The sequence below is a fragment of the Magnolia sinica genome, chromosome 1 (assembly GCF_029962835.1).
Source record: "Magnolia sinica isolate HGM2019 chromosome 1, MsV1, whole genome shotgun sequence".
NCBI classification, from domain to species: Eukaryota; Viridiplantae; Streptophyta; class Magnoliopsida; order Magnoliales; family Magnoliaceae; genus Magnolia; species Magnolia sinica.
In genome coordinates, this window is record NC_080573.1 from 25,697,469 (window position 1) to 25,841,647 (window position 144,179).

A 144,179-nucleotide genomic window follows, 5' to 3' on the forward strand; every position below is an offset into this window, starting at 1 on the left:
AGATTGCTTTTGTACTTGGGAATGGAGAGAGTAATGGGTTGAGTGATGGATGTACTTTTGACAAGTGAGGTGATTGATGTGATGGATTCTCTTGGGCTTTGCAACGTGGGACGTTTTCCTTAAACTGAACGTGGGTCCACATCTCCTGGCCAGGGTACCGCATCAGCGTACAAGACGCGGCATCAGAACCACAGCGATGGCACGATCACACTGGTACATGTCTCTGGTCGAGCCAACTCTGATAGACGGGACACGTCTCAGGATCACGCGCAAACACTGATAACAGATCGCGGGTCTCCGAAATTCGACTGTGAGGACCGCGGAAGCCTACGGAACGGTACGGGCTAGGATACAGGTCTTACAACTCTTGCTAGATTATTTTGAGACTAAGGCCTAAAAATGAGACAAATCTAGGTCTCAGGAGGACCACACTATAGGGAACAGTAGGTACTGAGTGTCTACCATTAAAACCTCCTTGGGCCCACTATAATATTTATTTTCCAACCAACCAACAGCTATGGGGCCCTTTGTGGAGTACCCACTTAATGTATTTATTTTATCCACATTGTCCATCCATAGGACAACTCACTTAAGCATATGGGGCCTAATTTTGGTTAGGCCCCACTAAGAAAATAGTAGTGACTAAATGCTTACCATTAAAAACTTCTAAGGGCCTACTATAAGGTTTATTTGCCATCCCACCTGTCTGTAAGGCCCCCGGTGGACCCCACCATGTTTATATTATATACATGGGTTGTCCCTAGCTAGTAGGGGCTACCATGTTGTTGGGATTTTAGTCACTCGATCTAGTGAGTGGGCCTACCATAAGACTCACCTTGATACATGTATTGTATGTTCATGCTATCTAACATGTGGGCCCCACTTTGGGGCACTCATTGGAGACCCGTCGTGGCATGCCACCTTTATGTGTATGTTTTATCCATGTTGTACATCTATTTGCTATATCATTTTAATGCATGGACCGTATGAGGGGCTGATTCAAGTCTTAAGTCGGTCATGCCACATAGACCTTTACATTGCTAGTGGGGCTCGCCGATAGAGTTACACCCTCTATATTTCAAGCCATTTAAGGCTGAATATTACATGATATGTTTGATAACATGCTAGTGTACTTAGCCTGATAGATTGACGCTAATAATATGCTTATTGTACTGAATACATGCCCATTTTTATGCTCATATGCATCATTTGTGTGCCTACATATGGATGATGATTGAGCATAGTATATGTCTTTCAGCCTGAGATTCTTAGGGGACCGTATGACATGGGGTTGCCTTGCATGATCGCGCGATACATGCATGTTTGATGCATAACTTGAATAGTGTGATTCATGCATGGTGCATTATGTATGTCACGTTGCATCTACTTCCTAGCTACACTAGGGAAGTAGTCCCGTAGCCTTGTTATGGTTGGTGAATGAGTTTATGAACACTGAAAACTATTGACGTTATAGAGCATCACAGGCATCCCTAGGTAAAAGTCTCTAAACTCTATGGTACCAGTAGGATGCTTCAATGTCTAGACCAAGTAGATTCATGAGTACACGAGGGCTAGATACTGGTAAGTTGTGTCTCCCATTGTGATGAGGTCGTTTGGAAGGGGGTGTGACCTTACTAGCCCACATGCAGAGGGCGATATGACAGGTTGAGTCTAACCAGCTCGTGAAATGGGTTCACTATCGGTGAGTCAGGTGGATTTTTGTATACCACTAACGAGGCAGATAGTTAGGTCTCTTACACTCACTTGGTCTTACACGCGATGAGCGACAGCTAGTGTTGGAAGTGTATTAGACCCCTATGATGTTCCAGTTGAGAACCATTTTGATATGTGGATTAGTTAAGGATTTGCATGCTTACATTGCATCTCTAGCATATGACACTCGACAATGTAGGATCTTGCATTACATTACCTTGGTATGGTTGATAACATTCATGGACTTGACAGCTTAGCCCTCAATTACTTTTCTCTTACTCTAATATTTATATCATTGTCATATGCATTGTGCATGCACACATGCACTCTATTGAGCTTCGAATGAAGCTTATGTGTGTTTGTTTACACTGCAGGTTATGCCAGAACATATCAGTAGCGTTGAGGCTGAAGCATGAGCATGATCTTTAGCTTTTGTTATATCTTGTATTTTCCTTTCCAGCAATGTACTCAAATAGATATTATAGTGGATATGTGATGATGCTTTTAGTTTTGGTACACTTGTGGTTATACTTATCACCCTAAAAATCCTTCTTGTGGGATCGCAGGATTGGAACTTCTCATATGGGAGCTAGAAGCCAAGATTTAAGTACTAGGGAGGCTGTCATTACTATATTTAGAGCTCAAGAATTTTGTGAGCCCATTCATCGAGTTTGGGTCGTGATACTTAGCCTAATGGGCTAAGCTCAAACCTGGCCATAAGTCAAGTGCAAGAGGAATTTACAAAGCCCAATTAATAAATGTGCTCGACCTGGCACTAATTTTTGTAAAACTTCATGCCAACACTCAGCCCAAGCTTGAGAAATTGGCTTCTTATAATGCTTATGAGAAGGATCGGGCATGAAATTAAAGGCTTCATTAAAAAATGAGAAAATTTGGACCTAACTTTAGGCTCAATAAGTAATCGGGTAGAGCTTAGATGATTATCCTCACTTGCTCAAGCTCTGCCTTCTGTTCTGAATCATACCTGAAATGGTCAATAGATTCATTGATCCAGGCATGCAAATTAATCCAAGTCTAACCTATAACCTATGAAAACAAGTCCAAGCCTAACCCTTGAGCTAAGAATCAGCTCCAGTCGGGCCAAGCCCATCAAACTAATACTTTGCTTACTATTGTTAAATAAGTGGGCTAGACCATGTCGAATAATTGGACTTGTAGATGACTAAAGGACAAGTCCAATTCAGATAGTAGTTGGACCTAACAATTCACCCCAGGTCACGTTAAACTATGGGCCTTTTGTCACGAAACAAGCATCGCAACACACTGGTTGGACTTAGGCCTAGCTCACCTGACCTAGCTCATCTTAGTTGCATGTTGGGTTCATAGAAGCGAAGGCAACGATCTGGCCAAAAAGGGAGTTATTTGATACTCCATCAACACTGACACTTCATACATAGGTATTTTATATATGGTACATGCCCCATATATTAACTCAAATTAGACGAACTAAATTGTGGGACCATTGTCGTATAAATATAATCTAAAAGTCAAATATAGGCATGATAATCCTAGCCTTAGATTTGCAGATACTTATTTTTTAAACGAGGAATGTTGATGGAGGATTCTCGCTTCCATTATATGGCTCTTGACAAAACTTAAGTGGACCGCACCACCAAAAAAAGTGATAGAATAGGGGGCTCGCTATTGAAATCTTTTAGTGCACACTAGAATTTTTACAAGGATGATGTCTGTTTTTCCCCTTCATCCTAGTCGGATTCATGGTCCCATGAAGGTTTCATTGGTGAGCAACTATTTTCTTTGGTGGGGCCCACTTGAATTCTGAATCTATCAAAATTTTTAGCTCAAGTATTAAAATAATCCTATTACAAGTGATGAATGGAGTAGATATGTCACATATACATCATAATGGGCCTCGTAGAGCTTTCTCATTGCATTGACTTCTTAATAGACTTTGTGTTCAGTTATGAGAAACTGTCATTACACATGTGATCTAATGCGAGTGCAAATTGTCCTCTGTTAAAATAGGGCTAGTAGATGCTTTCCATTTTTAATTATTTAATAAATATCTACAAATCTAATAAGTAAATAACAAAATAAATATGATTTTTGGTCTATGATAGATCAAAACCAAGACTCATAATTTGGATGGTTTGGTTAGTACATGGGTAATGTTTTAAATAATTTTCAACTACTTGATGATTGTGAGTTATGTCAATGATGTAATATAAAATAGCCATTGTTGTGGTTTTATAACTTTTGTTTAAACACGTAATTTAAGGTTAGATATAGATATATTAGAAGACGGATATAGGAATTTGTAATTATTATAATTTTACATTATATTACAGCGAAAATCTCCTAACCAAGCACACACATCAGCATATTTTTCCTGTTTGTTTGACATTTCATTAATGTAAAAGTATCATCATTATAATTTTTTCAATCCTATTTAAACACGGAAATTGTTGGTCAAATTATCTTTTTTTTCAACAGATAGGTAATCTAATTTGTAATTATTGCATTTTTACATATTATTAATTTAATTCGCAATCCATACAGAGCATCAAATAAATTTGTCCAAATGGTGTAATACAATACTAAGCCAAGTTCATCTTGAATTTCACTTTGTCCAAGTGTGTGCATTAGGGCCCATGGTTTAGTAATCCAAAATGTTAATGCCATGAGCTCTATTTGTGAATGACCCACACATGTTTTTGTTGGAAAAATATTAACCACCACTTAAAAGCTGCCTAATAAGTAAAATTATTATATATGAAAGAAATTTAAATCTACTATTCACTTTCTATCAGAAATAAAAATGATTATAGGTTTTAAGTTTTTGCGGATAAGGGAATCCAATAAAGGAAATATGTCTGACTCCAAATGGAGATTATGATACCATGTAAAAAAAAAAAAAATTAAAGATAAGAATTACTTATGTATTTTCATCAAGTATAGCTCTGAATTTATATAGGAGGAATGGCCTAAAAAAAGAAGATTGTAATGAAATCAAATATATTTTAAATTAATTACAACCTAATCAAATCTCAACACAAAAGGAAAATAAATAAAAATAATTATATCAAAATCATATCATTTCTAATACTTTCAACCGGAAAAGGTCAGATATTACATAAAGGTTTTTATATTTTTATAGAAATTAATTGTCTACTTTCCAATATAAATGCAAGTTAACATGTTCGATCTTTCACATCTGTGACACATTTGCACGCATCTTCTTCTTCTTCTTCTTTTTGTGACGTTATGGGTACTTAAAGATGAGGCATAGCATTTGGGATTAGTACTATAAGATTATGTTGGGTATTGCACATTCAACTCGTTGGGGAGAGATGATGGAGTAAATTTGGAGAGAGGAAGGGTCGCATTTAGAGTTTTCTGATAGAAAGATTAGTTATCTCTACTTTATATAACACTAATAGCATTGGACATATTTGCCCAACAATCAGTTTTAGAAGTTAGCATGTTCTTTTAAATGTTAGACTTGTGCCTAAAGAAACTAATTTTATTTATTATGATTTTTTTTACCTTATTCAGGGCATGAAGTGATAATCATGGTAGATGTTTATTAATTATTTTATATATCCTTATTGATTTTCCTTTTCTGTATATCATTTGATTTCTTTCTATATATACTCTTTGCGCGCGCGCGCGCACACACACACACATATATAAACCATAATTTGGTTAAACAATATATACAAAAATCATATGAGAATTCTCTGAATTATTTCGTGTTATAATGGTATTAGAGCTATTCATTTGGGCCACTGACCATTGAGCCCATTACCATCACAAACATCATTATCAACGCTAGCTACCAAATGTTGCAATCCTTATCACCACCATTATAACTTTGGATCACACCCAACAAGACCACAACACGCAATCCAAGGATCATCCATGTGTGCAGTCTATCATCTCTACCCAAACCTATTACAGCAGTCACCCCGTGCCTGCACAAACACCATCTTTATCAATTTTGGCCTTGTTGCCTTGTTGCCTCGTTCTTTATAAACCCATCACTATTACAAACCTTGTCACGACAAGCCTTTTACTGACAAACCCAATCCAACATCTTAACACCCATCTTTCATGTACCACCATCACCGACAACCTTCTCGGACCAACACCCCCAAATCCATGAATTTTTAGATATACTATTATAACACTATCTCGGCCCATCATTGTTACAACCGTTGTTATTGTTGCATTGCTACCTTCAGGTGTTGTAATTGTTATAGTCCATTTCGGCCCACAACCACCATCTGACAAAAAACTCTAACATGTCACTTCCTATGTTGTCTCCGACCTCTCTTACTCAAACCCAACAACCTCAAGAGCATCAGGGGCAAGTTATGATGCCCTTTTTAAATTCAGAACCTTTGTTATTGCCCATATCAACTCATTTATTTATGTGTTTTCTAGTTTTGAGTTTGTCTATCCTTACCTTATATTCTTAGGCTCCTGCACACTAATGTTCAAAGGACACCATGATCAAAGAATTATAGGCACTAGCAAAATCACATATATGATCGTGTTCCTCACCCACCTAATCAATAGGTGATTGGTAGTAAATATATATATTTTATCAAAGATTAAATTGGATAAATCTCTTGATCGGTATAAGGCTCATCTTATAACTTAAGTTTATAAATAGGAGTAACTATGAAGAGACCTTTACCCCGGTAGCAAAGATGAAGACTACTCGGACACTTTTTGTAGTTATTGCTACTCATGACTAGACTATTTGGCATATGAACATAGAAAAAGGTATTACTTTAATAGGGATTTACAAGATACTGTCAACCTCCTAATTCCAACACTAGTAAAAAATAGTTAGTAAACTTTATAAAGCATTCACTACAATAAAAAAGACTTTTATCGATGGTCAAAAGCACCAGCAAAGGTCAATAAAAGCGCTGGTAAAATCTTTACAGGAACTCAGACAAGCGCTGACAAAAGGGTATGCCAATAAAGGTTTTATCAGCACTAATCATCCTTTACCGGCGATTTTTTCGATCACTGTAATTAAGTAGACTTTTCCGGCGCCCATTTTACTTTTATTGGCGCATTCTATTGGCCATCGGTAATCACTTAAAAAGTGCTTGCAAAAGTCGACAAAGCGCCAACAAAAGTCTATCCAAGCGTCGGTAAAAGTATTTCAAAGCACGATTTTTAGCCACATTTAATCACAGAAAAGCGCCGATAAAAGTCTATGCAAGCGTCGATAAAATCTTCTGAAGGGCTATAAAAATTTGAGAGGCTCCAGTTAAAAGCCGTGCAATCCGCAACGCAGACCAGTAAAAAAAAATTAATTCAATTTGAACTTATTTTTTTATAAATATTTGAAACCTAAAAAATGTTGCAATAAAATTAAAACTGAATATTAAACAAAAAATATATTACTTCACAATAAAAAAAAATATATAATATTTACAACAGTAAGTTAAAAATGGTCTTGAATACATTAAAAAAAATCCTCCATGTGATCCACTCCTAGCTAGCGTCAAAAGGCTTCTGTGCTTGTGAGCCTAAATTTAGGCGCAATTGATCAAATCCTGTACACATCAGGAGAAAATGTCAAAAAGTAGCATTTCACAAAGATAGAATCAATGAATTTAAAAATAAGCCATTAATTGCAAAGTTGAAACAATATAACAGAGCTATCAATGGCTAGATGGGCCAAACACGTCTAGGTCAAATTAAGACAGTCCAAGCTCCCTAGTTATGCCCTAAGTGATCCAGGCCTTGTCTAGGCTGAATGATCTCCACTGTTGATATTCATACGGCCTACAATCAAAAGGCCTTCTAGGCAGTCGGGCAATTTAATCAAAAGGAGTTGTCATAGTCCACAGATTAATAAGCACTAGTGCGGCCGATCAAGTTTTAAATATGGAAATAGGATATAATTGCTCCTCTATTAGACTGAAGATAGTTTTTCCTACCCAAATAGGGAAAACCACTCCTGCATTCCAAGCTTGAGTAAGAGAGTAGGATCAATGACTTCAACTAGTAGAACCTACCTTTTTTAAGGTTCGGGAGTGACAAGTATACCCTGCAAGCCATCCTTATTTTGGCATTATTACTTTATCACAAATCGATACACTTCTGCCTATTTTCACCAACTAACACGATTCTCAACACCCGCAATTGAATTTGGCTACCTTATTATAATTGTTCCAAATCAAGCTTCATACAATGCCATTAATAGGCTATCCTTGTTGTGGGCCGTCCACCACACATCAAGATTCTATGTGAATGCGATATTCAGAATTAATCAAATGGATGTTCAGGATTCATTGATGGAGGTTTGAGTTGCAATGAACAAAGAAAATTCAATATATGTCAAAAGAGGAAAGATTGCTCTTTACTTGTATCAAGAGTGACCCAGAAATATGACATCCTTAAGGGCAGTTATCTAGCCATAACATATTTTAATGTCATAATTAAATTAAGAGTGGAAAACAAACTGACTATATTATTATTGGAAGAAGTAGAGTAGAGAGAGGAAATATACATGCCTCAAGCACTTACTGAAAGCTGAGGGCGGTATGCTAGGAGGCACTATCTTAAGCAAGATGCTCTAAAAAGTGAAAACTCATGATATACAAAATCCGTGGGAATTGGATGCATGATTTTGCATTTGGTAGCACAACAATCATCCCTTTTCTTTTTATAGTGATTTTGCATTTTGCAATGTAATATATATTATTGTAATGAAAATATCATGCATTAAAATTTGTCACCATTTTATATCATTTGGAAACATCATGCATTGAAAAAAGTAGTTTTTTGGATGAATTAGTTTTTTCTTTCTTTTTTTAAAAGATGAAAGCCCCCAATATCAAGGTGTTGATGCAACCAAAAAAAAAAAAAAAACTACTTTTTTTGAAAAGATTGCTCATTGGTACAGATAAACCAAATTCTTAGGGGATTAAGAAGTTTTTAATTGTAGGTGCTTAATCCCCACTATGTGGTCGGTCCACTTGAAACTTGTATCTACCACCTTTTGGTGCTTATATCCTAAAATGATTTTTTTTTTCTTAAGGATGGACAATGTTTATAAACCTATACAGTAGGCCCCTCAGAGCTCGAGCCTATTTTGAGATGGGGGTTGTACCTAATCGAGGCATCCCACATTGGTGTGCTACATACATGCTATCTTGTCCTTTTTCATTGACATTCAGTTGTGGAGACAGGAGAACATTAATCTTGGTGGCTTCAACTAGATATGTGTCACAATAGCATTAGTTTAAAAATCCAACAAACATAGGCCGCGCTACTATTTCAAACAAAATAGCAAAAAGAAAGACCTACTAATCTTAAACAGAAGGGTTTGTTCAATGCACGTTTGTGCAGAACTGGTTGAATTTCTATGCGAAATAAGAAGAGATTGGGTGTGCACATGGGGTGTTTGATGAAATTTCTGAGAGGAATTTAATCGTGTGGAGTGCAATGATTTGTGCAACTCAATCATTTCAAAATATGAGAACTTTGAATTAAAAACTTCATAGTAATGAAGGTTGTTAAATCCATCACAACAAAGTGAATGGTTCGAGCTACTTTGCATAACTGAACATAAAAAATTATACTTGAATATACAACACTTTGAATTTCACAAGTTCATTTCTCATGTTTAAATGAATGAGATAAATAAAAAATTACACTCATTTAATTATATAGCTATGAACAGTTGAAATGATAGTATCCAACCACCATATTTTAACAACAAGCATTCACGAATCAGAGACGCATTGATCTTTGCGATGTGGTTATATATATAAAGGTCCACCTTCTTTGATCTTTCTCTTTGTATTAGCCAATATTCCGAACATTCCAACTAAAGAAAAAAGAAATAGAAAAAAGACAAAGATAAAAATAAAAGATAAAACTCGTAAATGTCAAATGTTACTTTGATGTGGTTATTTAACCACCTTCTTTGGTTAAATGTTACTTTCCATATTAAATCTTAGTTATAGGAACCTTCTACCAAGGTTTGAGCAGTGGAGTCTGAGATATAGGTGCATGTAGGCTGATCAGGGGAAGATAGGTTATGTGGAAACATAAAAGATGATACAACGAACCTAGGTGTATAGCTTTAATCCCATGAAAACCTCGTAATAAAGAAGAGTACAAAGGAGAACTTGTGTTCCACTCAACTTGAGAGGGATCATAGCATTTGAAGTACAGCAAGGGCATGTATTATGAGACAAGTTTGCAGATAGTAGCCAATGACTGGTTCCAAGTGCACAATAGTACCAGTGCACAATGTTTTAGGTGCGGAATGGTTCATGTTTGCAAGTTACATCGTCCAACGAAAGTTGAAGAAAGCTCCAATCAAAGAAGGATGGCAAAGATAATCCTCACCGTTATATGGGCCACATGTTTGAGAAAATGGGCGGTATGGTGAAAATACCAATGCTTCAAGTCAATGTACACATGCAACCCACATGATGAAAGGACATGCCTGATTTTGGGCCAGACACTGTTCACTATGGGCCCACCTAATGAATGGTGTGGGTTTTAGATGTGATCATGTTGGAAATTGTTCTATGAATCACCTTTTCAATTTATCCTCATGTTAATTGCTATATAATATTTCTACAAAAATGCATAAGTTAATAAAGCAAACATAAGTTATTGATATTAATACGTGTATTACCTCTTGTGCTTCAACAAATTCTGACTGCATAAGATCCACTACAACTTTGTTTTCCAATAACCACATTAGAACCATCAAGTAAACGCCTGCTATCCAGATGGCTGAGTGTTGCAAATCGCTTTTGCAAAAATAAGATTAAGGGTTTGGATCCAAGACCCTTCACATAGTCTCATCCAAACAACAACTATAAAGACAGTAGCTAATCCATGGTTTGAAGACCACCAACAATTACAAATCAACCAAATTAATGTAGAACCAAATGAAATAACTAGAAGGAATACTTCCTAGCTTCTAACATAGATTATCAAATCAATAAACAGTGTCAAAAGAAAATTCATTCAAAATAAAGTGTTTCCTGGAATATTACCTATCAACAATTTTTCCAATTTCACCACCTAGTGCATCTACCTCATGTATTAGTTGAGATTTTGTAGGGCCACCTACTGCAGAATTGCAAGGCTAAAATTCGATAGTTATTGAGAACTTTGATCCAAATCGAAGATAATATGAAAATGCCGCTCAACCTATAACAAAAAAATGTCAAAAATTCTTCATAAGATGACATTCAATCTAAACCCAATTACTGTCATTGGGAGAAAACCTCATCTTAAAACCCTAATTTCCAGCAGAAGCATAAGAAATGAGCGTGAATTAGACCAAAAGCTCTAAACCTAGGAGGGAGAGAGAGAGCAGAGGGAAAGGAATAGAATCGAGGGCAAAGGGGTGTTCTGGTTAAATGTCATTGTGGTGTGATTTTGGCTAAGATATGTACTTGTTTGCTGTGAGTAAAAGGACCAAAGCTAGCCGGACCTGGTGCTCTGCCGTGTAGGATGGACAAGCACAACAATTGCGATTTTCAGTTCATGCTATAAGATGGTATAGAGAGAGAGAGATGAAGGTTCTCAGGTGCCAGGAGAGGGTGTGTGTGAGAGAGAGAGAGAGAGAGAGAGAGAGAGCTCAGAGTTGAATCGAGGGTGGAAGGATGAGAGAGGGTAAGAAAATGAGGGGGTGGAAGGCGTCTTTAGGGTTTTTTAAAAAAAATTAAGAGGTCATTAGGTAATTGATGCGGGACAATTAACCATTTGCTCTAAAAGCTCGAACTGATAAAGCATGACAAATTAATCCATTTATCTCATAGCCCAAGCCCCAAATCCACGAGTTAGGTCCTCGCTCGAACCCTCCTCGTGGGCCCCAAATCCATGGGTTATACCCCCTCGTGGGTCCCAAATCTATGAGTTCCGCCTCACACGAGCCACCCGCCTCATACGGGCCCCAAATCAATGGGTTATATGGGCCGCCCACCCCAAGTGTGCCCCTGTATCCCATAGGCCACCCCACTCGAGCCTGGTGTGAAAAATGTCACCGCATTACCAGCGATCAGTGTTAATTATCTTTGGCCAATGAAATCCCAAAACCAACCCACACCTTTTGGTAGCATTTATTTGTTTAAAACACACAAACTGCTAACAATTCTTATATTTATCAACAGTAAGTGTCAGCAATACTTAAATTTCTTATAGTGATTATATGGATTGAAACAAGCTCCTTATGCTTGGTTTCAAAGGTTTCATAAATTTATTGTTGGGATTTAGATGGAGAAATCATGATATTTCTTTATTAATATGATCTTCCTCTTGTTATGATACATGTATAGGGTGTACTCAATATGTACGAGCCTGTGCATAGATGTATTGAAAATGATACTTTGGGACGAATGCAAAGCTACGAAATTTGCTCATGCTCTAAGAATAAAGGATTGTAGGTTGTAAGAATATGAATCTGCTTGTTCAGTAGATTTCTTAATTTTTGAGTTTATTTATTGCATGAAACAAACTCGCAACATAGGTCTAGTTTATTGATATGTTTTTATAAAATGCCACTTAAATCTATTTTATTCCTCTTTACTGACAAAAACCCCCACTTGGAATAATATATTTTTTCAACTATGAGTTTTTCTTCTCAAAGTTGTACTTTTGCTAATTTATGTTGATGACTTTCTCCTGACAGGCAGTTACACAAAATGAATTGTAGAATTTTAATAAGTTTTTTAGTCCTCAACCCACATGAATGATCTGGGCCAATGATATACTTTCCCGCATTTAAGGATTCTCATACAAATCGTGATATTCTCATCAACCAATAAAAATATACCTAAGATCTCATCACCCTCGCACACCTTCTGATCAAAGAATCATTGAGGTGTCAATGAAATTGAATGTTTACTATGGTAGATCAAATTGTGATCTTTTAAAGCAACCTACACTATTATGTCACTTGTTGGTAGTTTTATTGACTTGACGATGACCAAACTTGATATCACATATACTTTTCTTGTTGTCAATCAATTTGTTGTTGAGCTCCGAACCTGCATATGACTGTCATCTTGAGTATTATCATATATTTAAAAGGCATCATTGATCAGTCATTGTTTTTTTCATCTACATCTCATCTTGAGCTTCTTGCTTATGCAGATGCTGATTGAGTTGGATGTGCCTCACCCAAAGATCTACAACGGAGTATCGTATTTTCTTGACACTTCACTTATATTTTAGAAATGTAAGAAATAAATAATACTCTTCAAATCCAGCACAGAGGTTAAGTATATAGCTATATCTTATAGTGAGATTGTTTGGCAAGGTTGATTCCTTTTAGATTTAAGAAATTTATTACTATCTCAATGCCATTTTATGTAGAAACACCAGTATTGTCCAAATTGTTTCTAAAACTGTCTTTCACAAAAAGACAAAATACATTGAAATTAATTGTCATTTTATTCAAGAAAAGTTTCAGTATAAAATTATCTCTCCCACACGTAGCATCTCAGGATTAGATTGCAAATATATTTATGAAGATTATTATGACAATCAAATATTCTTTTGTTGTTCAAAAATTATTATTAATTGATCATACACGTCAATTTAAGGGAATAATCGTGATAGAGACTTATTGATTAGCTTGTATATCCTAATTAATTTTCTTTCCATATATGTCTTTTGATTTCTTTCTATTTATACTATTTGTACATTTCCATATAAACCTAATCTAAATTATCTTATGTTATTATGATTTATTTACTAAACAAATTCTTATAGATTATATTTGATGTGGGTTAGAGAGAAATACCTTTGATGCTTTTAGGTAACTAAGATTTGATATAGCGGCTTAATAACTCTTGAAAGGTTAATAGTTAAACAAGGCCTATTGGGCTAAAGTCCATATAATACCTCAAGATGGTCTATATGCTTTGTACATGTCCATATTTTTTTATGAAGAGAAGCATACTTAGGGTTTCCAACCTTTGGCAACTAATTCATATTTTTTTCTTTTATTACTTCCTCTTTCTTCTCTCATTTATCTTTGTCTCTCATATCTCTCACATTCCTTCTCCCATCTCCATTTCTCTTCTTCATTTTCTACTGTTGATTAGTTCCCACTTGTCTTGAGTGTGTGCTTCACACTGGCTATGTTGATGGTCATTGTTGATCATCATCTGATTAACGATCGGCGTTGTTTGAAATTATATTAGAGTGGCATTCATATCTACATTTCAGTTTGAAGTAGCCTTCAAATTTGGACTATATTGATGCTTTTCTTCATTTCTCATATCTTGATCTCTCATTGTTGATTAATGCCTTAAATATGTAAATCAACATGTCTGTCGATGACAGTTCAGTGCTATCGAGCAGACTTCGATTGCGTTGAAGTCCCACTCGATGCCACCATAAAAATTCAGAATTTCCCGTGTTGGTTGTTAGACACTTTATGTGTCCTGCTCGATGCCATCGAAAGAGGTTCGATACCATCAAAGGCAATTCGATGACACCGAAGGCATGGTTGATGCCAATAGAAAAATTCAGAAAATTCATGATTTATCACTAGAATGTTTTGTGTTTAGTTTGGTGCAATCGAAGACAGTTCGATGACATTGAAGGCTGTTCGATGCTATCAAAGTCTCATCAAATGATCACATAGAAAATACACATAGTTGCATAATGTGGGATTTGTTTCCTATTTCGATTGTGATTCACTTAGAGGCTATATATACGGGTGTAATCAGGATTAGGGTGTAGCTAAGAGTTTTTAATTCGTTCCTAGGGTTTTCAAGGGCTTGTAATGGGAGATTCGATGCTTGTTCAAATCGAATATTCTTTCTATCTCTTGTAATTTCTGCTTTCATAGTGTTATTTATCACTTTGTGCCATGGTTTTTTCCTACAAGGGTTTTTCTACATTAAATTCATAGTTTTTATGATTGGGCTTAATTGTGCTATTGGAATACTTTGCTTGATTCATCTCTGTGTACTTCTGCAGTCTCCCAACACTCATCAATGATCAAGGTTGTTACATATAAGTTTTTGTTTATGAAAGAGAATCCACTTCCATGGTCTTCATCTTCTGCTCTCTCAAGTATGGTGTATTGCAAGTATAGCTTTGTCGAAGTATCACTGGATCTAGTTAAAAAAATCACTTTTTTATCAGATCCACACCGTGGTCTTATATTCTTAACACCATTCGTCTCCATTAATATGATTTAAGTTATTATTATTATTAGATCCATTTTCTCCTGTTAAATTTATTTTCTATTGATATAAGGAAGAATTATTTTGTGATCCTCAGTTGATATGATTATCCACAAGGAAGATCTAATTTTCGTTTTGATTTTCAAATTTATTTTTAAAAAAAAAATCATAATAAGTTATTGCTGTCATTAACGTGGTGGCTTATTCATGATTTACGCTCATCACTAGTTGTGTTTTATTATTTAATCACTCATTTTTCTAACTGTTGGCCCCACACTTTCTACTGAACAATGTTAAAGAAGTTATTGCATATTCATCCATTCGATGTTTTTGTAGTTTGTGATTTTGCAACGATCTATTATGAACATAATTTTACTACTAGTTGTATTTTGCTGACAATTCATGTGGACCTCAAAACCGGTATTGTGTTGATCTTGAACTTGGGTCATGTTGCTCATGAGTCGGTTGTTAACTACTCATTAAACAGTTCGTTGATCAGTGTTGCAAGTTAGACCTTTTATTGCTAACTTAATTGCATAATTCTTAGTCAATAATCGCTCTAGAACTATTACTCCATCACACAAATCCAGTGATTTTGAAACTAGTACTGATTTGCCATTTGTTATGATCCATTTATTTGATCTTCATGCGTGCTTGGTTTGAATGCCGACATGCATGATTGTTGGCTACGTATTTCCTAGAAATGGTCCCTTGATTGCTTGATTGCTCAATCAATGGTGGGTGTTCATCATCTGGTTTGACTACTTATGTGGGCCCAATGACACTGATACCCACTGTAATGTTGGAGACTATGTTATAGATGTGTAATTATTGTTGAAAATTCATCTCTTGAGTGAGAGGAAGCGGATTGGCTGGTGTACCACAAACCAGCTATATAACTGGTGTAGGTACATGTCGTGAGAAGACCATCGCTGACGCTCCTCGAGCTCTGAGTTGTATGAACAGTTCAAAAGAGATCAAAGTTGCACAGCCCCACAATGATATATTTATTATATCCACTGTTCATCCACTTTTAGAGATCATTTTAAAGCATTGTGCAAAAAAAATCATTATCCAAATATCAAATGGATCACACCACAAATAGCAGCGGAGACAATGATTTTGGCTCATCATATCGTTCATTTTCCATCCAATCTATTCATAAGGTCATGGAGACCTGGATGAAGATAAAAACAAATTTCATATTGATCCAAAACTACTACGACCCCCCAAAAGGGTTTCAATGGTAGACATTCAATACCCCACTACCTTTTGCAGTGTGGTCCACTTGATTGTTAGATATGTTTCATTTTTCGTCTGCTTGGATATAACATGTACCTCATGATGAGGCCCGCAGACTTGCTGACGTCAATACACCTGCTATATAGTTGGTTTGCGGTACACGAGCCAATCCAATTCCTAACTGAGATTCCATTATCATTTTGTGCTGCTCTCACCACGTTGGCTATTTGATCATTTATGTGGTAGGTCTTACATCCACTGTGGTAGACAAGTGAGCAATCTTTTCTACAGGTTGTGAACCTACTTTGGGTTGTTAGATGCATTTTGCTATCGTGGGCTAACGCTATAGGTCCATAATCTTAGGTCGTTTAACAAACTAGGCGACTGGGCTGGGCTTTCAGGCCTGGGCTGGAATATAAGTCTCTACACGCCTAAGACTGAGCTCGGGCTTAAAATTCAGGTTTGTTTAGAGCTGTGTTAGACCGTGTACAACAACTGTCAAATGGACCCACCCTTGGGCTTGGCCCAGAACAAATATTTCAGCTAGGTTCAAGCTGGACTATTTTGGCTCGTTGTGGGCTGTGCCTATATTAAACCGTGCGGGCCGGACGTGTACTTATGCCGTTCCTAACTCTTAAGTTGATATCCCCACGAATTTTGTTGTAAAAATCTGTTCATTTTGTGAGTTCGTTTTAATATCTAAGACAAAAAATTAGGCAAATTCAAAAATTAACTGGACCACATTGAAAAAAGCAGTGGAGGATTGAACGTCTACCATTAAAACCCTTTTGGGGCTCGCAGAAGTTTTGTATCAATACGATATTTGTTTTTATACTTCATCCATGTCTGTGTGACCTTACGAGTATATCGGATGGAAAATGAATGTTATGGTAGGCCCTATGAATGTTTTGATAGTGATGATCATTATTCTATTGCTATTTATGGTGTGGTCCATTTGAGCCTTGGATATAATTCATTTTTTAAGCTCATGAACTAAAATGATCCCTCCAAATGGATGACAGTGTGGATACGATGAATACATTATCTTGGTGCCTATATAACTTTGATATCCGTTCGTACATCCATAGCTGGAGGAGTGTCAGCGCTCGTATTCGCACGACACGTCGGTGGTGCGCGGTACACCAGCTTTTCCTCTTCCGTTCGAAGAAGGGTACTTTAGGAATCCAAAATTGTGTTTGGATTTTACAGAAGCGGATTGCATAGTGCGCCACACACCACCTACCTCTCCTTTGATGATGTCATCCAGTTTTGTTGGTCCTATCATGACTGATAGTATGTGCTATATCCATGCCGTCCATTCATTTTGTGATATCATTTTATAAAACTCCAAATTGAAGCAGATCCAAAGTTCAAGTAGAGCACACTAAGAAAAAAGCAGCCATTAAAACTTTTCTAGAGCTCACCATAATAATTATTTACTATCCAATCTGTTCACAAGGACACACAAACATAAACGAATGGAATACACAAATATCCGCTAAATATAAGCTTGATCCAAAGCATATGTGGCCCCAAAAGTTTTCAATGGAAGTTGTTTAATCTCAACTGCCTTTTATGGCGTGGTCCACTTGAGACTTGTATGTAACTCAATTTTGGTTTTTTGTTCTAAAATATTATTGTAAAATAGATGGATGGTGCGGATATAATATTTACATCATTCCGGGCCCGAAGAACTTAGTGACGTCAACACACCACGTAGGTCGGTGGTGTGTGTCACACCACGCAATCCGCTTCCGGATTATACCCGCACCCGACAGTTCTTACCCGATATCTCTCATTTTCTCGCTCCGCCCATCCCTCTACCCTATCTCTCTCTTTGAATCCCTCAAGCTCCACCCCCTCTTCTTCCCCCCTCCCCTCTCTCGACTCCACCCATCTCTCTATCCATCTCTCTCGTTGAATATCTCAAGCTCCACCCATCACTCTACCGACCTCTGTCTCTGAATATGTGAATCTCTGTTTTCGTCATCTAACTCAATAGATTTCTCTTGCTCTCTCTTTGGTGAAGAAGAAGAAGTAGAAGAAGAGGAACAACATTGGTATCTTTTTATCTCTTTCTTCCTTTCTCTCCAGGTCAGTCGCATGTGCCATACACTCTAGTATGCTTTACTCTGGCTGTAATGCTTGATGCACTGGCACTTTAAATGGTACACGTGGAATGTATTAACTCAAATTAATTGTGGAAAACAATGTCCCTATAACTTAGTCTGAAAATCATATTGTTTGCACAGTCTTAACCTCTGTGGGCACTTGTTTTTTGAAATAGAACCATTGGATATTTTTCATTTTTGACTGTCCAATAAATATCTAGCAATCGAAATAAAAGTAGGTTTCGGTTCATTATACATCTAAGTTAGTACTCATAGTTTGGACGGTTAATTTTGAATTACTTTTATGTCATATATGAAAAATTTTCAGTGATTTCTGATTGACTGTGTATCATTCATCACATTGTGCTGGAGTATCAAAGTATTTTTGGAGAGAAAAGGTAGGTGTTTAGAGGCTCTTTTTTTTTTGGGGGGGGGGGGGGTGGTTGGTTTGGGAATGCAAACCGTTGGCTGGGAGCTTAAGGTCATATGTGGATTCGTGGATTATTTTTTATTTTAGGAAAATGGTATGTTTAGAAGAAGTCAATTCTAGAAAATAGTGAGAATGAAAACAATTTCCCTTGATTGTTTTCCAACAATTTTTTCTTGACAAAATTTTTCTTTAATTCCGAATTTGTCATTTGGAAAAAAAGGATATATATATATATTTCATGAAAATTTTACTTGAAGGTGGAAGGTGACACATTTGTGCGATGAAGATGGATTGTGGCAGTTGTGATGCATTGGCACATGTGGGACATTGGCATGTATGTGATGTTTGAAGATGGATGGTGGCACATGCTACACATGTGGCATGTTGGAGCTTCTGGGGCATGTAACAATTAAAGATGAATGACGACTCATGTGGCACAATAGCACTTGGGGTGCTTGAAGATGAGGGTGACACATGTGGCAATTGGGGTGTGTAACATGTTTACACACTTGAAGATGGGTGGTTGTACATGTTGCATGTGGCACATTGGTATCTGTATGGTGCTTTAAGATGAATTGTAGCACATCTGACACATTAGCACATGTGGGGCACTTGAGCAGACATTTACACATATGAGGCACTTGAGGGTGGTTAGTGGCATATTGGCACATGCCGTGCATGTGAAATGCTTAAAGATGGACATTGGCCGTGTGGCATTTGTGGCTCCATAGCACGTGACATATGTAGGGGAATTTGAAGATGAGGGTGACACATCTTGCACATAGCACATTGATGTGTGTGATGTATTGAAACGTGGGTCATTAAGAGATGGGCAATGGCGCATATGTGATGCTTTAAGATGGATGGTGACATACACTGCACATATGGGGTAGTTGAAGATGGATATTTACACATGTTGGATACTTAAAGGATCCTTGGTGGCACATTGGACTACCATGTGGGGCTCTTTGTCAGAAGATGGGTCATTTCCCATCATTACTTGGAAATGACGTTTCTTAAGTCTGAGTAAGAAAACAAAAATGAGCATTTTTCGGGAAATGAGAGGGAAATGGAAATGATGTTTTAAAGAAACTTACAAAAACAAACAACGAAAACGCCATTTTATGAAAATGATGTTTTCTCAATTTATATTTCAACAAATCTAAACAGGCCTTAAAGGGCATTTTCATCTTTATCCACATCGTAATTCTACTTAGATTTAAAAGAAAAAATGCCTGCGTGTTTATGGAATGATGTAGGAATCCATGTATTCAATTCAATCTTTGTATAGAATATGGGGGTAAATTCATCTTTTGAGCGAATAATAGTTTGATTATCTAATCTTCTCAAGCTTTTAAAATTTTCTAAGCTCTTGAACTTCTCATTCTTTGCTTTTTAGAAACGGAGGAATCAAAATTTCAATTTTGAAAGGCAAATATTGGATATGGGAGGCATAGAAAAGGGAAGAAAGGAATTGTTTGCAAGTTGGATATTGAAAAGGCACATGACCACGTAGATTGGAGATTCCTTGACTTTATGTTGGGGAAATTAGGTTGCAGTCAAAAGTGAAAAAAACTAGATTAAAGATTGTGTTAGCTCAACAAGGTTCTCAGTGTTGGTCAATGGCTCTCCCAAAGGTTTCTTCTAGGCTTCTGAGGCGTAAGGCAAGGAGACCCACTTTTTCTCTTTCTATTTGTAGAAGTGATTGAAGCGTGGAGCAAGATGCTTAACAAAGGACATGAAGTAGGTTTGATTAGAGGTTTTAAGGTGGGAGGTGATGTGCCTTAGGTCTCCCGTCAATTCGTCGATGACACCATCCTATTATGTGAAGTAAATGTTGGTATGGTGGACAACTTGAGAAAGGTGGTGAGATCCTTTGAGGTGATTTTGGGTTAACACATCCAAAGGCGAGCTACTTGGTGTGTGCTCCACCAGTGAAGAGGTAGCGACTTGGTGAAGATTTTCGGTGTAAGGCGAGATCTCTTCCATCAGTGTACTTAGGGCTCCTTGTTTGCATTGGTAAATCTACCAAACACCTTTGGGACAGGGTTATTGTAAGGATAAAGAGGAAGTTGTCTTGGTGGAAAAGTAAAGACCTCTCATTAGGGGGTTAGGTTGAAGTTGATAAAAGCAACTATGCCAAATCTACTAGTGTACTTCATGTCACTCTTCAAGTGTTTGATATTGGTCGTGGAAAGATTGGCACAACTGAGAAGGAATTTTCTAAGGTGGATGTATGTAAGAGGGCTAAAATGAATGTAATAGGTTGTGATTTCTTAAACAAAGGATTTTGACAAATGATGGGTTGATTCTAGCTGGGTTGTAATACCACTTTGTAATTTCAGCCTTTTTGCTCTCTTCTATTAATAAATAGTTGTGACCTTGCCATCAAATTGAAACTAAAAATGAAATCATAGATGCTGGAGCCTGGAATCTAATTGGATATTGCTCATTTCTTTGATTTCTCTAGTGATTTTTTCAGTTTCCTTTTGTAATCTTTCGTTTTATTTCAATTTTAATTTTAGTTTAATGCGTTCTTTAATTTTCGCAAATTTGATTCATTTACGTTTAATTTGCCGAAGAAATTTTACTCTTAATGGCTTCTTAGATATTTATACATACTGCTCAATGAAATGGCCGGCTTTCAGATGTTTTTTTTTTTTTTTTGCACATGTTTGTTAATGTTGTTAACTACATGTTAGAATTCTGTTCGACAAGGTTTCTCTATCAGTTGGTGTTGAATGGGCAAGATTTTAGGATTTAATTATGCATTTATTGTAACAATTTTTTATTATTATTTGCTTTATTTTTATTTATTATGAAATTCTTTTACATCTTTAGAGGTGTAATTTTCATAAAATGCTAGAGCATAAATGTAGTGAATTCATACGAAATGTAATATTAAAAAGAAATAATTTTTCTTTTCTTTTCTTTTTTCTTTTGGTAATAAGAGATGTGCTTTCTATGGTTGTATAAAAAATTCAATTAAAATGACTCTTTTGGAGAAAGCACGAACTGACTAAGAGAGACGATATGATACGTGGTCACCATCTTTGCGCATTGTTGAAAGGTTGATAGTTGAATAAGGCCCATTGGGCCCAAGTTCATGTAATAAGGCCCATTCACGTTTTTACTATTATAAATTAAAGTAGAAGGATAGGGTTTCAATAGACTCTAAGCATTTGACCTTTTTGCTATCTCTCCTCTCTCTCTCTCTCATTGTTTTTTCCTTCCATCGTTCGTCTCCTTCTTCTTCTAATTGTAGCTTCTCATAGGCCCTGAAGAGTAGCACAATGTAGTTGTTTAACATGGTATTAGAGCCTACGTGCTCTTAGGATTTCTTCTTCTTTTTCTTCTAGAGTTACTTCTTCTTTTCCCTTCATTTTTTTTTTCTTATTCTTCTTTAATTCTTTTTTGAGAAATTTACTGAAGGACTTGCTGATTTTTGTGTTGCCTTGGGTAGGGAATTTTACCCGCTGAAGCAAATTTTTGTGTTGCCTTGGCTAGGTTTTGCTAGATTTTTCCTGTTTAAGCATATTTTTATATTGCCTTGGCTATGGTTTGAGATTTATCTGTTGAAGCAAAATTTTGTGTTGCCTTGGCTAGGGTTTGCTCTTTTTTTTTTTTTTTTTTTTTCTATTAGAGCAAATTTGTAGGTATTTTTTGCGTTTCCCATCCTAATCCTATGTGTTTCCCCTCTTCTTCTTTTTTTCTCCTCTTCTTCTTCCTTGTAACTCTGTGAGTTTTACTTCTAATCGTTTTGAACAAGTGATGTTTTCCCACCTAATCTTCTTTCCTTTCTTTCCCTCTTTCCTTCCATACACAACAACAACTTCCTATTAACCATTTTCTCTTCACCCTTTATTCTTCTTTTTCATTTTTTTTTTCATTTTTTGTTTTGGGAGTTGTGAGGCCTTTTCCTCACCAACTTGTTATGATTCGTTAGAGGGTGGTGGCTTGTGGCTGGAATTTTTAGGGTTTTAAATTGTGTTGTTGGTATTGGTGGTCTCATCGCCTCCACGTCTTAACCTCTCACTTACCTCTCATTATAGCTAACACTATAACTCTTTTTTTTTTTTTTTAATATTTTTTTTTCCTACTTTTAAGAGATCTTTTATGTGCCTCTCAAAACTCAAGTTCCTCTTTTCAGAGTACTTTGAGTTTGAGGGGGGTTGTTAGAGAAGAAATATTTTTTTTCTTAGGTTTGATTATGTTAGCTATTATTCCAAGTTGTGCCTCGTTAGGAACTTGAGGGGGAGTGTTGAAAGGTTGATAGTTGAATAGGGCCCATTGGGTCCAAGTCCATGTAATAAGGTTCATAGGGCCCATTTATGTTTTTGCTATTATAAATAAGAGTAGAGGGCTAGGGTTTCAATAGACCCTAAGCATCTCAAGTTCTTGCTATCTCTCTCATCTCTCTCTCTCTCTCATCTTTCTTCTCCTTCATCTTTCTTCTTCCTCTCATTGTAACTTCTCATAGGTCCTCAAGATTAACACCATGTAGCCGCTTGACACGTAGTATATACGAATTTTCAATTCTAACAATTGGGACCCATATTTTGCTAATCTAGACCATTGGTCTTTGTGTCCCATCATGAATCTAATACGCCTCAACAATCTCCTTAATAGGACAATACTAATTTTTTGGATTAGGGCCTACAAGGAGATGGTTAAGAAGAGAAATATGTGAATGGTCCACATTCAAATGAAAAAAAAAAAAACATAAAATTGGTCGTTGGGATCTTCAATCTGGGGAGATTTTGAGGCATTCTCCGTCCATTATTGTACTCAATGGACCAATGGTTTGGGTTAACCAACCATGGGCCTCACTTGTCAGAATTGAAAATCCCATGCATGTATACTATGCAAAGATGCGAACTGTGTATTAGATAATCCTCACTAATTAATGGGATGCAAGCAATGGATGTAATGGGGAGTGTCAAATGCAAGAATCAATGCAAATTAATTTTTTGAAAATGGCAGAAAAAATATGTACTTCCTATCTTTTATGAAAATGTTGTCAACAACCCATTTTGGAGATCCACAAACTTAATAATTAGTTGCAAGTAATGGGTGTAATGTGGGGTCCAAATGTGAGAGTCAATGTGGAATAATTTGTAATATTCTGAGTAACAAAAAGTTTGTATTTATATACAAAATTCTATTGAGAAAAAAATGTAACGCTTTTCTCTTAAGTGAGGAGGAAGACAATTGGGGCCCGAAACCTTTCAGGTTTAACTCTGCTTGGCTCCAGACTGAGGATCTTCGGCAGAAGATCATTGATTGGTGGCAATGTTTTCAGGTGGAAGGGTATGCTGGTTATCGATTACTTTGTAAACTCAGACTTCTAAAGTCTAAGCTCAAGGAATGGCGACAGGAAGAGAATCAAAAGGGAGAGGCTGATATCGAAGTCCTTCTATCAGATCTCCAATCTATAGATGTTGAATCGGAATCGGGGCCGCTATCGATGAAGATGCTTGCTAGATGCATCTCTATCATTCAAGAGCTCTCAAGTAAGGCTCAGGAAGAGGAATCATCGTGGAGGATCAGATCCAGAATCAAATGGATAGCTGAGGGGGATAAGAACACTAAATTTTTTCACAATATGGCCAATATGCACTCTCGATCCAAGGCTATCCTTAGTATTTTCGATAAGGGAAGCAGAGTTGAGGATAGAAAGGAGATTGCCGATCTGGCGATATCTCACTTCAAAGCCCTTTTGTCAGTTGAAAACTAGGCTAGACCGAAATTAGATAATATCTCCTTCAGCTGCTTGCAAGCTACTGATGCTGATCAATTGGAGTCTCAGTTCTCTGAAGATGAGGTTAAGGCAGCAGTTGTTGCCTTAGGTGCTGACAAGTCTCCAGGTCCAGATGGCTTCCCAATCAGCTTCTACCAGACTTTCTGGCATACTATCTGGATCGATGTCCTCTCCTTCATTCAGGAATTCCACGATAGAAGCAGATTATCGAAGGGGTTGGGTGCTACCTTTATTTTGCTCATTCCTAAGGTGGCAGGAGCGGCTTCTTTTACTGAATTTAGACCCATTAGCCTTATCGGAAGCCTGTACAAAATTCTGGCGAAAGTTTTGTCCTCACGTCTCTCTAAAGTCATTGGGCTTCTCATCTCCAGCAACCAAAATGCCTTCATTAAAGGTAGACAGATTACGGATGGAGCCCTTATTGCTAATGAAATTCTTCACTCCTGCCATTGGTCGATGTTAGGAGGAATTTTTTGCAAATTGGATGTCGCCAAGGCGTATGTTCATGTTGATTGGGATTTCCTCTTATAGTTGCTAACTCAGATGGGGTTTGGTCTTAAATGGAGAGGGTGGATTGCCGTATGTATTGGCTTAGCTCAATTTTCTGTCCTTCTCAACGGGTCTCCCGTAGGCCTTTTCAAGAGCTCGAGAGGTCTGCGGCAAGGAGATCCTCTTTCTCCCTATCTTTTCCTTATTATGGCCGAGGCGCTTTCTCAAATGTTGAAAAAAGGCCAAGAGCAAGGCATTCCGCGAGGCATTCCAGTGCCAGGATTGGCGGTCCCTCTTACCCATATCCCATTCGCTGATGATACCTTAATTTTTTCAGAGGCTTCGCAAGAGAAAATTGATAATCTTCTTATAGCTATCCGTTGCTTTGAAGTTGTTTCGGGTCTGATGATCAATTTTAGCAAATCCAAGCTGCTCGGGGTAAATGTCCTCACTCACATCTTGCAGAGATTCGCCGATACTTTGGGATGCCGGCTAAAGTCCTTTCCAACTTACTTCGTTGGGCTGCCTCTTTGCATCGGCCCTTCGCCAAAACACATGTGGGACAGGGTCATCAGCAAATTTCACAAGTACCTGGCTTCTTGGAAATGGCGGTACCTGTCCCTTGGTGGGAGATTGACCCTCATAAAAGTAGCCCTTTCTAGCCTTCCTCTATATTTTATGTCGTTGTTCACCTGCCCTGGGTCGGTTATTAAGAGCATCGACAAAATCAGAAGGGACTTTTTATGGTTTGGCAAGGAAAATCAGAGGAAGTTCCATTTGCTCGATTGGAAAGTGTGTAAAGTGTTCAGTGAGGGAGGTACAAACGTCAAGAATCTGAAGCTCATGAACTTAGCATTGTTGGGGAAGTGGACCTGGAGATTTGCTTCGGAAAAGGAAGCCTTGTGGAGTTCCATAGTTAAGGGTAAATATGGGGTTGCCTAGGGGGGTTGGTGGCCTAAACAATCTTCATATTATAAGACTTCTTACATATGGAGAGGTATTCTGAAAGCGAAAGACCCTGTCTGTTCCAAAAGCACATTTCAGTTGGGTAATGGTGCATCGATAAGGTTCTGGGAAGACATCTGGTGTGGTGAAAATGCTCTCAAGACTCTATTCCCTCAAATTTATAGGTTTCTATCCGATAGAAATATATACATCAACAGGTGCTGTTCTTCTTCGGCTGATCACTTAGTTTGGGACATCAGATGTTCTAGAAATCTATCTCAAAGTGAAATTGACGAGTATATGGAGCTTCAGAATTGTATCTCTCAAGTTAAGACTATCAATTCTCAGCCTGATAGTATCGTTTAGCCTTTGGAGAAATCAGCTTCTTTCTCAGTCAAGTCTCTTTACACTAAAATCTATCCCGTAGCTCAGCTTACGAGTGAAGTTTCCTCATTCATATGGAAGTACAAGGTCCCGCCTAAATACATTTGCTTTGGTTAGTTGGCTAGCCGAAATAGAATCCTCACTATAGACAATTTGTCTAAAAGAGGCATGCAGCTAGTTAACGTTTGTCTCTGTTGTATGCGCCACGCTGAAACTGTGAATCACTTATTGCTTCACTGCCACTTCATCTCGGCTATTCTTGCAGATTTCCGTCAGCATTTCTTGGTCAGCTGGTGCGTGCCAGACTCGGTAGCGAAGATGTTGTCAGATTGGAATGGGTTCAAGCTTGGTAAAATTAATTCCACCATCTGGCGTATGGCTATCCTTGCCATCTGGTGGGCGGTCTGGGAAGAAAGGAATGATAGATGTTTCAATGACCGGTCGTCTTCAAGTAGGATAGTTGGCTCTAAGGCTAAAAAGCTGATCATCGAATGGGCGGTTAATGTTAAGAGTTTAAAGAGGGGTGACTTTTCTTTTCTTGGTGTTTAGGAGCTCTCTGCTATCTCAGCAGTTCGCTTCTTTTGTGTTTTTTCCCTTCTTTTCCTTTTGTTTGCTTCTCCTTTTTCAATAAAATTTGCTGTTATCTTTTAAAAAAAATAAAATGTAACGCTTTTGGGAAGCCATGGACTGACTTATTCTTTGTAATTAAGAAGTGTAATCTGGAAGTTGAGTTAGAGAGTTGCTATGAAATAATTTGGTGATTGTGATAGGCAATTATAGAATGCACACTTTCTCTCTCTATCCAATATTTTATCATTTCAATTGCTTTTGGAAGTCTGCATCTTCTGTAATGGTATCTCTCAAACTAGGAATTTATTAGTACTGCCCCTTTTGTACTATGTTTAACTATAGAGCTTTTCTAGGTGTATGTGTAATTAAGCAATATGCGTGGTTATAAAATGATAGAAACACCTTCCATTTATTTATTTATTGAGCAAATGACCAAAGATTGCATTAATAAAAAGATCAGAAAGATACAAAAAGTGAAGAAAGGCCATGGGATACATCAATGCCTGAATAGCAATAGAGAATAAGTAGATTGGGTTAAACAAAATGTTTAACCAAGCCCGGTAGTTATGCCCTGATGCTATACCATGCAAGGCCAATAACGAAGGTTGTCACGAAAAATTGGATTGTGAAGCCCATTTGATGATATCCCCTTTTGTCTTTTCAAACAGGGCCGAAGAAATCTAGATATCCTTGAATATTGTGTTATTTCTCTCTTTCCAAAATTTCCAATAGATTGCCAACAACACAAGACTCCACAAAATCTTCCCTTTGCCATTGAATGTGCTGTTGTTCCAGCTTAGAAGTTGCTCCTCCAAAGAAGAGCACAAGGGTTCCACCATCTTAAAGTCAGCTTGGAAAAAGTTCCATGCCTTCGAGTCCGCCAGGTAGTGGATGAAAAGATGGGGGCTGCTCTCTTCACTTCTCGTAGTGCCTGTTTGATTTGTACGAATCCCCTGTAATTGGTTTTAAATGAGTAATGATGACTTCTTACCAATGTTTGCTTGAGGGAGGAAATTCTACCTCGAAAACTGAATTTTTTCCTCCTGTGTTAGTGAATTCCACGTGCTTCCATACTGATAAAAACTACGGGGCCCATCGTGAGGTATATGCTATATCCATGCCGTCCATTTGTTCCACTAGCTCATTTTAGGGCATGAGCCAAAAAATAAATCAGATCCAAAGCTCAAGTGGAACACACCATAGGAAATGGTGGTCCTAACAGACCTCAACCATTGAAAGCTGAAACCTTCCTAGGGTCAACAATGATGTTTATTTGTCATCCAACCCGTTCATAAGGTATATAGACATGGATAAAGGTAAAACGAAAATATTAGCTTGATCCAAAACTTCTGCAGCCCCTAAGAAGTTTTCAACAGTATGTGTTCAATTCCCATTGTTTATTGTGATGTGGTTCACTTGAGCTTTGGATTTGTGTCATTTTTGGGTTCATGCCTAAAATGAGCTGGCGGAACGGATGGACGACATAGATATGACATATACATCATGGTGGGCCTCGCAATTTTTGCGCACTCCTCATTTTCCCACCTCTGTTTTAGAGTCAAAAACCGCCCAAACATGGGAGCTGTCAACCTCAACTTTGGGGTTATTGCCGTAATTACAGGTGTAAGTGATAATGACTTAATTACAATGCATTTACAGTGTAAATTGAAAAACAAATAGGCCCTTACACACAATGTTCGAAATATCTCCAATATTATCTTTATCTCTAGCTTAGCGATACTGATAACACTGGTAGCAATACTGATAACGTTGATAGTATTAGAAATTCTAGGTATCAGCAATGTATCGCTAAGTACCGCTAAAGTATCAATATTGCTAATGTGATCACCAATATTTTCAACTACGTAAATTCTAAGTGTCGCTTGTATTGCCAATGCATCAATATCGCCAATGTATCACCAATATTTTTTACTATGTAAATTCTAGGTAATGCTTGGATCATAAGTGTATTGACGATATTTCAATAGTAAATTTTTATATCAATTTTTTTTTCATGGGCACATGGTTGTATGTTGTGTTCAATTTGTCATTGATAATATCTTGATATTATCAATATCGCAACATTCGCGATATTGAGACCACAAATTTTTGTTTCATTTCCAACTGTTGATGATTTCTTGGTGAAATATCATGTGTTGTTGATATTTTGTAATATCGATGGATGTTTGGATAGAAGGTTGGATGGTTAAATAGGCTGGATGGGATGGTTGGACTGATTTCTTACAACAACACATGCTTTTAAGGCCCCATTAAATGGAAACTTGTTATATATGCATTATTTTTGCATTTTTTTTTTCCAAATATGATTTTAACATATCCTGAAGTTTTGCTGAAAATTCCACCGTTTTCCCCATGTTTCCCCACATTTCTGGTTATCAGCGATATTATCGGCGATATTGATATTGTTTCCGTATCCCTGGCCAACGAAACTTGTAGCAATACCGATACTTCGAACACTGCTTACACATAATGCATATGTTGGGAAGTGGGATCCCTTCGGCAAGTTTGGAGGTTGAATGAGAGAGTTGTTATGCTGTAATTCGGTGATTGTGACACGCGCTTAGATAGAAGGTGTACTTTCTATATGTATACATGATTCTCTCATTTGAATTGCTTGTGGATGTCTGTATCTTTTGTAATGATATTTCTCAAACAAGGAATTTATTAGTGCCAATTTTGTACTATGTTTAGCTCTAGAGCTTTTCTGGGTGTATGTGTAATTAGGCAATGTGTGTGGTTATGAAATGTTAGAGAAACGTATCAAGGAGATTGTTAAGGCATAGTGCATCCTTGATGGGACATAAAGACCAATGGTCTGGATTAGTGAGTTATGGGCCTTAGTTGTCGGAATCGAGAATTTGTATATGTTACACAAAGATGCCGACCGCATATTATATCATTCATCTTAGTTAGTTCATACTTTCCAAAAAAGGGTCGTTTTAATTTATCTTTTTAAAACAATTATAGAAAGTACTTATCTTATTACTTAAAAAATGTCTTCTTCATATTCAAGTCTTATATCCACCGAATCCATTACATGCATCCTCTAGCATTTTATGGAAATTGTCATGCTAAATATATAAGAGAATTCCATATGAATAAAAAATCAAGGAGATGAAGAAAACAGTTACGACAAATGCATAATTAAATCGTAAAATTTTAACATTTAGTACCAATTGATCGAGAAACCTTGTGAAACCAAGTTCTAACGTGGTTAACATCTCTAACGAACGCATAAATAAAACCAATAATCGACCTAAAAACAAATTACAAAAGTCAGGCTTTCATTGAATAGTGAGTATGCATGAATAGTTGATAGGCCATTAAATGTGAAATTTCTTCTACATATTAAATGCAAATGAAGTAAATTTGTGAAAATTAAAAAACCGATGAAATTGTAGTTAAAAATGAAATGAAATAAAAAGGTAGAGATATTAAAGAAATAGGAAGAAAAATTACAGAAGGAAAATTGAGAAAAATTATTCGAGAAATTGGGAAAATGAGCAATACTAGATTTTAACGTCTATGATTTCATTTTTTATTTTAATTTGATGGCATTTTCTCTTTATCTCTCTTTTCTTCACAATCGAAATTTGATTCCTTAGCTTTTGAGAAGCAAAGCGATAAGTTCAAGAGCTTAGAAAAATTTAGAAGATCAAGAAAATTAGATAAACTAGACTTTCCTTTGTTCAAAAGATGAATTTACCCCATATTATGTTAATAGATGAATAAAATATATGGATTCTTATGTCATTATAGAAATATGAGGGTCATTTTTGTTCTTTTAGCCATAAGTGGAATTTTGATGTGGATAAAGACATGAATGCCCTTTAGCTCTTATTTGGATTTGTTGAAATATGAAATGAGGAAACGCCATTTCCATAAAAAAATGGCATTTCTGTTGTTTGTTTTTGTAAATTTTATGAAAATGCTATTTTCACTTAACTCTTATTTATTGAAAAATGCATCTTTTTCGTTTCCTTGCATAGATTTAAGAAACGTCATTTCCAAGAAATTGAGGGAAATGAGAGAAAATGATCCCTGTTTACGAAGTACCCTACATGGTAGTCACATGTGCCATCGTTGATCTTTTAGGTGTTCTACATGTACAACCGTCCATCTTCAAGTTCCCCACATGTGCCAATATGCCACATGGCCCACATCTACATTATCTGCTACTATTCATCTTAAAGCGCCACATGTGCCATTGTGCCACATGGGCAACAGATCACCCATCTCTTAGTGATCGACGTTTCAATGTGCCACACACTCCAATATGCCATGTGCAACATGTGCCACTCTCATTTTCAAATGCCCTATATGTGCCACGTGCTATGGAGCTACATGTACCACACGGTCAATGTCCATCTTTAAGCACTTCACATGCATGGCATGCGCCACCAACTACTTTTAAGTGCTCCACATGTGCAAACATCCATTCAAGTGCCCCACACGTGCCAATGTGTCATGTGTGCCATAATCAATTTTAAAGCACTATACACATGCCAATATCCTACATGTGTGACATATATAACTACTCATTTGTAAGTGTGGAATCGTGCCACACGCCCTAATGTGCCACATGTGCCACCATCATCTTCAAGCATCCCACATGTGCAACACATGTTATTATGTCACATGTGCCGCCATCCATCTTTAAGTGCTCCATATGCTCCAAACATGTCATCGTGCCATATGTGCAACATGTGCTACCATCCATCTCGAAGCATCCCACATGTGCTAATGTCCCACATTTGCCAATGTGTCATGCATGCCACAATCCATCTTTGTTGCACACGTCTTTCCTTCTGTCTTTGAGTAAAATTTTCATGAAAAATTCCTTTTTTGTTTTTTTCCAAATAATAGATTCAGAAATGGAAAAAAATAAAAATAAATTCAAGATCTTGTTAACAAACAATAAAGGGAAACCGTTTGCATTTCTCACTGTTTTCTAGAAAAAGGCGTTTCCTGAAAAACACCATTTTTCTCAAAATTTTCCATGAATCCAAATAGGTCCTTGAGCTCCTGGGAGAAGGAATTCTCTTATAGAAGAGGAGTTATAAGATACTCAAGGTGTGTATGCAGGCACTCAACACGTGCCATATGTTAACTCAAATAAACTGACTAGATCTTGCATCCTACTGTTTCCAAGTCACAATTCCAAGACCTGATTGGTTGAACAATTCTAACCTCTGATTTGTGGACACTTGCTTGTAGAAATAGGTCCGTTATATATTTTTCATTTTTAACCATCCAATAAATGTCCACCAATCCGATAGTCATAAAATCAAATAAGCTCACTTCTTGATTCATGATACACCTACACTGCGAAGGTGCATACCTTGGCGCTGCAGCTTGTTCCGTGTTAGAATCTCGTCTGATTGCCAACCATTAAGAATGCAGCTACTGCTGGGGGAGCAGGGGATTGCCATAGTGGGGATGCAAATGTGATTTTAGGGCCATTTAATTGTGTCGTTGTAAGAAAGTTTTTGCCATAAATTTGCCAGAGAGACCCCACTTCCATGTTCCATGATCTAGTGTCTGCGATGGATGGTGATAGCTGAAGAAGTATCTTGTGGAGAGACAAGAAATGTTCCATTTCTTCATCCTTCAAGGTTCTTTTGAGCATGATGTTCGAAGACAGGTTTTCCCCATTCCATTCAGCACATTCCTTTATAGATACATGCTTCTCATGAACCGATCTGTATAGTCTTGGGAATCTGACTGCAAGCGGGTTATTTCCTGTCCATTTGTCTTTGCAGAATAGGATCAAATCACCATTGTATGCTGGTAACCTGAAGAAACCCAGTGCCAAATGCATGTTACAGATAGGGCTGTTATGTCCATCCGAAGTGTCTGTTATCTTCTCTAGTGGCATATATGTAACTAGTATCTTTAGATGATCAGTCTGGCAACTCTGTAAATTCCAGGTGAAGACTGTTCAATTTCTGCAAGTTGTACAATATATAATACCCTTTTAGGGCTGACCGTAAATATTACCTCAGGTTCAACTTCATAGAGATGATTGGAAAGAATTACAATAATCTCAATGCTCAATAAGAAGCAAAGATGCATTTTACTTTCTTTAGTGTTTCATGAATGCTCTCTCATGAATGCCTTACCATTCTTCTGTTGCCTTCTTATCTTTTATCTAGTTAATAAACAGGTTTCCTAATCCACTTTATTAATCTTTAGAGATGCATGTAATTGATTTCAATGTAATATTGCAGAATAGTTAAGCATCAATTTAATAAAATGGCATCACTATCAGCAGCATGGCTATACCAAGGTGTGGTTTTGTAGCTTTGACAATATAATTTCTCCAACTATCAGGATCTTTTTTGTTCTGATTGGAAGGTTGCATGGACAAATGAGTTTAGTCTCTCTCTCTCTCTCTCTCTCTCTCTCTTCTTTTCACAGATAAAACAATGAGGGGTTTGATTTCTGGTGATGGATCTGTTGTTGGAAAATCTTGCTATCCACATTTTCAGGTTTGTTCAATATACAAAATTATTCTTATGTTGGGTTTTCTGCAACCTTTTTTTTTTTGCATCATGTTTATAACGGGCTTGAACTTTGATTGCCTCCATCCAGCTCTATTCTGTATTGGCAAGGTTTTGGTTAAATGTACATATTATATTTTGATGTTGAATTCTGGACTAGCTGTGTAATGATTGATGCTCAAAATTGACCATATATTGTCACTTAATATGATCTTGGATCCTTGGTTTATGCATTTAAATGTCCGGTGTATGACTTCATTGTTATACACTTGATGCATAATACAGTCTTCACATACATGTGTTGTGAAACTTGTGATTGTTATATATATATATATATATATATATATAGAAGTGCAAGCAGGGTGCATTTGTTGAGCTCATTTGTTTTAAATGAGAGAACTTGTTTGCTCTACTTAAAGAAATCAAACTGAGGAAAGTAACAGCAAGTTCTTTTAACTTGGCATCACAGATGCAAAGCAATAATCTGAAACCCCAACAATTCTGCTGCATTTAATCCTGCTATTCAAGGAATGTTTTGTTCCAAGGGTGTTCCATCAGTGTCAGAATACTCTGCATAGATCTCCAATAATTCAAGTTGGCCATGCTCCTTGGCTCGGGCCTATTGACAGTTGAGTGCCCACTTTTTTTTTATCTGCTGCTCGCTAAACTGATAATGCGTTTTTGGCTGATGCCTCCTAGATCCGTCATGCCTTAATACAAGGATCTTCACCTGATGATCCTTTGAAGACTGATGATGCAGGATATGAAATTAAATATGACATGCAAGAGCTCAAGCTTTAAATTATACCAATTTTAAACAATCACAAAATTCCACATCATACATACGATCAAATATTCAAAAAGGGGAATCTATGGGGGTCCAAGCCTACACAATTTTAGGGTTGGATTGAATTAAAATTATAAACCAAACAAGCCCAAAGGATTGTAGGAGTCATCCATTCTTGCAAAGGATTGTTCCCCAATTCAAGAGATTCACCATATTTCAATTTGGGTGAAAATATAGGATTCGAAAATTGAGAATAATTAGGATTTGAGATTCTTTAGGGTTATGGATCTAGATTAAGGGGTTTGATTTAAGTCTAAAGAGAAGGAAAATAGAGAAAAACAGAACCTAAGATGAACCACATGCGCCGGACAACAGATGGCCCTGGGCGCACGTGCGTGCCCAACCGTCTGCACGTGTGTGGGGCCGACAAAGTCAGAAACTGACTTCTAGGCTAGGATCGGCCAGGGTAGGGCTGCCTCCATGCCAAATTTCGCATCGATCCGTCGCAAGGCGTGTGTGTGGTACTCCGCCGAAGTTTCAGCCCCCCAGATGGGCCAGAATCTGGAAATCTGTTGCACACTATTGTAGAGGAGAACTTGGGTACGAGAGAGGGTGAATCTGAAGATGAGAGGGATGTAGAAGATGATGGATGTGGGGTGTAAAGAGGTGGGGTGATTTGGAACGGGTGTGGCTACACACTACGGTAGTTGGGAAGGGAGAGTTTCGCACCCAATTTGATTCTTCAACCCAAGAGATAGAGAGGAAGAAAACGCAAGAATTTTATTCATAAACTTCATGCCAATACCTACATGGGGTTGCTTTATTTATAAGAAAACCATAAACCCCAAAAGACAATTTTACACTTGCGCCATGTGCATGCACTAATACCAAAACTTAAAGCAAATAAATACTAAGCAATCAAAACCGTTCATGAAGTTTCTAATAACAAAAGTAATCAAAACTCGAAATCTTAGATCATCTAAAGTAGTGGGCCACGATCATGAGATCCGATGGTAGAATCTATGTGATGATCAGGTCCACTCCAAAGCCCTATAGCGCAGCCTCTAACTGTGAGGCCCTCTAAAGATGTCGTCGTCGATCCAGATTGAAAGTGGGGCCCGCCTCCTCCTCGAATACGTGCGTAGGGTGGGGGGCATGCTCATGATGTCCTCATCAATTGATCACTACGAACACAAGTTTTCTGAGGAACCTTGACTTTGTGCTAGGCTCCCTATTGGTTACACTGCCCAGGTGAACTCTGGCTTCATGTTCTTTTCCAAAATGTTTATAACCCTATGTAATAGTTTGTTATATGTAGGACAATGGAAACTAATCTAGGATGCAAGATGAGAGATCAATTACACATTAATTTCAGCAATCAACATGTAAAATCAAATATATCCACAGAATAGATTTAGAAATTCAGATTTGTAACCCAAAGGTCCTAGGTTACCACATACGTGGTGCACGAAAATATAAAATAATTCAAGAGTGGCCCACTTGGAAGTAGGGACTTCCAATCTAGCGTGGGTAGTGCGACAATCACATGAATAGATAATGACGCAAGTAAAATTCTGGTTTGGGAAAGGTTTTACAAAAAAATCAGATTTCGTTAGGGTTTTAGGTTCACGATTTGAGATTTCGAAATCGCGGTCCTAGGGGTTTAAAGGATATAGGAATGAGGTAGGGTTGGAAGTAGATCAATGAGGGAAAGGATATGAAATGGGGCCCACACGTGAAGGTCTGTATGGATGCACGTGCGTACGTGCAGGTGGGTACGCCTGTGGATGGGTAGGGAGAAAGAAGAAAAGGGATGGATTGGATTAGGGTTTTGATAGGTTTAGAAAGGTTGTGAGGGAAGGGAAAGGAGGAAGAAAAGAGAAGATGAATACCTTGTTGGAGAAGAGAAAGACGAAGAATGCACCTTGGGGAGTCCACCACCAAACAAGCCTCTACCCTTCTGGATTCACTTAGTGCTGCTCTTCTCATAATGATCGTGATCTCAACACTGCATCATCTGAGGGATTGTTATTCGGGAGACGTGATTGGCTGAGCATAGAACCTGAGTGTGGTATGATGTGTTCATGAAAGCTTTGGTCGAAAGCCTGATTCTGTTAGGGAAATCTCGTCTCTTATTGGTCCAACCGGCTTTTTTGGTTTGCTTTGTTACCAACAAAGAGCCAGTTCCATCATAATTTCCACAGGCAATGCTTAATCGGTCCAAACTTCAGTTGCAGGATTCTTCCATGTGCCTTACACTAGCACTTCAGAACTGCAGATTTGCACTTCAAATTTGGATTATGTATTTAAAGCTTTGTTCTTAACTCATAGGAACTGTGTCTTATAAGTTTGCTTTCTTGGATGTGATAAATTGCCATTTATCTCTTAGACCATGGGATTCACGTTTTTTTTTTTTTCCCCCCAGCAAAACAAGATAATAATTTATATAACTTTTGTTTTAAGGATGGGTCAATAACATGCTTACTAAAATTCTAAGAAAAATCTTTCTATAAAGTGTATCTTTTAGTTAGAGATGCAATGTATTCCTTTTTTTTTTTTGTTCTTTTTTTTTGTTTTCGTTTCGTTTTGTAGAGAGAGAGAGAGAGAGAGAGAGAGAGAGAGAGAGTTTTCATGTTCCTTGTGTTGGGGCCAATTTATTGAACGGGGAGAGAAACTTTTGCATGTTCCTTGTGTTGGGACCAATTTATTGAACGGGTAGACTGATTCAATATCAGAAAAGTCTACTTCGGCTAGAGATGTAGCCTTTTGGAGAAAAGCCACATTTTTCTTCTTGAATCTTTGAGGACATTGTTTTGAAAAATGTCCTTTCTGTCCGCAAAGATAACAACGGCCGGAAGTCTTCTGTTTAAACCGCTTCTTTCAAAGAAATCCCCATTCGATGGCTTGAACATTGTACTGGTGAATGAGGCCAAGGGAGATCTGTTGCAGTTTATGGCCTTTGAGGGAGATTAGCTCCTGTGTTTCGTCTCCCAATGGTTCAAACATGGAGTTCAGATATGTTTGCCTGAGGTTTACATCATCGATGCCATTGATAAAGTAAAACCTTTTGGATATTTGGTGATGGTGCTTGTCAATACCCTTCATCTTTAAAGAGCACAACTTGATCTTAAAAAATTCTTCACGATCTGTCGCCTGGTATATTTCAACTGATTTAATGAATTCATTATAGATAAGTCCCATGAATTGTTCAAAGGATTCAAACCGCAGGGCTTGAAGTTGCCTGTATTGTCCAAGGCTATTCCACCATCTGCATAGTCATCCTACTGGATGGTCCACCAATTTCTGGATTGTTCGTGGAAAAGTGGCACTTGCAGTGTGCATTTCAGCAGCACACTAGGAATACATTTCAAATAACTTGTATTGCCATTTCAAAAACACACACACATTTCAAACCCTAACAAGAGATGGAGAAGGAAAGAGGAGGAGAATAAAAAAGAAGGAACGAGGAAGTACGGAGACATTTTCCCCCTGTTCTAATATATAAAAAAGAAAGTTTAAAAAATTACAAATAAGTCCCTATTTGAACCCATATTACAGAAAAACCCTTTTAACTACATTTTTCAACACTCCTCCTCAAGCTGAGTGTAGATATCTATCATACCCAACTTGCAAGAATGGATTTTAACTTTGCCTTAATGACTCCCATGGTGAAAATGTCAGCCAGCTAATTCTCAGTTGTTACAAATGATAAACAAAAATCTGGAGAGACAACTTGCTCACGAATGAAGCGCCTGACAACTTCAATGTGCTTGGTATGAACATGCTGAACTGGATTTTGGGTTATGCTAATGGTTGCCTTTTTATCGCAAAACAACTTCATAGGAGCATGTGCCATGATTCCCAAGTCGCATAACAAAATTTTCAACCACAAACTCTGCTACACCATGTATTATAGCCCTATACTCCATTAAACTTAGCCATCACAGTTTGTTTCTTGCTTCTCCAAGTGGCCAAATTTCGTCCCACAAAAGTACAATATCCTGTAGTTGACTTTCTATCATCTACACCACTAACCCAATCTGCATCAGTGTATGCCTCTATGCGTAGATGGCCATGCCTTGTAAACAAAAGGCCCTTCCTAGGAGATTCCTTCAAATATCTCAAAACTCTTTCAATCGCCTCCAAGTGAGGCACCTGTGGAGCTTATATAAACTGGCTCACCACACTTACTGCATATGCTATATTAGGTTAGGTGAGAGAGAGTAGTCGACCAACCAATCTCTAATACATCTCTTTATTCGGTAACGACTCCCCCTCACTCTGGCTCAACTTATGATTAGGATCCATAGGAGTGTCTATTGATTGAGCAACCTCTATACTTAGAAAATATTTTCAGATATCCTAGATCCTTAATCTCAAAGCAGTGGATAAGATGGTTGTGCTCCAGCTTACTCAAGAATGGGACGACAGTGGTTTGTTGACAAGCTCATTATGATCTTGGATGCATTACATTGGAATCCTGATGCACCACCACCAACCAGGTGTTCCGTATCCATTACGATACGCCGGTAACGGCTGATACATAACGGTAACGGCCGTGACCGTTACGCGTTATGGGGTCGTAACGGCCACCCCCTCTTTTTTGTGCCTGTAACGGCCGTTACGGGCCTAAAGAAAATAGGAAAAAAAAACAAAAACGTACATACCTTTTTTTCTTTTTTTCTTTCTTTCTTTCTTTCTTTTCTTCTTCTTCTTCTCCTTCTCCTCCTCCTCCTCCTTCTCGGGCTGCTACTGCGGCCCTACTGCAGCTGCGGCTGCGGCTGCGGCCTTGCTGTGGCCCTTCTTCTTCTTCTTCTTCTTCTCCTCTCTCTCTTTCTCTCTCTCCCTCATCTTTCCCTCTTTTCTTTTCGGTTTCCTTGTCTTCTTTTCATTTGGGTCTTGGAAAAAGGAATGGACTACAGCCACGCACTTCAAATTTATTTTTAAAAATGCTCCGCGATGCACGCTGCACAGTGCACTTGCACTGTTTTGTTACGTGGACCCCACCTTGATTTATGTGTAGTATATCCATGCCGTCCACTATGATGTTTATTTTCCAGCGAACCTGTTGATAAGGTCACAAATAGTAGCTTAATCCATATATATATATATATATATATATCTTAAGAAAATTTTAATGGTGGGGACTTAAACCCTTATTTTGTGGTTCACCTAAGATGTGGATCAGCCTCATTTTTTGGACCATGCCCTAAAATAAGTTGGCAAAAAGGATGGATCACATGAAAATACAACAAATGCATTGAGGTGGGCCCCGATTTTAAAGGGATACTCACTAGTGGTCCACCGAAGATTTAGATCTACCTGAATTTTTGGACCATGCCTTAAAATGAGTTGGCAAAATAGATTGATGGCATTGATATACAAATACATCGAGGTGGCCTGCCTGGCCCACTAGTGGTCCACCTGGGATCTAGATTTACCTTATTTTTTCCAATGCCCTTAAATGAGTTGCCAAAACGGATGGATGACATGGATATATAAAACATAATCGAGTGGACCCCAATACATGGCCCTAAAAATTTATACATGACGTATGTATTAACTCAAAATTAACCAATTAAATTTTGGGACCATTGTTGCTAATTCACAATCCCAAAATTAAATAACTCCTACAATTTTGATCATTAGTTTGCAGACACTTGTTTTTTGAAATAGGACCATTTGATATTTTTCATTTTTCACTGTCCAATAAATGTCCACCAATCCATTAGTGGGATAAGTGCCAATAGATTGCATTAATTTGAGGCTAATTTGGGGCATCAAATGGTCCCCAAACTAGCCTGAATCGACAACAATATTTACCTTAATTTAATTTAAATTTTTTAAAAGATTTATGTGGAAAAATGATATTAAATTGTTAGGTATATGAATTACATAACAGGATACAAAAGTCCCTAAACTCTATATATTGAAATAAAATGCATGTGAGTCACGAAGTATGCAATGCACTAGCACTATAAATAAAAGGACAACTTGAAAATATAAGATGTTTTGGTATTACATTGATTATATTAAATTACATAGATATTATATCGTTAGAAAACTAAATATAAAAGGTTTGCAATTAATTTCAGGTTGTCAGGTTCATAAATCCATCAGACAACCCGATATAGCATTCTCACCAAAGAGCGGATTGTTACACCACCATAAACATGTTCCAAATTATAAACGAATGCATATTTGGAATATTTAGAATATTCCGGATTTAATGGATATTTTTTCATAATTTTTTGACATTTTTCTTTCTTTGCACCGTTACACACCCCGTATTGGCGGTTATGGCCCCGTATTGGCCGATACGGGGCGTATCCGTATAGGTAACGGTGGGCACCGTTACGCCCACCGATACCGATACGAAATACCTTGCCACCAACACTATTGCATGTCCACTTGCGGTGCAGTAAGGCTCCACCCTGTTGTGCTAGCAGCCAACTCCGGCGTGTCAGCTTAATTATCCTTATCAAGCCATGTCACTTGATGTCTAACTTCCCAATTGGTAGACAGTTGCTTTTCCCCAAGATAAGTGAAGAAGGGAGAACCAGAAGCGAAGCGGTATGCCGGGTCAGGGGGACAGGAAAATAAACTACTTCGAAGAAAGAAATTGGGCTTGTCAATACTCCTACATGTTAAATCCTTCAATTTTTGAATATCTTGGGAATCATTTCCTGTCACCACAATATCATCCACAAACAATCAAAACCGAAGTCAATTGTCCCTATTGCCTCACAAAGGGAGTGTGGTCAATGTGACTTTAGGAATGGCCAACCCTCTTCGCTGCCTAACTAAACCTTTCAAACCAAGCCCATAGAGATTGTTTTTAAGTACAATAGTCTATAAATAGACGTCTTGAACTGACAGACCATGCCTTCATTGTCGTGGAACTTGAAACCAGGTGGAGGAGCCATTTACACCTCATTCAAGTCTCCATCAAGAAACATATTTTCACATCTAGTTGATACAACAACTATGGTACGCTAAAATGGTTACATTACGATTGTTATGTAATGGTAACAGTGGTAACCATTACATGTCACGGGGCCAAAAAAGCTGTAACGGTTGTTAGAGAAAAAACGATTTGTAACGGTCCTAGAACATATATATATATATATATATATATATATATATATATATATATATATATATATATATATATATATATATATATATTCAAAACAAAAAAGGCTGTAATGGTTGTTATAGCCCGTATCATAACGGTAACGATGGTGGCCATTATGGCCACCGTTATTGTTATGGAACGCCTTAACGGTGGCCAAGAAAAAAATTGTTGCAAGCGATGGTAGAACTCATATGGAGTTCATGTTGGCTATAGGTGCAAACATTTTCTTGTACTCAATTCCATATGTCTGAGTGCAGCCTTTAGCAACAAGTATGGCTTTATACCTTTTAGTAGACTCGTTTGCCTTGTGTTTTAATGTGAAGACCCGTTTGCTACCCACTGGTCTTTTTGATGCAGGACCGATGCATGAACTAAGTAACATGTGAGATCAAATAACCGAATTAAGATATTTAACCAAAAAACACAAACGTAGCTATATTCATCACAAATATCATGAAAATCAAAAGAAAATCATGCATAATCCTGATATAAGCTATCAACATCGTAACACAAGATCATTAAATAAAAAAGAAACTAGGATTTAATGGATGTAGGGACATCCAATTAGCATAGGGTATATTCTATTTCAAAATAGGAAACCTAATACAACCTAGGGTGAAAATTAGGGTTTGGGTAATTTGGGAAAATAGAAAAATTAGGAAATTTAGGTTTAGGGTTAGGGTTTTGGGGATGGAAGAAAGGAGTTTTGATATAATGATGGTGGAAAACCAAAAGGGGCAGGTGGTATTCACATGTGTGGCCGTACGGTCACACGTGTGGCGTGAGAGGATGGGTTTAGGTCGGTTATGATTTAGATTATGGATGGGTATGAGAAAGTTGGGTTTGGGAGAAGACGAAGATTTGAAATGGAAAAATTAAGAATCTGAAAAAAATACCTGGATGAGGAAGAAAAGAGAAGATGGTGTGGGGATAGATGGAGATCTCATACCTCCGTTGTTGAAGATCAGCCTCGCACCAATCTTCCTTCCAAATTGCATGAAAGTATCTTTAAATCGTATGAAGATGGGAGAAGAAAGCAAGAACTTTTTTTTTTTTTTTTTTAAAATTATTTTTAAATCACAAAATTCAATGGGAGAGGGGTCATACGCACCCCCCTTCTTTTTATAGATCCAAAAGTTTCAAAAATTACAAAAATCTCAGTCTTGTGAATTTTAACGAAAATAGCCAGTTTAAATAAAATCAACTAAAACACTAATAATGTGTCCAAATATAAAATAATAAAAAACTAAATCCTAAAATATGATAAAGTCTAAAACTGATGTGGACGATCAACGATCAATGGCCTGATCATGTAATTCATGTGATCCAATGGTCTGATCGTCGCATCCCTCTGATCCAACGGTCTGGATCACTCCATAAAGCAACCCATGTGCATCTTCCCAGTGTGAGGTTTTTCAGATGCTTACACATGCACATGGGGTCTTCAGCACGTTCACGGGTACTCGCCTAGCCATAGGGAAATCGGCGCGGCCCGCCTCCTCCTCTGATACGTACGTAAGGGTGTACGTGATGTGATGTCCTCGTCACTTTTCCTTTGGATAAATCTACCGATTCACATGTGCCATTTTTCATTGATGCCCTCATCTCTTCCACCATAGCCCTACACCACTTTGGATTGGAGACCACCTCTTGGAATCTTGAAGGCAAACGAACAGAAGAAACTGAAGAGAAGAAGGAATAATAGGAAAGAGACAAGGCTGCCATATGAAACAAACTTAGATATAATACATGAAGCACACTGATGCTTCCCTTTTAGTCAGGCAATGGGAGGATTATCCTCAGAGGAAGAAGGAACAAACAGAGGAGAAAAATTACCTAGTTTTAAGAAATTAGAATTAGTGAGTGGGCCTATCATAGTAATTACCCATTTCTGGCATCTTGTATATATTTACAGCTCCTTCATTTGTGAGTGTTGAGCTACATCTTAGTAGTATTAGTAGGCTGCCCTGGACTTACCGAGACAACAACCAAAGGACTATAAAGAATAGTAATGGGAAGGGGATGAACTGTAGAAGGATTCCTCTCTTTCAACTCACTCTCCCTCAAAAGAGAGGCAGGATTATGGGAAAAATAAAGCATGGACTAAAAAAAGGTGACATTCATATCGATAAAGCGTTTCCTGGACATAGGATAAATAACACTTGCATGCCTTTTGTGTGGAGGAATGCCCAAAAAAATACACCTTAAATAACTTGGTCCTATTTGGACCTACGATATTAGTGAAACATAAACACCCAAAGGCACAAGGTGGAACAATGAAAGGGGATCGATCTGGATAAAGAACCTGATGTTGGGACTTCAACTTCAGTACTCTAGATAGCATATGATTAATAAGATAGGCAGCTTTAAGCACTTTATCAGCACAAAAATACTTTGGAACGTGCATCCCCTATCAAGAAGCTTTGAGTAACTTCAAAGTTCAAGTAGATGATGGTTCTTCTGTTATGCCACTTCGTTCTACTGAGGATCATATGGACAAGAGTTTTGATATATGATCCCATACTCTTTTAAATAGCCTCGGAATTCACCTTCAAAGTATTCTCAGGCATTGTTTGACTGAAATATTTTTATTCTCTTATCAAACTGGGTGAGTACTATCGAACAGAAATTTTAAGTAATATGTGATGCTTCATCTCAAGTCTTCATGAGAAACAGCACGGTGCAGTGGGAGGAATCATCCACAAAAGAAATGAAGTAACGATAGTTATCCATGGAAACAACAGGAGGGTCCCACATGTCAGAATGAACAATAAAAAATGGAAACACACTTTTATTCAAACTTGGAGGAAAAGTTGATCTATAGACTACAATATTTGGACAGCTCACAAACTTCGCACTATAGATTATGAGTCAAAATGGACTTGGACAAGTTTGGAAATAACAACTTTAATGACTAAAAGACAAATGTCCTAAATGACTATGCCACAACCTAACCTGGGCACTATATTCATCCCTATTAAGACTACTAAACTGCAAGGTGGAGGGAGAACTAGTGATATCCACAAGGTAGAGACCATTTGCTTCACGACCACTTCCAATTGTTTTCCTCGTTACCAAGTCTTCGAAAACACGATAGGAAAGAAAGTTATACAATAGTTCAAATTTTTTGTGAGACTACTAACAGACAATAAGTTTGTGAATAAATTTGGAACATGAAGAAATGATAGAGATAAGTGAACACTTTAGTTTAATATCACCATGATCCACCAACAATTCTAATTTTATCTCTTCCAGAAGACAAACTATATGAAGAAAAAATGGGTGACAGACCTGTCATGTTATCAGGCGCACCTGAATCATTAATCTAGGTTGGGCTGGGTGAGAAACGATTGAAAAGGTTGGTGGGCACATGTGTACCTGATTGAGCGAAAGAAGTAGAAGCAGATGGACCTTCGAATTGAGAAAGTAGACGATGAAGGCGTTCCAATTTTATTATAGATAAAATGTCCAATGCCGATGAGGAATGAGGATTGCCCAGTAGAAGGGGCTGATGTGAAGGTAGTGAAAGCACTCAGGGAAAGAGTAGGGCTGCTACAAGGCCATTGGAGGAAGAAGGTTGTCCAGGACGATTGAATTTTGCTGGCTTACCATGGAGATCCCAACAAGTCCACTGTGTAAGGAAGGTCTTCCCACAATGATCACATCTCAAATTATCCTTATCAAGAGGCATTCTAATCTTCGGGTGGATTCTTTTCCTCCCTTAAAGGAACCAAAACAAACTGCAAGTGCAAACTTATCGCTGTTAAAAGGAATTGGTTGCATGGCTTTCTTCCAACTTTCCTCACCGTGAACCATGAAATAAACATCGTCCATTGTAAGAAGCTCATCTCTCCCAAAAATTTGCATGCGGCTTAGCTTATACTCAATAAATTCAAATAATGCTGTGATTTAAAAAATAATTCACTGTACAATGACAAAAACAAAAGAAAAAATGAAGTTAATTGGAGTTGTAATCAGATACATCTCAAGTTTTTTAGAAACATTTAAATCAAGTAGTAATTTAAATGGTTCTTAAAAACTCGCACAAACTTTCTCCTTCTCTTGAAAGAATCTAAGTGGAGTTTGAGTTGTTATCATGCCGGATCGGAGGAGTAAAGCCGTACTAAGAGCCAGCGTACCTGCTCATGGGAGTCAGGCCTGCTCTGTAGTGGGCAGACGTAGCAGGGCCATTTGAAAGAATATTGGAAAAACAGCTGCCGGAGAAAACCAATTACAAGAGTTCAAACCCTCTAAGAAATCAAAGATTCTATTCTGTTTGACATATTTTCAATGTCTCTTCCTATCAACATCAATATTTCACTATAATAACTGGTAGTAATCCAACTCTTCCCATAAGGACCCTTAAGAATGGAATAATAAGTAGCTAAACTCTTTTCCCCTTGATGTAGAGTGGCAATTTCCTAGCGAAGCTAATAGACACGATGGTGAGGACATCTACGCACCCATTCGAGTGTACGCGAGCAGGGCATCGATGTCTTTGTGGCTGGATGGCCCATACGTGGGGCCTGTTGGGCCTGCATCTTCGTGAGCATCTTTTGAGGAGCATTGGGCCCTTGATTTTCATTGTCATATCATTCTGACTGTTGGATCGCGATCGGGGACATTTACACCGTTGGACCGTGATCGTGACCACTTGTGGGGCATGATGGATGATGCATAGGCCATTTGATGGCATAGGATTACTTTGGGATTTATTTTATAGTTTAATTTATGTTTTGGACTAGTTATGAGAGATGTAGGGCTAATTTAGTAAAAGTGCATGAAATAAGGACGTTTTTGTAATTTTCAAAAGTTGCTGAGAGTATATAAACATCTCATGGTGGATTCTCTCTAAAAAAAGCAAAATTCTTTGTTTTCTTCTTCATGCGATATGAAGTTCTATTCCATGCGATTTGGAATGAAGATCGGTGCGAAGCCCTTCTTCAATCACAAGAGTGCGAAGCTTCCAATTATCGGCCGTTGTTCATCTTCTCCATCCAAGGTATTTGTTGAGATGTTCATCTTTCTCATTCCAAAACCTTAAAACCCTTCTAGAAACCTACCCCATTCTTCTCTTTAACGTTCCCCATCTCAACCCTACCTTGGAGAACACAAACCCTAGCCATCCTAGCCCCACAAGTGTGACTGTACAACCACACGTGTGAAGTCCCATGGCTGGTCCGTATGGCCCATCTTCTTCCCCCTTGTTTCCCTTTTGATTTCCCACCAAAACCCTCTCATCCCTTGTCCTAAACCCTAACCCTAACCCTAGATTCCCTAATTCCCAAATTTTCCTGAATTCCCAAACCCTAAATCCCTAATTTCTCTAATTGACCTACAATCCCTAACAACCTATCACCCAAAACCCTCATTCCTATCTATTAGTACCTAAAGTCATCAATCCCCTTAGCTCAGTGATACCGATAACACTTGTAGCGACATCGATATCGCTGGTAATATCAGAAATTCCAGGTATTAGCAATGTATTGCTAAGTATTACCAATGTATCAATATTGCTAATGTAATCGTTAGTATTTTCAACTATGTAAATTCTAGGCGTCGCTTTTTTTGCCAATGCATCAATATCGCCAATGTATCGCCAATATTTTCGATTATGTAAATTCTAGATAATGCTTGTATCATAAGTGTATTGACGATATTTCAATAATATCGCCAACATATCGATATCATCAAAATTTTGTTTATTAGAAATTTTTTTATTTCATGGGCACATGGTTGTATGTAGTGTTCAATTCGTCATTGATAATATTGATAGGATCTCGATATTATTGATATCGCAACATGCGAGATATCGAGATCACAATCTTTCATTTCCTTTTCAATTGTTGATGATTTCTTGGTGAAATATCATGTGTTGTTGATATTTTGCAATATCGATGGATGTTTGGATGGAAGGTTAGATGGTTAAATAGGCCGGAGGGAGTGATTGGACTGATTTCTTAGAACAACACATGCTTTTAAGGTTCCATTAAATGGAAACTTGTTATGCATGCATTCTTTTTGTAATTATTATTATTATTATTATTTTTTTTTTTTTAAATTTCTAAATATGCAAATATGTAAATTTTAACATCTCCTTAAGTTTCGCTGAAAGTTCCATTGTTTTTCCTATGTTTCCCCGCATTTCCGGTTATCAGTGATATTATCAGCGATATTGATATTGTTTCCGTATCCCTGGCCAGCGAAACTTGTAGCGATACTGATACTTCGAACACTACTTTTATCCATAGCCTATTCTCTTGGGTGGTCCATGAAGCAATTGAATGTCAAAAACATTTCCTCCATAGCTATCTTAATGAGGAAGTTTATATGCAGTAGCCCTCTCTGGATTTATTGTTTCTCAACACCCTCATCATGTGTGTCGTGTTAATGAAACTCTCTATGTTTCGAAATAGGAGCTCAGGGACTGGTTTAATCATTTCAGCTTATTCCTTCGTTCTCTTGGATTCACATGGAGTTCGGCAGATCCATCTATGTTCGGTAGATGAGATTCAATTGGCATGATCAAAGGATCTAAACCATGTGCTGCACCTCTCGCATTAGGGGCTAAGCTCCCTACACAAACTGGTGTGCCATTACCCAATCCCACTGAGCATCATTGGCTTGTCGGAACACTGCAATACCTCTAGTGACTTGTCCTGACATCACATTGGCAGTGAATCAAGTCTGTTGGTCCATGCGCCAACTGACGGATATTATTCACCTTGTAGCTGTCAAACGCATCCTTCGGTTTGTTAAAACCATGCTTGACTACAGTATCACTTTTCAACGTGCATCCCACTCTTGTCATATAGCATATTCTTATGCTGACTGGCCGGTAGCCCTGATGGCTGACGGTCCATTACAAGTTTATCTATTCTTGGGACCAAATGTTATTTCTTGGGATCTCTCATTCTAGCACTGAAACAAAATACTGGTTTCTTGTTACAATAGCTGCAGAATTGACATGGATACTATACTTGCTCTGTGAACATGGCATGAATGTTTCATCTCAGCCCACTCTCTTCTGCGACAACATTAGTGGGACCTACCTTGCATCTACTCTGGTCTTTCATGCCTGCACTAAGTATATTGAAATATAATACCATTTCATAAGCAAACAACTTGCAAATGGCCTAGTGGACACTCTTTCACTTCATCTCCTGGTCATATACAAGAATCTTTGTTCCAAGAGATTCTAGTTTCTTTGAGACAAGCTTTAAGTTTCATTAGAGCCATTGAGCTTGAGTGAGGGTAATAGGTAACAAGGATCTATATAAATTCAAATTCGAATTCTCCTTCAATAGCTAAGTGTATATAGCTGTCAAAACTTGTGCAACTGCAACTACAATTTTCCATATATATATATATAACCCAGTATGTGGAATGTACAATTCATGAAAAGAAGATTTAATATGATATTAATGCATTTTTAGGCTTTGGCCTTTCATCAATAGAAGTATTGCCTTTCAAAACCTAAAGAAGAAGAAGAAGAAGAAGATATTGGTGCAGTCAGGGATGCAATGTAGGCAGCAGTTGGGGCTGCAATGGGCAGTGATCGGGACTGTAATAGGTTGCAGGTGCACTGTATGTGGTGTTGAAGGTTGTCAGGGGCACTGCCTCATGGCTGCAGGTTGTAGGTCCAGCAATGTGATTGCAATAATGACATTCAACAAATGTGATGGGGCAGCAGAGATGCGCTTCCCCCAAACGATCATGATAGGGCAATGGAGATGGGTCTCATGGTTCGGGTCTTGGTGGGTTCTATCGATGGTCAGTGCTATGACAGTCAACAATGAGAAGGAGAGAGTGAAGGTGCTATGACCTTTGGTGGTGAGGGGAGAAAATTTCCTTGGGCTAGTGTGCATGTGGGATGCGCAAATCCAACAGTCAAGAAGGAGAGAAAAGAGGGAAGGGAGAGAAAATCTCCCAACTTTGGTGTTGTCATTAATGCAGGGGCATTTTCACACTGGGCTCGAGTGAGGTCGCCCGTGGGATGCAGGGGCACACTCGGGGTGGGTGACCCATGCGATTTGGGGCCCATGGGGGAGGTCTCGTATTCGAGACTCCTTACCAGGGGTGATTAATGCGCATTTCACACCGGGCTCGAGTGGGGTAACCTGTGGGATGCGGGGACATACTCGGGGTGAGTGACCCATATGATTTGGGGCCCACGAAGGGGGTTCGGCAGTGGTCCTAACCCATGAGATGTGGGGTCTGGGCTATGAGATAAAGGGATGAATGCGCCATACTCTAACAGTTTGAGCTTTTAGAGCAAGTGGTTAATTATCCTGCATCAAATTGGTATCAGAGTGGGAGGTCTCATGTTCAAGACTCCTCACAGGGGGTGATTAATGCAGGGGCATTTTCACATTGAGCTCGAGCGGGGTCGCCCGTGGGATGCAGGGGTATACTCGGGGTGGGTGACCCATGCGACTTGGGGCCCACGGGGGAGGTCTCGTGTTCGAGACTCTTTACTAAGGGTGATTAATGCATATTTCACACCAGGCTCGAGTGGGGTAGCCCGTGGGATGCGGGGACACACTCGGGGCGGGCAACCCATGTGATTTGGGGCTCACGAAGGGGGTTCGGCAGAGGTCCTAACCCATGAGATGTGGGGCTTGGGCTATGAGATAAAGGGATTAATTCGCCATACTCTAACAGTTTGAGCTTTTAGAGCAAGTGGTTAATTGTCCTGCATCAGTCATGTGGGTCCACATGGATATTGTGAGAAAAGAGAGGCCACATGTGGTGAAGGTGGGGCCCACTTTAGAGAATATAGACACAACATGGTTGAGGAAAAAAAATCCCTATTGACCTTCTGGCGCTGATACGATATTAAATCTTACTTTCATGATTTGTACATTCCACACGCTAGGTATAAATATGCATGAAAAACTGTAGGATATACAATTGCGGTTACACAGTTTTGACAACTATACACGCACTTGAGATATGGATAGGAGAGAATTTAATTTTGAATTTATACAAAATTTTGTTTCCTATTACAAACTACAATGGCTACGTGAACATTTCTCTCTCTCTCTCTCTCTCTCTCTCTCTCTCTCTCTCTCTACGGGCATGCGAATGTTTGTCTATCACTATTACTATTAACATCACCCAGGTACTGGACCTGAACCAATTTGATTAAGAGTTACCTGGGTACCAATGGGTACCTGAGACCTGACCTGACCTGACCACACTTCATTGTTAAATATGGTGAACCTGAACCTGACCCGATTTTCCAAAGGGTCCGAACATGGGTCCTGAACCTGTCTAAATGTCTTGGTCCCCTGGGTACCTGTTGACAGCCCTACCTGTATCTGTAACTGTTTCATCTTACTGAAATGGAGTTATGCCTTAATGTTAACTTTTGGTTCTGAGATTTTCTTGACATTCTTTGTGATCATAATATCAGTTATGTTGTCAGCATGTTTTTAAAGTTGTACCTTTCCTCTTTCATTAGTTGTTAATTTAACAATGACAAGCATTATTTTCTTGGATACATTCAGACTTCCTTTGTAGGTTCATTTCCAGCAAGAAAGCCACAAGCTAGTGTTACATCGAACACCGAAAGGAGAGGCAGTTGTCTCCCTTGTATAAAGTGTGAAAAGAAGGATGATCATATTGACCGTTTCTCTGTTGAGCGTCCCCCATATTACAGTTATATGGATTCCACATCTGGACAGATCGAACCAGCCTCAGGTGCTCGTGCAAGCATACCTGGGCAGGAGTACTGGCCCGAAGGCACTGCCAGCCGAGTGAGAGCTGCAAGGGCTCCAGCACCGGCAGGGAAGTCAGAAGGGGAGCCTTCATATGGGAAAAAACCTGGTAGCAGAAGGAAGAGACATAAGGAACGTCAAGCTGCCTCGGGATCTTCAGATCAGATTGTAGTTTCGACTGATCCACCGGCACTTGAAACTTCTGATGACACATCTGAGGAGCCTAAAGATGTCTCCAGCGAATATGTTGTTTATCAGACAGAACCAGAGGAAGAGAACTTCAGCCCTTTTGAATTAGACAAGAAATTAGGACGCCCTCACCCCTTTATCGATCCAAAAGTGAAGAAGCCAATAGAGAACACTCTTTCGAGTGAAGAGCTGTGGTGGAATTGGCGAAAACCTGACAAGGAACAATGGTCAAGGTGGCAAAGGAGGCGGCCAGATGTCGAAACGGTGAGTCATGGACACGTATGTCGATGTTGGACATGGGTATGAAGTGTCTGAGACGGGGATCCTGAAAAAATCAACATTACAACACGTCTCTACTGACATTTAATTATATCAGAGAGGGAGTCACTATTTACAATTAAACCCACCTTTTGGAGATGCACCCTTACATTCTACATTCGGCAATAGTTAGACTATTGTATTACCAAGTGTAGAAAATAAAGATGTATCTTTCAGAATGTGTACGTGCAAGTGTCAGTTTCTTATTAAATGTTATTGTCTGTGTTCATGTGTGGATGTATGCCTAAGATATAGAAGGTATCTATGGTCTTGAGCCTAGGCAAACACATAGTTGACAAGGGGCAGGATTCTGTACTTGTCTATGGTCAGTTAATCCTGACTGTTGATCTCCCGGATTGGAGATCCTAACCTTTGATCTTTTTCTTAACCATATATTGCTGGGTCCTTGATCAAAGTGTTAACTTTTTCTATCTGGGTGATTTTGGATATCCCCTAACCATGGTGAGGTCAATCAGCAGTCTGTTTCACCAAACCATGGCCCCACATTTACAGAATCTTGTGCCTCAATAAACTTCTCAGGCAGGACACTAGTAGAGAAGGCTCTTTGCATGTTACCTGGACCAGTGAATTCAAAATTTAACTTTCTGGAGATGTTTGCAGGTGTTTGCCAAGGCTATGGCCGAGACGGGGCAAATAAAGCTTTATGGTGACCATCCAACACTAACTGAAACTGCTCTTGTAAGGGCAAGACGACATGTATTCAAGGAGGAAAGGTAACAAGCTCTCTAAGTTCCCTTTAATGTTGCCTACTGAGGCTCTTGTTTTTTGCCTTGCTGTAGAAGGGAGAATTTATATTTCTGAAATCCGCATTGTCCTTTTCTGCTGAAATTTGCAACATATTATGATTTATGTTGGGAGGCAATTACTCTGGAATTTCTCACGTTTATGTAAAATTGAGCAGGATGTCTTCGACGACTTCAAGTCATTTATAGTGGAATCATTAATGGCCTTGTCTGCTTTGTCGTCCTAATTTTTATCATTGTAACTCTAGGATTATCTTTTATTGCTTCATTATATGAGCCATTTCTTCATCCCAAGAATTCTTGTAGGATATTGTTTCAATCTTCTCAGAAACGATAAAATCTGGTAGTGGAGAGTTTCGATGATAGATGGTTCTTGGACAGGAAGTATATGATTGTCGAGTCAAGGATATGCATGATATTCTTTGCTCCTTATTAGTTTGGACTAGTGAGGTCCATGGTCTTGTTATCCATACTATTGATCCGATGGACCCCATTGTGGATGGAGCAAGGGCTGAGCAAATCTCCTCAATAGAAATGATCTCTAACCCCTCAATGTATGGTCTACATAAAGGCAAGTAAGAAATGAAATACAGTAGTGGTCCCCATTCAACTAGGAAAAGGCCAATAATTGAATGGTTTGGTTCTTCCAACCTAGGAGATTTTTGGGGCTTGGTCTATCACTGTGAGTCCTATTGGATCAACAATCTGGACCACTGAAACATGAACCCTTAATGCAACAGGTACATGATAGGCCACAACTTGGATCAAGATTATCTCCAAATCTGGAGCTGTAAATGTTGTAGAATAATCACCATATATGAAACTAAGATTTTACGAAGGATGCCCAATGGTCCACCAGTCGAACTAGCGATCAATTACCACCTCTCTTCTACAATTGGCTACACATGCTAATGCAGGGGCATTTTCACACCGGGCTCGAGTGGGGTTGCCTGTGGGATGCGAGGGCACACTCGGGGTGGGCGGCCCGTGTGAGGCGGGTGGCTTGTGAGAGGCGGGCCCCACCCATGTGATTCGGGTGGCTTGTGTGAGGCGGTACCCATGTGATTTGGGGCCCACGAGGGGGGTTCGGCCGAGGTCCTAACCCATGCGATGTGGGGCCTGGGCTATGAGATAAAGGGATTGATTCGCCACGCTCTAACAGTTCGAGCTTTTAGAGCAAGTGGTTAATTGTCCTACATCAAATTGGTATTAGAGCGGGAGGTCTCGTGTTCGAGACTCCTCACCGGGGGTGATTAATGTAGGGGCATTTTCACACCGGGCTCGAGTGGAGTTGCTTGTGGGATGCAGGGACACAGTCAGGGTGGGCGGCCTGTGTGAGGCGGGTGCACTCGTGTGATTCGGGTGGCTCGTGTGAAGCGGTACCCATGTGATTTGGGGCCCACGAGGGGGGTTCGGCCGAGGTCCTGACCCATGAGATGTGGGGCCTGGGCTATGAGATAAAGGGATTAATTCGTTATGCTCTAACAGTTCGAGCTTCAGTTCGAGCTTTTGGAGTAAGTGGCTAATTGTCCTGCGTCACATGCCCAAGGAAGCAACATATGCTATAACCTCAAGAAAAACTCCAAGATTTTTTTATTTATTAAATTCAAGGACAACATAATGGGCTGTTACAAGCATGGTGACTCTTATAGTGATTTTTGACAACTAAAGAATACTCTAATAATGGGAACCTTGAATCAAAATCATATAGGCCTTATATAATTTGGTCATAACTCACTCAAATGACATTAGAAAGATGGCCCGATCTCCCCATTTCTTTTCGTTGTTGTGGCAGAAGGGCTTAGGAGGATGTTATCGAAAGGGGAAGAGAAGGCTTGTTTACAGGCTTCAAGGTGGATAAAGGGGACGTCGCATCTTCAGTTTGTGAACAAGATGCAATCGTATTTTGTGAAGTTGATTCTTCCCAGGTCGACAATCTTTGGAAAGCCATTTTCTGCTTTGAAACACTTTCAGGCCTATCAATAAATCTGTATAAATCTGAGGTGTTGGGGTTGGCGAAGGAGGAGGTTGAATCCTTGGCTAATTTGTTTGGGGGTAAGGTGGGCTGCTTCCCTTCTTCTTACTTGGGCCTTCCTTTGTGTATAGGGAAAATCAAACAAACATTCATGGGACCCGATAATTGAACTGAAAGGGAGCTATCCACTTGGAAGAGAAGGCATTTATCCTTGGCTTGTAGAATTACTCTCATCAAAGCAACTCTCTCTAATATACCATTGTACTTCATGTCCCTATTCAAATGCTTGAAAAGTGTTCTCTAGGTTGGAAGAGCTTCAAAGGGATTTTTATTTTTTTATTTTTCTTTCTTTATTTATTTTTTTGTGTGGCAGGGTGGGGAGGTTAAAAAGAAATTTCATATCATGAAATGGGTTGATGTTTGTAGGTCGAAAGAGGAAGTGAGAGTGGGCATCCATAATCTTGGGAAGATGAATGAAGCCCTTTTGGGTAAATGGATTTGGAGGTTTGGGTCGAAGGAAGGGAGCTTGTGGGAGGAAGTTTTGATGAGGAAGTATGGGGTTGATCGTGTGTGGTGGTGACCTAAGTGTATCCCCTTTAGGGTAGAGCATATGAAGGTCCATTAGGAGCCTTAAGAGGGGCTTCTAGGGTCAGATTTTGGAAAGATATATGGATAGGTGGAAGGAAATTGGAGGCCTCTTCTCTCTTCCTGGTTCTTTGTGAATAGTGATTTGCATATTATTTTTGAGCTTTGTTTTGATCCATATTATTTGGATTGCATATGGCCTCTTTGTCAAGGTTTGAGACAATTGATTCAATTAATTCTAAGATGGAAAGATTGATTGTTCATTTTGAAAATCTTGAGTTGCAAATTACAACCCATAAACTTAAGTCCATTAGTGAGATGTTTATTGGGGGGAAAACAAAAGTTAGGTTATATAGATAGTAGTATACCAGAATCTACTATGGCAGATCCTTCTTGTGGAGATTGGAAATCAAATCAATTGCTTATCATGTCCTGGCTTCTAAATTCTATGGAACCAGAGGTTAGTGATGGCCTTTTCTTATTATCTACTATTTGTGAGATTTGGTTGACCGCTCATGAATTGTATGCTTATTAGAAGTTAGTGAAGGCCTTTTCTTATTATCTATTAATTGTTTTCCTACTATAGTTCTTGAGGGTTAGTCCTTATTTAATATTTTTCAGCATTCTACTCTATTCCTAAAATTCCATTATGAGCCTTTGGGTGTGTTTATTATATTTACAATGTGGATCCTCGTTGAAATAAATTGTCAAATTGGGCTATAAATGTGGTTTTTTTTTTTGGATATTCATCTTTAAAAAAAACGATACAAGTGTTTTGATCCGATCAATAAAAACTTTTTTTTTCTATGGGTATTAAGTTGCTTTGAAACATTCCATATTTTTCACAAGATCAGGGAGAGAACTAGTCAATGGTTCTTCATATACTTGTTCTTGATTCTCATCTAATTCTTTATGTTCCAAGGGCATGTTCTTCACCAAATGATGTGACAAATAAAGTGGTTTTTTATTCTGAGGCAACTAAACCAGATTTGAAGGTGTATAAAAGAAGGAATATTCGAACATCACTCTTCCCACAATCCACCACAGGGCATGCTCTTTTGAATCCAAGTATTGATTGTCTTCTTGCTCACTTGCTCACTTGCTTATTCATTTTGATCCATATATAGATTTGTCCCTTGATCTACCTGTTGCTATCAGAAAAGCTAGAAAACAGTGTACTACTCATCCTATTCAACAATTTATTTCCTATCATTCCTTGTCTCCTAAACACAGGTCTTTTGTTTCTACTCTTGAGTGTTCTTCTTCTACTATTCCTAAAAATGATAACGAGGTTCTGATTTCTCCTCTATGGCATCAAGCTATGGAGGAGGAGATGTTGCTCTTGAGAAGAATCATACATGAGAGATGACCACTTTACACTTATTAGGAAGACTCCAGTGGTTTGTCGTTGGACTCTTAAATTCCACCTTGATGGTAGTATGCCAGATATAAAACCCGTCTAGTTGCTAAAGGGCTTACTCAGACATATGGTGAGGATTATTCTGAAATCATTGATCTTGTTGCTAAGATGAACTTAGTTCGTATTATCATTTCTCCTGCCGTTGATTTGAATTGGCTGTTGCACCCGTTTAATGTTAAGAATGCCTTCTTAAATGGTGATTTGACTAACGAAATTTATATGCTTCCTCTTTGTTTTTTTTTTTTTTTTGGTTGGGGATGGGGGGAATATGGTCCGTTGTCTTTAAAGGGTGATATATGGGAGCCTTAATTGATATTGGATTTACTTGTACTTAGTTAGAACACTTACGGCGTGTTTGGTTTTCCAATTTCCTGTGTAATGCAAAGTGATGCAGGACAATTAGCCACTTGCTCTAAAAGCTCGAACTGATAGAGAGTGGCGAATCAATCCATTTATCTCATAGCCTAGGCCCCACATTGCATGGGTTAGGACCTCGGCTGAACCTCCTCATGGGCCCCACTTCACATGAGTTCCGCTTCACATGGGCCACCCACCCCGAGTGTGTCCTCGCATCCCACAAGCTACCTCACTCGAGCCCGGTGTGCAAATGCGCTTGCATCACAAAGTAAATGAATCATCATTATCATTTCATGGTGTTTGTTTAAACAAGAATTACAACTCATAAATCGAGAGTCAAATACACCTATAAAGGAAGCAGGTAAGGGAAATTTTAATTACAATGATGTCTGGGTAAAACAAACAATGGTAGCAAACTCATCATTACAGTCAAATGTAGGTGATGTCATCATTCATTTACAAGAGTATGTAATCATTAACTTTTTGAGCCATTTACCATTGTAATTGGAAAACTAAACACACCCTTAGTGTTCATTAAGCGAAGTGTTTAAGGGATTATCATTGTCAGTGTATATATGGATGATAGTATTGTACAAGGGATGATGCTAGTGGAATCTTTGAATTGAGGCTCTATTTGAGCAAGATTTGTTTATATCAAAGATTTGGGGTTGCTCAAATATTTTCCTGGCGTTAAGGGCTCGTTTAGAAAAGGTTATTGTTTTGTATTAGCAAAAATATGCTCTTGATCTTTTGATTCCAATGAGTAATCTTGGTGCGAAGCCTCTTGATTCTCCATTAGAGGTCAATAAGAAAACTTTAGCTTGATGGCAGGGAGCTTCTTGATGATCATCACATGTATCAATGCCTAGTCGGTCAGTTGATGTATTTAACTATTGCTCTTCTTGACTTATCTCATGCAATCACTCTGATAAGCCTGTTTATGCATGCTCGTCGCTTTAGTCATCTATAAGTTATTTGTCGCATCCTTTACTTCATCAAGCCTTTTCCAGGACATGTCATTCTATTTAGTTGTTATAATTATTTAAATATTGAAGGTTATTCTGATGTGGACAGGGCAGGATCTCTTGATGATCATAGTTGTACATCAAGGTATTATACCTTTTTTGGAGGAAATCTTGTTACATGGAAGACTAAGAAACAAACTATTGTTGCTAGATCCAGTGCTAAGGCTGAATATCGAGTTATGGTGAATATTGCGTGTGAAATCTCATGGTTGAAAATTTTGGAGGAAATCTTATTGCATGGAAAACTAAGAAGCAAACTATTGTTGCTAGATCTAGTGCTGGGGCTGAATACCAAGTTCTGTTGAATACTGCGTGTGAAATCCTGTGGTTGAAAAGCTTTGTCGTTGAGTTAGGGCCTGTTTGGGAGTGTGGATTTCGGAACCCCCAGGATTGGAAACCCCCTGGATTGGCAATCCTCCCGGTGTGTTTGGCACCTTGGAGTGTGAATCAACTTTAATTCAAAAATACCTATGCATGGTATATTCACAGGGGTTTGAATTTAATTATTAAATCAACTTTAATATCCCTAATTAGTGAGATATATAATTTTTGACACTATGGTTGTGTTACACCTGCAACTATTGAAATGATTTTAGGTGTAATCCAAGCTCTCACCGTGAATTACAAACCCCCTCAAAGAAGGGATTGGAAACCCCCTGGATTGGCAATCCCTAGTTACTTTATGCTGCCAAACAACCAAGGGGATTTGAAACCCCCTCCAATCCCCTCCAATCCACGGTGCCAAACAACCCCTTAGTAGTGTCTCGTCTTCCAAAAGCTCTTCTACTTTACACTAATTAAGTCATGACTCAACATAATAACTAATTAAAATAAATAAATCCTATGAATTTGATGACATTTGATTGATCCCATGGGCCTTAAAGAGTAAGCTGACAGCTGATCACTTTAATTTTATCCAGTGTTTCAAATAGTGCTTGTAGAGGTAGCATATGCTGTCGTAGCGCTACGTAGCGTAGCTAAATAACGTAAATCTCCTACAGCGTACGTTACAGGGGTCGTAGCGTACACTACAACTACGTAGTGTGTAGCGTTTGTAGCGTATGCTACAGTGTATTTTTTGTTTTTTTATTTTTTATTTTTATTTTTATTTTTATAATTTTGATGAGTGATAAGAACATTTATTTTTATTTTATTTTTACTTTTGTTTGTTAAAAATGATATAGAACTCATATTAAATACTTAAAAAATGTAAAGTTAAAACTAAACATTTCATTTTTTTACTTTCACTTAAAATGGTAGTGATCCGTTGTTGAAGTTGGTGTGAAACTCACATGCTAAAAAACCTTTAAAACTAAACTTAAAAGAAAAAGGGTTTTGATAGAGGGTTTTAAAAAACCCCTCTTTGTATAGATGACATATGTATTGTACTTAATACTCTCAACCTATGGGATTTTTATTTCTTTTCATACTTGTGAGTTGTGACTGGTGGTTTCAATTAGACATTATTAATTGAAGTGGTTTAATTTAAAAAAATTAAAACGGTTTGCTTAGAAAGTTGTTGATGTGATAATTATCTGATTTGGTTTATGACTTTATATGTGGATTGACTTTTGATAAATGATAATTAATAACTTATCTGAATATGCTTGTACTTAAAAAATGAATAATCTTCTAGGAATTTTTATATTCTTTTGCTTTTACCTTACCATTCATCATATTTTTCCTATATTTAAATTAAAAAATAGAAGTATTGTGTAGCTTACACTCGTGCTACGCTATTTGTGCTACATGCTACAGAGGGCTGAACGCTATGCAACATGCTACCGCTATTTAAAATACTGGTTTTAGCATCAGACCATGGATCTTATCTAGCTTATCAATAAAGACAGTTTAAATGGTTGAATCGGTCTTATCTTTGATTAGCTAGCTTGTGTGGCCTTTTGGTTGCATCAACCCCACTTGCAGAAACTGAAATATGCAGGACACTATGCATGTCCTCGGGGATGGACATAGTTCTTCAGTCTTGGGAAGCCTTGTGGCTTCATGTAATTAATCAAAGATTTTTTTCACGGAAATCCTTATACAAATGCTTGAATCTCTTAAACTGACCAAATTTTTTATTTTTTATTTTTTAAACATAATGTTGTTAGGATGCATTAGATTATTTGAAAAAGAAGGATGTTCATCTACAATCATGGTAATTTGCCTTGCATTCCAGCCACGGACTGCCATATTACAAAATATATTTCCTTGTTTTCTGCAAAAATCTCTTTCCATGGAGACCACCATATTGCAAAATATCTTTCCCACTTTTCTGCAAAAATCTTTCCATGGCTGAAATGCATGATAAGTTAATGTGGAATGCATTGTAGGTGAATGTTCTCTTAAAATAAAGTTTGTCAAGTTACAGTTTGATTGTAATTGCTTTGCTATATCTTCAGGCTAAAAGCGGAACAGGAGAGACTGGAAAAAATCGGTCCAATGGCATACTACTCGGAATGGGTTAAAGCATGGAAGAGGGATACTTCACGTGAGGCTGTGCAAAAACATTTTGAAGAGACTGGTGAAGACGAGACCACCCAACTGATCACGATGTTCCAGCATCAAACGGATAGAGAATATCGCATCATGATGGGCACCGATGTCCGCATCCGCAGGGATCCTTTGGCAATGCGAATGCGAGAGGATCAAATAAAGGAAAGTAAGGATTCCATCTCCAAACCTTTGTGTGGTTGTGCATCCCATTTTTCACCATTTTCCCAAGAGAAGTGGGCGATTCTCACTGGAACTTGAATTGGTGAGTCATAGCATGTGTGTGGAAGATGTGGGCTGTTCCTCTGGTCAGGGCCACCATGTACATTTCCTTGTCCACAAATTATCTGGTTCATTCATCAGGTGGACCACTCCGGTATGAGTAGGGACAGTTGAAAAAATATGGCCATTGTTCTATATTCAATGTACATGTGCAGCCTGCCTAATAAGCAGACCTTGACTTGCAGGTCATGTTAAGTGCAGCCCCCCGGCTAACGAGTGGCTTGAATCCAATACATGTGAACCACATCAGCCCATGTGTTGCTAATGTCCTCTTCGATCTCTTGTCAAATCGCCTTAGCATTTCTCCTGGCCCTACACTGTATTATTGCTTTAATTTGAGCCCTTGACACATCTATGCATGCTAATTGATGGATGATATTCTATCCAATAACTTGGTCTATGTTGTTTTGTGGCATGCTAGAAATTAGTGTGGTTATCTTGTAGCTGTGGTTAAATCATTCCTTTGATCTTTTGCAGTATGGGGTGGTGATCCAGTTTATCCAACAATTAATTACATTCAAGATCCAAATGAAGTGATTGACTATAGGGGTGCAAATTTTCATGAACCGACACCCAACATGCTGTCTTATCTTATGGAGGTTGGTACTTGATACCAATAACTGGTGCCTTCAAAATCTTTACATCTTTTCTATGGTCTATATTCAGATGATCAACGGCTACAATAGTTAGCACATGATATTAATGGGTCTCCTATGTTTATTTCTTTTGACATTGCAAGTGTCTTGCTCTGAATCTTAGGCAAGGAAATTTTGGCCTTTAGGATGAAAGGAAAGTCATTATGTCGTTTGATATAAGGTATGTTTGGAAACTGTGGGTTCCATGCCAAATTCAGTGGGGAAGGAAAATGGTTGTCCTTTGATGTGATAATTTGTGTTGTTTGGATAGCAAAGAAAATGGTGGATTCCACGTAGCAATCATTACACATTTCCATAATTTTAATTCTTGGCACAAGAAAATGTGTGTATTGGGAGAGGGATATAGATTTCCACTTGCTACCCAAGCAAGAACTCAAAATTGGATTTTTTTTTTTTTTTTTAATAGTTATCGTGGAAATGATTATTCGATAATTATTGCTTTTTTTCCCATTCCCTTCCCTTGGATTCCATGTATACAAACATGCCCCAAGGATTTTGTCATCGGGGCTCTCGACCATCTAGGTTTATGCTAGGCCTAAGTTTGAGCCCCACCTCTTTAGTTTTCCAAAACTGGCCCATGGCAGCCATAAAGGGGTCCATATGTATCTGAAAGTATTCGAATATGAAAATGCAGGCACTTGGTTACTCAAAATGTCCAATGTGGAAGTGGGGAAGGCAATAAAAGGGTTTGTTTCTCAAATTACTTGTGTTCTCTCTCCTGTCCAAACAAAATCGATAGGGGCTATCTTATCGAATTATCAAACCTTCCCCCCATCCAAACATGCCCTTAGTAAACTTCTTCAAAGCATAGGGATTTGAACATCATCGTTGAAGAATGTTCACTGAATTAGTTTTGAAACATTGGATATTTCTTATGAATAACTAGAAAGCTAATATCTGTTCTGTTCCTGTTTAGCTAATGGAGCTTTCACCTAGTCTGTTTGTACTTACTAAATTGCTTCATTTCAGCATGGGAAAATGATATCAAGGAAAGATCTTGAGCAAATATTGGCCAGAGAAAAGACGGAACAACTCGAGGTAATGGGGGCAGAACATATTCATCTTGGAAAAGTGGGCACATCTTCTCATTGTTTGTTTTAGAACTTTTTCATATTGATAAAATAAGTGTTTTGAAAGTCAGGGAATACACTCGCTGATCGAGTTTTTGTTCGGCCAAACAAACTATGCTTGTGGGGTCCACATATTAGTGATCCAAATCGTTCATATGATGTGGTCATCGTGATGGCCCGGAGATGCCCCGACACCTCTGCATTGGATGATCCTGTCTGATTTTTTCCCTGTTAAAAGTTGTCCTTTGGTTGCAGTCATCCATTTACATTGGATGCAGAGGATCATGTGGTAGGGGAGATGTGAGACATGGTCCACCGTATGATTGGACCACCATATCAATAGCGTAGATCATCATAAGTTAGGTCCCACCTCTACCATTGTTGGGTCGAACAATGGTTTGTTCTCTCAATCAAGCATCGTATAGTCTTCTTGAACTTTCTCAGGCTTCTGCGCACTTTCACTAGCCTTTTCTTTTTCTTTCAAACTGATGTGGTTTGCCGATGTAATTACAAAAGCAGATCTCTGATATGGACGAAGCCATGGCACAAGCAGTTGATATTGGAGAAAATGATGTGAGTTAACATGCACTCATCTATCTTAAAGCTGTTCCATACTTGCTACTCTATTTATTTTACTTCTCTTTTTTGTGTGTTGAGTTCTGGGCCTTCTGGCTCCTTGAATAGGAAGTTTGCTAACCCCAAATGCACAATCCACTTGCACCCATACACACAGAAACATGTGTTGGAAATCTGAGCTGTGTATCAGGTAGTACCTGCATAGATCATCTGGCCTGCAAATGAAGCTAGTAGACTGTTAGATGGGGAATACAGAAACAATGGACTATCTAAAAAATAGCACGATCTTTTCTTTTTCTTCAGCCATCCATTGTTTTCATACATGTGGCCTACCCAATAGTTTACTGGCATGACATTTGGCCAGATAATCAACAGTGTGGCTCTCACATGATTTATGGCCTGGATGTCCTACAGGCACGCCAGTTTAGTATCTCCATGTGTAGAGGTGCATCCGGTGCTACCAAACCTCCTTGAATGGTTGCTGATAGTTGATTTTTGTATTATCTGCTGCATTTTTTTGGCAATAGGATGAAGGAGAGGATAGCGACATCGAAGGTGAAGATGGAACTGAGGAGAAAATTACACGCAATTGGAGTGTTGTAAAGACTACCCCTCAGCTCCGCAACTCAAAGGTGATTCTCATCAACATGAAATTTTCCTTGTATATGCCTCTCTCTCTCTCTCTCTCTCTCTCTCTCTCTCTCTCTATATATATATATATATATATATATATATATATATATGGTACTACACCTTGGACTGAATCCCCAGCCAAGAAGTCTAATAAGGAGAAGAAACATATGTTGCAACCAGTCCAATGTTGCGTTTGGATACACAAGTGAATTGAATTGCAGACATTCAATTCAGTAGAGGAAATGACTAAGTTGATGATTTTTCCTGGTATGCAATACAGAGGAAGTACCCCTGAGATTGCAGTTAATTTCCTTTCAAGTCCAACATGAATGTAACGTAATTGCAATTACAATTTGGTTGCTTCCATATTTATTGGACTGATTATTGCAATTCAATTTGGGAGTACACCCAAATCCATCTTAACAAACTTAAACTATGATAATTTGATCTTTGCTAGGCATACACTAATGTGCAATAAAGCTCATGTACACACCACGCATTTGCCTGCTAGGCACAGATCCAATCCAACCATCATGTTGGTCTGACCTTGTACATCTTTTCCCAAAAATAGATCTTGTCCACTCAGAATCTGGGCCCCAATCTTGAAATAGGTGGAAGGGTTAGAAAACTTCAGTGAAGTTTTTCAGAGTGGCCCACCTTACGAGTGGATCAACCTGATTCATGGGGATAGTGCAAAATAGTGGTGCCATCTGATGGATGGAGTTTATCTCAGACATATCGTGCCATGCTGGCACGTGTGTGGCATGTACATGAGCTTCATTGCCCACACATGTGCGCTTAGCAAAGCTCTCATAATTTTATTTGAAAATCAGCCTACGAAGGGGTCCGCTGTAGTATAAAGGTTAAAGGAGAAGGCTTTGAAGGCAATCACTTGGAAATCTACACCTTTATGCCTCTCTTAATGGTGAGATGTGTTTTTGGGCTGTCTTTCTCACAAAGCAAGGGAATATAAATACAATATCCCCAGCTAAATAAACCTTTTAATTAACTTGGGCTTTTTTGTATTTTGTAATTAAATTGAAAAATTGGAGTGAAAATGAAATGCATGATTTACAAGAAGTTCAACAACTTACAAGATGCATGCCAACGACAAGGAATGATGATGTGATCAGTGGTCAGGGCTTGCCCAGCTAGTTCCCAGGCCTCGCCTGCCACAGACTGGCCTTTGGGTCAACTTTTAGACACACAGGCATGATTTTCAGGCCCAAGAAATGAATGGGCCCGGACTAGATCTAACCACAAGATACTTGGTTGCATCGGCTCAATTTGGCTGGTCTTTGTCCACTGAATCCAAACTCTCGACTTTATAATAATTGGCTCTATGTTGACTTGGCCGCTTTCAATAAGACCAGAATCTTAGGTTCAGAAGTCAAAGACCAAGTTCCCAGTTGATCAGTGTCAAACAGGTTAATGTTGTATTTAAGCATGATGGCTGCCACGCCAGTATCCCTGTACACGCTAACAGAGCATGTGCATGCGAGATCTGGGGCGTCCATCAGGCGGGATCCACTTGGTATGTTCTATGACTCAAAGCTTGAAGCAGGTCCAGCCATCAGATGGACCACATCTATAACTGAATATGGACTGTTTGGCATTTTTTAAACCATTCATTCATTTGAATTATTTCATACATGTGCAGACCCACCTGATTACTAACTGGGTCTGACTTTGGGCCAGACGCGTAGCTGGTCTGGCCTGCCAGATGAACAGCTCAGATCTTTATGTTAATTTATCTTTTATAATTGCAACAAATTTTACTTAATCCATCCTTAATTGACCTTAATTTAGGCTGCCTATGGCTCGTGTTGACTTGAGTGGATAAGAATAATTTCTGAATTTTGAATTTCAACTCTTGATATGGTTTCCAAAATCATGAAATGAGCTCCTTTGTGCTGTATGAAAAGAATTCTTTCATATCCATAGAAGCCATTTTATTTTTTAAAATTCTACCTATTTCATAATTCTTTAAAATTCTACTAAGGGCTTGTTTAGATTGGTGGAAAATGGGATTCAATGGAGGAAAGAAAACTGATTTCCTATGGTATGACAGTTTCCCTTATTTGCGAAAAAGCCAAGTGGAGTGAGGGGTTTTCATTTTCTCATATTACCTCAGAAAAGGGCCATTTCCTCTCTCTAAAACCTAAGAAATGGAGATTTCCTTCATTTTAAAGAGAACTCTCACTTTTTGAACATTGACCATTCCATATTTCCATTGAAATCATGTGTGCTAAAACAAACAGCTTATGTAAGGATTGCTTTCCACGGATTTCCTTTCTTTTCCGTAGTTTTCCTCAAAATGTGGTGTTTTCCATTCCTCATTTACTTTTTGGTTTCCACTAATCCAAACAGGTCCTAGGAGAAGAAAATCCCAGAAATTGGGAACTATTTTTCTCATGGCTAAAGCCTAAGATGGCCTTTTGTTTAAACCCAGTGACTGAATAGAATTTTCATGGCATTTTATTTATTTTTTCAGGAGAAAAGGAAGAAAGAAGATCCCTTGACATTGGAAGAGGCTGTAGATGATTCAGAGAACTTGACTGATTTCCTTTTGGACTTCGATGAAGATCAGTAAACAGTCTTCATGCTTCTCATGGCAAGCGATGGGGACACTTGGATGGTTCTTGTAAGCTAATCATAGCCTTAGAAACTGAATATTTTTTCCAATCGGCATTGTAGTTGTTTTGACAAGCTCTGCTTAGTTCACACACACCTCTACCACCGATCTGGCAGGACGTGTGGGACTTTTGAGTAACGTCGGCATATTCATTAGGCATGTGTACATGGAATGTAGACCACTGGTAGTTCCTTTAGAGCGTCCCTTTTTTTTTTCTTTTGTTGTGCAAGTGTGGCCCACCCAACCCAACTATTGTACAATTGACCATGGTGGGGCCGACATGTTGAACGGCTCATGTGTAGGTGCATCTAGGCTCGGCAGTGCTGGATATAGATTGCCTTGTCCGTATGGTCAGCAGAACATGCTGTGGACTTCTATTTGGTTTCCTTGGCTAGGTTTAGCACACTAATCAATTCAAGGCATTTAGCTCAATGAGGCTCTTCTTGGATTGAGTTCACATGGTTTGGTGGGGCCTCTGTTTGGATCAATGCAGAATGGGATTTCCTCACTCTCCGATTCCAAACATTGAGGTTGATGCTGTTCACATAGGTATCATGTAATTTCTGCCCAATTCCAAAGGGAGCCGTTAGATCTTCAGCTCTTCACATGACTTGCAACATCAGCTCAGTAATCCATCTGGACACTAGCATAGCACAGCACTTGGCAATTTTAAGTTCATGGGCTACGCTTGGAGAGGAAGCGGATTGCCTGGTGTGCGACCTCCGTGGTGTTTTGATGTCACCAAGATCTGTGGGCTGGGCTTCACCATGATGTAGGTTTATATACAAACCGTCCATCCATTTGGCGAGATAGTTTTATGGCATAAGCCCAAAAATGAGGCAGATCCAAAGCTCAAGTGGACCACACCATAGAGCAGTGGGGAAAATGATGGCCACCATTGAAAACTTACTGAGGGCCACAAGTTTTGGATCTAGCTGGTAATTGTTTTTTTCTCCCCTTCATCCAGGTCTGTGTGAAATTATGAACGGGTTGGATGGCCAATAAACGTCATGGTGGGCACTAGGAATGTTTCATCGGTGGGCATCATTGTCCCCACTGCTTCCTATGGTGTGGCCCACCTGAGATTTGGATCTGCTTCAATTTTGGGCTCACGTCATAAAATGATCTCCCCAAATTGATTGATGGTGTGGATATACCACGTACATCATGGTGGGGCCCACAGAACTTGGTGACGTCAACACCACTACGGAGGTAGGTGGTGTGTGGCACACCACGCAATCCGCTTCCGCTTGGAGAAGCCTCAGCTGGGCCCCATTTCTATCCTCTCATGTACATGAATTCTCTCACCAGACATCGATAAACCCAGTGCGCTTGTTACTGTGCTCCGTCGCAATTCATCCATGGTACACGTATCATGCCCATCGGCACCCCCCAAAATGTGGGCCTCAATTGTGGATGGATCATATGAATGGACGGTCCTAAAATTTTGAAATTATCTCCCTTATGGGGGACCCAAATGGGCCACTCGTCGGTAACCGTTAAAAGTGAAAAATTAATGTAGGATCTGGGCCATCCTTTGTGTGGGGGCCACCATGGCCCGAAATTTTAGATCAGTCCATGTGTATATTGGATATATTACTGTGGGCCTTCTAACCATTGCTGTCGATGGCTGGACCCATGCTTGGCCAAGACAGCCAGCTTGGTAAATCCTGGGCGCACTGGGCCAAAACAAACATGGCTCATGATGTTTGGCCCAAGCTAGTCCACCCCAAGTTCAGCCCAGCCACTCTTTTTTGTGAAAAAAAATCTGGGCTGATCATTAGGTGGGCTTCATCATGCATGATGTATGGGGAGAGAAAACCTTAAAACCTTTTAAACAGGTAGGCCTATCCAGGTTGAACCTTAGCCCTCCTGATTAATAAATGGGTCTTGGGTTTGGGTTAGCATTTCAGCCCAACCCAGATTTGATGTTTAACTGCCCGGCCCGGCCCGCCCACTGACGGCTCCCTATTTCTAACCATCCATTTTTTATTGTAAGCAGGGAAGTACGTTCACACGGTGCGCCCGCCTGATGAATCACCCCATCTTTCTCACGTGTCATGTCGACAGGTGCCAAAGACTGCCTCACCCCTTCTTCCGTTTCTCCAGCCGTGCTGACGATAGCTACGGGAGTCGCGAGTAGGTCTGCAACTTGGCATAGCGTCAACCCCAACCCGATTGACCACACCGACGTTCAGGTCGGGTTGGGTCGGGTTGTGAAGGTCCTCGGATTTGAAAATCGGTTGTGTTTGGATTGAGTAAATTCGGATCGGGTTAGGTCCGTTTGGGAATAATCACACTTATTTGTGTCGGTTCGGGTCGGATCCTCTTGGGGCAGTGACCGCATGCGGATTGCTTCCTACCCCGGCCAGGACGGCCTCGGTCGCGGCAGGGGCTTTCTTTGGCCCACCGTGATGTTTGTGTTTTATCCATTCATTTTAATGGATCATTTTAAGACATGAGTCCAAAAAGGAGGCAGATCCAAGAATCAAGTGGGCCACACTATAGGAAATAGTGGAGATTGAACACCTACCATTGAAAACTTCCCGAGGGTCGCATAGGGTTTTTTCTTTTTGAGTCATGCTCACCTGCGCACCCATGCACGTGTGCACCTTTGCACACGTGTTATGGGCGTGTAATCTGAATGGTCCATGTGATGCGGAATCCCATGAAATCCCAGGGAAAAAAATTTCACCCTGATCTAAAGTTCTAGTGAGCCATAGCAAAGAGAAATGAAAATCAAGGGAGGTAACTGTTTTAATTTTTCATGGCCTACCAAAGTTTTGGATCAAAGTAAAAAATTGGGCCTGAAGGGTTTCATGAGGTGCCGCTTCACATGGACTGTTCAGATTTTGGAGTCAGATCACATATGGTAAGTTCTCAAAAAAGTTTACACGAATTTGGTGCGAACTAGTGTGCAGCTGAGCATTCATATATATATATATATATAGTAATGGTCTCCTGCGAACCATTTGCATACTACCTTGGTGCGGTCCAATTCGCACCACAAAGAGGAAATCGGACTGTGTACAGAGTAAACTCTGTTGGGCCCACTATAAATGGAGGTAGTCTATCCACGCCATCCATCCATTTTTCAAGCGCATTTTAATGGTTGACACCAAAATTGAATCATTTCCAATGCTCTAGTGGACCATAGAACAGAAAACATTGAGAATAATAATTTCCACCGTTGAAACCTTTCTAAGGTCTACAGTGATGTTTATTTGTCATCCCGCCTGTTCATAAGATCACACAGATATGGATGAAAGGAAAACACAAATATCAGATTGATCCAAAACTTGTGGACTCCAGGAAAATTTTCAATGGTTGACATTCAATTCACACTGTTTCCTGTGGTGTGGTCCACTTGAGCTTTAGATATACTTCATTTTTGGCTTTAAGCCTTAAAATTATCTGTTAAAATGTATGTAAGGAGTGGATGGAATATATAAATCATGGCAGGCCTCACAGAGTTTACTCAGTACGGAATCTGCTTCCTCCCAAGAGACCTGGGCGCGGATTGGCTATTAACACTTGACATGTTGAGAAGCGACATCACCAAATTTTGTGGCCCCACCATGATATATGTTTTGTATCCATGCCGTTCATTCATCTGGAGAGATCATTTTGGGGTAATATGCAAAGAATGAGTCACATCCAAAGCTCCAGTGGACTGCACCGCAAAGAAAGAGTAGGGAGAGTGATGCCACGGTTAAGTAGGGATTAGATACGGAAAGCGGGTACGTGGATTAGATACTGACAGATTGAGCAGGGAGACTGGCTACTAAAGTGACGTCACTAAGTTCTGTGGACCCCACTATAATGTATGCGTTGGAGATACAACGTCCATCCATTTGGAGATATTATTTTATGCCTTGAGGCAGAGAATGAGGCAGATCCAAAGCTTTAGTGGACCCACCATAGAAAACAGTGGGAAGATTGATGCCCACTGTTGAAACCTTTCTAAGGCCCACTATGATGTTTTTTTCGAAATCCAACCTGTTCAAAAGTTAACAAAGACATTAAAGAGAAGGGAAAATACGAATATAAGCTTGATCGAAAACTTTTTTGGCCTTTAGAAGTTTCTAACAGTGGCGTCACTCTCCCCACTGTTTTCTGTGGTGGGGTCCACTGGAGCTTTGGATGTGACTCATTCTTTGGATATTACCCTAAAATGATCTCTCCATATGGGTGGACGGCGTGGATACAAAACATATATCATGGTGGGGCCACAAAATTTGGTGACGTCACTTCTCAACTTGTCGATAGCCAATCCGCGCCCGGGTCTCCTGCAGGAAAGGAATTGCATACTAAGTAAACTTTGTGGGGCCCGCCGTGATTTATATATTCCATCTACTCCTTAAATCCATTTTAACAAATAATTTTATGGCTTAAGCCCAAAAATGAATTATATCCAAAGCTCAAGTGGGCTACACCACAGGAAATAGTGTGAATTGAATGTCAACCGTTGAAACTTTTCTTGTGGTCCACAAGTTTTGGATCAATCTGATATTTGTGTTTTCCTTTCATCAATATCTGTGATCTTATGAACAAGAGGGATGACAAATAAACATCATTGTAGACCCTGGAAAGGTTTCAACAGTGGAAATTGTTATTCCCAATGTTTCCTATTCTATGATCCACTTGAGCATTGGAAATAATTCAATTTTGGTCTCAACCATTAAAATGCGCTTGAAAAAACGAATGGACGGTGTGGATAGACCACATCCATTTACAGTGGGCCCAACAAAGTTTACTTAGTACACAATTTGATTTCCTCTTTACAGTGCTAATCGGACCACACCAAGGTAGCGTGCGGGATGGATAGTGAAAATTTTAAACAAACCGGGAAATTTTATAGGGCCATAAGGAATTTATGTGCGAGCCTTTCATTGTTGGAAGATATGTGCTAGGATTCTGTGTTGGGCCCAATATGATGTTTGTGATAAATCCAACCCGTCCATCCGTTTTTCAAAATCATTTTAGGGCATGCAACTAAAAGTGAGGAGGATCCAAAAATTAAATGGGCCACATGAGAAGAAACGATGGAGATTTAGTGACCACCATTGAAATATTCATATGGCTACAAAAGTTTTGTATCGGTTTATATTCATAGTATTTTCATTTCATCTTAGTGAAAATGACCTTATAAACGGTTTGGATGGAATATAAACACCAAGTTGGAGCCTAGGAAGGTTTCAACGGTAAGCATTGCTTTCCCCACTGTTTCATCTCGTATGGCCCACTTGAATTTTGGATCCTCCTCATTTTTGGCATAATGTCCTAAAATGATATTTAAAAACAAATGTATGGATTGGATTTCACACAAAGATCACAGTGGGCCCCACACAGAATTCTTCCGCTAATCTTCGTGGGAAAGGCTTTAGCAAGAAATCCTGGTCCCTGGGTTTTGAGTTTGGGAAACGGACTGCCTACTCCCCCGCCACTGGCCACCGGCCAACGGCAGGTGGTCGATGCTATGTGGGCCCCATCATGATGTATTTGTTTCATCTATGCCGTCCATCCATTTTTCCATCTAATTTAAGGGGTTGAGCCCAAAATTGAAACATATTCAAAGATTAAGTCCATCATGCCTGGAAAAAGTGGGGATAATGATTTCCACCGTTGAAACCTTGTTAGGCCCCATAGTGATGTTTATTTGTCATCCAACCTATTCATAAGATCATACATACATGGATGAACGTAAAACAAAAATATGAGCTTGATCCAAAACTTATGTGGCCCCCAAGAAATTTTCAACAATAGAAGTTCAATTCAACCATTTCATGTGGTTTGGTTCATTTGAACATTGTATGTACTTCATTTTTGGGATGAAGCCATAAAATTAACTGGGAAAATGGATGGACGGAGAAGATAAAATACATAAATCATGGTGGACCTCACATAGTTTACTCAGTAAGCTGAGCAATCCCCTTTCGTCTAGGAGGGAAGTGGATTGGCTAGTGTACTACACACCAGCTATATAGCTGGTGTAGATACGTGTCGCAAGAAGACAAGTGGCGACGCTCCTCAAGCTCCGAGTTGCACGAACGGTTCAAAGGAGATCAAAGTTACATGGCCCCACAATGATTTATTTATTATATCCACACCCTTCATCCATTTTTCGAGATCAATTTAGAACATTAAACAAAAAATGAATCATATACAAAGCTCAAATGGACCACACCAAAAATAGCAGCGAGGACAATGATTTTCATCGTTAAAAAATTCGTAGGGCCTACATAACTTTTACTTTCCATCCAATCTGTTAATAAGACCACAAATACATAGATGAAGAGGAAAAACAAATTTCATATCGATCGGGAGCTTCTGTGACCCCAAAAGGGTTTCAATAGTAGATGTTCAATCCTCAACTGCTTTTTGCAGTGTGGTCCACTTGATCTTTGTATTTGTCTTATCTTTAGGCTCAAGCCTTAAGACGAGCTTGCCAAATGGATGAATGTTTTGGATATAACACATACCTCATACCTCATGATGGGACCCACAAAATTTGTTTACGTTAATACACCATCCATATAGCTAGTGTGTGGTACACCAGCCAATCTACTTCCGTCTCGGAGTGGGACGCGGATTACCTAATGAGAGGTTGAGTAGCTGAAGTCACGTCACCAAGTTCTGTGGGTCCTAGCATGATGTATGTATTATATCCACACTGTTCATCCATTTTGAGAGATCATATCATGGCATTATCCAAAGAATGAGGCAGATCAAAAGCTCTAGTGGACCCCACCATAAAAAAAAGTGTGGAGAGTGATGCTCACGGTTGAAATCATCCTAAGGCCCACTGTACTATTTATTTGACATCCAATCTATTGATTAGGTCATACAGACCCATATGAAGGGAAAAAAAAAAAAACAAAGATCAACTTGATCCAAAACTTTTATGGCCCCCCAAAAAAATTTAATGGTCGACGCCCATTCAACACTGTTTCCTGTAATGTGGTCCATTTGAGATTGGGATATACCCCATTTTTTGTCTCATTACTATAAAATGATCTAGAAAAACATATAGATAGCATAGATGAAACACATATAGTATGGTGGGGCCCACATAACACCAACCACCCGCCATTGGCCGGTTGCAGGGGAGTAGCCGGTCTGTTTCCCAAACCCAGCGATGCGGATTTCCTAATAGAGCCTTTCTCATGAAGATTCGAGAAACGATTCTGTGTGGGGCCCACGGTGATCTTTGTATGAAATCCAACCTGTCCATTCATTTTTAGATATCATTTTAGGACAAAATGAGGAGGATCCAAAATTCAAGTGGGCCATACGAGATGAAACACTGTAGAAAGGAATGCTTACCATTGAAACCTTCCTAGGCTCCACCTTGGTGTTTATATTCCATCCAAACCGTTTATAAGGTCATTTTCACTGATATGAAATGAAAATAACACGAACATAAACCAATACAAAACTTTTGTAGTCATGTGAATGTTTTAACAGTGGTCACTATATCCCCACTGTTTCCTCTCATGTGGCCCATTTAATATTTGGATCCTCCTCATTTTTTGTTGCATGTCCTAAAATGATTTTAAAAAACGGATGGACAGGTTGGATTTATCACAAACATCATAGTGGGCCTTACACAAAATCCTAGCACATGATCTTCCAACAATGAAAGGCTCGCACGTAAATTCTATGCGACCCTATGAAATTTTCCCATTTGTTTAAAATTTTCACCATCCGACGAATAACCAGCGTATAGTACCTTTTCTATATATATATATGGAGAGAGAGAGAGGGAGAGAGACTGGATGACAAATAAAAATTACGATGGCCTTGGGAATGTTTCACTACTGCTTCCTATGACGTGGCCCACTTGAGGGTTGGATATGCCTCCATTTTGGGCTCACATCTTAAATGATCTATTAAAATTAATGGATGGCATGTATAAAACACATACATCACTCTGGGCCCCACAAAGCCCTACTAGGATTGAGTCCATCCTAGCAGGGTAGGATGCAATCCGCGTCCGGACTGACCATGAATGCCATGGCCCATAAATCAGGCCTAGGATTAATTATAATGCTATTATGAGGTAAATGGGCGGATGGCAATCAAAATCCTAACATCTTACATTCAAACATATATGTGTTGCCATTGTTCAAAGTATCTCCGACATTATCAAAATATCTATATCTATGATACTAATTGTATCTCATACGGATAACACTAATAATGATATCGGTTACACATAGTATCATAAATTCTAGATATTGGTGATGTATAACTAACTATCACTAATGTATTACTAATATTTTTTACTGTGTAAATTTATGTGTCGCTTATATTGCCATTGTATGGATATTACCAATATTTTTGACTGTGTAAATTTCAGGTGTGACGATATTTGATAATATCACTAATGTATTAAGATTGCCAAAAATCTATTTATTAAAAGAAATTCGTTTAAAGATTTTTTTGGCACATGGTTGTATGCAGTGGTCAATTTCTCAACGATAGTATATCGAGATCCTAAACTTTTGTTTCAAATTTTTTGACAAAATATCAATTTTTAGGAATATTCTGAAATATGGATGGATGTTTGGATGAAAGGTTAACTGGTTGAACAATAAATAAGATGGACAGGATGGTTAAATTAATTTCTCACGAGAACACACGCTTTTAAGGCCCCATTAAATAGTAACATATAAAGCATGCATTCTTTTTGCAAACCTTTTTAAATTATAAATATATGTATTTTAACATATCCTGAAATTCCATTAAAAAATTCCACCATTCACTCCATATTTTCCCACATTTCTGGTTATCAGTGATATTAACAACAACATTGATATAGTTTTCGTATCCTGGCCAAAGAAACTTGCAGTGATACCGACACTTGGAGGACTGCGTGTGGCCCACTTGAGAAGCTGATCTATCTAGATTTTGAGATCTTTACGGTTCACCCACAGCTCCATTTTCCATTGGCAACGGTGGTCTGGACTGGTCCTAACATTGGCAACGGACGAGATCATTTATATTCCCTACCATCTGTTGAAGGACGATCGCTGAATTATGTTCGCCATCTGACTGGTCTTAACATTGGCAATGGACGAGATCGTTTACATTCCCTACCATCTGTCGAAGGACGATCTCTGAATTATGTTCGCCATCTGTATGATAAAATGTCGGTGATTCGATAAAAGTATTGTATAATCCCCAATTCAATGAGTGAAAGTGCATTAATTTGGATGGTTAGGATAGTTCCATTGGTAATCTAAGGTGAGGGCCATCATATGGACATCTCCGATCACTGACGGTGACCCCCATGTGTAGTAGAGGTCCAACGATGAACAGTTTCAGCTTCTTCGAACGCAAAGGAAGATTCCCATCTTCTGCTGAAGATTTTCAACTTTTCGGCAAACAGATATTGGATCTGTGAAAATGTGCTTTGTACAGGTTTTGATGGATGCAGTAATTTCCCGGCGACAATGGATGCTCAGGTCATTTAAATTCATGATGATGACTGAGCGCTTTAGATGTTTGATGAATTTCCTTTATATTACATAGTTAATGTCTTGTTTAGGTATATGAAATGATTGCAGTAGCATTCAATGATGTTTCTTAGTATTTTTAATTGTTGATGCAGTTTTTTGGAGACCCGAGCCTCCGTGGTTTACCCTTCAAAACTTGTATAGGTAAAAAAGAGAAACAAAGGAGACCCGGGCTAGTGCAGGGGACTCTCCGATGCCTAAGTCAGAAATGGGGTCTTTTGTTGTAGGGTAGGATTTGCAGATAAGATATACAGGTCAAGTGCTAAGGTAAGAATAAGCGTACCTTGAATGGTTGGAGATACCTCTATATATAGGAAAGGGAGTACAAATGCATGAGGACTCTTTCCTGATATCTTGGAAATCCGCTCGGATCTGAGATCTTTACGAGATTACCGGCTTCCAAAGTTATTGGAATATGATCTTATCCTCCAAAGATCTTGGGAGAGATCTTCGGGATGTTAGGAGATTCCTCGAATCTATAGCTCGGATTCAGGTTAGCTCTCACAGGTGGGTGATGACTTGGGAATAAGCGACACTGATATATTTGACAGATTAACATTCACCATCTTTGACCGATGATTGGGTCGGAGGATCTGTGTCCCCTTTAGCTAGGCGCTAATGGTTCTTGACTTTGTCAGGCGCATCGCCGACCTGTAATTGAACGTTGGCCAAGCTATGATCGTCCAGTGGCCAATCTATGATTGAGCCATGGTTAAGCTATGGCCAGGTATAATAACCGATCTGGGGTTGATCTATGGCCGACCTATGACCGACCTATTCGTTAGGTCGGTATTCGGCTATTCGAATGGGCTCATAACCGTGTTCTTTGAGTGTCCTTACAGTTGTATCGGCCTCCTTGAAGGTCGGCCAGCTTTCGGACTTAGACGCCTTATCAGGTTCGGGTTTCACTAGGCCCGTGCTAGTTTAATAGAGTTGGTCCATTCCATATGCCGACTTATTGATTTTTCCCCCAACAGTGAGCCCCCCTTACTTTTCGAGCCAATCTATGGAAGTTCGAAAAGTAAGCTGGCTATGGCTAGGTCGGGTTATGTGTGGACTAGGTCGAGTCGTATTATCATAAATGCCAAGTATGACGGCCAGCACGGTAGTCAAAGCATGTTGCTTCGTAATCATGATGTGCCGTTTTGTGGCTCGAGGTCATGTGGGGTGCTAAGCCGTCTTTTCGATGACGGACCAACAAGGTTGTGATGCGTGGCATCATACTCAATATCGGGGTCGAATAGCGCATGGGGTCGCACCACATGTCGAGTTGGGGTAGTCGAGGGGTCGTCGTACGAATTCGCATTGATGGGCGTCTTTAATGACTGCCACATGGCACTGCTATATAAGGAAAGCCCTAACCCTTGCGGTCTTTTTGTTTGCTTTTCTGCTTCTTCCCCTCTTCGTCTTCTTCTTCCTCTCTGGGCGATTTTTGGTGTCCGTTTTCTTCCACAATCAGGCCGGAGATTTGTCCGTTCTCTCCCCGGTGAGCTCCATCTCCCCCTCCTTTTTTTTAAAAAATAATTTCTGAGTAATTTTACTCATAAGAATCACCATGTCAAGCTTATTGAGCTCATGGGAGGGGGCCTCTGGCAGCGAAAGTGGGGCGAGTAGTCACCTTAAGGTAATGTCGAACCCACCATTGCCGTTGGTGATGATGGCGGATGTCGATTTTCAGTCATCATCGTCGAAGGCATTGGAATGGTCTCTAGGAGGTCAGCGCCCGTGCTTAGGCCGTTGAATCTGTCCCCATCGTAGAGGCCAGTGCCCGTGCCTGGGGCACGGAGTATATCCCCGGCAAAGGAGTCGATGGCTGTGGGGCGCGATCCTTCTGGCGAGGTGAACCCGGAAGAGCCCGATGATGAGGAGGGTCCGAGGGGGCCGGTGCCCTCGACCCTGACTGAGGAGGAGGAGTTAGCCCGGGTCAGGCTTAGATACTACATCCTCGAGTTTGTAGTTCTCCGGCTTCCTTCGTCTGACGAGCTTCCGGACCAACCTCCAGATGGGGTTGTCGTGATCTTCCAGGTCACCCTTCAGTGCGGCCTGCGGCTCCCTCTACAGGGTGTGGTCAAGCATCTGCTAGCTCGCCTAGGCTTAGCCCTGGGACAAAGATCCCGAATGGGTGGAGGGCCTTGATCGGTTTTGTGGGCCGAGCTAGACCAGCCAGAGCTCTCTGTGGATGAGTTCCTCCACTTGTACCAGTTAAAGCCGAACAAGTTGCAGCCTAACTGGTACTACTTCTCTGCCTGGAGGAGCACTGGTGGGGCTCTTATAACTGACCCTCTGACCTCTAATAAAAATTAGAGGGACAAATGGTTCTAGGCCTCTAGGTGCTGGGAGACGGCCGAGCCAGAATCAACTCAGCCCCTGGTCCCCCGAGCTTTCTCTAACCCAGGTTAATATTTTTATTGTAATAGTCGTTCGTCCTTTAGTTGATCGGTTTTCACTGCCATCTAACCTTGTAACATGTGTTTTTTGTTCTAGCTATTCCCAAGCATCTTCCTTTGCTTAGCAGCGGATCGCTCGCTCAGATCAAGGATTTGCGGGAGATTGATGGGGAGAAAAGGTCTTGGAGAGTACTTCTCCAGCTCGAGCTAATCCTTAAGTCGAGCTTGGACTCAACACTCACTGGTAAGAACTTGGGTAAGATCTTCAGCCGAGATCCACAACTTAGAATTTTCTCAAGAACTTTTCTAACGTATTGTTCTTGTGCGTTGACGGAGAGATGCTTGAAGCTTGGCCCTTCATCCGTCCTCTCTCCAAGGTTCGTGCGTCCCCTCGAGATGAGTTGGTGGCACCAAAGAAGAAAAAATAGAAGACCTCATCTAAGACCAAGGGGAAGGCTGGCTCCTCTTTCCCGGTCGTCTTGGAGGTCGAGGGAGAGGGCATGGAGGTGGAGACCCCCTCTAGAGCAGTGCGAACAGTTGTCCCAGAAAGGGTCGCCCCCACCGAGATCTAAGGGCTTCTGAGCTTCCTACCGAGGCTCGGTCTTCATGGAGGAAAGAGGTTGAAGAGAGGCGAGGGAGCCTTTGCCGGACCGTGGAGGGGATCCTCCCCTGGACAGACTGTCATACATTCGAGGAGGAGTTCGTCAGCTTATTCGACTCTCCCATGGACACGGCTCCTGCGCATGTGTCGACGAGCCTTCTTGGAGTAAGTACATTGTCCGAAGCTGATTTGACTTCTATTTCTGGTTGCTCATCTTCACCTTTTTTTCTTTTCTTTGTAGTTCGCCCCGTGCGTATTGAAGGCGCGCGCCGAGTTTGCTCGAATGCGTGATTGGGTGAAGGAGGCCAAGTAAAAGGCGACCCAGTTGAAGGCTTGGGCTTCGACTGCTGAAGTCGAGTTAGAGACTGCGAAGACAGCTCTTGAATCATCTTTCACTGAGAAAGCCAAGGTAGTTGCGCGGCTGGAGGAAGTCAAGGGCTTGCATGATAAGTGCCATGCTCGGCTCGTCGAGACCAATGTGAAGCTGGAGAAGCTCAAGAAGGAGACCAAGCCTGCAATTGCTCTGACTAGGAAGGAGGCTATCCAGGAATTCTAGTCGTCTTAGGCGTTCCTGGATGAGAAGGATAACCTCTATCATTAAGGTTATGATGAGTATATGAGGGCGATGAAGGAGACCTTCCAAGAGCTTGATCGCTTCACTTTTGATGAGCTAGAGTCAAGTTTCAATGGGTCGGGCGACGATCTGGCACCTGAGGTAGCTCCCGAGCAACCTTCTGAGGCTTGAGGTTCTAATTCTTTTACAAAGCAGTATTTCCTTCATCCTGATCTACCTTTCCCTTTTTTAGCTTCAAGCACTTCAAGCGCTGCTCGCCTATGCCTTTTTAACTTCAAGCACTTCGAGCGCTGCTCACCGGTGCCTTTTTAGCTTCAAGCACTTCAAGCGCTGCTCGCCTATGCCTTTTTAACTTCAAGCACTTCGAGCGCTGCCCACCTGTGCTTTTTTAGCTTCAAGCACTTCAGTCATTTGTAGATTGATGTACATGTATTTTTCTAGGATATAACCAATGCAATCATGCCCTTTGGGAATTATCAATGAAAATACTTCTTTTTCTTGAATTCTGAATTTCTAAGTTGAGTAGATCGTTTTTATTTTTATTTTTTTTATGAGTAGGTCAGACTGAGCCTAAGTCGTAACTCGGGCATTAGTCGGATATGACTTGGGGAATTATTGAAACCTATCCAAGCCAGTTAGCTCGGACATAGTTCGGTCTTTGATCAGATTAAGATCACTCCTTAGTCAGATTTTAGCTGGGAATTGATCGAATAACGTGCTGAAGCTTTATTAATGTAATTTAAAGTTGAATAATACATAATAAATGTCGTACCGACTTAGCTTATGGGTAATAGATCTTCAAATGCTCGGCATTCCATGAGTGTGGGAACAGTTGGCCAGTCAGGTCCTCTAGTAAATACGAACCAGGTCGGCTTATGCTCGATATCACATTGGGTCCTTCCCAGTTCGGACCTAAGGTTTCTGATCCTACCTCTTTCGTATTTTAGAATGTCTTTCGAATAACTAAATCTCCAACTTGAGACCTTCTGAACTTGACCCGTGTATTATAGAAGCGTGATACCTGTTGTTGGTGAATAGTAGTCCGAACCCGAGCTCGTTCTCTTTGTTCCTCGAGGAGATTGAGATTAAGGGCCATAAGCTCGATATTGTTTTGTTTGTCAAATGACTCTGTCCAGGCTGTATGTAGTCCGGTCTCTACGAGAGTGACTTCCTCTGCTCCATATGCTAAAGAGAAAGGGGTTTCCCCAGTAGCTGTTCGAGCAGTAGTTCGATATGCCCATAGGACTTTAGGGAGTTCTTCAGCCCATGCACATTTAGCATTCTCGAGCTTGGTACGGAGATGATGCTTGATGATCTTGTTGATTGCCTCAACCCGCCCATTCGCTTTTGGATGTCGTGGTGACAAATAAATGTTGCGAATTCTGAGTTTCTTGCACATCTCCTGATACTATTTATTATCGAATTGTTTCTCGTTATCGGAGACGATAGTCCAAGGAATCCCGAACCTGCATATGATATTCTTCCAAATAAAGTCTGTGATCCTTTACTTGGTTATCTTTGCTAACGGTTCTGCTTCTGCCCACTTGGTGAAATAGTTGACAGCCACGACGGTGAACTTGGTCTGACCTTTACCAATGGGGAGTGGACTGAGAATATCGATCCCCTGCTAAGCAAACGGCCATAGCTCGACCATAGGAGTGAGCTCTTCTGGCGGTTGTCGAGGTATATTTGCGAATCTTTGACACTTGTCGCATCTCTAGACGAGCTTTCGTGTATCGTGCTGGATGGTCGGCCAGTAATAACCTTATCGAACGACCTTATGTGCTAACGCTCATCCTTCAGAGTGGTTCCCACAGATTCCTTCGTGGATTTCCCTTACGACATATTTTGCTTCTTCCGATCGAATGTACCTCAGGTAAGGAAGGTGGAATCCTTTCTTGTAGAGTATACTGGGGAGTATGGTATATCGGGCAGCTTTGATCTTCATTCACCGTGCTTCCGTTCAATCCTTGGCTAGCTTGCCGTTCTCGAAGTACTTAATGATCAGGTCCATCCAGGTTGATTCCGAATTGACCGGAAGCACGGCCGTGAGCTCGGTTTCATTGATGCTCGGTCTAGCTAGGAATTCGATCGGGATGGACATCGAAATTTCATCTTCATTCTCTATAGCGAGCTTTGCCAACATATTAACTTTTAAATTCTCGGCCTGTGAAATCAGGGCGACGTTGCATTTCTAAAAAATTTCGATCAATTCTTTGTGTAACGCCTCGAATTTTCATGGCCAGAGTTTATACTCATGCTTGAGAAAAACGGATGTTAATAATTTAATGAATTGGATGCTTCAAAAAACACACCTTATTTTTTTTTCATTTGGATCACATTCAGATACATTCATGGACTAACATTTACGAGAATAAAATCAACTGTATTAATTATTTAAAAGAATTCAATAAATAATCAAATGCCATCTCAATATGAGCTTATTATATTTGTTGAGTTCGCAGCGGAAGTATAAAACTAAATCATAAAATTATCTTCGTATCCTTTCAGTACAGTCTTCTATAGGGAGATAGTCATCTAAGCCTTCAATTTGTACATCACCTGCATCATCTGTACGATTGGAGAGGGTCAATGCCCTACTCACAGTGATGATTATCTTTTAAGATTAACAATAATTTAAGAGATTCATAAAAGTATTGTAAGAGTTCTAATACGTCCCATACTCCACTAATACAAGGGTATCAGCATGCGCAACAACCTACATGAGATGCATGCCTAGCAAAGTAGGTGCGGCTCATCATATGTAGTACTTATCACAATGTGGACTACGATTCATAGAAAACCCCGGCTCGACCCGCATCCCATAACTACGGATATTCGTCGGTATGGCCAACGTTAACGCGGATTTATGCGGACATCTCAAGGCGACACAATAATGTGGTTGGGGGATTTACGTAGCACGAAGTGTTCATGGAGTGATTATTTGTGACATCCAATCCCGAAAAGGTGATGTAACACGCAAGACAATTTACTTACATTAATTGTGCACCACGTCAACCAACCCACGGAATTATGTGTCAACCAAGAGGGCCGCTACCCGTAACGCATTACGTCCATGATAAATATTGAGTTATTAGTTGTGATACCTCTTAACACATCACTTGCACTTATAGAGAATGCAAACTGACTCATAGAGGTTCTGGAATATCAAGACACGTGCCCAAGCCTTAAAGATAGATAACACAATGCCAATATAATAAAGAGAGGAGTGACAATGGTCAACTCCATAAAGAGAAAAGTGACAATGGCCAACTTAATAAAGAGGAGAGTAGCAATGACTAACTCAACAAAATGAGAGTGGTAATGGCCAACTCAATAATAAGAAGAGTGGTAATGACCAACTCAATAAAGAGGAAAGTGGCAAGGGTCAACTTAATAAATTGATAAAGGCAAGGGCAAGGCTTGAATCCATCACCTCACATAAATTCATAGAGATCAATTGTAAACAACATTATACTATAATTCCAAAGGGCCAATAATTGATGATAAAATATATAATTGCAGGGAGAATTTAAAGAGACATGAAAGCATGGAGAAGTAAAATAATTCTTATTAACTTAAATTAAAGTAAGCTTAAAGGATAAAACCTCACATAAATTCTGAAATGTCAGGAATCCTTTTCCTTAAATCACTATTTCTGAAGGACAAACAATGGGTGGTGGTAAAATTAGTTACTTGTAGGAAGGATTCAAAGCATGTGAGAGAACAAAATAATTTAGACTATCTTAAATTATTGTAAGCATAAAGGAAAAGCCCTCACCTCTAACGTTACTCATTCTCCAATGTAAGTGTGCATCGAAGGATTTAATAATTTCATTAGGACATGATTTGAATCCAATGGGTTTGGAAGAAACGAAAAGGAGGCCTAGGATGGAAGGAAGTCGGCTAGTCTCTTCTCCTTGTTGCTGAGAAGCTCCCTCTCTTTCTCTTTCCTTCTTTTCTTCCTTCCTTCCTTCCTTTCTTTCTTTCTCCTTCTCCTTCTCCCATGTTTCTTTCTTTCACTTTCTTTTCCTAAGATACTGTTTACTCTCGTCCTTGAGATGGTAGTTTTATAGGCAGGAGAGTCTCCAGACTCTTCTGCGAGATTCTCTTTATGCAATCGGTTTTGCAGTGAGAAAACAGGATCATCATGGGCCATTTACAGCCTACGATCACCTCATCAATTCCATCTCTCCTTTCGCAGATCGCCTCAAGTTGAGTTATCTTTGGATGGGCTACATATGAGATGTTGCTGTCGTCTCAGATTAGCAGACCGATCAGAAAGTGGTCCTCTAGCAGATCTGATCTTAGTTTCGTGCGTAAAGATTCGGGAGTGTTGGTTTGGGCTTTTGATTCGGGTTCGACATAATAACTCCTTGGTCTTGATCGAATTTTCCATCCCCACAGGATGGACGGTTCAAATTTTTTTTATCACCTTTAAGATGGAGGCCCAAAACAATCCTCAATGACCAACATCCGTCTAACTCGCGAACCACACAAACAGGGTATGCAGGATTTGCGGTGCGGATGGGGTTTCATCTCCTATTGACACAAACAGTGAGAAGGCCGGTGTCCAGTCAGTTTTTCCTTCTAGTCAAGATGGACGGACCTGATCATCTTGAGTGATCTTGGGGGTAGCCCACTAGCCTTTAAACAGACCTTGTTCGTTTAAATCACGGACGCGGGAAGTTCCAGTTGAGAATTGTCGAGAGGGTTGTGTTTTGGTTTCTTAGTTGGTGAAAGAGGCTAGGGTCTGGTTGAATTTGCCTCAGGATCATGATGGACGGTTCAGATCATTGAACCAGATGATGATGGTGACCCGAAGATCATCTCAGCGGACGATCATCCAATGATATGATGGACAGTCCTGATCCACCTTCCCATCTGCCTCATGCATGGTGGGAGGTAGGTTTGGGATATTTTAAATTCCTCCCTGTCTCTTTCCTTGTATTGATATCAATTGTCTAAAGATGAATCTCCTCCACATCATAATCTTCACTGATTTGGACTAATGATCCAATTCATGTGGAAATTTGTGAAATGGTCCTGGTCTAGTTTTATGTTTTGATAGCTCTTGTCCAAAGAGGAGTTTCTTCCATATTTCTCATTCACTTTCGACTAAGATCTTTGAAAATTCAAATGAAAGATATGAACTTCTAAGATGGAATAATGAGAAAAAGATTAATGACTTTTGGCCTATTAGACATGTGGATGAAATGTTTCAAAGATCTGATGCTAGGACTCCATTACAGGTGATCAACTTCTTACAAGCTTATGGGTTTATGTTTTGTTATATGCATCAGTTCGCATGAAACAGAAACCTTCACAAATTAGGATTTTACCTGATTCTAGTTTGGGTATTTTTATCTCAAAATGAATTAATTGAAGTCAACTGTGACAAGCTTTTACCTGATCAGGATTGTGTGGTGATGGGAAGGGAAGCATGATCGACCCCACTAATTTCTTAAAATCTTAAGCAAGTGGGTCCCACTTGCCGTCGAGTTTTAACATGTTCCTACGATAAGCAGATTCACTTCCATCTAAATTCTTTAATGAACCAAGTGACTGAAACTCTAATGGCCCCCACCATAGATAGACCATTCCATGAATGTAAGTGGGCCAAGCACGTGCTTGATTAAATTTTATGTAGTGCTTGTCATTAGCACATGGTTAGAAACATCTTCCAATGAATGAAGAGGATCTAGTGCATCCCACATATGAATGGTGCTGGCTAGGAAAAAAAAAAAAACAACAAAGAAAATACCAAAAAACAGAGGCCTTACCTGTAACACTTAATTTGAGGCTACATAGCGTGGTGGTAGGGAATGAGGGAGAGAGAGGGCTGCACCCAGACATGGCTGGTGGTAGGGACTAAGGGAGAGAGGGCTGCACGGGGTGTGGCTACTGGTAGGGATTGAGGGGGAGAGAGAGAGAGAGGGTTGCACGCTAGGTCTCCAAAAAAGAATAAATTCTTATTTGAAGGCTTTCCTCTTTCCTTCCTTTCTTTTGTTCTTCATTCTTCTTTTCTTTTTCCTTCCTAATCCATTTTTTCAGCAACCGTGGTGGAGGGCTCCACCATGTTGAGACGAATCAACTTAGTGTAGAAATTCGCCGAATCACAAAATTTGTTGAATTAAGAGCATTGGCTGATTAAGGTAGGTGAATATCTACAATTAAATCAAGTTGAAACTCTCAATTAGATTGGAAACTACTACAAACCTAGCCCTAAATCTACACCTATGCTAAACCATAACCTGAGATTGATCCTAACTATACAATCTATGTAAGGTAATGATATAACCATATGATTCAGGTTTATTATGCTAGTCTTGGGTACGTCGATGCATATATTCAAATCTAACAATGTTAGAATGTGATCGAGTTTAAGAGGTGAGGGTTTTTCCTTTAAGTTTACTTTAATTTAAGATGATATGAATTATCTTGCCTTTTACCTATTCTCATGCTACTATGATTCCCTCTCTGCAGTTGTTAATTTACCATCAACAATTATTTATTCTTGGGAATTATGGTATGATGTTAATTACGAATGATCTTCATTATTTTTATGTGGGGCGATAAATACAAGCCTTGCCCTTGCCTTTATCAATTTGTTAAGTTAGCCCTTGCTACTATTCTCTTTATTAAGTTGGTCATTGCCACTCTCCTCTTTATTGAATTGGCCATTGCTACTCTCTTTTTTGTTGAGTTAGTCATTGCTACTCTCCTCTTTATTGAGTTGGCCATTGCCACTTTCCTCTTTGCTGAGTTAGCCATTGCTACTCATCTCCTTTATTATGTTGACCTTGTGCTATTTACCTCTATGGCTTAGACATGTGTCTTAGAATTCCAAAGCTCCCATAATTTAATGGATTTCCCTCTTTGGTGCAAGTACTATGTTGGAAATCTCATTTCTAATGATTAAATAAATATTATGGATGTAATGCAGTTTCGGTAGTGACCCTAGATTAATACGTAATTCTATGAATTTTGGGTAGTGGTGCACGAATCGATGTAAGTAATTCGCAATGCGTATTACATCACTCCCGGAATTGGATGTCACAAATAGTCACTCCGTGAACAAATCATGTCACGTAATTCATTTGAGTCATGCGTTGTTGTCGTCTTGGGATAACTGCGTAAATCCATGTTAAACGTGGAACACGCCAGCAAATCTCCGTTGAATGAGATGCAAGGCAAGCCGGATAATTCTAAATCATTTTCCACATCGTAGCGATCGCTAAGTGTGAAGAACCGCATATACTTTTTCAGGCATGCATCTCATGTAGGTTGCATACCCATATTGATACCTCTCGTAATTGCGGAGTACGGGACATATCAGAACCCTTAGATTACTTTTATGAATCTCTTGAATTATTGTTAATCTTAAAGGATAACTATCACTATGAGTAGGGTATTGACCCTCTTCAACCGTACAGATAATGCAGGTGATGTACAGATTGAAGACCTAAAGGACCATCTCCATATGGAAGATTATATTGAAAGAATAAGAAGATAGTTTCATGATTTAGTTTTATATTTCTACTGCGAACTCGATAATGTAATAAGCTCCCATTGAGATGACATTTGATAATTTGTTGAATTCTTTTACTCTAGTGAAATAACAAATACAGTTAATTTTATTCACATGAATGGTTACTTTCATGAATGTAACTGGATGTGATTATGATTAAAAAATAATAATAATAATAAAGTGTGATTTTTTAGCATCCAATTCATTTAAATATTAACACTCGAGTTTCTCGGATACAAGTATAAACTCTGGCTGTGAAATTTCGAGATGTTACATATAAAACATCACTTTGTTAAAATTTATCTACACACCTATATAATGATCGTGTGGATGATCCACACCATCTATTGCATATATCGTGAAGAAATTAACAAAATAACAAAAAAACAATTATCTAAGGGTTAAAACTTACCTGATCAGGCCCTCCTAGAAGCTCCTCTCACTTTTTCTTCAGGGCATCCTCTCTTTTGTTTTTCTTCTGCAAGAAACATCTCCCGCAGCAGTGACAAGAGTCAATTCCTCGACCTCTCTATCAACCAAGAGTATCTCTACTAACTCAGCTATTGACTTATTTTTATTTCTTAATTAAAAATAAAATATTTAACTATTTATTTTAGTTTTTAGTGCACCAAAATTTAGGGGTCAATAGATCACTTAGATCCAAACCATTTATATTTCCAAAATAAAAAAATTGATTCAAAGTATCATAAGTACAATCCTAACCTTTCAACCTTGTGGCCCATCAGACGACCAGATCTACCCATATTATCTGGATAACTATAACTATATATATATATATATATATAGTGTGTATACGTAGTGGGGATCTGATCTAATTTGTTTGATCACTATTTTAGATCTAAGGTATAAATAATTTTTATGGTTAAATCTGATAAAATGGCCCATCCACTGATCAAATTAATCTGAAATTTAAGGCATTATCATCTTTTGGTGCTTATGATCAAATGAACCATTTAGATCTATCTTAATATAGTCAAATGCCATCAATTAATTTTATTCCTAAAATATTATTGACCAGATCTGAAATTATAAAGCATCACTTTGTTAAAATTTCTCTACACACCTATTGATCATGTGGATGAACCACACCATCCATTGCATAGATTATGAAGAAATTAACAAAATAACAAAAATAAAAATAAAAAGATCAGTTGGAACTTACCTGATTAAGCTCCCTTAGAATCTCCTTTCACTTTTTCTTTAGGGCTTCCTGTCCTTTTCCTTTTTTACAGAGTCTTTTCTTAGATAAGATAAGATGAACACATCCTCCCTTATCCCAAATTTGAAATTTTTATGCAATTTAATAAATGTATATTATTACTACTCTATGAATTGATCTTTCGACCTCACTCGAAACTTAAAGTCATGGTGACAAGAGTCGATCCCTCAACCTCTCTATCAACTTCGATATTGACTTATTTTTGTTTCTTAATTAAAAATAAAATATTTGACTATTTATTTTAGTTTTTAGTGCACCAAAATTTATGGGTCAATAAATTGTTTAGATCTAGACCATTTATGTTTCCAAAATAAATAAAAAATTGATTCAAAGTATCATAAGTGGGCCATACCATCTAAAACCATGTGAAGAGATGTCTAAAACATATAAAGTACTTGCTGGAGCCCACCTGAGTTTTAAATGGGGCTGAAACTTAGTCCCACCCCTCATCCAAGTGGGACGCATACAATGGATGGGTTGGATTTGTGAACCACATCTCAGTGGGCCTAAAAAAATTATTATGAATGTTTTAATGGGAGAGTAACCCCTCACAATTGTTGTATGTGGTGTAGCCCAACCAAGTCATGGATTGACTTGATTTTTAAGCCCGTGGCTGACCATGGAATGGTGCATCTGGGTGATGGGTAGATGTTCAACACACATCACGGTAGGGCCCACATAGCTCGACCCCATGAGGTTGACCTTAGAGTGGCATTTCCATGTATGTATATACATATATAGAGGCATGCTCACGTGCGCACATGTCCACATTTGCACATATGTCATGGGCGTCTAATCTGAATGGTCCATGTGATGCGGCATCCCATGAAACCCCCAATGGACCAGTTTTCACCCTGATCTAAAACTCTAGAGGGCCATAGCAAAGATAGATGCAAATCAAGGGAGGAAATTGTTTTCTCTTTCCATGGCCCACCAAGTTTTGGATATATATATATATATATATATATATATATATATATATATATATATATATATATATATATATATATATATAAACCAAATAAAGGATGGACAGTTCAAATCAGCATATTAGAATGTCCAAGTGAACCATGCAATGGTACTGGAATATTTAATTTAATTTAATTTTTTTACACACGCACTTACAAGTACTCACATCCCACGTGGCCAAGCACTCATACGGGTGCTGAAACGAATGAGCTTGTGTTGAAACTCTTAGGAGCCTAATACTATATAAGGCATGAGTAGAGACCTTAATAAATAAATAAATCAATTAATCAATTAAAATTTGATTTCTTGTTTCGTGGGGCAGTTATATGGTATTTCCTGCTTAGTGTAAAACAGTATCCTTTGCCTAGTTCTGTACTAATGAGGCCTCGTTGGGACGATTGATATGAGATGGTGGCGTTTATCTCCTACCATTAAAAGGAACATGGATCGCATGCTGAGTAAACTCCATGGGGCCCACCATGATGTATGTGTCTTATCCATTCCATCCATCCATTTTATTAGAGCTCATTTTAGGCCACGATCAGCCCAAAATTCAAGCATATCCAAAGTTCAAGTGGATCCCACCGCAAGAAACATTGGGAATTGAATGCCTACCGTTGAAAACTTCTGGGATGGGGGGATCTAGCTGATATTTGTGTTTTACATTCATCCAATGTAGTGTGACCTTATGAACATTTGGATGACAAATAATAAACATCACTATGAGCCCTAGGAAGGTTTCAAGGGTGGACATCATGATCCCTACTGTTTCTATGGTGTGGTTCACTTGAGCTTTGTATATGCTTCAATTTTGGTCTCAAGCCCTAAAATGAATTGATAAAATTAACCGATGGATGGCGTAGATATGATATAAACATCACGGTGGGCCCCACAGAATTTACTTAGTCGCCCTCGCCCTGGATCTAGCAATCATTTCAAAGAAACGGACATTTTGAAACGAAAAATAAAAATAAAAATCGACAGTCACTTTCCCTAGCGTGCATGAAATCCACCCGGATCATCAGATGCATTGCCCCTTTTTATACTTATACCAAAACAACCGTTAGTTCAACAATCTGCTGGTCCACCTTATAATATTATTCCTAAAACTCCTATAAATTCACATGGTATGGCCCACCTCACCTGACTTTTGGAATCCTGTGATTTCTGGGTAATTCTTTCGTACAGATGAGGTTCATTGGATGGTTGGATTGGATGTCATAGAAACATTACTTGGGGCCTCCATAAAATTAATGGTCAGCGTCGTATCTCTACTTTTTCTTAAGGTGTGGTTTACATGAGTACTGGATGGTCATGAATTTTGATTTTCTATGTGAACATGAGGCAGCATACCTGATGGTCGAGGTAGGTCTCGTGAAAATTCTGCGCACATGATAGTCAGTCCTAAGGGTACCCGTATAGATTCATTTGAAATGCAAGTAAAGATTCCGCGGCACCTTTCTTGGATGTTGGGAGATATGAATGGGTGACTCCACCACCACTTGATGTTTGAACAAGAACAGGTGTTGGGATTGATGGTATCATTAAGGTGGGCCACATACTTTTAATGAACGTTGTTGGTCAATAATGGCGCCCGCCCACATGAGTCGCTAAGACAATGACATCTGAGCCACCTATAGAATGACATCTGTACGTCCACCTACACTTTAAGTACCTAGTTGTTTAGCCAATTACCCTGGTTTATAAATAAAAATGTGTCATCGATTTGGCAACTTTATCAGTGTAAAACCTGTTGATTGATGTCTTCGATCCGTAAATCAACGGGTATGTTGATGACATGTTCGATGTCACCGATTAGACTTCGATACCATCGAAGTCCTGCTTGATGCCATCGTAAAAATTCAAATATTCTCATGTTGATCGTTAGACACTCTAAGTGTTCGGCTCGATGCCATTGAAGGCTTGTACACTGCTATTAGAAAAATTCGAAAAGTCCATGATTTATCACTAGAACGTTTAGGTGTTATATATGTTCAATGACATCGAAGAGGTTCGATGCCATCGACAGTCTGCCAATGCATCGAAATCCCATCGACGGTGACATCGAACTATCGTGCAGAGTTACGCAGATCCGCGTATTTGCAGGATTTCTTTCTGATTTTGTTTGAGATTCTTCTTAAGGCTATAAATAAGGGTGTAAACGATAGTATAGTATATCATACTTCTTTCTAATTCATTCCTAGGATTTTCAAGAGCTTGTAAGGGGAGATTCGAGGCTTGTTCGAATAAAGTATTCTCTCTATCTCTTGTAATTTCTGCTTTTATAGTGATATCTGTCACTTTGTACCGTGGTTTTTTCCCAAAAGGGTTTTTCTACGTTAAATTCGGAGTCTTTGTGTTTGGGCTTGATTGTTGCGATTGGTGCTTCTACAATTCCCAACAAGTGGTATCAGAGAAAATGTTGGGATGCAGTTTGAATCCGAAAGCAGAGTATCAATGTCAGCCAATCTGAAGTTCGATGTTAAGAAATACTCTAGGAAAATAACTTTGAAGAATGGAATGTCAAGATGATCGACCTGTTAATTCAACAAGGATTGGATGATGCTCTTATTGAAAAGTGGCCGGAATCTATGACTGATGATGAATGGAAACAAACTGATAAGAAAACAAAAACCTCTATCAATTATGCTTAACGGATGAGGTTCTCTACAATGTCATGAGGGAGAAAACTATAATAAGTTTATGGGCGAAGTTAGAAGATATATATGCGAAGAAATCTCTTGAAAATCGCTATACTTAAAGATTTAGTTGTTCAACATGATGATGGCAGAGGGAGGTGATGTTGAGGCCCACATAAGAAACTTTAACAAGATGATTTACAAATTGTTGGATGTGGAGGAAATGATTAAAGATGAGGATCAGGTATGCATCCTATTGAATTCTCTTCCGGCCTCGTATGAGTCATTTAAGGATTCGTTGTGTATAAGTAGATCGACCCTTAATGTCGATACCATTATCTCAGCCTTTTAAGGAAAGACGATAAAAAAGAAAAACGGTGACATAGGTGCCTCTATTGATGTATTGGTTTTGAGGGAGCAGAATTCTGAGTGGGATAATGGATCTTCTCGATCAAGATCCAAATCCAAGGGCAATGGCAAGGTAAAGTTGAAGTGCTGGAAATGTGGGTTGTCCCGGCATATGAAGAAGTATTGCACAAATCCTAAGGCAAGAAAAGAGAACTTAGAGACTTCTTCAATGGAAGCCAACACTGCTGAGTCTGATAAAGGTGTGAGTGAAAGTGACGTGTTGTCAGTATCTATGGTCAGATACTTATACATGATCATAGGGATGTGTGGATTTTGGATACTAGGGCATCATGTCACATGATTCATCATCAGAGATGGTTCATCAATTATAAAGAGTGCGATGCTGGTCAGGTATTTATGGGCAATGATAATACATGTAATGTAGTAGGTGTTTGAATAGTGCGCATCAAGATGTTTGATGGCATAGAGCATATCTTGACTGAGGTGAGACACGTTCCTGATATGACAAAGAGTTTAATATCTCTTGGTGCACTCGAGACACTTGGGTGTAGATTCACCGGTTTTAATGGGGTCCTTAAAGTTTTAAAAGAGGCACTCGTTGTAATGAAAGCATAAATGATCGAGAACCTTTAGAGGTTGATTGGGAGCACTTCATTGGGTGGAGTTGCAGAGTCTGTAGTAAATTTCATGTCTACATGTATATGGCATGCACGTCTGGGCCACATGAGCGAGCGGGGCATGAAGGTACTATCTGACCGATGTTTAATTCCAGCTTTTAAGAGTGTTGATTTAAATATATGCGAGCATTGTATATATGGTAAACAATTTAGGTTATCTTTTAAATCTGATCAAGATGTATGTAAGAGTATACTTGATTATGTGCATTCTGATGTATGGGGGCCAACACTCATGGTTTCCATCGGAGGGTCATCATGGTTTGTCACATTCATTAAAGACTAATTCAGGAAAGTGTGGGTTTATTTTTTAAAAAATAAATTCGATGCTTTTATTAACTTCAAGCAATGGAAGGTGATTGTTGAAAAAGAACCAGGGCGAAAAGTGAAGGTTCTAAGGACAGATAAAAGTGGGGAATTTACTTCAACAAAACTTAATTAATATTGTAGGGATGAAAGGATATCATAAGGCACAGCACAGTACGCCACACACCCGAGAAAAATAATGTGGCTAAGTGAATGAATCCAACTCTCTTGGAGAGGGCCCAACGCATAATTAGTAATGTTAGGTTGGACAAGGACTTATGGATTGAGGTCGTTAATATGGCTTGTTATTGGGTAAATCGGTCCTCTTCTACGACCATTGATTGTAAAATTTTAGAGGAAGTGTGTAGTGGTCATCAAATAGATTACTCGGGATTGCATATATTTGGTTGTAGTGCTTACTCTCATGTAGCTTCAGTTGAGAGAGATAAGCTGGACCAAAGAGCTAAGAAATACATCTTTGTTGGCTATAGTGGTGGTGTGAAAGGGTACAGTCTGTACAACTAGGTAACGTACAAAATCATCCTTAGCGGTGACATCAAATTCGATGAAGGATCCTTATTCCGTAAGGATAACAAAAGGAACTAAAAAATTGGTGGTGGATGTTTAGTTAAACACAAATGATACACATGTTGAGATGGATGCGCAGACAGAGGTACAGGAGGAGGCGCAACAACCACCTGTGAGAAGAAATCCGTCGCAAGATCGCAGGTTACCGGCGAGATACATGGACAACCATATGCCCTCATTATAGATGAGGGTGTAAGTGCTGGTATTTGAACCACACATGGAGTTGTTAAATTTCGTAGACAAAATGTTAGTCAGACCTTAAGTACACTTCAGTCTTCTATGACACCTGATGAAGATCGGCTCAACATCTCAAGACTTAAAGACTTGGCATGGTTTCAAGATTAAGATCTCTTTATACGCCAACCACCAAGCTAAATGACCTTAAAAAAACCTTAAGTTAGGTCCTATTGAAAAATGTTTAAAATGCTTAAATTACAGTATAAGTTCATTAAAGTTCGGCCATCCCAACTTCAGGTTCGGCCAACCCAACTTACTTCGGCTAACCCAACTTCAGATTCGGCTAAGATTTGATATTTAAAAGTTTAAAAAAATCTGTTACAAATTCGGCAAGCCCAACTTTGGGTTTGGCTAGCCGAATTGGGAATTGGGCCAGCTTGAAGGTGTTTCAGGTCAGTTTTCAGTAATGAATTCTCGGATTTTTAAAGGAATTCGGCCAGCCGAACCCTATTTTTGGTCAACCAAGGGCCAGCTAAATTTTTTTATAAATCTTATCCTGTGTAATCAATAGCCGTTGGAAGAGAATCGTTAGAATCCGGCCAACCAAACCTTTTCTTAGGCTGACTGAATTTCCAAATCTTTTTATTATAAATAGGGACCTTCTCTCATTCTATTTCATGTGATAAATCTCTGTAAGTTAGAGAGAACCTTAGGTCCTCCCCAAGCTATCTGTGTGGTAATTATTATTTTTATTTAGCTTATTCAATTCCCTTTCTCGAGTTAGTGTTAAATGCAATTAGAGAGTAATCTATACTCTACTTGAGAAATAGAGAATTGAATCTACAACAGTTAGGGTGTATATCCCTTGAAATATATTAATCATTACATTCTTTCTAGTTAAGCATATATTGCTTCATCGACTCTCAAGAAAGAAGATCACTGCTTTAAGCCTCGACTACATTTTCAAATTGACATATGAAGATAAGTACAATTGTTATTATTATTGCTTTATTTGGGTTTTTTCTGAGATAACATGAAAATCTCTTTGGGTTGATTTGTAATAGCCCGTGAAAATCACAAAGAGGGTTTTATTATGATAGCTTGTGAAAATCACAAGAACTGTAAGAGGTTGTTAAGGTGACTCAGTGAAAACCTTGAAATAGTGAAAGCCAAAATTACGAGAGTAGTAATTTTGGGAGTGGAGTAGGTGTGGGTTTAAGCACTGCACCATTATAACCCCTTGTGCATTTATGGTGATTGTTTGATTAGATTCTTTGTCTATTTATGTTTTGAAAGTTTAATTTCAAGGATTTTATGATATAAGGTTGTCCTGCCTAAAATGCTACGTGAAGATTGTCCTACGAATTAATTAGAATCAAGGTTTTAACACTCTGTGTGATTGAAAATATTATTTTCTCATTATTTCGAAGAATTTGGTATAGTCGTAGTCACCCCCCCTCCCCCCCCCTTTTTAGGACATCGACATCGATAGTGTTAGTGTACCCATTGTTGTATCATAAAGTCAATTGAGCCTTTGAAAAATGAAGATCGAAGACACAAGCGGAGCAGAAGCATCAAGGCAGGAAGAACAGGTAAATAGGTGGCCTTGGTAACCCTAACCCTTGACTCGAAACAAACCATCACCTCTAGATGATCTTGACCCAATATGAATACTTAATTGATCATCCCTTAGCCTTAGAAGACCAAGAAAAACATGTTAAACAAGGCTAGAAGGTGCGAATCTGTTGTGTAAAAGATAGCCGAAACAACAGTTTTCGATGAGACTTCGATTGCATTAAGCTGCCATCGAAGTGTCTTCGATGACATCGAAGGCTTGCTCGATGACATCTATCAAGATTCGGGATGTCCAACAACCAACTGGATTTATCCTCTAGAATTCTCGATGGCATCAAAGTCCCTTCGATGACATAAAAACTTATATTTCGATGACATCGAAGACTCCTCGATGACATCGATTGATGTTCCAAGATATGTCCAACAAGATATTGAATTTTTTCTGACTTTCTCAATGGCATCAAACCCATTTGATGATATCGAAGACTTAATGTTTGATGGCATCGAAGGTCAGTCAATGACATCGAAAAATGGTCCAAATATGTCCAGCAAGTAAACATCATATTGTCTGGATTTTTCAATGACATCGAAGGTTTCTTTGATGACATCGAAAGAACTGTTTTCTGCCCCTTTTTTTACCGTTGGAGCTTGAACTGTTTAAATATGACAGTTGGTTCTTGGGCTTTTTTATGGGTTTTTGGTACAAACAGAGGTAGGGTGATTCCATACTCATATCCCTGATCCTTAACCTCTACACCAATGAGTTCTAAGGCATCTCCTTTGAGATTACAACTCTAATGAGGATTTCAACCTTAACATTGAGATGTACTTGAATTCTTACATTTCCTAGAGATTTGACCTAAGCATCTTGGTATACCATTGTCTAAGTCTTTTGGGACACCCATCTAGTTAAATTCCCAAGGATAAACAACTTTCCATTAGTTGTAGGAGATTCAACCCATTCTTATTACATGATTGGGGGAGCATCGGGGAGCTGTTTGAAGCACGGGAGAGTTGAGATCAAGCAACCCAAAAGGAGCATCAAAAGGGACTCAATCCGACAAGTAAGTGTCAAGTGTAAGAATCCATGTTGTGCTCCTTCCTTGTTTAGGTTGAAGTGCAAGAGTTTGTATTCAAACTCACCTACATTCTTATATAGGACCTTGGCCTTTGTGTAGGGCCTAAATTCGTGGTTCTTGTGTATGACCAAGGTTGTTGGTGAGCCTAAGGAGAAACCAACTAAAGTCTCCCACAGGAACCTTCGGCGGGAGAATACGTATCAGGTTCTTGTGTAGGACCTTGGTCTTGAGCCTAAATTGTTGGGTTCTTGTGTAGGACCTTGACTCTAGTGTGGAGTCTAAATCTTAGGTTCTTATGGTAGGACCTTGGCTCTCGCTTAGGGCCTAAATTGTTGGGGTTCTTGTGTAAGACCCTTGCTCTTATGTAGGGCATAAATTCACGGGTTCTTGTATAGGATCCTTGCTCTTGTGTAGGGCATAAATTCAAGGGTTATTGTATAGGACCCTTGCTCTTATGTAGGTCATAAAGTTTAGGTTCTTATATAGGACATAAAGTTTAGAGTCCTTGTGTAGGGCTGTAAAGGTTTGAGGTGAACCTAATTTAAAACCTTCGATAGTGAAATCCGATACACTCTAGGAGAGAGTGCATCCACCGGGAGTGGAGTAGGCGAGTAGTCGAACCACTATACATGCTTGTGTTTAGGATTATCATTTGTGCAATTGTTTAATTATGCTGATGTGTTGAATGTTTAATTATGCTTGTATGATTAGATGAATGCTAAGATTGATAGGTAGCACATCTCACACACACATCTACACTATCCAATAGACTAGTTACTTATTAGCATATCTTTCTTAGTCTATGTGATTGGACCCTCTATTTGGCTTAGAAGCCTTAGAGTTACATTACTTAGTTTAGTTTAATTGATAATTAATTTCAACTAGGCAATTGTGTTTTTAAATAGACATAATTTTAAAATAGGTCCTAATCACCCCCCTATAGGACATAGTCTTCATTTTATAGTTCCGTCAATCTTCCACACTTTATCTCATACATGTGTAAAACCGCAACTTCAGATAGCTCATCTTTCAGGTGGTATTAGAGCGAGGTTGCTCTTTTTGGGATTTACCTCCTAGAGCTAGATCCAAAGTTATAAGTTGTCAAATTTTAAAAGTTTATCCATTACCAGGCCACCTCCCTTTTATGGCTCAAATTATTCTTATTGGAATGTCAGGATGAGGATCTTCTTCAAATCTGTTGATGAAAGTGTGTGGCAAGCCACTATGACACAATGGATCCCTCCTATGATGGAAGTATTGGCTGAGAATGGAACCACATCCATGAAATAAACCGCTTATAGTTTTTGGATGACTATTCAGAAAAGTGAAAGTAGTGCTAATGTTAAAGCCTTAAATGCTATAACTTGTGCTCTATCACCAGATGTAACATCCCAAATTTTCACAGCCCGAGTACATACTTGTGCCTAAGAATTCCGGGTGTTAATAATGTATAAATTGGATGCTTTAAAAATCGCAGCATATTTTTTTTTAATTTAGATCACATCTAGTTACATTCATGAAGGTAACATTCACGAGAATAAAATTGACTGTATTTATTATTTCATTTGAGTGAAAGAATTTAACAAATTATTAAATGCCTTCTCAATGTAAGCTTGTTACATTATCGAGTTTGCAGCGGAATTATAAAACTAAATCATAAAACTATCTTTTTATTCATTCAGTATAATCTTCCATAGGGAGATGGTCCTCTAAGTCTTCAATCTGTACATCACCTGCATCATCTGTATGGTTGGAGAGGGTCAATGCCCTACTTATAGTGATAGTTATCCTTTAAGATTAACAATAAGTCAAAAGATTCATAAAAGTAATACAAAGGTTCTGATACGTCTCTTACTCCACAACTACGAGAGGTATCAATATGCGCAAGCATCATATATGAGATGCATGCCTAGCATAGTATATGCAGTTCATTACACTTAGCAATCGCCACAATGTGGAAAATGATTAGAGTTATCTGACTCACCCCGGATCCCATTCTGCGGAGATTCGTAGGTGTGTCCCACGTTAACGTGGATTTACACGGTTATCCCAAGGCCACACAACACATGATTTAGATGAATTACGTGACACGATTTGTTCATAAAGTGACTATTTGCGACATCCAATCCTGAAAGTGATGTAACACGTATTGCGAATTACTTACATCAATTTATGCACCACTACCTAAAATTCATAAAATTACGTGTCGACCAAGGGGGCCCTACCTAAACCGCATTACATCCATGATATTTATTTGATCGCAAGAAGTGGGATTCCCAGCATGGTACTTGCACCAAAGAGGAAATAAATTGAATCATAGGAGCTTTGGAATTCCAAGACACATGCCTAATCCTTAAAGGAAATAGCATGAGGCTAACATGATTAGAGGTGTACACGAACCAAGCTAGCTTGGTTAGCTCGCTCGACTCGACTAAAAAAAGCTCGATTCGAATTAGTTCAAAGCTGAGTTCGAGCCGAGTTGTGCTGATTTTTTTAGCTTGAAAATGAGTTTGAGCCGATTTTGAGCTAGCCCCAACTTGCTTGACTCGGATCGAACCTAGCTCGAATCGAACTTGGATCGAACCAGTTCGGTGACTCAGTTACTTTGATATTGATCTTGCTCACCAAGTGTTTGATGAAATGACTCAAAGAAGTGCGGCTGGTGGCAAGGAAGGTATGTATATGAAACCAATACCCTTTTTTTTTTCTTGATTTTAATGTAAAACTATTGCTGCTTTCTCAAATACTGTAAGATTTTGAAGGTGCAGTCTAAGTGTTTGTGAAAATGCCGCAATGGTGAACTTGTCTTGAACTGGCCCGAGTTGCTGACTGAACCGAACCAAGTCGGCCAGTCAGGCTCAAGGACCAAGTCGAGCCGAATTCGAGCTGAGGTCAGCTAGTGGCCGAGCCGAGTCGAGTTGAGGCCAGCTTAACTCGGTTCAACTCGATGTACACCCCTAAACATGATAGAGGAGGAGAGTAGCAATGACTATCTCAACAAAAGAGGAGAGTAGCAATGGCTAACTCAACAAAATTGGTAAAGGCAAGTGTATGGCTTGTATCTATCGCCCCACATAAAATAATAAAGTCACTCGTAATTAACATCATATCATAATTCTCAAAGGGTAAATAATTGTTGCTGGTAAATTAGACAATTGCAGAGAAAAGCATAGTAGCATGAAAGCAAAGCATATAAGAGGCAGATGAATTATATCAACTTAAATCAAGGTAAGCTTAAAGGTATAGCTCTTGCATCCACCGTTGTGTCTCCCGCAAGGGTTGTTAGAGTTTGTGTTTATTTCGTGGAATTGAGTTCTATCATGAATTTAAACAATTCGAGTGGTTAGTCTCACATGGTTAAGATCAATGGTTAGGATCTAGCCTTAGATCTAAGTTTAGGACTTGGCTTATCAAAGTAATCTATAGGTATGCATTTAATGGATGGAAGGATTATTCTGATTAACAACAGCATTAACTTGATCAAGTCCTAGACTTCAGCCAGATCTTCTCACCTAGTTGACTCGGTTAGGCTCGATCATAGGTAACCCTTACATGTTTGTTGAAAATATAAGGATTAGCAAGAAAGAGATCGTAAGATCTTACCTTGGGGCATCAGAGGGATCTGACGTGTGCTCAAGCGACTCAGTAAGTTGTTGGACTCTCTTCTCTCTCTGTTTTCTTTCTTTCTCTCTCTCTCTTTCTTGTTTCTCTCTCTCCCCTTGCTTACGCAACCCCTGTTTTTGCACACCAAGAAATGGAACAGCGTGATCACGGTCCGTGGCCTATGGTTCTCCTTCTGATCCTTTCTGTTGATGTGGGAGGAATCGAAATTCTCCCTAGAGAGGTTTGGACGGCTAGGGTGTAGTGATGGATTGCCTATACAGGATTGAGGGAGGGTGTTTTCTTTGAATCGTTAGTTAGAGAGAAACCGCAGCTTCCTCTTGCACCCATTGCTGTGCACGTGACTGTGTGCATGGGCCTTCATGATCCTATGGTCTTGGCTATAATCGAGTGCTTGGATCGATGAACGGTTCAAATATCCATATTGTTTGAAATGGTGGCCCAATTTAAATCAGTCGTGTGCTGTTCGCTCACGACTTGGTTGTTTGTGATCGGAACTGTGCACACGTGAAGGCTTATAAACATGTGAAAAGAGCTAGGGTTGGTTAGTTCTGTCATACAGGCACGATGAACAAATCAGATCATCCAAGATGATCATGATGGTGGGCCACAATGACTCCAAACGGATACTGTCCGTACACGTTGTTTGCGGTAGGAAGATTCTTCTTTTTGGGATTTCATGGGTCAAACACGGTTTGATCGTGTTTGACAGTCCGGTGTGCTGGGGGGTACAAGCAACTTCAGTATGGTGTCCATCAAGATGTTCTTGATCTACTCCGTCCATTAGATCGTTTGTGCAGGTAGGACCCTTAGAGATCCAAGAATGGGGTTATTTTAAAGCTCAAGTGGGTCATGGTTTAAAGCCTTAGATTTTAACCATGGATTCTCTTTGGTTCTTTTTGCACGTGATACGTGCAGTCCACTATATGGTGTTTCCTCATGAAATCCATTCCACACATTAGTATAGTTAGGTCGTGTTAGCCCATGCACCTAAAATATGAAGCAGATCTGAGCCTTAGATATGCTTATCTTGGTAGTTCTCCTACGGGTGCCAAAATGGTCTTGATCTTAATTAATGGTCCACATTCAATGATCAAGGCCCAAATTTAGGAGAATGTGTGGTCAAGGTAGGTAGATGGTTGGGCATAGTTTGGTGGTTGATCGATGGTGGAAAAAGTCTAAATCTAACATATCACCTTTTGCGTCAAAAGGAAGGAAATGGCTTCAGCGTCTGATGGTGTAGGATCATAGATCGGGGTCTAAATTTTGTATGCTATTGTAGTTATGTGACACTAGGGCGTGGTCCAATTTTGAGCTTCGATGGATGACAGAAAGTCGTTAAATCTAAAGATCTAGGTTTATATCGAGTTAGTAAGCCTTTAAAAGGATAGCTTCACGCCTTGGTAATATTCTACCAAAGCGTGGTCTTCATATTTCACTCTTAGTCCATATGTTGTGAAATCCAATTGTTCTTATGGATGGAAACACCCTACTACAACTACCCATGAGCTTTTCTCACTTTATAGAGTCCAAAACCAACAGTTAAGGGTTGATTTGTCAATTGTCACTTCTGTGATGATCTAATGGTTGAAAAACAACATGTATGGTTAATTTATAATAATTAGGCCTGGTATAAATTTTCACATGAGATGGATTATGAGAACCATGTGATTTGGAATTAAAGGGTATATGTTAATGGCATTTTCATAATTATTACTCATCTAAGAGTTTTGTGAAATCTTCTACATGATTATGTGCACTTTTTAAACAATTCTTACAAAATAACTTTCATCTTGATCATTATGGTTAAAGAATTATTCACCAATTTAATTAAGAGAAGGTACATATATCCAACCACATGATGGATGATCTCTTAAAATCAATGGTCAGATTGCTTGATCTATGTATAGAGATTATTCCCAATGGTCAGATAGATGTAAGGTTAAGATAGCTAGATTGGTATCGTACACATGTACATAATAAGTTAAATTTCATGGTAACACTCGAGAATTTTCAATACTCGGGTATTGAAAAGTTCGAGGTGTTACACCAAATGAATTCAAAATAATCATTTTATGTGATACAACAAAATAAGCTTGGGATATACTTGAAATGACACATGAAAGAACTAACATTGTGAAAAAGTCTAAGATTTAAATCCTTACAACCAAATTTAAAAAAAATCATATGGAAGATAATGAGTCATTTATGGACTTCTATATGAAACTAAATGACATAATCAATTCTATGTGGGGTCTTGGAGATAGAATCCCTGAAAGTAAGTTTTGTGCAAAAATATTATGATAACTTTCTGATATGTTTAATTCTAAAGTTACTGTTATATAGGAATTGAGGGATACTGATATAATGAAGGTTGAGGAATTAGTCGGATCTCTTCAAACTTACAAGCTGAATTTCTAAGCTCATAAGAACAAGTCCATTGCCCTCAAATCCTCTAAATCTAAATCAAAGGATATTAATGTAAATTCAGATATTGAGGAAAATGAGGATGATATGGCTATGTTGGCAAAGAAATTTTATAGAAATTTTAAAAATAAGAAAACAGTAGATTTTCAAAAATCGTTTAACAAAAGTAAAGGAAACTCAAACTATCTGAAATCTAAATTTAAAGACACCCAATTCTTCAATTGTTCTAAATTTGGACATCTTGCTTCAAGATGTCCTAAAAAGGATAAATCAAGAAGAAAAGGCATGATTGCTACTTGGGATGAATAATCAGAATTTGAATCTAATTCAGAAACTAACGAATCAAAAGATCTGAAAGCCTTTATTATTATAGCCAAAATCACTTCTTCAGATGATTGTGAAGTGTCAGATTATGAAACTCATGGTAGTGACTCTGAAAATGAAGACAATCTTCAAATTACATATGATGCCCTGTATAGAGAAAGTTGTAAGATTGCAACTAAATTAAAAATTCAAAAAGAAAAATTTGTCAAATTACAATTAGAACTTGAAAAGGTTGTTTTAGAAAAATCTCAATTTTTTGATTATTTTGAAAAAGAAAAATTAGATTTAAGTTTGAAATTTTCTAAATTACAAAATCTTAAATCTGAAAATGAGAAATTAAAATTTGAAGTTTTCTCACTTCAGAGTTCAAAGGAGCTTACAAATATACCCAAGGAGACCAGAAACTTAAAAATTTGTTAACCTCATCTCACCGATGTGGTGACAAATCCGGATTGGGTTATATTAAAGATAACATTCTGAAATCGAAGGATTCTGGTCCTACATTTGTAAAAGGAGAATCCTCGAACTCTAAATCAGAAACTCTAAAAGAGTTAAATTGTAAAAAGAATAACTTCAAAAATACAAAACTCATTCAAAAAGCCTCTAATGTAAAAACATGTGCCAACAACCACAAATATCAAAGGGGAAATAATAGAAATCCTCTTGCTGATAAAATTGTGGACTTGCTCATAGAGCTACTGAAATCCAACTCAGGTAACAATGGAGTAAATAGAAATATAAGAAATCCTAACTCCCAAACATAATGAAAAGTAAGAGACCATCCTAAGCCTAGAACCATTATGAAATGGGCTCCAAAGGTTAAGTTTCTTGTTATCCACACAGCTTTCAAAGCAAATAGCCATTCGAGATAGTACCTGGATAGCGAATGTTCTAAACACATGACAGGTGATAAAGCCATTCTATCAAACATCAACCAAATCGATGGCGGCTCAGTTACATTCGGAGATGGTAGCAATTGTATGATCATCGGCAAAGGTAATATACAACTTTCCAACTTACCTATCTTCAAGAATGTTTTATATGTTGAAGGTTTAAAATATAATCTTTTAAGCATATCTCAAATCTATGGTAATAATCATAGTATGAAATTTTTGGATCACGAATGTAAGATAATAAATAATTAATAAAGGTCATGTGATTTTAAATGGTCAACATCTGAAAATTGTTATATAATTGATGACTCTTGCTCAACAAATCATTCATGCTGCATGGTCCAAACAGATAAGACTGAATTATGACATCAACGTCTTAGACATATAAACTATAGAGATTTATATAAATTGATCAAAAGAAATCACTTGTTTGGCTTACCCAAATTGAAAAAGAAAGAAAATAAAGTATGTAGTGCTTGTCAAATAGGCAAATAAATTAGGAGTAGTCATAAGAAGGTGAACTCCTTAGCCACTATAAGACCTCTTGAATTACTCCACATGGATTTAATTAGACTAATTAGAACAAATAATGGAGGGTGAAAAAAAAAATTCCTAGTTACAGTTGATGACTACACTAGATATTCTTGGGTAACCTTTTTAAGAGAAAAGTCGGATGCTTTCGATGAGGTTAAAAAGCTTATAAAACGCATCCAAACTGAAAATGAATTATCCATGATTAGAATAAGAAGTGATCATGGAATTGAATTTGAAAATAGTAATCTTGAGAAATATTGTAATGGCCATGGCATATTACATAAATTTTCTGCTCCAAAAACACATCAGCAAAATGGAGTTGCTGAAAAAAAAAGAAAAAGAGTTCTACAAGAAATGGCTAGCGTAATGCTAAATAGCATAAGATAGCCTAAATACTTAAGGCTAAATCTATGAATACTGCATACTATATAATTAATTGTGTTTGTATAAGAGCAGCTAAAAATAAAACTACTTATGAATTATAGTTTGACAAAAAGCCTACTGTTAAATATTTCTATATTTTTGGAAGCAAATGCTTTATTTTACATGACTAAGAAAATTTAGGCAAGTTTGATGTAAAAAAGCGATAAGGAAATAATTAGAGGATATGCTTTAAACAATCGAGCATATCATGTTTTAAATAAAAGAACTGGGGTTATACAATAATTTGTAAATGTTGTAATTGATGATTAACCGATCATTCCCAGTCTTGTCTAAGATGATGGTGATAATCATATTATTTTGGTTAATCAATCTAAATCATCATCTAAATCAGATAATAGTAAGTTAAGGTTAGTCAAAGACCATCCAACTGATCAAATACTTGGTAACCCTCACATTGGTGTTCAAACCAGAAGACAACTTGAAAATGCAAGCAATCATGTTTGCTTCACTACCCATATAGAACTGGCTAATGTAAATGAGGCACTAGTTGACGAAAGTTGGATCATGGCTATGCAAGATGAATTGAACCAGTTGGTAAGAAACGATATATGGTATCTTGTTTAGAGACCAATTGATAAACTTGTGATTGGAACAAAATGGAATTTCAAAAATAAATCTGATGAACTTGGAAATATTATCAGAAATAAGGCACGACTGGTTATGCAAGGTTACACTCAAATTGAAGGTATTGATTATGACAAAAACTTTGCGCCAGTTGCTCGTCTTAAATCTATTAGATTATTTTCATTGCTTGTTACAAAATTTTTAAAATATATCAAATAGATGTCAAAAGTGCTTTCCTAAACAGTGATTTAAACGAGAAGTTTACATTGAACAACCAATGGATTTTGAAGATCCCAAACTTCCCGATCATGTATACCATCTTAAACAGGCATTGTATGGTTTAAAACAAGTCTCTAGAATATGGTATGAAAAATTGACTAAATTTTTGCTTAGTCATAACTTTCCGATGGGTAGTGTTAACAAAACCTTATTTATCAAAAAATATAATGATAATATCTTAATTGTTTAGATATATGTTGATGATATTATCTATGGATATACTTGCATTGATCTTTCTTCAAAGTTTGCAGATCTTAAAATCAGAATTTGAAATGAGTATGGTCGATGAGCTAAATTACGTTCTTGGACTTCAAGTTAAACAGCTCGAAGACAGAATATTCATCTCCTATACCAAATATGCACTGAATTTAGTAAAGAGATTTGGTTTTTAAAAAGGTAAGAATTTTAACACTCCTATGAGTACAACACTCAGATTATCAAAAGATAAATTAGGTAAAAGTGTTGATTCTCAACTTTATCGTAGCATGATTGGTAGTCTACTTTACTTAACCGCCAGTAGAATTGATATTTATTTTATTGTCAGTATCTATGCTAGATATCAATTTGATCCTAAAGAATCACATTTATGCATTGTCAAACGGATAATCAAATATGTTGCAAGTATTGCTAATTTAGGTTTGTGGTATCCACATGATACATCTATACAAATAGCAGGATACACTAATGCATACTAGACCTAGCGTTCAACCCTGGGACTCCACCTCCAGTTAATGTGAGTGTTACTAGGCCAAGCACGTGACTTTCATTATCCCTAGCCACGATGTAGGCTAATTTCACTGGACCCGACGTTAAGCCCTGGGACTCCGCCTTTTGACTAGTAAGTCAGATTGCGGCAATGATAATGAGGCGGTAGCAGTACCAGTTTGTGGCTTAGTGGGATATGCTAGCTAATTTGAGCCAGGCACATGAAGTGGACCTACTTAAGAAGTTTACAAAGTTGCGAGCACTAGTATTTAAGGGTGCTTTTAATCAATCAATAGCAGGAGACTGGTTGAAGGAGATCGATAAAATACTAGAAGTAATGAACTACCCTGATAATCAAAGCATCAAGATGGCATCATTTGCCCTTCAGGGCAAAGCCAATGTGTGGAGTGCAACTAAAATGATAGTTCCATCCAAACACATGTAAATCTGGAATAATTCCAAGATAAATTCCACGAAAAGCATTTCCCGAAGGTGTACCGCACCCAAAAGATAGCGGAATTAATGAGACTAGAACATGGTTCTATGACTATAGCACAATATGAGGTGAAATTTGCAGAATTGTCAAGATATGTTCTGAAGATAATGGAGGATGAGGATTATAAGATAACAAGATTTGAATAAGAGATTCGACAGAATATCAAAATGAAATTTTGTTGTGTGGATATTGAGAAGTACTCAAAGATAGTGGATAAGGTTTACGAGCTTAGCGAGACACGGAGCGCTTCCTCAAGTCTCATGCACAGCTAAAAGAGATGGGGCAGAGAAATAGGCCGGCACCTAGTTAGCAACAACCATAAAAAAAAGAGAGGCATAGAACGGATATTCAACAGTCAGTACTCGAAAATCAAAAACTACCTTTTCTAGGGAACTGTGCATATTACAAAAAGTATGGTCATATGGGTTAGGTATGCAAAACCAAGCTAAGGGGGTATTTGGTGCATGGTATTAGATGGAATCAGGTGAGATGGGATTAGAAAAATGTAATTATTGCATGTGACAGGGGATTATCACTTATTGCCATGGGACACCATGGGACAAACATAGCTCAATGTTGTGTTTGTGTCATGTTGGCATTCAGTCCTTCATTTGTTAGCCATTGAATAAATATACCAACCAACATTTGAAACCATTGAGAATAACATGTATGTGTTATATATGTATCGTCCATCCATTTTGCAACATCATTTTATGGCATACATCAAAAAATGAGGCAGATCCAGAGCTTACGTGGACCATAACATGAAAGCAGTGGGGACAATGATGCCCATCGTTGAAATCTTCTTAGGGTCTACCGTGATGTTTATTTTCCATCCAACTTGTTCATAAGTTCAAACGGACTGGATGAAGGGAAAACACAAATATCAGCTTGACACAAAACTTTTGTGGCCCCCAAGAAGTTTTCAATGGTAGGCATTCAATCCCCACTACTTTCTATGGAGGGGTCCACTTGAGCTTTAAATCTACCTAATATTTAAGCCCATGCCCTAAAATGATCTCAAATAATGGATGGATGGTGTGGATATAGACCATACATCATGGTGGGACCCACAAAACTTGTTGACATCAATGAACCTTTCAGAAATTTTCAAACAGCAGGGTGAGAAGCAATGTTACAGGGCCCGGAATCCAAGAAGGACCAAATGCAATTCCATCCCACCTAATCCCAACCCTTCCCATTCTCCTTAAATACTAGATGGAATTTACACGGGACCAAATGCAATTCCATACCACCTAATCTCATCTAATATCATGCGTTGAACGGCCCCTAAGAGATATGGGTGTGATGATTCTTCAGGAAATACCCCCTAGACTGTAACTTTCGACACCATCTCAGTAGTCAAGATAGACATCTCAAGCATCGTGTACCTTACCTCCTAGGTTGTAGAAGAATCAGCAGAATATACCTTCTCATTCAGCACCTCAAGGTCAGGGAAGTCAACCGAACAAACAGCAGCTGCCTCGTGCATAGGTGTATTCAAATCACTCTATTACGCCAATTGAAAACTCAAAAGAAAACAACAATGTTGTTGAAGGTATGATCAAAATGCACGACACTCCAATTTTTGTATTATTTGATTTTGGAGCTACATTATACTTTATCGCATTATCATTAGTAATTCGATTAAGATTAAAGTCTTAAGCCCTTGATAAAGACATTTTGGTAAAATCTCCCATAAGAAAGTCAGTCATTTTGGACCAAATATGTAAAACTATCTCACTTATGATAGGCGGATTCCAATGCTACCTAATCTAGTAGAGATGGACATGGCGAGCTATGATATTATTCTCAGGATGGATTGGCTTACTCCAAATCACACCAAACTTGACTGTTATGCAAAACAGTCACTTTTTCAACACCAGGCAAAGAACCATTCAAGATTCAAGGAAAGAAAAACAATGAGAAGATTGAATGTATTGTGGCATTAGTAAATGGTGAAACATGGGAATTATTGGTGGATTTAGTTTCAGTAGTGAGAGAATACCCTAAAGTTTTTTAAGAAATATCAGGTTTACCACCTCGTTGAGAAGTAGATTTCAGTATTGCCCTCCCAGGATATGCATCAATATCTATGGCCCTATATCGAATGACGCCTGTTGAGCTGAAGGAACTGAAAGACCAACTAAAGGAATTGAAGGCTTTGGGATTCATCCGACCGAGTACGTCACCGTGGGGTGCACCGGTACTTTTCATAAAGAAGAAGGATGGTACTCAGCACTTGTGTATTGATTATCTTCAATTACATAAGGTGATAATTAAGAGCAAATATTACTTGAATCGTATCGATGATTTGTTTGATCAGTTGAAGGGAGCTCGATATTTTTCTAAGATCAACTTAAGATCAGGATACCACCATCCACGTATCAAGGAGGAAGATATTTACAAGACGGCTTTTAAAACGCGTTACGGGCATTATGATTTTTTAATTACTTTTAGACTAACCAATGTGACGTAAGGATGAATGTGATGAGGTCGATCACCGTCTTCCTCAAGAGGATAACTACTTTGAATCCACGGAGCTTCTCTGGACTCTTCACAGAGACTTCTCGAATCCACGAGGAAAGAAAGCAGAAAATAGAAATATATTCTAATAAATTAGAAATTGATTTAATGAATGCTAATAAATGAGTTCACAACCCTTTAAATAGGGATACCAAACAATGAGAGAGAAATCAGAAGTAAACTACAACTAAAACCCCTAGAATTCGTGACTTACTATAAATAGTAAACTTATTATTTATAGACGGTCACGTCTACTAGTGCGCAAGGTTTTCGGCCAAAAATAGTAAGTGTCTTATTTGGATTCACCAAACTGTTCTCCTAATTATTCTAAGCTCTTTTCACATTGGACGCAACTCCTAATGCCCCACGGATGAAGAGTTATAATCAAACTAAAACTTATAATTTATAGTAAAAACGAAATTAAAACATGGAAACGACCGTCGATCAGGGGTATTTCACAAATTTAGCTTGCGCAACCTAGCATAGCAGGATTGGTTGGCTAAAGTAGCTCGTTTTACCCCAAAATCATATATTTTACACCCAATAACTCACTCCGGATTGTGAGATACGCCTAATTTAAGGTCTGACGGTCCGGATCACTTCTATCATTGACCGGGCCTTTTTTGATCCATCTTGGCCATGAAAATGTTCGTGACCTGCTCTACATCAATCCCCTCCACTTCAAAAGAACTCGTCCTCAAGTTCTCATCCTGCTCTGGTTCATGATACTCGGTCAGGTTCGCGACGTTGAAAGTCCGTGAGATCGCCATGTCATATGGAAGATCAACAACATAAGCGTTATCATTGATCTTTCGAATGATTGGGATGGGTCCAATCTTCTTATTTTTTAACTTGTTGTATGTCCCGGTCGAAAATCTCTCTTTACGCAGATGGACCATAACGCGGTCGCCCACCTCGAACACTTTTTATTGCCGGTGCTTGTCCGCTTGTTCCTTGTACTTCTTGTTTGAGGCATGTAGCTTAGTCTGCACTTTCACATGGATGCCCATGATCTTGTCTGCCATATATTCTGCTGCAATGCTCATGCCTAGGTGCTTGAGCAGAGGGACTAAGTCAAGTGTGTGGCGAGGCACTCGTCCATAGATAATTTAGAACGGTGATTTCCCTAGTGAGCGGTTCACCATGTTGTTGAATGCAAACTCTACTTGAGACAAGGCCAAATCCCACTGCTTTAGTTTTTCTCCTAAAATACAGTGAAGGAGGTTTTCCAATGTGTGATTCACAACTTCGTTTTGCCCATCAGTCTATGGGTGGTAAGCACTGCTGAATTGAAGTCGTGTATCAAATCGAGTCCACAAAGTCCGCTAAAAGTGGCTAATGAACTTCGTGTCATGATCAGAAGTAATGGTCTTAGGGACCCCGTGTAAGCCCCATATCCTAGACCGTACCGTTCCATAGGCTTCCGCGGTCTTCCCAGTCGAATTCCGGCAACCTTCGACCCTTAACCGGTGTTTGCGCGCGACCCTGATTCTCATGTCGTCAACCCGAGTCGACTCAACCCAGGACTTGTACCTTAGCGACCGCATCGTCGCCACGGTTCCGATGCCGCGACTCGTGCGCCGATGCGATGCTCTGGCCAGGAGATGTGGGTCAGCGTTCGGTGCGAGGAAAACGCCGCGCGTGCAAATTCTGAGAGAATCTCTACAAGGTGTTACATCAATCAATCAACCCATCAATCCCATCATGTCAAGTACACATCACCTTTCACATTTTCCCAAGCAAGCCCCAAAGTCAAAAAGTTCTTACACAAGCCTTACCTTTCTTACAACTTTTGCCACAAAAGTCAAAAAGCCTCTTACACCCATCCCTCTCTCTCCCATCCATCACTCCATCACACATCACCCATCCCTCTCCCATTTCAAGTCTCTCTCTCTCTCCTTCATTTTTTCAAATCCAATCCAAGCAAGAGAGCCTCACGTCCAAGCCCTCCCATGGTGAGAAAAATGCTTATGTGAGACCCACCTTTTCATCCATAGATCTCTCATCCTAGCCATCCATTTCTCATCTTCCTCCATCAAAGAGAAGCACAAGGAGCTAAGGAAGCCTAGGGAGCAAGAAGATCAAGCGGTGAGTGCTTTGATAGGGTAGTTTTTGATGTTTTTAAGATGGGCCAAGTGAGGCCAACGGATCAATGGTTTGGATCTCACTTTGGACCCTAAGATGTGGCCAATGGCCCACTTGGATCATCATAATCATTTCATGATGGGGCCATTCTCCATGGACCCCATCATGATGTTTATTTTCTTACATATTTAGGGTCATCTAGACCGTCTAATTTAGTGGAGAAGGGATCTCCACCGTTGGATTTGATTTAATGGGCCTATGTGTAATGGGACCCACTTGATGTATGATTTAGTGCAAGGGAGGGCCCATAGTGCCGGGGTCCCTCCATCACGCGGGTCCCACTCTCTATCCCTCTCTCTCCCTCTCTATTTCTTTTTATGTGTGATGATAATGAAGTTGTGTGGCCCACTTGAATGGACCCCACCACGAGGTTTGTATTATATCCAAACCATCTACAAGTGGGGCCCACTTTGTGTGTATTGTACCCACACCATACCCCACTTGGTGGCCCACCTAAGTAGGGCCCACCTCTAATGTATATGCCAAGTCCAGCGTCCAGGGACGCTGGACGTTTGTTAGAAAGAACAACAAATATTGGCTCGGTTCCAAGCCAATGGGGGAGGCCCACTCATTTTAGCCTCACCTTGATGTATGTCTTCAATCCACGCCGTCCATTCCCCTCTCAACCTCATTTTAGGCGTTGAACCAAAAAATGGTGTCAACCCGAGGTCCTGGCGGGCCGTACGATAGCAAATGGTGGTTTTCACCATTAAAACCTTCCCTATTGCTTTTATACGAAGAAATATGCCCAATATTGAGCTTGTTTTGCTTGTCTAGAGCCATGGAGGGCCATTGGACGGAGTGGATTGTCTAGATGTGGACCCCACCTGTGAAAACTAAGAAAAAACAGAAAGGCAGCAGCGCTGCCTGCGCACCAGCGCCCGGGCGGACGACGGACGGGCAGCCACCCACGGCTCCAGCCGTGGGTCCCACCTTGATGTTTTTCTATCATCTAAACCGTTCATCGGGTGGGCCACTCTCTAAAGTGGGCCTACTCCAAAAATCAGCCTGATCCAAGGCTCAGGTGGCCCACATCATAGGAAACAGTGTGAATTAAACTCTACCCTTAAAACCCTTTTTGGGTCCACAGAAGTTTTGGATCAGGGTGAAATTTGTTTTCACCCTTCATTTAGGCCTACGTGGCCTTATCAACGGGTTGGATGGAGTCTAAACATTATGGTGGGCCCCACAGGGAGCCCACAGTGATATAGGTGTTTTGTTGCCACCGTCCAGGCGGACGGTGGAGCCCACTGTGAGTGTGTTCGTGTGCGTGCATGTGTGGGTGTGTACGTGTGTGTATGTATATTTATATATATATATATATATATATATACACACACACATAATATTATATTATGTATAATATTGTATGTATTATATATATATATATATTATATTTTATTATATTTAATTTGCTGGTGATGGGAGGCCCATCTCAGTTTACTTGTGGCCCGTGGTCGAGGCCCACTTTGATATATATTTGAGGCCCATCTCAGCTTACTTGTGGCCCATGGTTGAGGCCCACTTTGATTTATATGTAAGGCTCATGGGTCGAGGCCCATTTGATGTATTAGGGGCCCATAGGTTAAGACCCATTAAAATGTATTGGGGCCTATGGGTTGAGGCCCATTTGATGTACATATAAGGCCTAATTGGTGTGTCCCCTTTGATACACATAAGGCCCATATGAGTAGGCCCATTTGATGCATTCTAAGGCCCACGGGTCATGGCCCATTGCAATGCACATAAGGCCCATTGGTGCGGCCCATTGATGTGGCCTACTTGATGAATATAAGTCCCATATGATATGGCCCATTTGATATATTTAAGGCCCAATGGGATGTACCTAAGGTCCATTGTAATGTACGATCCCAACATGGGTTATGTAATGATGTTTATGACAGTCGTGCCTTGGGAGCAATGTTGGTTTGACGTCCACATTGCACGTTTAAATGTTAGTTAAACGTCCACATTACGACTCTCCCTAGGGCCCATTAATAGGCCTGTACTCGTTGTGTGTAAGCCGTCTAGGCCATCTGCATTGTAAGGATAATGCATTACTTTATAACATATGTAGTATAACTCCATAACTCATGATCATACGCATCATATGTATGCTTGATATGAGAAGTGACTGATCATAGCATATGCCTTCAGGCAGATTGTTTAGGGGCTCCCAGTTAGGAGGTGTTGCCCTACATGAGCACATGATACGCGCAGGATTGCTGTATGACTGGATAGTATGATTCATGCATTCGCATTGTGTGATATGGTTACTATACGCCCTAGCGACATCAGGGCCATAGCCTCCACTAACGTATCGTGGTTGGCAAGATTGGATACCGAAAATATTGTTCTACATGGGGTGCTATAGATATCCCTGGGTGAAAGTCTCTAAACCCTTATGGTACCAAGAGGTTGCTCCAACATCTAAATCGAGTGGGTGTATGAGCGCCGAGTACCGATTACCAGACGGTTGCGCTGTCCACTGTGTCGTGGTCGGTTGGAAGGGGGTGTGGCCTTACCCGTCCGAGAGTAGGGGGTAATGCTAGGCTGAGTTTGACCAGCTCGAGGAATGGGTCCGCTATTGACGAGCCGAGCCCGATATTGGCAGGCGGATAATGAGATTTTTTCCACTCACCTTATTGCTCGCGATGGGGCGGCAATCTGGCTTGGAGTGTACTAGACCCCGGTGATATTCCAGATTTGAGCTGTATTGATATGTGGACTTAGATGAGGATTTGTATGCTTGAGTTGCATTTTGCATTGTATAGCCTCAGTATGGTCAACATCATCCATGCCTCGCATTGTATAGCCTTGGTACGGCTCATGGCATTCATGGATTCATCAGCATATTCCGCATTACTCTGATACTGCATGACTGCACTACTACCTTACGCACACACTTACACCACCCTCTAAGCTTTCTATAAGCTTATGCATGACCGTTACGTGCAGGTGACATTGGATCGCAGCAGCGCTGAGGCGGGAGCACTTATCAGATCATTTTGGAGTTTTTGTTCATCTTCATTATATTTCCCTTTATGCTCATTGTACTTGTAAAGTTTTTGATCATAGTGAAAATGTGATGGAGTTTTTGGTTGTTGTGTGTGGGTTATGCCTTTAGTTATGCTTATTACGAATCAAACTGATGTTGAAAATCCTCCTCGTAGCATCTCAGGATCGGAACCTAGCGAATGGGCGCTAAGAGACGAGAATGGGGTTCTACGGAGGCTGTCGGCGCCGGATTCGATAATGGAGAATTTTGTGAGCCCGGTTTTCGAGTTTGGGGCGTGACACCCCGTGTAGCCGTACGACCTCCCTGAAGAATAGATTCGCCACGTGTGTTGCATTGAGAGTCTTCTTGCATGGAATAAAGTGCGTCATCTTGGAGAAACGATCTACCACAACGAACACTAAATCCATGCCGCGTTATGTTCGTGGGAGACCAAGCATGAAGTCCATTAATAAATCCTCCCAAGGATCGTTAGGCACAAGTAATGGGGTGTAAAGGCCCATATTCTGAGATTGTCCCTTGGAAGTCTGACAAACATGACAACGTTGTACGGCTTTTTCCACATCACGTACTAATTGCGGCCAGTAATACCACTCATCTACAAGAGCTTGCATCTTGTCTCGCCCAAGGTGTCCATCGAGGCCACGTCCATGTAGCTCCTGAATAATCCTATCCCTTAGAGAACTTTAGGGGATGCACAATCGACTCTTTTTCAAGAGAAAATCGTCTTGTATATGAAGGTCACTAGGGTGACCTTATTGGCACTTCATCCAAAAATCTTTAAAGTCCTCATCCTCGGCATATAGCTCCTTGAGACAATCGAAGCCGACTACCTCGTTACTCATCGCAATAAGTAGTGATGCACGACGGCTAAGTGCATCAGTCACCTTGTTCTGCTGCCCTGACTTGTGCTACAGAACGAACGTGAATTCCTATAAAAATGCAACCCATTTAGCATGCACATAATTCACGTTAGTCTAACTATTAATAAACTTTAATGCATGATGGGCGGTATACAGAATAAACTCTTTTTGAATCAGATAATGCCACCAACGTCGCAGCACCTGAACAACTATGTACAACTCAAGCTTATTAGTCGACCACTTCTTTCGAGCATCACTGAGCTTCTCACTGTAGAAAGCTATTGGCCTACCTTATTATGATAATACTCCTCCAATTCCGATGTATGAAGTGTCACACTCAACCTTAAATAATTTTTTAAAATTAGGAAACACCAAGACCGGTGTTATAGACAAACGATGCTTGATCTCATGAAAGCTCTTGTCAGCTTTTTCGATCCACTGGAACAGTCCTTTTTCATGCAATCTGTTATATGCGCGACTTTAGTACTAAAATCTAGCACAAATTGATGATAGAAAGTCGCTAACCCATGAAAACTCCTCACCTCATGAATGTTTGTTGGGATCGACCATTCTCTAATAGTTCGCACCTTTTCATCATTCACACGGATGCCTGTGGACATTACAACAAATCCTAGAAACAAAAGGCTATCAATTAAAAAATCACACTTCTTCAAGTTGAGGTATAACTTGTTAATTTATGGGACCTGCAGCACCTGCCTGAAATGTTTTCTGTGCTCTACCTCATCCTGGCTATATTTCAATATATCATTAAAATATACTATTACAAATCGGCCAGTGAACGGTTTTAGAACTTGTTTAATCAAACGTATAAAAGTATTTGGTGCATTCAGTAGGCCGAAGGGTATGACTGGTCACTCATATAATCCTTCCTTGGTCTTGAATGTCATTTTTCACTCATCACTGGGTTGGATACAAATCTGATGGTACCCGCTCCTTAGATCTAGTTTAGAGAACACCTTGGCCCCTTCTAGCATATCGAGTATGTCGTCCAACCGTGATATTGTGAACCCATATTTGATGGTAATTTTGTTGATTGTCAGGCTGTCGACACACATACGCTAGCTTCTGTCTTTTTTGACATTAATAGTGCTGGTACAACACATGGGCTCATGCTCTCTCTCAAGAGACCCTTACGAATTAATTCCTCCACTTACCCCTGAAGTATCTCACACTCTTTTAGACTCACCCGATAATGAGGGCGGTTGGGCAGGTTAACCTCAGGGACGAGGTCTATGTGATGTTGGATGTCCCTCATGGGGGGGGGGGGGCAATCCATCAGGTAAATCTTCAGGCCAGACTTCTTTTAATTCGTTTAGCAACAATCTTAAACTTTAAGGGATGTTTGAGGGTTCCTCTTCCTCGCCCTTCACTACCACGGCATATACCTCGCTGGTTTCCCTGAATTCCTTCATAAAATCTCGAATGGTCAAGAGGGAATGCCCCTCCACTTTAGAAGCTCCAGGGTGGTTCTCTGGTGTCATAGGGGTAAGGATTATTTTTAATTATCCTTGACGAATATATAGACATTGTCTCGTCTTCGATGGGTCGCATCACTGTCCGACTGTCAGGGTCGACCGAGTAGTATATGGTAAGCTTCCATGTCAACCATGTCATAAAGTATCTGATCCTTATAATTTTTGTCAATTGAAAATGAGATAGTGCATTGTTTAGTTACCTTGGTCTTATTCACCTTTTTTATCCAGCCAATTAAGTACAAGGAAGGATGTTTCATCTTTGTAGCTGCAACATGTCCACCATCACTCTTGATACGATATTCTCACTACTACCACTGTCTATGATCACATCACAGACATTTTCGTTGACAATGAACCGAGTATGAAATATATTGTGTCGTTGTGGATGTAATTCCTTTCGTGAGGTATACAGCAATCGCCTCACAACTAGAAATTCTCCATGATCCTCGCCCATCACTTCATCGCCACCTGCTATTTCTTCAGTGGTTTGTTCATGTTCATCAAAGCCATGGTCTTCTTCTACGACCTCATCTTCAATGCCCCCTTCGTTTATAGTCAAGTGTGCTGCGGAACGTTGAGGACAAGTGTTTAATAAGTGGCCTAGTTGGCCATAGCGGTAACAATTGTTCGACCTTGGCCGAGCACAAGGATTTGGAATCCTACTCGGGCCCACTGCTGTGGGTGCTGCACGTTTAGGTCTAGATGAGCCGCTCCCCGTATCACGGTTTGCAGTGTAGGAGGTTGATGACGTTCTCCTACTGGATCTTTTTCTTGTGCCAGCACTGGATACTGCGTGGGACCCGTCATGGAGGGTCGAGTTGAAGGATAGGGATGAGCAGGAGCTCTTGCAAGTTATGTTTCTACCCTACCCGCCAATTGAACTGCTTCATCCACGGTCCTGACTGGGTACATCTAAACTCGGTCATGAATTATCGGTCGCAACCCACCTATAAATCATGACACCTTCCGTGACTTAGATTCTGACAGATCGTTTCGTGTAGCCAACCGCTGGAATTCTTCAGTGTAATCTGTGACGGTTCGATTTCCTTGTTAACAATTTTGGTATTCTTGGAATAATATCTGCTCATAATCACTGGGGAGATATTGTGATTGAAGAAGACTTCTCATCTGTGGCCATGATGAGATGGGCGCTTTGTTCTGGCGGACTCGTAAGAGTTATAATTGTTCCCACCATGCAGAAGTACCAGATTTTAATTTAAACGCTACCAATTTTACCCTTTTATGATCTAGCACGTGCATATAATCAAAATATCTCTCTACTTTGGCTAGCCAATCGAGAAAATCTTCTATATGTAATAAACCATTAAAACTAGATTGGTCGTCGGGCAAAACCCTCATTAAGGTCCTCGTCGCTATAACTTGAATCATCTGGTGTAGCCCTACGGTTTGCCACTGGTAGTGTTCTACGAAAATCGGGGTTGTGTCGTACAGCAACCACGGGTGGTGGAGCCACCATGGGTGGTGGAGCAATCATAGGTGGTGGAGCACCACCTAGGGCTTAGGGCGAAAGTAGCGCATCCGCTGGTAAGATGGTTAAGGGTTACCTGCAGCCCTTGCATGGTTAACTGACTCTCCCGGTGGAAAGCTTCCATTCTTTTCGAAAGATAACGAATCCCTGGATCACCGTCCATAGGATGTTGATTCATACCTTCATTGTTTGCCATCGGCCAGAGGGGAATCCTCGCATTGATACCAATTGACGCAGGGATGAATGTGATGAGGTCGATCATCGTCTTTCTCAAGAGGATAACTACTCTGAATCCACGGAGCTTCTCTGGACTCCTCACAGAGACTTCTCAAATCCACGAGGAAAGAAAGCAGAAAATAGAAATATATTCTAATAAATTTGAAATTGATTTAATGAATACCAATAAATAAGTTCACAACCCTTTAAATAGGGATACCAAACAATGGGAGAGAAATTAGAAGCAAACTACAACTAAAACCCCTAGAATTCGTGACTTACTATAAATAGTAAACTTACTATTTATAGACAGTCGTAATGTCTACTAGTGCGTAAGGTTTTCGGCCAAAAATAGTAAGTGTCCTATTTGGCTTCACCAAACCGTTCTCCTAATTATTCTAAGCTCTTTTCACGTTGGACGCAACTCCTAAAGCCCGACGGATGAAGAGTTATAATCAAACTAAAACTTACTATTTATAGTAAAAACGAAATTAAAACAGGGAAACGACCGTCGATCCAGGGGTATTTCGCAAATCTGGCTTGCGCAACCCAGCTAGCAGGGTGGTTGGCTAAAGTAGCTCGTTCTAGCCGAAAATCATATATTTTACGCCCGATAACTCATTCCGGATTGTGAGATACGCCCGATCTAAGGTCCGACGGTCCGTATCACTTTTGTTGTCGACTGGGCCTTTTCTGATCCATCTTGGCCATGAAACTGTCCGCAACCCGCTCTACATCACAATGCCCCAGCAGTGTTCATGAACCGATGAATAAAGTGCTTCAACCCTGTCCGGACAATTTTATCATCGTGTTCATCGATGATATATTGATCTACTTTAAGACCAATGAAGAACATGAGCTACAAAAAGCCGACATAAGATCAATGTAGATAACAGAAGACGTGACTTAGAGTTCTCAGTAGGAGACTGTGTTTTTAAAGGTCTCTCTGATGAAGGGACTTATATAGTTTAGTACAAAGGGGAAACTCACACCATGATTTATTGGACCATTTGAGATACCGAAACGGGTTAGAGCAGTGGCATATCGACTCGCTTTTCCACCTCAACTTGCAAGTGTCCACAACATTTTTCATATGTTAATGTTACGAAAATATGAGAGGGATGCTTTCGCAAATCATTGATTGACAAGAACTCGAGCAACAAGCGGATACATCCTATGTAAAGAAACCAGATCAAATTTTAGAGCACAGGAGCATGTCTTATGTACTAAAAATGTACCATCAGTTAAAGTTTTATGGATGCATCATCGAGCTAACAAAGCGTCAAGGGAGAAAGAAGGAGAAATCCCTGAGAAGTATCCTCATCCCTTCACAGAATAGACTTAGGTAAATTTCGAGAATAAAAATTTTCTTTTAAGGGGGTAAAATGTAATGGCTAGATTTTTTTTAAATTTTGAAAGAGAGAGAGAGAGAGAGAGAGAGAGAGAGAGAGAGAGAGAGAGAGAGAATCTTCCTCTTATCTCTCCCTATGCTATCTTTATCTCCCTTGTATCTCTCCTTTCTCCAATAACTCTCTCTCTCTCTCTCTCTCTCTCTCTCTCTCTCTCTCTTAATGGAGAAGGCTTGGGAGAAAGAGAGCCTATTAGAACTAAATGAAACAAAAGAAGAGAAAAGGGAATGTAGAGAGAGAGGATTTTGGGAAAAGCGTTGTAAGTCTCATCCCTTGATTTCTTTCATGTAATGTAACATATGGTACAAATCTGTGCGATGGATGGCTTAGATTAGCCATTCGTACATTGTACATATCTGAGTAATCTAAATAAGAAGGCCCAATTTGCTACACAATAGCCTTGGGCTTTGGGCGTAGAGAATTGTTCCTTGCATATGGAAGTGGGTGATTCGGTCTATATCTCAAGGATCGGGTCGATTTGATTATTTAATTCTGTTAGTTTAGGTTATAATTATTTGGGCAATACAATGAACAAACCAGATTGGTCATATATTCATTGCATTGTGAGATTTAAAACATCTAATAAAAGAAACCTAATTTCTTGCACTAGTGTTTGTGTTACTTGACGCGGAGGATTTGGGTGGGCCATCAGGATGTGTATAGTTAGATCCACACCGTTCATCCAATATATCAGGTCAAAACATACAAGGACCTCAAATATCATAACGATTTGATCATTAGGTGGGGCCATACCAATCCGATCAATATTATAGATCTATCATTATTGATCGTGCTGAATCACCGAACATGCGGGATTTAATCTGATCTAGTCAGTCCATATGATTGTTGGGATCAAACTACCATTAAGATCCCAAATATCTGATCAATCTAACAATTTGGTGGGTCGCAATGATCAAATTTTCGTTATTGTCCAATCTTGAAGTTTTGATTAAGATGAGACATGTGTGGTTTAGATCAACTGATCAATGGACCTCTCTCATGTAGTGGATCAAGAGAGTACCAATGACTGGCTTGGATTTGTCCAACATGCCTAATAGGACATAGATCATCAAATAAGAAAAATCCCCAATTTTCTAATTCAAATTGTAAAAAACTTATCGAATTTGACTTCTTTCGATTCGATCGAAGGTGTCAAAAACTATCCAGAGACTAAAACCTGATATATTTAATTTTTTTTTGATTTGATCGAAAGGTGTTCGATTTGATTGACAATTCATTTATCAGAGTCAATTCAATTAACAATGCGATCAATTCGATCAACGATGTTGTCGATCGATAGACAGACACCTAGACAAGTTTGTTTAATTTTAAACCTTAATATTTGGATTAGTAAACTTACAATGCATGTAATTTCTCTTACATTGGACCATTTATAGGCATTGGAAGTGGTCAGCCACTTTAATACGATCAAGTAGAGCTGTACACGAACCGAGTTAACTCAGTTAACTCGCTCGACTCAACTATAACGAATGGACGGTTCTGGTTAAAGAGTATGGCTGGCTAAGCCAAAGGAGCTGATTATATATATATATATATATATATATATATATATATATATATATATATATATATATATATATATATATATATATGATTCAATGACTTGGTTATTTTGATATTGACGATGCTCACCAAGTGTTTGATGAAATGACTCAACGAAGTGTTGTTTCGGGTGCATACATTCTTTGCGGAATCGCCTGGTGGCGAGGAAGGTATGGATAGAAAACAAACCACTACAAAAATAAATAAATAAAAACTTTACATGATAAAATTACCCACGTATCTTGATTTTGATGCTTCTTGTTAAGTGTTTGATGAAATACATGTAAACTACTACTTCTATTTTGCATATTGTGACAAAATGAAGGTGCATTCTATGTCTTTGAGAAAATGCCGCACAGGCTCGAACTGGCCCGAGCTACTGACCAAACTGAGTCGAGCTAGCCAGTCAAGCTCGAGGACCAAGCCGAGCTGAGTCAAGCTGTGCCAAGCTCGACTCCGTTCAACTCCTGTACAATTATACAATCAAGTGAGCCCCACATTGACCTATAATGCTTATAAACCCATGTTAAGGGTTAGGTCTCATGAGATTCGATTGATCCGCTTATGATCCTTCTTGTGGATCTCACCGTGGGAACTTGATCAATCAAAGGTGGGCCCCACCACGTGAAATAATCAGATCAATCAATGATTTCTTTTATGTGATTATTAGGGAGCTTTAATTCGAACCGATCTAACTATTTTACTTAATCATCTCCACCAAATACAGGTGAGTGATCCCAATGTGTTTCCTCTCCATTTAAAATTAAAGTAGCTTTCCTTTTATTTGTTTAATTGGTTGATATACTGTTTAGATGTGTTACTTTGATGTTGTTTGAATTAGCTAATGTTAAAGTATGTTCACATGTTAATCTGTGTTCATATGTTTGAATGCTTGAATCATTGTGATCTTGCACACTGATTGCATATGTGTATATGATGAAAAGATGTGGAACTATTAAGGAATGGTGAAACCCAATCCATCTCATGACACATTGCATAGTCGATCTTAGGAGACCTTCGTGGAAGAATGTGGATCTTGGTAGAACCGTTACTTGATGCGACCCACGCCCATGCCAACCCAAGTAGATTGACGATCATCCCATCTGATGCATTCATATATCATATGCATTCATACAGTTGTGCATTCTATATTTCCGTACCATTTTAATTTTGATATGCATTAACCATGTTGGGTTTTCTCATTAGGCCTGGCCAGCTTATGTTTTATTAATGAAAAAATCATACAAATGAAAGAATAGCTGATGAGTTGGCCCAGGAACAGGAGAGTACTGCCGAGCCCAAGAATGATCTATTTGAGACGACGTGGCCCTATTTGACGGAAGAGGAATTGGCCACTTTGGACCTTTCCTAATTACTCATTTTTTAAGAATTAGTTGGATTGATATATGTTGCATGTTGGTGTTGATTTCATTTTTCTAAACATTGGATATAGTTATATTTATTTGACTTAAATTAAAAATATGAATAAGACTCCAAATGGGTGGATCGCATTGATTGATGAATGGTATTTGATAAATGAAGTTGAGTAGTTTATGAATGTTAAAAATGCATAAATGTTGGTGTTTAATTATTATATAAATAACAATAGATGGAATTTAGAATGAATATAACTATTGCGTCCAAATGAACTGTACAATTGATTGGTTTAATTATGCTTAAAGTTTCGGTCCATAACTTAACTACGAAGGCGCACACTCAGTAGTCTGGATATCGGGACGTGTCATGTAATCGTACATTTGAAAGTGTTGCACTGCATAATTTGCCTGACGTACTAACCACCATGTTTTAGCGAGATCCACGCCATCCATCATGTATGCTGCCTCATGTTCACTTTAGAACCCAAAAACCATGAGCATCCACGACTCACAGGTAGAACACATCCTAGGAAAAAGTTTGGATAGGATGCTGAACATTAGTTTTGTGTAGGGCCCACTGTAGTGTTTACATGATATCCAAAAACCATGAGCATCCACAACTCACAGGTAGAACACATCTGATGAGCCTCGTCTGGATGAAACAATTACCCCGAAATCATAGTGTTCCAAAACTCAGGTGGGCCATATCATGTGGGCTGAGGATCTTTTTAGGAATAATTTCATTGTGTGGGCTAAGTGATTGTTGAATCAACCTGACTTTTGGGATCAAAGATAAAAAGGGGGTGATGCATCTGATGGGCGGGGTGGATTTTATGCATGTTAAATCTTTTACCACACATTAGAGAGTGATTGCAAGAGTTTTCCATTTCAAAACATCTGTTTCTTAGGGCGACTGGCGTTTAATGGTGGGAGATAAGCACGCACCAGTGTTCAGTGTTCGGATGATGGGTCCACATCACCATCTCAGATCCATCGTCCGAACGATGGGCCCCACTAGTATGGGACTAAGCCAAGGATCCGGATCCTGTTTTACAGTAATCAGGGAATACCATATACCAAGTTAACCATCAACTGCCACAAGAAATCACAGCAAATTTTTTTCTTTTTTTTTTTTAAAGAGACATACCTCAGTGCTTCTAGTGCTCCTAGTTGCATCTGTTCACTTCAACAATCCAATCGAATGATCTGAACTGTCCATTAAATTGATAGCACATTTCATGTGTTCCCTTACAAAAATTGCACTGATCAGATGATCCAATCCATCCTTGATTTGGGTTTTTTTTTTTATAGCCATTCTTTTTTTCCAAGCCAAGATGGCATGGTTATGATTGCCTAACAAAAGTGATTCTTTAGAATCATAAGCAATCCATTACGGGCCCTAAAAAATAGATGGATCAACTTGCTGATGATTGGACCTATTTTTGTGTAAATTATTGTAACCGTCCGTATTAAAGACATTGATCAAATGGTTAATATTTATCAAATCAGTGAGATGTTTGCAAGGTAGTCCAATAAATGTGTTTTGTACCTAATGAACGGTTTAGATGAATGCATTGGATTTTCTAAGTATTCCAATGCAGCTAGGAGCACCATCCATCTCATTTTAAAATGTCTACAATAGACCATGCCGGGCTAGCCCATTGGGTTTTCAGGCCTGTCCCACCTGAGGCTAGACTTGGGCTAGAGTGTCAGGCTGGAGAGCAGGGCTAGAAGTGGGCAGGATCTAACCTGACTCGTCGGGTCCGATTAGACTGAACCAGTTGGATTTGATCCAACCCGAACCGAAAACCAGGGTCGAGTCGGATCGAGTACACCCACTCGGATCCGACGCTAAACCAAATCAAGTTTGGGTTATGTAGCAATTTGATGCGATCCGATCTATAATTCAATCCAGTCCGATCCGATCCGGACCCGAATCAGGTAGTATAAAGTCAAATTTTGCTTTTTCCTTTTTACCTTTACCCTTCTTCTACCCGAACCTTAACCCTAGCCGAGCCGACTTCCTCTCATTTCCTCCTTCTTTCTCTCCTCCTTTCTCTCTCTCTTTCTCTCCCGATTTCCCTCATGTTTCCTTCCTAACACCTGAGCCTCTGGCTTGACTTGACTCAGCTCAGTCCAAATCGACCGGACAGACTCAACTCGATCCGACTCGGTTTTCCTGACCGAGTCGGACTCGGTTCGAGTCAAGCTAACAAGGAATCGGTTTGGATCGAGTCAACCCTGCTAGACTCAGTCCCAAATCAGATTGAGTTCGGGTCAGGTGCTTGTAAAAACCGGATCGAGTCGAGTTGGACCTAATCCAGTCTGACTCGACTTAATGCCCACCTCTAGGCAGGGCTTAGGTTTCAAATTCAAGCCAAGTTATTAATCAAGCCGGCTTGGATGTATTCAACAGCCCGTTAGCCTGTGGCCCATTACCTTTTGCATGGATAATAAGTCTTAATAGGGCAGGGTTATAGGAGGCTTGCGTGGGCCCACGACAATGTTTACATGAAATCTACCCTAACTGACGGTTGGGTTACACCATCTTCGATCCTGGCCCAAACATTAACCTTATTCATGATTCAGGTGGACTACACAATGCTCAACCTCCAAACCATTTTTGTTGGTGTGGCCCACCTAATCATATATGGGCATATTTCTGGTCCAGTACTTAAATTTTGGTTTGGAAATTATCGGTTAGAGTGGAATTCATATAATCATCCGGTGAGCTTGGTAAAAATTAAAGGTGGATGTCTCTCCTAATTGTTTTCTTTAACATGGCCAACATGAATCAAAGGTTACCTGAATTTTTGTCCCTAGGCCTAAAATGGGACTACGCATTTAATGGTTAGAGAGGATTTCAAATATATATCAAGGTGGGCCTATTAAAAATTAAGGGTGGCATCCTCCAAACAGAATTTTATGAGGCCCGCCCTTGAATTTTGATGGTATGTGATATATATGTGTGAAATCCACTCCAACCATTAAATATGTTCTCCTACTTTAGGGGCATGGCCAAAAATAAGGTAGATGTGGGGAACAGTTGGGAGTAGAGGTGTACATGAACCGTGCTAACTCAGTTAGCTCGCTCGACTCGACTCGAAAAAGCTCGATTTGACTCGATTCAAAGCTCAGTTCGAGCCGAGTTGAGCTGATTTTTTTAGCTCGAAAATGAGTTCGAGCTGGCCCCAACTCGACTCGACTCAGATCGAACCTAGCTCGAATCGAACTCGGATCGAACCGGTTCGGTGACTCGGTTACTTTGATATTGATGTTGCTCACCAAGTGTTTGATGAAATGACCCAATAAAGTGTGGCGGGTGGTAAGGAAGGTATGTATATGAAACCAAGACCCTTTTTTTCTTGATTTTTATGTTGCTTAGAAGGTGCTTGATAAAATACTTATAAAACCATTGCCTCTGTCTTGAATACAATGAGATTTTGAAGGTGCAGTCTAGGTGTTTGTGAAAATGTTGCACAAGTATTTTATTAAACTCAGCTCGATCTTGGCTCAAATTGGCGAACTGAGCTGAGCTGGCCAGTCAAGCTCAAGGACCCACCCGAGCCGAGTTCCAGCTGAGGTCAGCTAGTGGCCGAGTCGAGTCGAGCTGAGGCTAGCTCGACTCGATGTACACCCCTAGTTGGTAGAGGAACATCCATCCTCGATTTTTACGGGATCCACCGTAATGATTATATGAAATTCATTCCAAACCATTAGATGCCACACTAACTTTAAGCATGGGGCTCAAAAATCAGGCCCATACCTGATTCAGGTGGTCCGTACCAAGGAAAGCCATTTGAAAGGTGAGCTGTTTCTAATACATTGTTTCCAATCGTGTGGTCCATCTGAATCATGAATGGAGTGATATTTGGGCCCTGGGCAGGTGAAATCAGATGGCTGCAATGGATTTCAAATAAATATTATTGTTGTGGCCCACCCGCGACTACAACCCATTTGCTTTACTCCAATCAAGGACCCCTCACCATCCCACGCCCCTCATGTTTGAAGCGTCAACCCACACGCCATCTCTCGCGTCAACCCACACCCCGTCTCTCTCTCTCTCCCTATCTTATCTTCCAAACTCGAACCCACTCCATCTCTCTCTTCAATCTTCCAAACTCGAACCCACTCCATATCTCTCTCTTTCATATTCCAAGCTCCCAAATCTTCCTGCATTTCTCTCTCTGATCTTCCAAGCTCTGGTGTCTTCCTAACTACCTTAATCATCTCCTCCAGCCAAACTGTCAGATTTTCGCCAGGATCAGCTCGAATATTGCGCCACTCTCGCCTTATAAATACCAAACGACCGGACAAGCAGGGAGCCTAAAACAGGTCCACCACCTCTCTCTCTCCGTTTGATTATCCAGTGCATTGGTAAAAGCCTGGTAAATTGGTAATAATTATTTTCCTGCACATTTCTTTGATTTGACATTCTATTTTTACACAAAAATCGTAAAGGCTGCAACAATTTTTTGGGTCCAACATATTTTTAAGTCCCACCGTGATGCGTGTCTCTTATCTACACCGTTTCATCCATTATGCCAGCTGAATTTATTGCATGAGCCAAAAAAAAATGGGGTATATCCAAAGCTTAGGTGGATCATGCCATGGAAAAAAGGAAATCCGACACTTATGGTTAAAATTTTTTTTAGCCACTATTTCTTTTGTACAGGCCACTTGAGTTCTGGATCTTCCTCAAATTTTGGGTCATATCTCAAAATTCTGTTGTAAAATGGATGAACCCAAGCGGATATATTATATATATTATTGTGTGGTTCAAAAATTAAAACTATTTCTTTACAAGGGGTTTCAAATGCACAAAATCCTGTAAATTTCGATGGTAAACAGTAATAATTATCATATTGACGGCATTGACGTTTGCTCTGGAAAAAACAAGCAGGCACCTTAGCTGGGGTTCGTGTTCAAGGCCAGCATAAAAAATGGGGCTAGACTCGGTCGGGAACGGATTGGCTCAATGGCTAGTGGTCGGTGCTTTGTGGGCCTCACCATGATGTATGTGTTTCATCCATGTCGTTCTTTTATTTTTAAAAATCATTTTACGGCATGAGACCAAAAAATGAGGTATATCCCAATCTGAAATGGACCACATTACATGAAACAGTGTTGAATGAGCGTCAACCATTAAAAACATTTTGGAGGCCATAAAAGTCTTGGATCGAGATGATTTTTGTTTTTCCCCTTCATCTAGGCCTGTATGACCTAATAAAATGATTGGATGTCAAATAAACAGTACAGGGGGGCTTAGGAGGATTTTAATGATGGATATCCAATCACTATTGTTTTCATGTGGTGTGGTCCACATGAGATTTATATACCACTCATTTTTGGAATAAATATCTAAAATGATCTTTAAAAATGGATGAACATAATAGATGAAATACATATATCATGGTGGGGCCCATGGAGCACCGACCATCAGCCACAGGGCTGGTGTCAGGGGGAGTAGCCAATCCGTTTCGGACTCGGTCGGACTATTTTGGCCCAGCACAGGCCTAGGCCGGACTCGGACCTATGTTTAAAAATATAGCCCAGTTGGACAGAGCTTGGACTAGCCGATGATGGAAGTGGATTGGCTAGTGTATCACACACACCACCTATCTGGCTGGTGTGGGTACGTGTTGAGCGATGACGAGCGCTGCTGCTCCTCGAGCTCCGAGTTGCACGAACGGTTCAAAGGAGATCAAAGTTACATGGCCTCCAAGATGATGTATTTATTATATCCACACCTTTCATCCATTTTGTGAGATAATTTTAGAACACGACACCAAAATTATTCATAACTAATAATTAAGTGGATCACACCACAAATACAGTGAAACAATGATTCTCACCCCGTTAAAACATTCGTAGGGCTCACCGTAACGTTTATTTTCTATTCACTTATGTAACCCGGAAAGGTTTCAATGGTAGACGATTCAATCCAACAACACTTTTTGCTGTGTGGTCCACTTGATCTTTGGATTTGTCTTTTTTTTTTTTTGGCCAAAGCCTTAAGATGGAAGGACGGTTGGGATATAATACATACCTCATGATGGACCCACAGAACTTAGTGACGTCAACGCACTAGCCAGGTAGGTGGTGTGTGGTACGCCAGCCGATGATAGCCCTGACCAGAAACGGATCGGCTACTCCCGTTGCCACCAGCCAATGGTCAGTGCTCCGTGGGCCTCACCATGACGTATGTGTTTCATCCATGCTGTCTATCTATTTTTGCAGATCATTTTTTGGTATGATACAAAAAATGAGGTATTTCGTAATCTCAAGTGGACCAAACAGTGTTGAATGAGCGTTGACCATTAAATGGGGCCATAAAAGTTTGGATCAAACTGATTTTTGTTTTTTCCCTTCATCTAAGCCTGTATGACCTAATCAACAGATTGGATGTCAATTAAACATTACAGTAGGCCCTAGGATGATTTTAATGGTGGATATCTAATCACTATTATTTTCCTATGGTGTGGTCCAACTGAGATTTATATCCCTCTTATTTTTGGGATCAAGCCCTAAAATGATATGTAAAAATGATGAACGGAATGGATGAAATACATACATCATGGTGGGCCACGGAGCACCGATCACCAGCCACCAGGCTGATGGCAGGGGAGTAGCCAATCCGTTTCCGCCCTAATCACCATCTAGCAGAACCACAGAAGCCTTGGCGAGGAGATGCTCATGGGAGGCGGATTTCCTGCGGAAGCCTTTTGCAGTAAGTTCCTTCCCAAGGATTCTGGGTGGGGCTCACTGTGATGTTTGTGAGAAATCTAATCCGTCCATCCATTTTTCTAGCTCATTTTAGGGCATGAGACCAAAAATAAGGTGGATCAAAAACTCAAATGGGCCACACGAGAGGAAACATTGGGAATTTAGTGAGCACCATTGAAATATTTATATTGCCACAAAGTTTTTTATAAGTCTTTGTTTTTTTTTTTTTTTTTTGCTTTTTCACTTCATCCCAACGAAAATGACCTTGTAAACGGTTTGGATGGTATATAAACATTAAGCTGGAGCCTAGGAAGGTTTCAACGGCACTGTTTCATCTTGTATGCCCAGTTGAGTTTTAGATACTCCTATTTTGATAGAATGTCTTAAAATGAGCTAAAAAAAATAGATGTACATACTGGATTTCTTATAAATATTACGGTGGACCCCACATTGCATCCCAGCGCAGGAATTTCCTGCGAAATGCTTTCACAGGAAATCCGCGTCCATATTCATGATGTAGGCCAAACGTGTACATCTTTGATTGGCCATTGCTGGGTCTGAGTCTACTGGGACCGGAGTTTAAACTGATATGGATGGGGCGTACCAGGTCCGACCTGGCTGACTTGAATTTTCGACCAGCACATGTTCGCAGTGGAGCCCACCTAATGAATGGCCTACAACCCAAAAACGCCTTTTGAGAAACTCCCGATGCAAACTCCTCGGCTCGTCTGGCAATTCAAGAAAATGGTTGGCTCCCTGCAACAGAACCCCGGGTAACAGATTCCATTAATGGGTTATTCGGATTCCGGTGAAGTCATTAGGCAGTAAAGGTATTCCAGGTAATCTGATTACAGAGGCTGTTTAGATGCATATATTTATTTACCTGTAATCCGAAAATCGGTAAAAAGTCATGTTTCTTACCGCGAGTCTCTTTATGGCTAAAAATGCATTATCAAGAATACAATGGTTAATATACATTTATAATATGTCAGGCCTACCGTAATGCATATGGTACATCTAATCTATATATTCATCATGTACTTCCTTTATGTTCTCTGGTGGCCCTAAAAAAATAGCTTGTCTATTATCAAATGGACCACATGGGGGAAGGATGGTACATCCACCATTAAAATTAGGGCCCATTACGATGGGTGGAAGACATCCAATCTGTTTAGTGTATGCATGTTTTAATGCTCTCTTAGGGCCCTTAGAAAAAATCAAGTATTTTTTTATGTGATTTGCCCAAGCTTTCTGTTATGAATACCTACTTTATTCATTGTTTGTAAACACTTTACGGGCTTGCCAAACACATAATCTATTTACCTGCAGACATATTATCATTTAAAAGCCAAACGGAATAGCAACATGAAACTCTTTTAGGTGTAATGTGTTTACAACTAAAAATTTTACATGCATCCAAACGACCCCAACGTCGTAAAGGGGTTATAGGCAATCTGATTATAAGGCTGTTTGAATGCATGTATTTGCCTATAAAGGTTGTAAATAGTTGTAATCTAAAACTAGTAAAAATGTAAAGTTTTTATAGCTAAAAAGGCATTATAAATGTTAGAACACATAGGTTAATATACACTCATGATATGTGGGGCCCACTGTAATGTGTATGGTACATCTAGACTATTGATGTTGAGATTTGGTTGTCCCTTCTAGTATAGGTAATAGTGCATACCTCCTTTTTTAGGTATGGTCCTGTTCGACTACTGTTGTTCTTGCACAGTGTACGGGCATGCTAGAATGGGATTTGCGGCTCCAATTCGAACCGAACAATAATGACCCCAAGCGTCGAGATAGGCAAATACAAAGTATGACCGAGATCTGCAAAAATCAACCGTCTATTCAGCCACTCGCTCAGTATGTAAACAAATAAGGCGATAGTCAGAGGGTAGGGTTCGTCCTCTGAAAATGAGTTACTCATTTGCCTTCCGTATGAAAGGACTTTTCAATACAGATTAGATGAAACAGAAAAGAGATTCTTACAATCGATCGCGGAGAACAGCTGAAGAGTACTTTTTTGATCGATGAACTAAATCCAGTGCAGGAGCTTAGACTCGAGATTACTGCTAAAAATTACCAACTACTCCATTACCACTACGAATTACACTATGAAATATAAATGGCGAGCTTGAAAAGTAAATATTAAACTAAGGAATGTAATTTGCTCAACAAGGAAAGTAAAAGATTATACTATTGAATGGAAATTGACAAGATAATTGAAAGATAAGTTTGGTTTGTTTGGTTTTGGTATGAGAACCATTGTTTTATTACGATCTTCTTCCATTTATATTCTTAATCCAACCATTCTAGATTTTTCCCACGTCGTGACGATTATAGTAATCGTTCATCACTACTTTGTTTCTAGGTTATTCTCACATTATGCTTTCTTGGCTTCTCCTTTCACCACCTGTTAAGCAATCGTGCGACTTTAATCGTTGCACACATGTCATCCATTTGCGTAAACTTGATCGCTAGCCCTATCTACTACTTTAATAACATTCAGTCGTGACTGCTACGTCGCGTCTCTGTTTTTCGAGCTATAACCGTACATATCTCTGAAAATCATTTGATCATACAGTGCGTGCCCATACAGATCACACATAAACATGATTGGTTGAGACAAGGCTCGGCCAGAATGGGTACAAACATTACCCCCTCATCGTTGTCCTTTCGAAGAAAGTGACAGCGACATTTAATGCTTCATTAATGTTGTCATAAATGCCCACACGTGTTTCCTAATATAAACCACCTTTGGCTGTTTTTATTTATTATTGGTCGCTTTGAATCAAGGCGTCGAATAAATCCCCTGCTTACATGTGTCTCTTCTAGCCATTCTACTGAAATAATCTCAATTTTGCAATAAATGCTTCCTTTCTTTGTGTCTATATATTCACCATTTCAAATCCAATTTCTTTGCACTTTCAAATTGCTTCTTCCTCTGCAATTCTCTTCCTTACTCTCTTCTCTCTCTCGTTTCCTTTGCAATGGTTGCTTCTTCATCATTTGTTCCTTCGTTCAATCAGAAAAGTATAATGGCAATAATGGATGTGCTTGCAAAGAAATGCACGGAGGAGATTATCTTCGCATTTTCCTTAGGCGGCGATGCTTTCTGTCTTGCGATGGCGTTTTCTCCAGATGTTCCGGCCGACGAAATTCAACCCTTAGATCAATTCTTTCCTATCTTCCCAAGAGAAGAGATCTTAATCAGGGCTGGATCTATCCTTGATGAAACAAAGGCATTGAAGACTCCTAAAACATGGCTGAAGCCTCTTCCAGAATGGGAGGACTGGTTTGTCCGGGTGTCGTCCCATCATGAAGAATCATGGAGGAATATAGGCATCTTTAAGTGTGTAAAGCTCTCTCTTCTCGAATATGAAGTCAATCCATCCCTTCTTCTTGCACTCTCACATCCCTTCTTCTTGCACTCTCAGCATTCTGGAGCACCACCAACACTTTCGTCTTCAGCTGTGGTCCAATGAGTCCGACCATCAAAGATATATGCCACCTGACCGCATACTATTACCCTTGGGGATGACGTACTATGCGGGTGTTGCCATGAAGGTTCAGTCAAAGAAGATGAGCATGTCACCTTCCTTCTTCTTTGGATCTACCAACATTTTCTATGTGTCAATGCCCAGCAAGTTACCTCTGAATATGTCGTCCTGGACGAATACCTCGCCCGAGGCCATCAAATAGCCTTGACATTGTATGTTCTCGGTCACTTGTATCAGAGTCTTTACGAGGTTACTCATAAAGGCCTACACTGGAGGACCACTTTGGCTCCTACAGATATGGTTCTTTACATACTTTCGGCCTTCTCTCTTCAATCATCAGACCCAAATCGACAAATCATATTCTTCTGCTGGTGACCAAATTTTCCGTATCCCCCCAAAGGAAGTCATAGTCGGAGATTATCTTAGAGGATTCTTTTCCCTTGACAAATTCAAGGAAGAGCAATCCTTCATGCCCTTTTCAGAAGGAAAGTCTATGGACCGAGGTGGCTTACGGGATGATTTGAGCCTAACGATGAATACTTGGCTGGCTGCTTACATCAAGCCTGGACTTGCTACATCATTGGTCGCGATCTTGCTTATGGTGGCTCAGTCGAAATGGGTAAAAACGCCAAGGCAGTGATCGAGCAATATCATCCATTGCTGCTTTCTCGGCAGCTAGGCCTAATCCAGTGCATCCCTTGCCCCCTCACTCATAAGACATGCAATCAACCTTTCTATGACCATTTGATAATGACCCGTGTCGATCTCTACGTATCTCTTAGCAACTTGTACCCTAAGGAATCACTTGTCTTGAAGATCTCATGTTATCCTGACTCTCCTCGAGTAATGGATAACTTCACAGCATGGTGGGATCATCATTACATCAAATTCTTATGCGGCAGGGATGCAACAGAGCTTACTTCCCAATTTTGTTCCCACCTAGGTAAAGTGAAGGGCAAAAAGAGGACCGCCGCAATGCCATCTACTCTCACTGCTAAGAGACTGACAAGCCGGTGAGAACGAGGTCGGCTACCATTCCTTCTACTCCAACTTCAACAGCTGAAGTACCTTCCCCATCGAGCCAGGAACTTTCAAAGGAACAATCATAGATTCTTTCATATGCTCAACCATAACGAATGGCTCCGAAGAAGATTTCGGACTTAGGAGATATCTTCAATCAACCTCTAGAAATTCCTATCCTTACTTTTCAATGCATTGATCCCCTCAAATTTTGTCTAGTAGTAGGAGATCGGCCACTATTTAGATCTAGTCGGTCATTAAATACTTCCTCGGCCGAGGCTGTATCTGCCTTCGAAAAATATTTCAGGATGAAATACTGGCCTTGCTTTACCGTCGCAGATTACTCGCAAGAAATCGATGAAGGCTTAAAAAACTATGAGAAAGCCCATTTTTAATAAGTGCCGGAATAAATGGTGGTGGGATAAAGAAATATTGAATAATCCTAATCTCCATTTCGATGAGAAAAATCATACACTTTATCACCCTAATCTGCCACCATTCCCTACCTCGGCACGGCTGTTGGCGACCATAATAAAAAATCATCAAGTTGTGAAAGATCGCTCGATCGTCCACGCTGTTCGATCTGACTTAGGTGGAAATTGCCCACTTATATATTTGCTTACATTGAGTACTTATTTGTGCATCTTTTTCTTAAATCATTCTTCTGCTCTTCTTATAGTGACACGAGACCTGCCATGGACCGTAGTAAAAATGGTGACAGCTCAACGCCAGGATATGCCACTGATACTGGCAATCCCATTGACTGCTCTCACTCTAACAGTCATGGTCATCGTCACCCCAGTGGTTCTGAATGCTCTCGGCCCTATGACTACCAAAGTTATCTCTCGACTTAGAGACAACAGTTAACGAGGAAGAATCCCATCCCTGTAATCAATCAGGGGTCATTACCATTCATGACGATTTGGAATGTGCGAGGTGATCTCCATCTAACCGCATACCAACCGCTCATAGAAGGATTGTGATATCACCCACCTGGCCATTCAATCTCAAAATTGTTCCTGCTTCGCCACCTCCTCCATCACATGTAGAGGTCGAGAAGGCTCCGGCTTCGGCCGAGTCTAAAATTGCAAAGAAAACTGAATCGGTTGAGACTGAAAAGGCTACAGCTGAATAAGACACAACAGCGAATGTCTCAATGGAAACTGCTAAATCAATCCCGGTCGAAACTTTAGTCGATATTGGGAAACCTATTGTGGTTGGATTTATTGAAACATCTTTGGCCGAAGTTGCTGCAAAGACAGCCGAGGTTTAAATGGCTGATCCCGGTCCTCCTCCATCATCTGCTCCAGTGATTACACCCGAAGGTGTTGCTTTCATTCCTAGCAATGAAGGCCTCTCTCATGTGGACAATATCATTTCCTCACTCGAGATGGCCCTTACTAGAGAGGCAACTGTAACTGAACCTCATTCTCCTTCCAATGACTTGCAAGATATGAGGCTCAAACTTCACGCTCTCCTTCAAAAAGGGCTAATGGGGTCCTTTGATGTTGAATCAGTCAAGACACTCGACCGATTAGTCGAATCAGTTTGTGCCTTTTCTGGATCGAACTCTTCTCTGATAGCCAAAGTGCCGACTCTTCTAGAGCTCTAAGGACTACTAGATACATGCTACCACGCGGGTATCACAATCATTCGTCTTAAGGCCAAGCAAGTTGCGGCCGAGTCTAGGAGATCTTCTAGCAGGATATCGCTCAGGAACTCGCAGCCAAGAATGCTGCAATGAAGACTTCTAGGACCAAGTTAGAAAATTTAGAAGTCAAGATTGTAGCATTAGAGGCAGAGCTGCTCGCGATGAAGCGGGAGTTCGTAGAAGAACACTCAGAATGCATCAAGACTGAAGATGAGGTCCTCAAATTAGCTGAGGTCACACACTCCCAAGTCAAGGACATCAGTCGACTTTCTCGATCGGTGGCCAAGAAGAAGGCATCATTACATGTTGCAAATGATCGATTGGGAATGGCCAAAGGGTCTTTACAAAATTTCTTATAATTCGAACTTCAAATATAACCATCTTATTTCATATATAGATGGCCATTGAGTCCTTTTTATACCTCTTTCCTTTTCTTTTTAGCCCCTTTAATTCTTTGGACTTGTCATTTACAACCGATCATTGACCAGTCCCTAAAGACTTTGTGAAACGTGGGCTGCTTTTGAGCTTCACCCTCCAACTCCCATATTCCTAATGATCAAGAACGTGTGATGGCATTATTGTCATACCCCTTTTAGACCATGTGTGCTAAACACCTGTTTATTTAAACGGTGTCCTATCTTTCATTTTTCACCATTTCTTGCAATCCTAGTATATCCCAATGGTTTCCATTCCTCATCCCCTCATTATCGGAGCCAAATCTTACCTGAAGGAAATTCTTGATTTTGGTTTAAAAGATTATGCCTTCTCCAGCTTTCTCTCTGACCCTAATAGATTCATGACCGACACTTCTTGCTTGATAGATGCCCTCCCTTTATTTGAATCAAACCTCCAGCTTGAAGAACTTGTTCAAAAAATGAAATGCTTGCATGTCATGGGGACGAGCTATTGCAGTATGTATTCCTCATAACAAGTGAACTCAAGTTACTTGCAACAGCAGGACGCGAGCAAATCGGATTTTACCGAGATGAGCGAAAAATATGAGCTAGCATGGTATGAACGGTTGCGATGTGCTCAAGCACATCAGTTCAATCGAACCATATTGCGGATGCTGAAGTCCGACAAGGTGGGACTGACAGAAGAATTAGAGGAGCATGGTAGCGCCTTTTACGCGAAATAGATGGCCGTCCTAAAGGATTTGTCATTCTTGGATGAACAGATCCTCTTATACCAAACACGATCGAGAGCTAGTTACATCGCTCGAAAAGTGGCCAAAAGTGAAGTTTCCTCGACCAGAACCCGTGTCAACTAGCTACTTCATCTCTTACCAGTCATCATAGAAGAAGGGAGTAGCTAGGCTCTATCTAAAGAGAAGGCTAAAGCAAAGATGCAAGTCTCCTTGATGAGTTCGAGAAAATGAAGATTTAGATCGTTCAGTCATTTTTAGACATTTTATTTATGTTCCCTTTTGTAACCATGCAGTCGATGACCAGTAAAGCAATGAATAAATTCTAATATTGAATAAAAACTGAGTGATCGGATGTACTCTTGTTTCAGCCATACTGTCTAGTTCAGATAGTAGCTTTAGTAGTTGACTTGGCCTTTGCATTCTAGTATGCGCGTCTAGTACTTTGCCATTTTTCCTTATCCACACCATACCTTAGCCATGCTATTAGCGTATTGTTCTACGGGAAAATCTCATTTATTCTGCTGCATTCCCGCGATCCTGGGAATGATTCGTTTACCCTTGAACTAATTGTCACCCCACATTCCATGCATATTAAATGTTGCACTTCCATTCTATAAAAACAACCATTAGGTTTCAAATTGCACAATGAACCAATTCAAATCATCACTCCTATCGCAGTAAGCTCAGCATTTATGGACTTCTTCACTCTGTCGATCAAAATCATGGAGGAGATATTCGAAAAAGGTATTGAGTGCTTTTCACGCTCTTCCTTCACAACTGATCCCTTCCCTTTCCTCAGGGACGTTGATGATCTTCCTGTAAACCAATGCCCTCTGTTCACAACCCCAAGTGTAGGGTCGTGAAGTAGTAATAATCTCAGTAAGACCGAGGTCGAATCCACAGGGACTAATATCGTGTGTATTCTGAAAGTAACTAGAATTAGAACTAAAAGAAGATTTAAATCTAAATCAGGAATATAAGGAAGTAATTGTGAATAATTTAATAAAAACTTATAAATTCAAAGGTAGGAACTAGGGTTTCCAGGGATCTACTTACAGCTATTAGGATGTTTTCTTATTTGATTCAAGGAACACAATTGGAATTGGAGTCATATCCTATCCAATTGGAAGATATATCAATAAACTCAAATCTGAACTTTCCTTTACCTAATTCTCAATAGATGAGAGTTGTGAGGATTGGAAGTGATTCCATCATCTAGCCATGCCCAGGAGACAATGGCAAACAACATGATATATCAATCCTACAACCGAACATAGAAGAATTGTGAAGATTAGAAGAGATTCCATCATCCAACCATGCCCAAGGGACGACGGTGAACAACAGGATTTTCTAACTTCACAATCTCTAATCAGGAAAAGAAGATACTCAAGGCTATTGCAGATCTATTATAATTTATCACAAAAAACTATTAAAAACTAAAATTATTCCTTAAATATCAAATTAAAATCAAAGAAATTCAACAAGAATAAGAATCAAACAAGAAAAACATCCCAATCACGCTACAAGCTTCACCCCTTAGCCTTAGCTAAGGGATTTAGCCAACCATAGACATGATTGGATCTAAAATCCTCAAAGAAAGCATTAAAAACTGAGAAAAAGAGAAGAATAAACTCTTGGATGACGGCTCCACCCCTTTGCTTTACTCCTCAAAACCCTAGATATCCTAACAATCGCATGGAAACCCATATTTATAGCCTTCACCACGCAAAATCGCAAAACCACCTCAAATTTACGCAATCTGCGTAACTCTGCATAACGCATTCGATGACATCGAACAGCCTTCGATGTCATTGAAGGGTGTTCAAATTTAAAAAGTCATGCCTTTACGCACTGCGTAACTTTTCTGCGCTGCGTAAGTTCTTGTGTCATCGAACCTTCCTTCAATGTCATCGAGAAGTCCTTTGATGCCATCGAAGGGTCTTCGATCCATCGAGAATGTATCCAAAGTAGTCCAGTGAGTTCCTTCAGAATTCTTCAAATAATTCGTTGCCATCGAACAGACTTCGATGTCATCGAGCAGTTCTTCGATGTCATTGACAGAAGCTTCGAGTAATAAAAAACTACACCCAATATGTCCAGCGACCAACTCGATTTTCATGTAAAAATTCGATGTCATCGACCTGTGTTCGATGTCATGGAATAGTGTCTTCGATGTCATCGAACGATGGTCAATGTCACGGACAATGACGTGAATTTCAGCACTTTGTTCTTTCGACTTCCTTCCTTCTCCACTTGGTTTTCTTAGATCTTGGGGTCTTGAAATCTTCAATCTTAGTCTCCAAAGATCCGTTCTTTGCTTTGGCAATTCTTGAGCCTTAAATCCATGCTTTTAGCATTATTTTCAATTCAAGCTCTTAAACTCACCTTGTAACATAAACATGTATAAAATATACTATTAAGCATTATCATGTTCATAAAACCAAGATATAAATGGGTGAAAATATGCAATATTTGAGTCTCCCCAACCAGTATTTTGCTAGTCCCGAGAAAAACATGCATAAAATAATCTTCAATCTCAAGCTCAAAACCCTTTTTCAGAAAATAATCTTTTGTACAATCAAGTATGAATGAGTAGAGTCAAGATAAGAAAGTGACATTTTGAAAACCTAGAGTCGAATCACATAAACAATCAATCAAATAGGTTCTTTATCAGTTTTAAAATCATAAATTCATGTATCAAGTTTTTCCAATGTGCTTGGTGAATATTAACTTACTTCCTATGAACACACTATTAGTTCATAATGTTGGCCATGTTCATCATATCAAAACTAGTAAAAAAATCAAGTACTGATTCCAAACATATCCCCCTTTTTCTTTCTTTTTCCAGTTTTTTATTTTATATCAACGGATACTCCTATTCATTCTTTTTCAGACATTACATCCTTTTCAGAGACTTTTTTCACTCTCTTTAAAGATGTTGTCATTCTTCATTCTTTTCATCATTCATGGCCTTTTGTCGATCTCCTATTTTTTAATTGGTTTTTCATCTTTTAGGGTGGATAAAATTCTCCAAACTTAATTCTCGATATTTATCAATGATTCACATGCTACCAATCAGAAATCCTAGTATATCCCAAGGAAGCAACTTAAATGGGTTTTTTTTTTGTGATTTAGATTAACGTGATATACAAATTTCCTCTTACTCATTCAAGAACCTTAGGTGATAGTTTACTCGGGTGATCAAACTCCAACAATCCAAGATTCAATCTTCATTTTATTATCCTACTCAAGGCATTCTTAATTACACAAACTATCGCTTTCAAACATATTTCAACTTTAAAAATTTGAAAATATCCACAGTTTTTGCTCAAAAACTAGGAAAACACTTATTAATTTACCTAATCCACACCCCCCAACCTAAAATCTACACTGTCTTTAATGTAAAAGAAATAAGCATGTAATGCATATGAGGCAACAAAAAGAAAGGGAGTAGTGATGCGAAGATAATACCTGGAGGAAGGAAATTTGAAGCTTTTCCATGAATCTCAGTATAAAATGAGCTAGCACAAAATAAAACTAAACAAATTAGAACCAAACTACCCTAGTCCTAAATCCTATGAAAGCAATAAACCTAACTACACCTCCATCAGACTAGGATATCAGTCCTGGTAAACGATGTCCTCTGAATCAAATTTCTTAACAAATGGCTTTAAACGATGTCCGTTCACTTTAAAAGTATTGTCATTGTTCGGATTTGTTATCTCAACGACCCCATGAGGATAGACATTAGTAACAATGAAAGGGTCGGTTCAACGAGATCGGAGTTTTCCTGAAAAAAGCTGTAACCAAGAATTATACAAAATGACTTTTTGACCGGTTAAGAATGATTTTCGAAAGATATTCTTGTTATGGAACACCTTCATCCTATCTTTGTAAATTCTCGAGTTCTCATATGCGTCATTCCGGATTTCCTTGAGTTCATTTAACTGAAGTTTGTGCAGCGAGCTCGCATTGTCCAAATCGAAGTTCAAAATTTTAATAGCCCAATAGGCTCTATGTTCCAATTCCACAGGTAAGTGGCAAGCTTTCCCATAGACCAATCTAAATGGAGACATTCCAATGGGAGTTTTAAAGGTTGTACAATAAGCCCATAAAACATCAGTCAATCAGATTAAACAATCCTTTCGGTCAAGGTTAACCATTTTTTTCAAAATATGTTTAATCTCCCTGTTGAAAATCTCAGCTTACCCGCTTGTCTGCGGGTGGTATGGAGTGCTCACCTTATAAGAGATGTCATATTTCTTTATTAAGTTCTCGAATGGCCTATTACAGAAGTGTGAACCTCCATCACTAATTATGGCCTGAAGCGTTCCAAACTGGGAAATGATGTTTTCTTTTAAGAATCTAATGATCGTACGATGGTCATTGTTCCGACACGGGATCGCTTCAACCCACTTAGTGAAATAGTCTACTGCCAGCAAAATATATAAATTCCTAAAGGATTGAGGGAATGGTCTCATGAAATCAATGCCCCAGCAATCAAATGCTTCAATGATCAGAATGTGGTTCAAAGGCATCATATTTCGACGGGACAATGCTCCCAACTCTTGACAACACTCACAAGCTTTGCAAAACTCATGAGTATCTGTAAACATAGTGGCCCAATAGAAGTTGCACTATAGAACTTTGGTCGTGGTCTTTTTAGAAGAAAAGTGACCACCACAAGCCTGAGAGTGACAGAAGGAGATAACACTTTGGCGTTCATAGTCTGGCACACATCTCCTTAGAATTTGGTCTTAGCAATATTTAAATAAATACGAATCATCCTAGAAGAATTTGCGTATCTCGGTGAAGAATTTCTTTTTATCTTGCGCAGTCCAATGTGTTGGCGTGAAACCTATGACAAGATAATTAGCAATATCAGCAAACCAAGGTGAGTGAGAGACTCTAAACAATTGTTCGTCAATGAACATGTCGTTTATAGGTGTCGTCTCAAGAAAATCGGGGAGGTCAAGTCTCGAAAGATGGTCAACCACTACATTTTGTACTCCCTTTTTTCTTTTATTTCTAAATCAAATTCCTGAAGAAGGATGATCCATCTTATCAGGCGGGGCTTAGCATCGTTCTTAGAAAGAATGTACTTAAGCGTCGCATGATTAGTGTAAATGATGATCTTAGATCCAATCAAGTAAGATCTAAATTTGTCCAAAGCGAATACCATGGCCAAGAGTTCCTTTTCCGTAGTAGAGTACTTCACTTAGGCAAGATTTAGAGTTCTACTTACATAATGAATAACATAGGGCTTCTTTTATTTTCTCTGGCCTAACACCACCCTAATAACATAGTCAGACGCATCACATATTATCTTAAAATGAATACTCCAATCAGGTGGCTGCATGATAGGTGTTGTAATCAACATGCCCTTGAGCTTAGAAAAAGCTTCTTGGCATTGCTTAGTCTACTCATATGGTACATCCTTTTGAAGTAGATTACATAAAGGGCGAGAGAGATGTCTAAAGTCCTTTATGAATCTTCTGTAAAACCCAGCGTGTCCTAAGAAGGATCACACATCTCGTATGCTCTTGAGTGGAGGTAGGGTAGAGATAAGATCAATTTTAGCTTTATCTACCTTAATTCCCTTGGACGAGATGATATGTCCAAGAACAATTCCCTTACGAACCATGAAATGACACTTCTCCCAGTTTAATATCAACTTCTTTTCCTCACATCGTTTCAACACACATTTAAGATTCTCCAAACAATCACTGAAGGATGGACCAAAGACAGAGAAGTCGCCCATGAAGACCTCTAAATATTGCCCCACCATGTCAAAAAAAATACTCATCATGTATCGCTAAAAAGTGGCGGGGGCATTACATAGTCCGAATAGCATCCTTCCGTAAGCAAAGGTGCTAAAGGAACATATGAATGTGGTCTTTTCCTAATCTTTAAGGGCTATCTCTATCTGGTTGTAGCCCGAATACCCGTCAAGGAAGCAATAGTACGAGTGACCAGCTAGCCTTTTCAAAATTTGATCAATGAAGGGCCAAGGAAAGTGATCCTTCCTCGTGACAGTATTCAATTTTCTATAGTCAATACACATTCTCTAACCGGTAGTAACTCTAGTTGGCATGAGTTCATTGTTGGCATTGGCTACTATGGTGATTCCGAACTTCTTAGGAACCACCTGAGTTGGACTCACCCATCGACTATCAAATATAGGGTATATAATACCCGCATCTAATAGTTTAAGTACCTCGGTCTTAACCACTTTCTTCATGTTTGGATTTAATCTACGTTGTAATTGTCGGGAGGTCTTCGCATTATCCTCTAGATAAATGCGGTGAGTACAAATCAAATGGTCAATTCCTTTGAGGTCCGCAATCGAACATCTAAGGGCTCCTTTATGTTTAATGAGAGTAAAGATAAGCATACACTCATGTTCTTGCTCAAGGTGGGAGGAGATCACCACCAGGTATGTCTTATCTTGACCTAAATCGATATATTTCAAATCAGAGGGTAAAAGTTTTAGGTCAAGCTTTGGCGCTTTGAAGCTAGATGATAGAGGCACTTCATTAGTTTGGAGCAATTCTTCAAATTGTAGCCTCCACCAGTTAACTTCAAGTACCAGCGCAGTATTAAGCATAACATCCATCTCTCTAATCGTATCATCGAGTGTACCAAACACATCTCTAGAGGGTCAAAGGATAAGGTCAGAAGAGTTCTATCTTCCATGAAAGAATCAATCATGTTAATGTCGTGGGCATCGTCATCATCCTCTACCTGTCTGCTCATATTGAAAAAGATATTGAGCTCTAATGTCATATTCCTAAAAGATAAATTCATGATTCCATTCCTACAATTAATGATTGCATTTGATGTGGTGAGGAATGGGCGACCAAGAATAATTGGAATTTTAGAGCTCATGTCCATGATGGGTTGAGTATCCAGGACAATAAAATCTACTGGGTAGTAGAATTTGTCAACACGGACCAACACATCCTCAATTATCCCTCTCGGTACACAAACTAGCGATCGACAAGTTATAATGTAGTCTGGGTAGGTTTTAATTCACCTAGACCCAGTTGTTCATAGACCGAGTAAGGGATTAGATTTACGTTCTCTCCTAAGTCAAGAAGTGCATGCTCAATCCGGTAATTACCAATTACACAAGCGATGGTTGGGCTACCGGGATCTTCATATTTCTGTGGCACATCTTGTTTTAGGATGACACTCACTTTTTCTGCCAAAAATATTTTCTTATGGATGTTTTGCCGTCTTTTGGTTATACATAGATCTTTCAGAAATTTAGCATATAAAGGTATTTGTTTAACGACATCCAGTTGAGGGATATTAACCTTCACTTGTTTCAACACCTCTAGAATATCCTGAGAGTTAGAGATAGGTTTTAATGCGATCAACAGTTGGGGGAATAGCGTAATCGGCTTGCCATGAAATTCTGGTTATAACTCATGTGGAGTGTTGTTAGGTCTATCAGTTTCATCTATTTCCAGGTCCTTAGACTTTTCAGCCCTTACCGGAATAGATTTGTCAATTATTTTCCCACTCCTGAG

The 144,179-nt window shown here is 39.3% G+C and overlaps 1 protein-coding gene across 5 annotated transcripts; it reads left to right on the plus strand.

Annotated features, from left to right (window-relative positions):
* The first annotated feature begins 17,955 nt into the window (after positions 1-17,955).
* On the plus strand, positions 17,956-66,174 carry LOC131243358 (protein PLASTID TRANSCRIPTIONALLY ACTIVE 12, chloroplastic). 5 transcript variants are annotated; one of them, XM_058242683.1, is made up of 11 exons: positions 17,956-18,233; positions 33,081-33,139; positions 33,271-33,341; positions 50,791-51,453; positions 52,129-52,241; positions 60,036-60,295; positions 60,886-61,007; positions 62,034-62,102; positions 62,651-62,707; positions 63,238-63,342; positions 65,838-66,174. In XM_058242683.1, exons 2-11 carry the CDS (start codon positions 33,106-33,108, stop codon positions 65,934-65,936), a joined length of 1,593 nt encoding a protein of 530 aa, XP_058098666.1. In that variant the 5' UTR covers positions 17,956-18,233; positions 33,081-33,105; the 3' UTR covers positions 65,937-66,174. The 5 variants fall into 5 exon arrangements, with proteins under 5 accessions (XP_058098666.1, XP_058098659.1, XP_058098690.1 ...); XM_058242676.1 differs by having other exon boundaries at positions 17,956-18,199; XM_058242698.1 differs by having other exon boundaries at positions 17,957-18,199; positions 62,654-62,707.
* The last annotated feature ends 78,005 nt before the right edge of the window (positions 66,175-144,179 follow it).

Coding starts and splice junctions, on each gene's coding strand:
- LOC131243358 (XM_058242683.1), top strand. CDS start 33,106: ATGGCATCACTATCAGCAGCATGGCTATACCAAG. Junction 33,140..33,270: donor AGCAGCATGGCTATACCAAG/GTGTGGTTTTGT, acceptor TTCTTTTCACAG/ATAAAACAATGAGGGGTTTG. Junction 60,296..60,885: donor AGAGGATCAAATAAAGGAAA/GTAAGGATTCCA, acceptor GATCTTTTGCAG/TATGGGGTGGTGATCCAGTT.